Source organism: Podarcis liolepis (assembly GCF_965112155.1).
Source record: "Podarcis liolepis genome assembly, chromosome: 1".
Classification (NCBI taxonomy): Eukaryota; Metazoa; Chordata; class Lepidosauria; order Squamata; family Lacertidae; genus Podarcis; species Podarcis liolepis.
This window is the reverse complement of record NC_139554.1, coordinates 96899870-97044048: the sequence shown is the minus strand read 5'-3', so window position 1 is coordinate 97044048 and position 144179 is coordinate 96899870. Positions and strand designations below refer to the sequence as shown.

At 42.8% G+C, this 144179-nt stretch overlaps 2 protein-coding genes across 2 annotated transcripts; both read left to right on the top strand.

The window, feature by feature from the left end:
• Positions 1-28197: 28197 nt before the first annotated feature.
• CXCR4 (C-X-C motif chemokine receptor 4) lies at positions 28198-33785 on the top strand. Its single transcript, XM_083481783.1, has 2 exons — positions 28198-28453; positions 32090-33785. Exons 1-2 carry the CDS (start codon positions 28436-28438, stop codon positions 33161-33163), a joined length of 1092 nt encoding a protein of 363 aa, XP_083337909.1. The 5' UTR covers positions 28198-28435; the 3' UTR covers positions 33164-33785.
• A 57238-nt stretch (positions 33786-91023) lies between these two features.
• DARS1 (aspartyl-tRNA synthetase 1) lies at positions 91024-141507 on the top strand. The gene is made up of 16 exons (XM_083494328.1): positions 91024-91388; positions 94826-94883; positions 98862-98954; positions 107618-107720; positions 117421-117523; positions 119794-119874; positions 120903-120962; positions 129976-130087; positions 131561-131695; positions 133021-133168; positions 135255-135401; positions 137006-137048; positions 137367-137447; positions 137906-138017; positions 138957-139028; positions 140949-141507. Exons 1-16 carry the CDS (start codon positions 91317-91319, stop codon positions 141038-141040), a joined length of 1512 nt encoding a protein of 503 aa, XP_083350454.1. The 5' UTR covers positions 91024-91316; the 3' UTR covers positions 141041-141507.
• Positions 141508-144179: the final 2672 nt, after the last annotated feature.

Here is a 144179-nt window from a genome sequence, read left to right as displayed (position 1 = left end):
CGGAGGCTACCAGATGCGAGTCCTCTTTCCCACCCTGCTCGGGAGTCCAGAGCACTTGGTCGCATTCAGGATCTAGAGTGGGGAAGCGGGGCTTGTGTCTGGGCTGGACACATTGGGCTGCCTGTGCCGCTCGACCTGCGGGGAGAAATCAGGGTGGGAGTCACGACCATGAGGCAGGGCTGCCAAGTGTGGCAGAAGAGGACACGGCCGTCGCACCTGTCCTTAGGTAGGAGCTTCTTCCGTGTCGACCTGCTGCCCTAAAGTCTTGGCTTTTTGGCGGTTGGCACAGAAGGAAGGCAAGGGGGAGGGGAAAAAATTGAAACTTACACTTTCGTGCGTCCCTCCCGGCGTGACGCTGCGCGCTGACGTCACGGGGCTGTAATGGTGGTGTGCCTCGAGATTTTTTTCATGGAACAAGTGTGCCTTTGCCCAAAAAAGGTTGGGAAACACTGTCTTAAGGGTCCTAGCTTAGCCAGGTCATTGGCCAGGTTATTGGTTGTACGATAATTAATATTTATTGAAATACCTTTAGCCAAAAATCTTGTGCAACTGGGCATAGCCATCACATATGAGAATAACTCCCTCATCAGTTGCAACCACACCAGCACTTTGTTGAAAGCAACGCATCAATGTGTTTTAACTTGGCTAGCATATACAGTGGTACCTCGGGGTTAAGTACTTCATTCGTTCCGGAAGTCCGTTCTTAACCTGAAACTGTTCTTAACCTGAAGCACCACTTTAGCTAATGGGGCCTCCCGCTGCCGCTGTGCCGCCGGAGCACGATTTCTGTTCTCATCCTGAAGCAAAGTTCTTAACCCGAGATACTATTTCTGGATTAGCAGAGTCTGCAACCTGAAGCATATATAACCTGAAGCTTATGTAACCCGAGGTACCACTGTAATGTCATCTACATACTAATGTAATCATTGTTTATCTTACCCTAGAAGATATATTCTTCAGAAGGAGTTTAGACCAAATTGAGCTCCAAATATTCTCTACAATGGTGTTTTCAGGGTCTTTTTTCCAGAAGACTTTTTGAAACCAGTCAGCATACCCCATGAGTTCAATGTAAGTACCATATTTTGTAAATATTTGAAATGACTCCTTTTAAAGTGCATTTACTTTTAGAATACACCAGCCTTTGACAACCCTCCAGATATTTTAGACTAGAGTTCCAATCAGCACCAGCCAGCATGACTAGGGTTGATGGGAGTTGTAGTCTCAAAACATATGAAGAGCCAAGTGGAGAAAGGTGACAGACACAGAAGCAGCAGACAAGTGGGCAGTGGGTCCTTGCTTCTAAGTACAGGCAATGGCTGGTTTAAGCATGTCCAACTGCCATGCAACCATGCACAAGTGGATGGTGCAGACCCCAAAAATGGCTGGAAAAGGGGGCATAACAGGGTGAGGTGGGCTTACATGCACTCCACCAACGCACGCGGTGGTCAGGAACACAATGCCTATGCAAAACAGTCACTGCCTGTATTTAAAGGAGCATGGATCAAATGTGCATACGTGTTGAATTTGGGTAATGATACAGGAGTACAAAAGATAAAGTTGACTCAGCCTTAAAAACTGTTGTTTTGAAATAACTTACAGCATAAGCAAGGGGATTTATCTTTGCAACTTCTGATAACAACCATGTTCCTATTTTGGCATGCACAGTATGAATGAGGGCAGAATGTAGTTTCAGTGTTATCTGTTTTAAAAATACAAGATTAGGGAGGCAATAGATTGGTTTGAACAAGAAAAAAAAATCTACAGGAAAATACTGTCCACAATAACTGAACTACCCATTCCGTGTGGTGAAGGGTGTTGCCACTTTTAAACTCATTGGGCAAACCGCACTACTAAAGCTAAAGATCATGAATATTGACAGTATATGGTTATCAGAACAGCAAAAAAATGTATTCTGTGTTTCAGTTTTTAAGTTTGTATTTTTAATGAAAATTTTAGTTGTTAATAAGTTTAGTTAAGTTTTAGGTTCTTTAGTTTGCTTCATGACTAAAATAATGTTCTTTGTGATTGCGTTCACTAACTGGCATTCTGTGTTTCTTTCCCATCCATAGTTCACATCACTGGCCTCAACATGGAACAACAATATTTGGAGCTCAAGGCAGAATAAATGTTTTTATTTTACCCTAACAAGAACCCTGTGAAGTAGGTTACGCTGCAAAGAAAGAAGTCTAAAGTCACCAAGTAAGCTTCATGACTGAGTGGGGAACCTCTTCAGGCGCAAGACACATAACACACTCTCTGATATCTTTGACTGTTCTTAAACTCTTTATGATGCACTTTAAATCTGTCCATAGGGGTTTTCAGCTGTCAGTAATAATGGAAGGCTATCTCTCCTCTCCTTGCTCAGGCCTAGATATTTTGCTACTCGCTATTTAGACATTATCCTAACAAGCAACCCCTATGTAATGTTTGCACCAAAGATAACAGTAATCTCTTCTGGAGTTTCCAGACTTTAAATAAGATGCTGTTGTAACTATAAGAGGTGCATGTTTGATGACAGCTAGAGATATCGCAGGATGATAGTACTGATGAGACAGTGTTAATTGGAACAGAGTAGGGAAGTGTCTGAAAAGAATAAACCACTAATTAACTTTTAATCATTAAGAAGTGGTGTGTGTGTGTGTGTGAGAGAGAGAGAGAGAGAGAGAGAGAAGGAAGGAAGGAAGGAAGGAAGGAAGGAAGGAAGGAAGGAAGGAAGGAAGGAAGGAAGGAAGGAAGGAAGGGTTTCCTTCTATATTTTCTCCAAGGTAATATGATTATGGTACTGGCAAATAGCCGATGCAGAAAAAAAGCTAACAAAGAACTCGTGTATGTTGAGAATACCTCAATAATTTCCTCAAGACTTAATATGCATGGGGCCTACTCCATTCCCAAATACATAGTCACCAGAAACACCCACACACACACCCCTTCTCTCATGCACACATATATTTAGATTCAGGAAGGTAGCCGTGTCGGACTGATGCAGTCGAAATATATTAAAAAATACTGTCCAGCAGCACCTTAGAGACCAAAGTAAGTTTGTTCTTGGTATAAGCTTCCGTGTGCATGCACACTTCTTAAGATATATTTCCATATATTTGTTTAACTATTTTGTAGATCTACAATAATTATATACATTGCTTAGAGAGCTTTTTGATTAAGCAGTTTATAAATCTTCCTAAATACATAAATGACATAAGAAACATACTGTATCCAATATCCACCAACACTTTCAACAATGCATATACATAGCAGACACAAGGAACAAAGGATGTTCCTCAAACCACAAGGTTGGCAGTGAGGGAGCAGGAGTTGTACCTGTTTGACCAGATGGGTTGTGCTAGATGCATATGGGGATGCTGGGACAATCAGGCTCTCCAGTCATGTGAAAATTCACTATGCCCATAGTGCTGACACACACAAGGCCACTTCACAAGCTGACTGAGCGGTCGGCAGCAGCATGGCTGACATGTGCACTGGCAGCAGGAGGGTATAACTGCTTACGTGCAACCTCACTCCCCCAACCCCAACATAGCAATACCACTAATAATGCATACATACCCATGGCAGCCCCACACATGCAAGGGACAAGATCCAGAAGCATGTTTTCAGACCCCACCCAAATACTTACAGTGGTACCTGAGGTTACATACGCTTCAGGTTACATACGCTTCAGGTTACAGACTCTGCTAACCCAGAAATAGTGCTTCAGGTTAAGAACTTTGCTTCAGGATGAGAACAGAAATCGTGCTCCGGCAGCGCGGTGGCGGCAGGAGGCCCCATTAGCTAAAATGGTGCTTCAGGTTAAGAACAGTTTCAGGTTAAGAACGGACCTCCAGAACGAATTAAGTACTTAACCCGAGGTACCACTGTACACACAATGGCCCCAAGTGGTAGCATCAGAAAAGAATAGGCAGCCATCAAATCCAAGTGGGAAGACAAGGCTGAAGAAGGTAACACCATGTATATCTTGTGTGAGGAGGAAGGAAGCTGCCAAGAGACCACCAAGCAGACATCTAATCACCCTAAACATTATGCAGCTTGAGGTGAAGGACAAGATGGTGCCACTGCTCCAGTGTGGGTAAAGAAGATGACTAAGCTGGAAGTTTAATCTTACTTCCACACTTTGCAGAGTACAGGGAAGGTTATGTGACAGATAGCTTTGCCTTCCAACAGAGAGGAATGGCTCGTGGTTGCCGCTGCTACCTGAGGAGGGTCACTGCACTCTGCCTAAGTGTAGGACTGGCCTTGCCATGCCCCTTGCAAGGTGGTGGCTGGGGGGCACCATTGCGGAACTGCACTTTCCAGCTTTGTGTACAACCAGAATACTGCCATATCACGTCACTTTTCAGAGTTTGCTCCTCAGGAAAAGAGCTGGGTGGATGTGATAGGTTTCCAAGGTCTCTGCCCAACAGGAAGGGAATAGAGGAGCCACACAACAGTGTTTTCAAGCTGGAGACAGTATTCCCTGCCCCCCCCCGCCCCCGTGACATAACATGTACTCGATTCCAGGCCATGCCTGGCAATTTTGATAATGGCACAGTGGCAGGGGTTTATTGCCACATCATATGTGTGCATCATATTAGTGCATGGGCTGTCCGATCAGGTGAACAAAGTGAAGCCTATACTGCAAGAGAAGAATAGGTGATAGATGATAGATACATCTCCATTTCATGTACTAATACAGCATTTCACATTCTAGAAACTTGTCCTATTTCAAATGAATACAGCCTTTCTGTGAGATTAATACCAACATTAGAATTCAGACCTGTACCTCTTTTTGGTCTGAGCTTGCTGGGCAATGTAATTGCTATAATAAAATCACTTCTTTTTCTTTTTTGCCAGTTTACTGTTAGCTTTCTTTCTTCTTCACAGAATCACAGAATCGTAAGTTGCAAGGGAGTGCAGCCCCCTGCAATGCAGGAATACTACCCACTGCTATCCTGGGGTGAGCTTGAATTACCAACCTTCTGGTTAACACCAAGACACAATGACCCATTGAAACACAGTGGCTCCTATCCGCTATTCTTCCTTCCTAGCTAGTATGTTTACAGCAGCAAAGTGTGGATAATTTTGTCTATAACAAAGCACAAAGCAGGTGATATAAAATACCTTCTCTGCCCAAGACCTTAGAGAGTGGCTGCCAGGCAGAATAAACAATATTGAAATATATGGATAAATGGTCCAACTTAATTTAAGACATTTTCCTGTGTGGATCTATGATCATTCAGATTTTGTCATCCATTCTATTGGTTATGTGGAGAAGGAAGGGGAGCATAGTTGTTTAAAGGGAAAAAAAGGCTGATTGAATAAGGGGCAACCATTTTGTTCTCTGGGGACTACGATGTTCTACCATAAAACATACGCCCTTGAACATCTGCAATCCTAACTGAAAATAAAGAATGGAGAAACACCATTTTGGACACAGGGATACTTAACAAGTAAGCAGAAATTCTTGCCTTATTTCCCTGAGAATATCTCTTTGGTTGTGAAACCCTACAGTGTAAATATGATGATGGAACGTGCTTTTGTAACTCTGTTTGGTTCTGCAACATTTGCAGTCAGCAAGACTGGAGATTTCAGAGTTCCTAAGCATCTAATACTCCAGTTGCTTGCTGACTAATTATTATTCCAATTATGCAGTTGCTCCAGTGGTTTCCTATTAGATCATGTTTTCATTTTAATAATTCTGAGGCCTCATTAGTATATCACTTACTATGGAGGCCCTCGGTTCAGCAGTAATCCTAGGGGTCCTAGCAGCAAAGATGATAATGTAGACGAAGTACCTTGAGCACTTAAGAAAAGCTTCACAGAAACACCAAATGCATTATTATAAATCATATTTGTATCCCACCCTCCCTCCAAGGAATTCAGGCCCATCATTGTGTATATGGCAAATATCCCAGTTTCTCTAATGTTCTGTGTTGCTATTTTCTCGTTCCATTCCTAGACTGACTGAAAGACCTTAAGCTGCCAGTGCTTTTCTTCAAGTTGGTTTTCCCAGAGTCACATGGCAATTTTTTCACTATGGACACAGCATTTTCTGGAGAAGTATTTTCAGCAATAGTTGGCTTTTCTTCTCCTTACTTAAAAGAAAACCTGTGGCTGCCAGCCCAGGGGTTCTCCAAGCCACTTTTATTCCAGTCCATTCTTATCTTGCTGTCCTACTCTAATCCCACTAGAAAACAGTCTGAAAATTTCTGAAGCCTGTCAACAGTTTGAACCAGAATATAAAGTCAAAATAGACTTCTAATTATTACCCTCAAAATGTACTTTTTCAGAAATGATCTGTCCATGGTGATGATGGTGATGATGATGACAATCATCATCATCATCCTTCTCAAAGATGGCCCCTTTATAAAACAGTAGCTAACATGAGAAGAGAAGACTCCCTGGAAAAGACCCTGATGTTGGGAAAGATTGAGGGCACAAGGAGAAGGGGACGACAGAGGACAAGATGGTTAGATAGTGTTCTCGAAGCTACTAACATGAGTTTGACCAAACTGAGGGAGGCAGTGGAAGACAGGAGTGCCTGGCGTGCTCTGGTCCATGGGGTCACAAAGAGTTGGCCAATTGCATGTGTAAGACAGTTATTATGAAACAGAAAAAGACTACACAGAGACCTTACACATCGCTTCAAAAATAATTCTTTCCTATTTAGAGGTTGATTGCATAGTGAGGGCTGGTCTACATATGCCACATCTGGGAGCATGTTGCCCTTCAAATATTGTTGGACTCCAGCTCCCATCAATCCCAGTCAGCATGGCCAATGGTTAGGGCTGATGGAAGTTGCAGTCCAAGGGTGAAAAGTGCATTGCACTAGCTTTCTGCATTGCACTGCATTGGCTTTCTGTTCAATGAACCAAGTACCAGGTGAGGTCCCTGAATCACAGTTTTCTCCAGCTGAAAACAGATATGTTACATTACTGTATCTTTAAAAAATAAACTGGATTCCAACTTCCCCTCTGTCTATGTAACTTGACCATTTCTTTATTTAAACATGCGGAATTGCCAGCAGTGGAGCTAGTTAAACAAAAAACCAAAATGAGTGTTTGCATTACTCTCGTGAAATTACAACAATAGTAATTTCATGAGGAACAAATTTCTTAGCACTGGCTTGGCAAGTAATAAAAACATGTATACTCAGAAATCTCACTGGTTGGGCCATTGCCTCTTAGCGAGCCCAGCCATGCCATGTATGTTTCCTTCCCTTGTCAGTAGGGTTCACTTCCTGGACCTTAAAGTAAAGGTAAAGGGACCCCTGACCATTAGGTCCAGTCGTGACCGACTCTGGGGTTGCGGCGCTCATCTCGCTTTATTGGCTGAGGGAGCTGGCGAACAGCTTCCGGGTCATGTGGCCAGCATGACTAAGCCGCTTCTGGCGAACCAGAGCAGCACACGGAAACGCCATTTACCTTCCTGCCGGAGCGGTACCTATTTATCTACTTGCACTTTGACGTGCTTTCGAACTGCTAGGTTGGCAGGAGCAGGGACCGAGCAACGGGAGCTCACCTCGTCATGGGGATTCGAACCACCGACCTTCTGATCAGCAAGTCCTAGGCTCTGTGGTTTAACCCACATCACCACCCGCATCCTGGACCTTAGTTCAGCATAATTTACTTCATACAAACTTATGCCAGAGCTAATGGAATTAATCTATGCTTTGCATATAAGACCATGAGAAGTTGTTGATGACACAATGCATTCATATCAGTATATTTGTCAAGAGCATACCATGGGATTGTATCCAAAGCATTACCAGCTGCAGTTGCTCTTCTGTTTCCTCTCCTTTCCCCAAAATCTTCTCCAGAGTGTCCCACAATCCTCCATAGCTTATTCTGAGGGTGCACAGGGGGTTGCAAAGGAAGAGACAGTTCCATTCCACTACTACAAGCCACTTGCACTAGTAGAACAGGAACACTGAATACCACCCAATATAAAAACATGACTTGATACATAGCCTTAGGATATATACACATACAGCCATAAAGTTTCTTAGCTGCCTTCCACAGACACATTGTATTTAGTTTGATCACACAAATTAAAATTTCTTAAGAAAAAAGAAAAAGAAAAAAAGAAAGAATTTCAAATTAGTTTGGTCAGTCTAAGCAGAAACAAGTCCAGGGAAAATATTGCTGTGGCAGAGTGAAAGGAAATGTCGGCCTGATTCCTTGCTATAAAGGAGGTTAGGATCAACTCACCCCCTCCCCTTCTTATTTTCACCCATCTCAAGAACTTCACAACATGCCTGGCAAAATATCAGGCAAAATAAGATAGCACCATGATGTAAAGCCCCGAGGGAACAGTGGACCTTTTGTACTGAATTTGCTTGGGAAAAACTTGGGAAACAAAGCCTCACTTCGGAGCTCTTACAAGTTAAACTCACAGCACACCATTTTAAAAATACCTTTGCAATCTATTCCAACCCTTTCTGTTTGGGTTTTAATCCAACAGCTAACTGCTTAGCCTCATGCCTTACAGCTTAAAAATAAAAGCCTGTGCGAGTCTCATTAGCCATACTGTCCTTTGAGAACTAACAGCTCATGTAATAATAACTTAAATAGAGACTGTGGTAAATCCTGCAAAAAAGAGCAATAATCTGAAAAATGAGTCATGCTTCCACATATGTATTATAAAGTAAGGCTTGCCAAGGTCTCTGCCCCCTCCCTCAGAAAATGCTTTTCTCCAGTTTTCTTCTGAAATAGCCTGTTACGATCATTGCATAGAATGAGAAAGTTGCAAACCTATCAAGTTCAACCTCCTGCTAATTGTAGAAAACCCACCTCTGCAGCATCGCACATGGCAGCACATGGGCCAGAGGCATAGCCTTGGCAATCAGGATTAGCTCACAGGCCTGATTGCCTAACCCAGTGCAGTCACCAATCCCCTACCCTGTACAGTACATGTAAGTGCAATACAAATAACAGTTGTAGCACTTATGCAATCGAAATACACTTATTTGGCAGTTAAACCCAACTGAACTTGACTTCTTAGTAAATACGCATATGATTGCATCTGTATCTTCACTTTCATCTGCCCCAGCTGCAACAAAGCATGCCTCTCCCATATCGATCTCTACAACCACAGCAGGCGCTGTAATTCTCCAACAGTTTGATTTCGCCCCCAAAGGTACACATTTCCATTGTCTCCCAAGACAGACGATGCCAACCATGCTTTGGACAAGTATGCACTCTAAGCCAGAAAAAAATTATTTATTATTATTTATGAATTTATATACCACTAAATGCCTGGTTTTCTGCAGGGTAAAGGGGTGTGTGTGTGTGTGTGTGTGTCAGTTCCCTGTTTTTTTAAAGTGGGTAAAAAAGTTTCACTGCATTGCAGAGTTTGAAAAAATATTAACCACATTACTTTTTAATGAACACAAAGGAAAAAGCGGAGTACAGTGGTACCTCGGGTTAAGAACTTAATTCGTTCTGGAGGTCTGTTCTTAACCTGAAACTGTTCTTAACCTGAAGCACTACTTTAGCTAATGGGGCAGCCTGCTGCCGCCGCACCACCAGAGCGCAATTTCTTTTCTCATCCTGAAGCAAAGTTATTAACCCGAGGTAATATTTCTGAGTTAGCAGAGTCTGTAACCTGAAGCGTATTGTAACCTGAAGCGTATGTAACCCGAGATACCACTGTATTCTAATACGACCACAACAAACCTTTCCTATGACGGATACTTCTTGAATCATTTGTAGATGTTACTGTCGAAAGGACAATTTGGTCTGCTTTACCATGAAGCCATTTAGGTGGGAGCTTATTTTTGGCTGGATGGGTATTGGGTTTGATTCAGCCAGATCTAACAGCAGCATCTATGTTGCTCTGTAAAGTTTCTTGCAAGTTAAAGCACCAGAAAGGGAGTTACCCACACCCATTACTTCACTTTCATTACATAACAGTCGTTAAAGAATCCCAGCAGTGGACTGTAGCTTTTTGAGATGTTTTAAAGAAAAGTTAAGAACAATTCCAGCTGGTAACAGATAAAAGCTTTCAGTTGAAGGCACAGATATATTGTAATGTGTTTAGAAAAGAAAAGAAAAGAAAAGAAAAGGTTAAAACAGCCCTCCAAATTAACCCTCTTCAAAGCCTGGGGCTATAAAGATCTTGATTGGGCCAGCAAAGTTTCAAAGCCTGCATCCTGTTCCTCTTTCCTGCCCTGGGGATCCTTTGTATGAAACTCATTGTTAAGCAATGCAGCTACTCCAGCAAAAGGAACCATTTTAACAATTTGAACATTATACAGAAAGATTAAGGGGAGGGGATATTGAATTTTAGTTGAAAGTTACCTAGATGATGTTCATCATATTCACTTACATTCTTTGGAACTCCTTTCATACATGCCAAGGTGTTTTACACTGAATTACATATTGGACACTCAACTGAATGTGTTTCATTTGGGTCCTGTCCCTGCCTCTCACCACCTGGCCCAGGGCGGAACCTGCCCAGGAGAACGCAGAACAGCGCAGAGTTCTTTCTAAAATGTTTTTAAATTTTCTTTTTTAACTTTTTAAAATTCTTTTTGGTGTGGGGGTGGGATGGATATTTAATCGGGTTTGGGAATTTGTTTAATTTTGGTACGTATGTAATTTTTACTGTTTTATTGTTTTATTGTGTTGTTTTGTTTTTATATAGGTTTTATTTTGTTTTAATGGGAGGGTTCAGGGCTGCCTGGGAGTGGGTCCCAGCCAACAAAATGGCTGGGGCAGGTTCCACAGCGGGGGATGCACTGGGATAACCGATCTCAGTGATCACAGGTAGGAGGAGGAGTTATGCTAAGACCAGACCATGTCATTACTGAGGAGGCAGGTTTAGTTGTTATTTGAGGACTATCCCTGCCTCCGGGTCTGGTCTGGTCTTGTCCGGATGGATACTGGAATCAGCAAGGGATACCTGAAGGTGCTGCTGTGCAATGCCAGGTCAATGATTCATAAGACCACTGCCATCCATGACTTGATCATGGATGGAGGACTTGACCTGGCATGTGTAACAGAGACTTGGTTGGATGAAGCAGATGGGCCTCTCCTTGCCACTGCTTGTCCACCAGGTTTCTCTTATGCACAGCAACCCAGGCCTTGTGGCTGGGGAGGGGGGGGTTGCAGTGATTTTTAGGAAGTCATTAGTTTGCACCAGGCATCCTATTGGGAAGACACAGTTCTCTGAGTGCATGTTCTGGAAGTTGGGCAATAGGGGCTCATCGCAGAAAAAGTTGGAGGTTCCTGAACCTCCAGACATTGTGATATATCCAAGAAACTGCAATGTGTTTGTGTGTGTCCCTCCACCACAAATTTTACATTTTACCATCAGTCTAGGGATGTAAGGGCTGGAATCAAAATTGCATTCAAACATAGATTGCACTGATTTTATCACAAAGCAATTCCATTTTATTTTTCTTATTTCAATTTCCTTTTCATTTTGACTCAGAGGCTGGGGATTGGTTGTGAGTACATTTGGCTTGCTCCCTTTCTCCTAATTATATGAAGTGCAGCCGTGGAAGACCATTTACCCATAGTTTATAAATGTATAGTATGAGAAGGAACAACTAAAGCTCCTCTCAACTATTCACTTCAAGTGTTCAGTGAATACACAAGGGGTGCAGGGACAAGCACACTAGCTCTGGTCCCTATCATTGGCATTCTCATCACCCCTCAGAAAAACTACCCTATTCGGATAGGGTGACTATCTGTAGTCAGCAGTACTCATGGAGTCTTCCCATATTGGAGGAACTCCATCACAGTTCTAAAATTCACAGAGTCTCCAGAGTACAAAAGAGGCTCCCAACTTCAGCTACTCTCCAATTTATGGAGCTTGACTTGAAAGGTAACATGGGATGGAGCTACCACATTTATCCTCACGGCTCCCCCATCCACATATTTCTGAACATTTAAAGTGAACAGCTGAAGAGGGCCACAGCAGGATTGATGCAAGTCCAGAGTGCAACATTCTCAGAACACATTGGGATGCTCTCTTTTAAGCCTCTCCCATCCAACATCCAATAGAGAAGATCAACAGGCAACCAGAACTGTGAATAATCTGCTCTTGAAACAAAACAGAAACGTCTACTAAGGCAACCAATGTATGTGTAAAGGAAGCTGAATGGCGTGATCAGTAGATATTTATACAAACTGAGCAAATCGATTGTGCTATATTTATGTAGTATAATTTCCTCTGCTTTGACAAGTAATGGGGATGCAATGAATTTTGTGGGATTGTGAAGCTCAGTCTTGCTGATATTATAAATCTTCAACACTACAAGAATTTGAACTCACAGAGACAGGGGGAAATCTGGAGTCACACACCCGTGTAGTCTTTATTGGAAATCCAGTCTAAAACTTTGTCTGTTTTGGCCCCTAATACCCAATGAAAAATATAGGGTTTTCACGACCGGCCAAGGGATAGAGCAACATTTACCAGACATTCAGGCTATGTATCACTATCCGCTTTCAGTCTCTATGCTTGGTGCCTCCCACAGCCTAATCTAGCGCAACATCAACTACACTATATTGAACTTCATTAGCTTTCAAAGCTTACCTAGCTGCAACTGACCGACTTTCTGTGACTGGTACCCTTTATTTCCTAGTCTTTTGCTGTCACTGTGCTGCAAAAGTTCATGTTTTGTGAATGATGCTCTATGAAGCCCTTGATTTGTACACAGAAGTCCCTTGGAGATCAATAGTTGCTCAAGGCCCTAGATTAAGGGCATGGCAGAATAATAGAAAATAACTTGGAACATTTTTGTCATCTTTCATTTGAGGATTTCCAATGTGTGGTATCAGTTCCAAAATTAAGTCCTGAAGCACCTCTGTGAGGCAGATATCATTATCTGCTTTTTACAGGTGGATACACTAATGTAGAGGATGGTTAAATGACTTGCCTAAAGCCGCACAGGCTGCAATTGCAAAAAGCAAGTCTTACACCCTACAGCTTTGGCTGATAAATCCAACCTCCTAACCACTTGGTCATAGCCTTACCTTTGTCACAATAATTATAGTGTGTCACCTACCCCACAAAGCACTTTCTGAAATTTCAAAAACACTGTACTTATTGATGTTGTTCACTTTAAAATTCCAAAACAAGGCATACAGAAACTCAGTATACTTGCAACTATTTACATTTGCATGGCTTATTCATACTCTCCTGCAAAGTGTGGCCTACTGCATTTTCTTTTCCTTTAATGCAATCCTTCCAAAAGTTCCTCTCAGAGCACTTTATCAATATAAATGAGGGGTAATCTTGCTTTGAAGTTTTGTCAAGTTTACCAAGTTGGGTTGCAAGGCTCTTTTGATCAACGCTGTGCTAGAAAGGGAGGTAAACTTGGCAAAACTGGCATGAAGAAAATGACTTGCTTTGTAATAACTTTGTCAGTATTCCAAGGAAGACAGCTGAAACTGACAAAACTCTTGCTCTTAAAAGATTCAAGGACGATCAGGGCCAAAGTACACGTACACCTATAGAAGCATAAAGGTAAAGGTACCCCTGCCCGTACAGGCCAGTCTTGACAGACTCTAGGGTTGTGCACTCATCTCACTCTATAGGCCGGGAGCCAGCGCTGTCCGCAGACACTTCCGGGTCATGTGGCCAGCGTGACATGCTGCATCTGGCGAGCCAGCACAGCACACGGAACGCCGTTTACCTTCCCGCTGGTAAGCAGTCCCTATTTATCTACTTGCACCCGGGAGTGCTTTCGAACTGCTAGGTTGGCAGGCGCTGGGACTGAACAACGGGAGCTCACCCCGCCGCGGGGATTCGAACCGCCGACCTGATGATCGGCAAGTCCTGGGCGCTGAGGTTTTACCCACAGCACCACCCGCATCTATAGAAGCATAGAATTGTTTAAACCTGGATCTGTCCCAATATAAAGAGGGAGGAGTGGGAAGGGGCCCCAGTTTTCAAGAGTAAAATGCTGTATCAACAACAAAATCTCAAGCTTCCCCATGATTGCCAATTCCTTCTCTGTACCTTGTACCCCACCCAAGGACCTTTTCCAGTCCAATTGGAAATCCTGGTATGAGAACTCCAGTTAAATATATATGCTAAATATATATTATTAGTACAGGATTTAAGTTCATTGATTTCAATAGGTCTACACCATGTATGACTAATGTTAGATATCACTCTATGTGCCTCCAGTTTTATTTGTGTTGTATACTATGCATTTTATTGGTTGTGTACCTGCATGTTTGACTATTTGTTGACTGACATCTGCCTGCCAAGTCAGTCAGCTAGTTTCCTTGGTTCGCTGGACTCAGCTAGATTGGTAAAGTAAAAGCGATTTATATACGTTGTATGTGCGATATAACATTGTGCCACCAGATGGTGCTGTGGAGTCCGGTTTTTCTCTACCTGTTTTCCCTGTTGAAATTTACAACGCGTTTAACTGAAACACTTCTTTTGTGTGTCTAGATCCAGCCTGTTTCACCAAATTCAACAGTACTGAGCAAAACCTTCATAAGAGTGCATGTTATATTCTTGACCATGTTCATAAAATGCTCCCAGTTATCATGCCTGCTGCTAGCCTTTTGTGGAATTCTCCCTACCCCTTGTAGTAAAACCCTCCTGTGTCCCTACTGATAGCTGATAGTTCCAATAGGTCCAAAATTCAGTGAGCTGCTAAATAACCTATATAAGAGCATTCCAGTGTCTTCATCTATCCTATGCTAACTTAATGCTTAGGGATTCTCTCTCTAAGCTAAGTAAGAAGCATACAACACTATTCACAGTCGAAATACATAAATAAAAATTGTCCACCTTAGAGACCAACTAAGTTTGTTCTGGGTATAAGCTTTTGTGTGCATGCACACTCTTCAGATACACTGAAACAGTTCTGGATCATTGGTTCAAGTGTTCAAAAAGTCAGTTGGTGCTGAAAATGTTTAGCATACAGACAGATGTTTTGTTCCAATTCCTGATAGACAGTTGTCCATATCCGATGACTCCCATTTGATTGACAGTCTAACAAAGGACTCATGTTTCAATGATACTAAAGTGCTATTCTCTTCTGGCCAGATCATTTTATGAGAGTAAGGGACTGGGTGGACTGGTAATGAATCTGTCAGGGGTTTTTCAAAAATTCTAGCAAAACAAAAGGTGAAGCATGCCACAGCACATCATGTCTTCATCAAGAAGCTACAGTTTGTTTACATGTTTAATGCTCTCCCCAAAATGTTCTTACCTCTAGCTATCTTTACTCATGCCCACATCAGCCCAGGTGCTTGACAATGGCAACCCCTCCTGTTTTTGAAGTCCCAGGCAGGCAGCAAAACAGGAAGTTCACTGAACCCTTGATGGCCCTCCATACACATAGCTGCAGAGCAGCATCCAGCTGGATAGATCTCAACATATGCAGCCCTGACATTCAGTTCTTTTTGTCATGAGCTTTGGGGGGAGGGTGTTTGGGATTTTCCAGCAGGGAAAACCACAACCCCCTTACTCTGTCGGGATTTGCTCCAAGATGTGTGTGCTGTAGCTGGGGTGCGCTTCGCATGGGCAAGTATCAGAAGGGCTAAACTAGAAGCAACTGGCATGATTAGAAACAGGCTGGAATCAGGTAACAAGGCAAGGTACCAGGAGTCTGCTGTTGCTACTGAGTTATACAGTCTGAAGAGTTGGGGCTTTATATGTTCTGATTTACTTGTAGAATCAGCTGGAAGTACAAAAGCTGCAGAGGGCAAGGTCAGCTAGCTGATTATGGGAATCTGCAAACAGAGGATGCCCTTTTACACAAGGCAAGAGTTGAGAACCTATGACTCTCCCAATCCCACCAGTGGGCCAAGCTGCATAGCCAATGATCAGGGATGATGAGTGCTGAAGTCCAACAGCATCTGGAGGGCCACAGGTTCCCCACCATTGCCCAAAGGCCGAGTATACCTTCCAAGGAAACAGGATGGTAGGAGTCCAGGAAGAAAGGTTCTGGAGGCTGGTTACTGGAGATCCAGGTTCGAGACTCTCTTTAGCACATTACACTCATAAACCCAACACGAGTAACTTAGATGGTAGAAACAAGAAGGTAGAATTACCTGATGAAGAACTATCGGAGCATGTTTGGCTGAAGATGCTGAATTAAAGCAGATTGCTGTTGTTGGCATCTGTCTGTCTCAGGAAACAATGCAGGAGTGCACCTTTAGAGGTGAAGTCAAACTGTTGGAAGGTTACAGCACCGGGAGCAGCATGTCTTTTCACAGCTGGGGCAGATGAAGCATCTGGTTGTGCTGATGCAGATGCACCATAGCATTTCTTCTCTCTGCTCTCAATGGCATTAGGAAATAATAGCCATAACATATGTGCATTCATGTCCAACATGTCTGGAAGTAAAAAATGAGAATGAGTAACATTTTTCAAGGTTCATCTGAAAGGGGGTATATTTACATGCTTAAGATGTTCTCTGTCAGTTCAGAATATCATTCATGATGTTATAGCTAGGACAAGACCCCTCCCGGTTCAAACTAATTATAATCCCTATATGTGCATCACTCTTTGTTTGATTTAGAAAGAGCCTGTGATATGTCCTGCTCAACAGCAGGAAAATCTGATGAGTCTAGATCATGACACAAAAAAGCTAAGGTACATATCTCAAAGTGGTTTACAATAAAGAAAAATCAAAATAATCTAGATACATACACAGACAATAAGCATGATTTCAAATGAGTTAAGAAAAATCCAAATAACATATTACCCATATCCACAATATCAGAGAAAATCACTACACAGCACGATACAAATTCCCAACCAACATAAAAACCCACTATTCACACAGAATCTCATTCATTATCTATACTGTGAACTGGAATAAAAACCGCTGCCGCCGCCCCGCCCCCACAAAGTCCTTGACACTTCTTGATGCTAATAGAAACCTTCCATATTCCGTATCTTTGAATCAATCATTTTAGCTACAGGGGTACCTCGGGTTAAGTACTTAATTCGTTCCAGAGGTCTGTTCTTAACCTGAAGCACTACTTTAGCTAATGGGGCCTCTTGCTGCCGCCGGAGCATGATTTATCCTGTTCTCATCCTGAAGCCAAGTTCTTAACCCATGGTAATATTTCTGGGTGAATGGAGTCTGTAACCTGAAGCGTATGTAACCTGAAGTGTATGTAACCCGAGGTACCACTGTACTCTTAAAGGCAGGCTGATTCAAAAAGAAGCACAGTCTAATGTAAGCTTTCCCCTTGGTATTTCTCATGATAAAATGGCCGTGCAAGCCTACTCACAACATGATAAAGTTGTAAATAACACATCCAGAAAAAATGGTTTTTTCTATAACATAACCCAGGGTGAGACATGCCTTGCCATTTTATCATGTTGGGAGCCCTTTTTGCAGCTCACCAAGTGAATATTTTAAGAGAAAGTCACCTTGAGACTTGCATAAAACAGCCCTGCAACAGTATTTCATAAATGGGACGGATATGCTACAGCAATGCCATCTTCCCCTTTATTGCACCTTGCAGATGAGGCCCTTCCTAATCCTTAAGTTCATCTTTCCTTTTCTCTGTCCATTGCCCTTCAGTGGCCTGGGCTCCTGCCTCTCTCCCTACCCGCAACTCCTGTTTTCTTCCTATGGGCTTATTTTTACCTTGTCTTTCTTGACTGTACTTGGTTCTCCTCATTTTCCCCCCTATTTTGCCTCAAAACACACACATCCTCTCACACAACCCTTTTTATTTCAATTCCTACATTCAGAACAATGACAGGAGGCGCAGTCTCTTTATGCCCTTTAAAACTCTTCTGTATTTCTTAAAATTCCCTTTGGACAAAGCAGACACATACGTCAGATGAGTTCTATGAGATATCTTTTCTGCACAGCTATCACTTTACATACAGCTAATTGAGTAACACTGACCTTTTATTCGCACTGTATGTGAGATGTTTTTAACGAGAGATGCCAGTTCATCATATTCTCTGTAAATTATTAAAGGAGCTAACATGGGAAGCTGACTTAGACAAGGTTGGACTATTTGTACACCTAGCCCAGTACTGATGGGCAATCTCTCACCAGAGGCTCTGGCAGAAGTCTTTGGCATTATGAGATCTTTAACAGAAACCACGGATGCAAAGCATGTGCTCTACCCCTAAGCTACAGTCCCTCCTGAAATATACTGAATAACAGAAGGCAGCCCTGTATAGCAAAGGTTTTTAAGGTTTAACGTTTTGCTGTGTTTTTATATACCGTAAGTGTAGTGGCTGGGGCAGTCATATAGGTGGGGTACAAATATTATTAATTGTGATTTCTTCTCTTCCTGTTTCTTCTCTTCCCTTTCCTTCTTGATGTACTTTTTCCTTAGGTAAACATTGGACAATTACCTACATTAGAGTATAATGGGCTGGCCTTTGGTCCCATATGCACTATACAATCAAAGCAATATTATACCACTTTAAACACCTGTGGCCGCTCCGAAAGAATCCTAGGAATTGTGGTTTATTAAAGATGCTGAAAGTTGCTAGGAGACCCCTATTTGCCTCACAGAGCTACAATTCACTGAGTTCCCTAGGAAGAGGGATCGATTGTTTAACAACTCTAAGAATTGTAGCTTTGGAAGGGGGATACGGGGTCTCCTAACAATTTCCAGCATCCTTAACAAACCACAATTCCCAGGATTCTTTGGGAGCAGCCAAGACTCTTTAAAGTGATATGGTGCTGCTTTGAAATTATAGTGCAAATGGGGCTTTTATCTGCCGACATAAATCTGCAGTTCTCTACATTACACGTCAGAATTTTTTTAAATTAAGCAGCTACTATGTACTACCTATAATCCTTTTTTAAAGTGTTTTAAAGTGCTTTCCTGATCTATCTTCCCCTGTATTTGACTATTTGCACTATTTGTACTTTTGCAGCATTGCATTGGGAAGCACTTCACACACCATAGGTATATTACCCCAGTGTGGGGTAAGCAGTGTGGGATACCACTTAGAAGCACTGAATGAGGAACGCTGAGAGCCAGATCCAAATCAGTCATAAGACTTGGGACAATCACTATACCATACACTACATGTGAAGGGGGTCCATGTGTCCAAAGGGGCAGTGGGGCTGTGCTGCTGGTTCTGCCCCCATGCTGCATGGTGTCCCCAGGCATGGGACCTGAGTGTGGGTGTCTCAGCAGGAGAAGCCTATACGTATGAGCTTTCATGAAAGCTAGAATCCCAATGGTACAGGGTTCCAGCACCCATGGAAGTCTACATGCAGAGGCTTCCTCCTCTGCTCAAATGCCCATGCTCCATTCCTGTATGCCAAAGGAGCCAGGAAAGATGTGCGGCATCAAGGGCAGGGTCATCAGCCCCCATTTTAATGCATGGGCCCCATTCATGTAAATAACACTTTAGGGGGACTCATGTCTCAGTCTAAACTGACTCTGGGTTGTTTTGAGTATCAAATGGAAAGCAAGGAAAGAACATATGTTTACAGTGTTGCAGTGTAGCCCATATGGGCATCACTGCTGCTTACCTGGATAGGGATGGAGTAAGAGCAGGGCAATGGGAAGGGCGCAGACACAGCAACATAACCATTCCTGCAGGGGATCCCATGCAACCCCAATAAAATAAGCTGCTTCACCACATGGGCCACTGCTTAGCATTGTCCTAAGCTCCTTAAAACAAGGGCAGGATTTAAACACAAAAATCAATATTTGTAGCAATATTTGTATTTCCATAGAATGCAAATCAACACTAAGTCAGTGCTGTTACCTCAGTCACCACCTTCTCTCTTCTTCAGTTTTGCTTTCCCCACTGTCAGAAGGAGATATATCTCTTTTGTTTATGTGCCTGTGACATAAAAGGGCCAGATATACTGATGGTGCTAAATATATCACCTGGTTGCATCCAAGGAAATGTGTGAGGCCCTTCCATTGGTTCAGCTGGGACAGGGGTCTGCAACCCGCGGCTCCGGAGCCGCATGTGGCTCTTTTACATCTTTGCTGCGGCTTCGGGTCGGATACTAGCGAGGGGAGGAGACACATTGTGCGCCCCGACACTCCTCACTGTGGCGTCACCTTCCCGCCCGCTGTCAGATCGTGGCTCCGGAGATATATTTGTTTTAAATGTCGTAATGGTTTTGCGGCTCCCAGTTGTTGTTTTTTCTTCGGAAACGGGTCCAAGTGGTTCTTTTTGTCTTAAAGGTTGCAGACCCCTGAGCTGGGACCAACTACCGCAGGGAAATTCTCACCACATGACTGGCCCCATCAAGAGCCAATCCACTTTAAATACATCAGATGGAGAAGGAGAGAGAGAAAAGCCCCTTCATCCAGCTGCCTGAGACCAATTGCCATTTGCTTACACACACAATTTGCTGGTGCCTGAATTTGCTTCTTTCTCTTTTTGTATTATACCTCTTAGATTATAAGCCCCCCCCCCGAATGATTTGCCAGAAAGACAGTATATTATTTATGCATGCAAGCATGCATACAATTTATATATCTCTATAACCAGTTTATAAGAAAAATTACAGCGATTTAAAAAACAACAACACACAGCTTAAGTCTAAGAAATACATGGTATCAAAATACAATAAAATACTGAATCACAACACTAAGCAGATACTGACAGAGAGAGTGGGGGAAATAAAACATCGGAGGAAGCCTGATTATACAAAAAAGTTTTTTAAAGGTGTTTGAAACAAGCCATGGCTGATTTGCTCTGAATCACAAGGGGGAGTGGTGGGAGGATGTGGAGAAAGCTTATTTCCATGATGTAATCACCAATACCAAAATGCTCTCATTAATATAATAAATACATTTTAAAATTGTCACCATCAACATATCCATCATAAAAAGACCAGGTGGCATTGTATCTTTTGGACCAACTGGTTGTTTACAGCTTTTACAAGCTTTTGCTAGGCACAGGTCCATTCCATCGTGCACAGGTGTTCAGCAGCAAAACTGAAATAGATTTTGTTACAGCTCCAGATTGCCAGGGGTGTTCAGATCAGAGAACAAAGAAGACTAAAGTTCTTCAGAAGTCCCTTGGCTGCTATATACCACATGTTTTCAAACATACATTTATATGCCAAATTGTTCAGCGCTTCTTAACTGTACAATAAGTGGTTTCTTGGTTTGATTTCAGATTTTGGCCATGCCAGAGTTAATCCCTCCCTAGGGTTATTCTTCTTGATGGCATAATAGTTATCTGAGCAAATTTGTCTGTGCCATGCCTTTGACCACAAAAAAACGGTTAAAAACATTACGCCCATATGATTACCTAATACCTAAAGACCAGTGTGGTTTTGAACTGGGAGTTGCGCCAATTTTTAGACAGCGGAACTCAAAGCAACAAATGAGTGAGCGTGTCCATGGTTACACTGCCCTAAGCAACAGCAGGGGACCTTTCTAGAAGCAATGAGGCAGGTAGTCGACTTATCCTCAGGGTCCCTCAGATGTACCAGTATTTCTTCCTGTTTTGAAACGGGTATCAAAGTATCTGATAGCACACAACGTCCTGAACAGACTGTACCCAAGATATTTTTAGCATACCAACTCTACTGTTCAGTGTACTATTTTTCTAACCTTGTGTTTAGTTCTGAACAAACCACTTCAGAGATACCTCCTAGACATAACACAGATTTGACGTTTGTCAAGTCCTGGGGGACACAAGAATCAATCTCTTCCATGCCGTAGGGGCAGCTTAATTTCTCCTTAATTTCCAAACCATGGAACGGTTGGATTAATGTATTAATGGTGACCCACCAAACTCAACATATCTCACCAACCATTGTATGGCAACCACCCAAAGCTTGCTAGACCTCTCCTGGCTATTTGGGATTACAAAAAAAAGGAAGGGGGGGGGTTAAGGATCTCAATGGCTACTAGCCACAGTGGTTATGTTCTAACTCCACTATCAGTGGCAATATGTCTCTGAATACCAGTTGCTGGAAATCACAGGGAGGAAGAGTGCTGTTGTATTCAGGTCCTGCTTGTAGGCTTCCCATAGGCATCTGGTTGGCCACTGTGATTACAGGATGCTATATTAGATGGGCCTCTAGCCTGATTCAGCAGGGCTCTTCTTATGTTCATATGATAGCCATGGAAATTAAACTTGGTCTCCATCTGCAGAGGCAGCATACTTCTGAACACCATTTGATGAAGGTATAGGATGAGGTGAGAGCTGTCACCTTTATGGCCTGGCAAGTAATGGGCTTTGTGAAAGCATCTAGTACATTGTTGGAAGTAGAGAATTCTTGACCTGATCCAGCAGGGCTCTCCTTATGGGATCTTCTAAATAGGTCATCCATAATAACCATTCTTCAGTACAGGCAAAATCAAATTGTGCTTAGCACTAAATAAAGGCCCAAAATTAGATTTCAGAACAAGCCTGTTCAACTTGTAACTTGCCATTCACATTGACCAACACCTTGAAGAGTTTTCATGGAACTTTCACATCAGGAGGAAAGCCAGAGTCACGTCTGGTTAAGCAAGTCTGAGCCAAGAGGACCTGTTGCTCAAGGTGAAGCAATGACACAAGTCAGGTAATAATGCCTGTCATTTTGACTGTCTTCCTAATCCTGATCTGATGTCAGATCTGGAAACGTCCTGGAAATGCGTCCTGCATTGCTCTGCTATGTAATCCTCAGAGATAAAACTGTCAGCTTGTGCTGGCACACAAATGGAGATGTGTTTGCTAGAAAGATTAACTGAGTTGCTCAAAAGCATTTTGTCAGGGTCAGTTCAGTCTTAGCAAGCAGTAAACTATCCCACAGGAGAGCAGATTTTTCTTCCTCTTGAACATAACACCCTACCCAATGGCAGAAAATAAGACCACGGCCTTCTTTGGGGTTCCCTTCTGAGTTCTGTTTGGGACTCTGAAATACAGCTCTGTCCATTTACAAGGTGATTTCCAGGCATCAAATTAGCTCACACAATACCCCTCTGAGGCACTTAAAACAGCATTATCCCATTTTACAGATGGATGAGTTAAGGCATAGGGGTTAAGTGCTTTGCTGGAGGCCACAAAGGGAGCCATAGAGAAAACAGTCTTGCTTCTGCTACACAGCACACAGCATGCCTTCATTGCACAGGCCATTAGACATTAGTCACTCAGTAACAAGCACGTGGTTTGGATGAGCAAAGTGGAAGAATCGGAGTCAAAAGTAGAAATAGTTGGGGTGACAACAGTGGAGTGAGGTGAATACCTCCCCTGGTACAGTGTCATGGTTGGAATGGGGCAGGCATAGCTAGGGATGATGGGAGTTGTAGTCCCAAAACATCCGGAGGGCCGAGTTTGCCTATGCCTGGAATAGGGGATACCTTTTCCATTCCATTTGTCTGCCGCAGAAGGAGAGGTGTAACAGCACATTTGTTTATCATTATCCCAGGGCCCACTCCCATCCTCCTCAGCAGTGAAATCAGGCCCCTTTGGCTCTTCCTTCCTCTCAGTTGCCAGCTATTAGTAACCATTTCATCTGACTGCAGCAACAGAGGTGACACAGCTGCAACATATAGGACCATAGGATGCTGCTTGATGCCTCCACTGTGAGTTAAAGTGCTCTTTCTGTTCATGGCAAGGACAAGGATGCAACAAAGACGCCTGCTGCTATAAGCTTGACTCTTATATCTATAGAATAATGTGACTAAAGATGCTTTTAGTTCATCTTTTCAAAAGCTAGTCAACCATTTCAGCAGTTACATTTAAGTGTCACACTTCGTTCATCAGCAAATGTCATAAACATTTTGTAATCATTCAACAAGTGTGTGCTAATGATTCACAGATGCCTGATATGCTATTATTGTAAAGGCACTTAAGGTTCCACACTGTAAATTGCAAGTTTTCAAAAACTTCTAACAAGTAGACTTGATTCTAATTTTCACAACCTATTCCATGGCAGCAAAGCATTTAATGCAATCAACAAATGAGGAAAAGTGCTGTTTTTTCAGAAAAGATTTGTTGCGCACACAGAGAATGAGATGCTTTTGCTGACATAGCCACCTCTTTTATTGCTTTGGAAATCATTAATCACACACTTCTACTCCTTTTCAAAAGAAGCTTTTCAGACAATCTCCCCCCCTCATCCCTTAAATATAGTTTGAGTAACAACAGGGACTATACATTTTTTAAAAGCCAACTCCAAAAGACCATAATCCGAAAACTACTAACTGTGGAGGAATCCCAGCGAAATTAATGCCAGACAAATGAGTTGTGGACTCCACTCCAAGGCTGCAGTACTAAGCCATTGACTGGTAAGTAAGGTTTGCTTCAAACAGTACATGTTTTCTACACAGAAGCAAACACACTGATATCATAAAAAGCATGGAACTCATGCATGGATTTGACTTCTTATGAGAAGCCACAACCACAACCAATCACCTTTTCCCCACATGTGCACACTCAGTGAAATGGCTGTGTGTTGTTATCTGCATGTTGGTTTGGGAGGGGAGGGAGGTGGCTCCCCTGTTCTGTCCTCAAAGAAAACGCCTAATACTTCAAACAACCCTAAGTTTCATCAAAAGCAGCAGAGCACAGTTCTGATTCCCAAATAAATGAATGATCGATCTTATAGTCATTGACATTTGAAAACTCCATTCTTGAAGACCCTTGCCTTCAAGGGAGTTTTTCATCAAACCAACAAAGTCACCTTTGACCTTCTTTTGACTGCTGAATGAGCTTAATTTGTGAACCAGCGAAGTAGAATAAGAGGGGACAACCAGCTTCTGTGCCAATTCAATGTAGCAAACCTTGACTTTATTGCTGGACCTGTAAGTAAATACTCTAGTCTAGAGTAAATAGTAGAGTTTAGAGAAAAGCCTGTAGACCAGGCATAGGCAAACTCCGGCCCTCCAGATGTTTGGGACTACAATTTCCATCATCAATTGTAGTCCCAAACATCTGGAGGGCCGGAGTTTGCCTATGTCGGCTGTAGACAGTTGCCTCTGGCCCACCTGCCAATGGGTGAGCTTCAAGGCCAGGAGATCCAGGTTGTGTCCCAACATGCCCATTTGCTGCGAAGCAAGTTCTTTGGTTTCCATTTCCAGTTATAAACATGGGGCTGGGGTGGGAGTGACAGGAATACTGATTATTATGATGCTGCTTTTAGGATGGGGAACTTTTTTTCAGCCTGACAGACCATTCATTCCCTCACAGGGAACTTTCCAAGAGCTGCATGCCAGTGCTGGATGAGGCCCAAAAGTAAGAAGTAAGCAAAGTTGGAAAGAAACTGGGAGAAGCAAGAGATATGTGTATTTATTTATCTATCCCTCTTATACAGTCATACCTCAGGTTATAGATGCTCCAGGTTGCGTTTTTTCAGGTTACGGACCGCCAAAACCTGGAAGTACCGGGTTACCTCTGGGTTTAGGCAGTCGCTCATGCGCAGAAGCGCTAAATCACGCTTCGCACATGCGCAGAAGCACCGAATCGCAACCTGTGCGTGTGCAGATGCGCCGCTGCAGGTTGCGAACGTGCATCCGGCATGGATCATGTTGACAACCCAAGCGTCCACTGTATATTGTTCTTTGTTGAGAACGCCTCAGGATGGTTTACCCCAATAAACATATCAAAACAATACAGTAAAATAGTGTCAGGTGGAACTGAGGCTCTCCACACCTGTTTTAGAGTGGTTTGTACGTCCTACAGAAAATCTGTAAATGAAGTCATCTGTCATTCTATCAGATCAGTAGAACTCTATCAAAGATGTCCTTATCACTGAAATTCATAAGACAGATTCAAATTGGATGGTGAAACATTTCTGCTTCAGGTTTTTTTTTTAAAAAAATAATTTTTATTAAATTTCCAGTTGACAAACCAATCATATCACATTAGTTCCAAATTATACCAATACATAATAAAACTACAAATATTTAACGGAATTTAAATTTTTGTTGGGGGTACCCATGCTTCAAGTTCAGAAAGGGTCCAATCCTCTCATATTTCTGCTGCTTTGATGTTCACAAGTCCCATCTTTCCATCTCTTTGTTGTTATCCTTTACAAATCCCATCTTCCAATCTTCTTGTTGTTATCATTTTTCCCCCCTTCTTTATAACCTCTGAGATTATCTCCACAAGCGAGTTGAAGCAAACATTATTATAGTCCTGTGTGGATTTTCACACTAATCCAAAAGTCCTGTTCAAACGGCAGACGCCATTTCAGCAGTTCCCATAAGATACAGTCTAGGCGTCTACTCATTAACTTTCCCAGACCAGTTGCTCTATACATCAGTCTTTTCAGGGGAGTTCTTGCCAGATCAAACGTAGAATTCAGATATGATAACAAAACCGTGGCTTCCTCCCCCCCTTGACCATAAATCCTGCCACACAGTCTGTCTCATAATGGCGGTTCCCAGTTAGAACTGTGTCATCTAAAAGCCTTTCGATTCCTTTCCAGATCTTCCGCAAAACAAAGCCTTTAGTTAATAATTTATTTCCACACAGTTTATTTTCCCATCTCACTTGCTATCAGTCGTGTGATGGTTCTTCTTAGGGAGGGGTTGTTAGGTAAATCATATAGAAAGAGAGAAAAGTTCCCCCCCCCCCTTTCCGCTCCATTTCAACATACTGACATAGCTGTGATTATTTGATGTAGTCTTCTGTTCAATCCAACCCATCGTGTGAGCCGGAGAGATGGTATTGTCATCTTCCAATGCGCCCCTAGCGGGCCCCCCTCTGCTTCAGTTTTTGGGCTTTTCAAAACATTTAGCCAAACCAGCAGTGTAGGACCCAATTTAATGATTTGACTTCTATGTCCCTCTTTTCACGTTGTCACCTTTCCCCATCCTTACCTACACTGCTAACAGTCCTGCCTAGAAAACCTTCAGTATTGCAGTATGGGAACTGCAATTCCCAAGAGCTGCGGAGGCCTGTGTAAAACTTCCTTCTCCATATTTTTCCACTTCTATTTTAAAAAAAGGAAATGAAATGCCACAGGTGCAACCCACCTTAAGTCACTTGTGCAACCTAGATCAGTGCTCCTGAAGCAGCGACGCACCAAGATCCTATAGAGCTATGCCCCCCCCACTGAAGAACTGCAGGTTATACAGAAAGGGGGAGCAACAAAAATGGTCAGAAGTCCAGAGCATCTTTCATATGAAAAAAGGCTTATGAGGTTAGGTTCAGGGAGAAAAAAACAATGTCTAAAGGAAGGCGAGTGTGGCAATTGTTTCTCTCTGAAAACACTGGAAAGGCAGTAAGAACAGCTAAACGACTTTTTCACACAGCTCATAGTAATGTATGAAATTCTTGCCACAAGGTATAGTGATAGTTGCAAAAAAAATTGCACAACAAATTGTGGCAGCAATAACAAACTTATGCATGGAAAGTGCTGCAAACAAGTGCAAAGAAACCAGCGGTTCTGCATTAGTTTTCAACTGTTAAGCAGTGTGTGTGTGCGCGCGCGCGCGCGTGTAACACACCAAACTAGCAGTACACACCGGGATTAAGATGACCACAGTTGTGACAAAGACTTCTTTGCTAGAATTGTACGAACAAAAAGCATACATGATCCTTGCCTGTTCAAAGCAAACAAAGGCTTCACCAGTGCTAGTTAATGCGGTATTTTACATCTTTCCGGTATTGTGGGTGTTGATAAAAGTTTTCTAGTTGGATCTTCCTTAATTTGGCACTATGTTGTTAAATTATCATTATTATCATCATCATCATCATCATCATCATCATCATTGCTTACTCTTATTGCAACCCATTCTTATGTATGCAACTGTCATTTGAGTTCAACACAGACTAATCGAAAATAAACATGTACAGGATTGCAGCTTTGGCAACTTTTATAGATTACGAATCAAGTTTAGATGGGGTGTGTGTGTGTGTGTGTGTGTGTGTGTGTGTGTGTAACAACACCTCCATGTTCACTGAGTACCAAACGACGGACAAAGAGCAAACTATGACTATGTAAATTTGGCCTGTCGCTTTCGGAGACCTCTCCTTAAAACGAACATGATCTGCATCTTCCAAGGCTGGCTTTCTCTTCTCGTTGCTAACCATGTTTCTCTGGGGTCTGATTTGGGTTGCTTCCCTCTTTTAGTATACGTAGAATCCCTGGCGATAGAGGACACGAACTCAGTCCTCAGCCTTGGATTTTGGAAAACGAAGCCCTCTTAAGCGGAGCTGTAGACTCAGTGGGCAAACCGTAAGTGAAAGGATTTGCATCCCTTGCAAATCCATTAGGGACTTCCCTTCCCCCAGGCGCGTAGTCCGCGGCGACGACCTCCTGCAAGAAAAGCTCGGCGGTGTCCCTCGGCGCATGCTCAGGAACCACGCGGGGTACCCTCCTTTGCACGCTCTGCCGATCGCTCGCTTGCTCGCCCTCCTACTCTTAACCGCGATCCCCACCCTACCCCTCCCTTACGGACTTGGGAGGAGGCGCCTGCTGCCTTGCGGGCTGGCTCCGAGGGGAGGGCGCCTTTATAAGGAGCGCGGGTGGCGCCGGCGCGAGAACTTTAGTTTGTTTGTGTTTGGTTCGGCAGCTGCAAGTGGCGAGGCGAGGCTGTGCCGAGAGAGCACGGGAGCCATGGATCGGAGCGCGGGTGTAAGTGTGGCGCGACGACGGAGGGGTGGAATGACTGAATGAATGAGAAAGAGTGTTCGGACTGGAGGGCTGCGGAGATGCCGCTTTCCAGTGGCGCGCGTTGCCTAACTGAGCGGGATCTCGCGGGAAATAAGGGAGAGCCCACGCACAGCCATGCGGCTGTTTCGGTGGTAATAATCATAATAGTAATCGTGTTGGACGTGGATGACGCCTCCGCTTCTCCAAGAGGCGAAGAGATGGGAGCGCGCTCATTCCTCTTTGCAAACAAATCTGCTTCTCAGCTAAGGCTCCTCGCTCCTAGGGACTCTTACAATAAAGCAGATTCTCGCCCTTTGGCAGTAGATCGGGACTGCACCTTGCAATAATAGCCGGCGCAATAGCGTTGCAAGGGACTGTAGAAAAGTCGCCCCCGGACTTTGCCCTCTTTTTAAGGCTGGGGGTCGAGGCGGCCGTGGAGCGCGTGCTCGTGCACCCTTCCGTGCGTCCTTTATTTCCAGTTTCCCTTAGGGAGAAATTCCATGGACAGGAACGCGACTTGCTTGCACGTAAATGTGCGCGAGTTGGGGTTGGCGGTTTGAGATCTTCCCCACAATGCAATAATAAGTAGTAGAATCGTAGATGGATCTCTGGCGGGGTGCGCGCGTGGTTTGCAGCCCGAGGAACCTGTTGCAGGGGGGAAGGGCATGAATCACTTAACTAAAACGGCAGCTTGCCCTTAAAAAAAAGTCTCATGTTTACATACTGCCGCCAAAAAAACCCAAACTTTTTTTGGCATGTCTTCTGTCTCTGTTAGGCTTGAGAGCCAGTTACGGGAGAAAGCAGCTCACTACCACCCCTTTGCTTGTTTATAGCTGCATCCCATTGAATTCCGAAGGATTATTCTGCGGCGAAACTTTGGCGGTGGCTCTCCCGTCTTCCCTGCGCGCGGTTAGAAACGCGGTGACTTTGCTTTGGCTGCACAAAGCGAGGAAAAGTTAGAGGGTGGATCTAGCGCGTTTGAGCACTCTTGAAGCTGCCTTGCCTTTCCAGTTCTTTTCAGTCGTAAGCTTGCATACAAAACCAGAGGAATGGTGCAGAACTCGCTGAAGACAGTGGGAACGGATATTTAGAAATGGGCTATGTCTACTCAGAAGTGAGCCCTGCCTGAATTCAGTGGAGTTCACTCCCAGATTAGAGGGTTTAGGTCTGCAGCCTTTCGTCATTATGAGCAGTAACGATTTCTTCTTAAGTTTACCTGTTCCAAGTTAAACACGCAGCGGGATCTGTAATGATGGATCCGTTTAAGACAGGGGAGGTGGAGCCAAAGGGTGGCGGAGGTTAGCTAGAGGAATATTGTGATTTGCATAGGTTTGCTTGGAGGGTATATCACACCAGGTGGTCAATGGCTGTTTAGAATCATCAAATTGTAGAGTTGGAAGGGACCCCCAAGGGCCATCTAGTCCAACCCCCTGCAATTCAGGAATCTCAACTAAAGCATCCATGACAGAATAATACCAACTTTGGTTGTTAGCTAAATGGGTAACAGATTTGGTTCAAAAGATTACTTAACATTCAGCAAAGGATTTCTAGACCTCAACAAAAATTCCTGAATAAGTTTTTGAGCCCTTGCATGCTTGGAGATGTTAAGATCTAAAGGGTCCTAGTTCATTTGCAGTTTGAACATCTGTTGTCCTGCTTGGGGAAGAGATTTCTCTGTTGGAAAGCAATGTTGGCGCTTCAGGTTTGATCCAGGATGGCCTCCTTTTTAAAAGTTGTTAAAACTAAATAAATGTGTGGCCCAAATAAAAATAGAAGTGCTTTGAATTGGCCTACAAAGTTGCTTGAGTTCTGTTGAAGTGTGAGAGCAAAGATTGTGCAAGAGATGCAGAGGGTGGAGGGAATCTCAAAGTCTTGGGTAGCAGCAGCTGTGCCCAGGTAGCCACTCCCTCCCTTGGCTGTTATTCGCTGTCTGAGTGTTCAAACGGCTGGTGGTTTCCTGAGATGCCCTTCTCATGTCACAAGCTTGTGCAAGAGGATTGGGGAAAAAACCTCAATGCCTGAGGGGGCAGGGGCTGTACCTAGATGGCCACGCCCTCCCCTTGCTTTTCTTTCCCTGTCTGCTTGGCTGGTGGTTTCCTAAAATGCCCTTTCTCTTGCTACTTCTCTTTCTTCTGTTGGCGGGCAAAATTGAAAAATGTCCTTTCCCTCCTATTTACACACAATCCTATGCAACAGCCGGGGGGAACAGTAATCACATGGGGACTTAGGCTTGTCCATTTTGCCCAACATCCTCATTATTTCTTCTCTGCCCCCTTTTCTCTCTCTCTCTCTCTCTCTCTCTCTCTCTCTCTCTGTGTGTGTGTGTGTGTGTGTTTTGCTCAACATCCAACCCAGTGAGTTTCCATTAAGTCACAGGTTTCCCCACTTCATTGTAACTTGTTAGTAGGCCCTAATAAAGGTCCTTTGAGTTGGCCCTATGGATGTTCTTGGTTTTTCCTCTTAATGGACCAGTAATCCATTATCCCTTTCCTAGACTCCTCCAGGTCATATTATGTGAAACTGTATAGCACAGTGCTCTGCATGGCTAATGAAAACTTTGTATAAGAACTTTGCTTCAGGTTCATAAACAAATTTTCTGACCAGTATTTTATTCCATAGAGGAAATACTGAAGGCAGTCTGGATGTTTGCTTTCATATCCCAAGTTGAAGCTCTAGTGGGTGGCTTTTGTAAATCCATTATAATGCCTACTTCTGTTTTAAAATTAGTTTCTTCATGTCATTAAGATAGGGAACTAATGTTCATCTTTCTACTGTACATCTGGGAATCACTTCAGTCATGATGACTTGACTTCATAGATAGCACTTCCATCTAGAAAAAACCCTGCAGACCACATGTGATCCCCACTGTGTATTATTTTGTTCATAGCCTACACATAGATGCAATGGAAAGCAGTGATTGACAGTATTGCAAGTATATCACATGTGCTCTGATCTAACTTGCCTGTAACAGTTGTCACCTGTTGCACTATGTGCACATGATTTGCAAGATTTTATCTAGTGATCCATGAAGGAAATTCCTTGTGTTTGAAGAACAAGGGGGGGGAAGAAATTGAAAAATTCCAAATTAGTCTGGAACTAATTTGCACAACTAGTTTCCATTTCTTATCTTGAAAGATTCATGTTTTCTTCCTGGTTTTTGGTTAGGTCACTGACCGTTCTTGGAAACTAAAATATGTGGTCTATATGTTAAGAAAAATTGAAAGTTTACAAAAAGGAACTAGGCTGTTATTGTTTATAGTTGCAGAATTAGGAGCTTTAAAGGCAGAATGACAGAACCCTTGGGTACACTACAGTAGCAAAGCATAAACAATTAAAAGAGAACCTTTCTTGCCTGTTGCAACTAATAAAAGTATAATAAATGTTCTCAAAAGCACTGCTTCTATCACTCTAATTTCCCTAAAAGTCATAGAAGAAAAGACTGACAGTTAGTGGCTTAAGGTCACCTCGAGGTACTCTTGAGGATTTGAATCCTGGTTGTCAAATCTAAGGTGCTATCTGCTATACAACATTGATGCTTGCTGCTGGTGAGTGTACACTAACTCTAAGCTCTCTCGCTGTCATCTAACTACTGTTTTTGTTCTTTTAATTCATCTACAGCTGTCTTCTGCGTACTTTTTTGACCTTTCTGACAATAGTACCGATGAGACCGGCTCTGGTGACGATGGCAACTACCAAGGAGAAGCATGTTTTGGACAGGAGAACGCCGATTTCAACCGGATCTTCTTGCCCACAATCTTCTCCATCATTTTCTTGACAGGAATCATTGGCAATGGCTTGGTTATTGTTGTCATGGGCTATCAGAAGAAGCTGAAGAGCATGACTGACAAGTATCGAGTACATCTCTCAGTGGCTGACCTCCTGTTTGTAATTACTTTGCCCTTCTGGTCTGTGGATGCCGTGATCGGCTGGTACTTCGGCAACTTCTTGTGCAAAGTAGTCCATTGCATTTATACGGTCAACCTCTATAGCAGTGTCCTGATCTTGGCCTTCATAAGCTTAGATCGATACTTGGCAATTGTGCATGCAACCAACAGCCAGAGACCCAGGAAGTTGCTGGCGGAAAGGATCGTCTACATTGGTGTCTGGCTACCAGCTCTGCTTCTGACTGTGCCCGATATCATCTTTGCTAGCACAAAGGTCACTGGTGAGCCGGGTGTAAAATACGTATGCCAGCGATTTTACCCTCACGAAACCTGGACAATTTCCTTCAGGTTTCAGCATATTATAGTAGGCCTTATCCTGCCTGGTCTTATAATCCTGACTTGCTACTGCATTATCATTTCCAAGTTGTCACAGTCAAAAGGCCAACAGAAGCGCAAAGCTTTGAAGACCACAGTCATCCTCATTGTTGCCTTCTTTGCCTGCTGGCTACCATACTACATTGGCATCAGCATAGACACCTTTGTCTTCCTTGGAGTCATCCAGAATGGCTGTTACTTTGAGGAGGTTGTGCACAAATGGATCGCCATTACTGAAGCCCTGGCATATTTCCATTGTTGCCTGAATCCCATCCTTTATGCTTTCCTGGGTGCCAAATTCAAGACATCTGCCCAAAATGCTTTGACCTCTGTTAGCAGAGGCTCAAGCCTTAAGATTCTCTCCAAAGGCAAGCGAGGGGGACATTCTTCTGTTTCGACAGAGTCGGAGTCTTCAAGTTTCCATTCCAGCTAACAATATATTTTATTTTCTCTCAATGTTTGTAAAATTGGGACTCACTCTATATATATATTTGTTCTACGTGATTTTGGAGGTTGAACTCCTTCAAGATAATGTACAAGTTTATTCCCAGACGGAATGTTGTATTTGCTTTTAGTTTTCTGTGGGATTTAATGGACTTATTTATAAAATAAAAAACTGTACATCTTGGTGAGTGTGTGTGTCTAGGAGGCAGGGCCTGAATATGTGGCTAGGAGATACAAGTTTTACTGCTTGTCTGTCTAGTTGTGCAGATGTTGAATAACCGTTGTGTTTGAGTTTTTTGTATATAAAAGAAGTATTTTCATTGTACTGGTTGAAAAAAGGCATAATCTTTTATACAGATATTTAGGCTTCTGGCCCAGATTGCATAAGCTGTTTTGGTTTACACTAGTTTTATTTCATTGCAGAAAGTGGGTGCAATCCACATCCTACAGAAGGCAAATATCAAAATGCATAAAATTGAATGCAGCTGGATTGCACCCAGTGACACTTACAACCAAAGTATCTTCTTGTCAAGTGCTCTTTTGATAGCAAATTGGTTTGCAAATCTTTTGCCATTGTAAAGTTGTAAATAAAAGTTTGTGATAAAAGAAAACTACTTGGGATCTTGTTTTCATTTTGGAGCTTCTTATTTATTTCCCTTTTTCTTGCTTGGAATTTGAGTTAGTAATAATTATTTTTTCTGTCCTTGAAAATTTTGGATGAATAGGGTATTTTAAATTCTAGACAGCCTGGTACCCTCCAGAAGTTAAACTACAGGTACATTCATCCCTGGCCATACTGTCTGGGGCTGATAGACGTTGCATTCTATTAACATCTGGAGGGTACAACTCTCATTCCTGAGTATTGCTGGGGATGGGGGATACCTGTGATGCCATATTATATGTCCATTCCTTAATATTGAGTCCAAACATTGTTTTTCTGACTTGCACCGGAACATTTTGCATGTCTACACAAGCCATTCTGCCCTGTACTATGAAATAGCCCCTAGTCTTTGAAATCAACTATTGTTCTTCCTTCTCAAGGTTAGATTCTGATTTGTGGTCTTGAGTTTGGGGGGTCACTGACACCAAACCCAATTTCCCTGTGTGTTTTTTCCCTAGGATGCTGGTGATTTGTTTATTGTTTACACAGCCTTGCAGCAGCAGTAGTAAAAAAAACCTACTTTCCCCTTGCCCTGTTTGCTCTCTCCCATCCATTGCCTCTTTCTGTTTATGTTGGGGGTGGTAAATGTAGTTCTTCAGATTCAGTTGGGCTGCCAACTTCCATTACTCCCAGGCAGCAAGGCCAATGGTTGGGAATTATGGGAGTTGTAGACCAACAAAGTTGGGAGAGCTACTGATGTCTCAAAACCGCCTCTTTCTAACCAAAGCTCCTTATTTCTGAATGCACAGAGCCAGAAAGAATACAACAATTTCTTTTTTTTCAGAGCCGAGAATGCTATTCTGGCACAATTTCAAAGTTATTGAATTATTTTCTCACCCTTAAAAGCCATTGCAAAAGTCAAGAGGAATTGAGTGCTCCCATAATTTTGGGACAGCAAGTAGCTAATATCACCTCTTACATTAAGGCTAAAATTTTTATTTTTAACCATATCCTGTATGTGTAAACTTGTCTCTGCCTCCATTAAATCATTTTGAGACTAAATGGAGAAGAAACTTGTCTGTATTTGTAATAGGCCTACACTCAGGAAGCGGGGCGGGGACACCCTTTAAGCCCCCCTGGCCTATACAGTGATCTTTTGGGGATGAGACGTTAATGGCTTTGGGTGACCTTGCATTCTCCACTGAGCACTTTTGCAGGTGTCGTTTCATAGAGCACAACAAATGTAACTGTCAAGTAGGGCTTTTTTTGACAGGAAACTGCAGATAATATGATTGTACAAGATGTGGATGCAGACACATGTTTCTCCCTCATAATTCTACAACACAGACTTGTTCAATGAAGCAAGACTTGCTTGTAGTTTCCAGAAAAAGGGAGTTGGTAGCTAACTTGAGGAATTTGCTGAGCAAAGATTTGGGGATGTGGTTCACTTTAAGTGACACTAGGAAAGGACTAAGCAAATAAGCAGGAATGGGAAACCTGTGGTTATGGGAGTTTGTGAGTCCCAACAGCTGAAGACCCACAACTTCCCCATCTTTCACAGGATGAATGTTAGCTGTGATCACTGCAGAGACTGTATACCTCTGAATGCCAGTTCCTGTGGACAAAGAAGGGGGACCCTGGTGCCTTCAGGCCCTACTTACGAACTTTCTGGAACTACTGTTGAAGCAGGATGCTGGACTGGATATTATTTTGATCCATACCAGCAGTGCTTGCTTACTGACATTATTTTTTGCATTTATTGGCTATCCATATAACTTGGTTTTCCGGGCAGCTGACCAACCTTTTCAAAATTCCAAGAGCAATGCAAAGTTTAAACAGTAAAAACTAGTCATAAATACTACAAAATCGTAACAAACAACAGCAACATAAGCACAGCAGCTAACTACAAAATCATAACAAGGGGAACAATTTGGTAGAAGAACCTAGAATCCCAAGAGAACTATACAACACTGCAATTAAAAGGACTCTGGGAACAAAAAGGCATTTACCTGGTACCTAAAATGATCATAAATTAAACACACTGCTTCAGTGAGGATATGTGACTGACATGACATTGGGTCAAAGCAAGAGGAAGCATGATCACGAAAAGGGAGAGATGTCAATTATTTAGACAGCCTTTCACAGCAGGAGCACCCTCACATTCACTAAAAGTATGCACCATATAACTGGCACAATGACACCATTTGACATGGTTGCAATGTTTTTTCAGGAAATCTCAGCCTTCATGCACAACCTGAAGGGTTGAGAGAGACCCCCATGAGCACATAGTTTCTTCCTGAGATGAGAAACTTGGAATGTGCTGAGATTTCTTTAGAAGAAACTGACATATAAGATTGGGAAAAAATATGGCTGGGAGAGTTATCAAACATGGTGTGGGTCTGTGCACATATGACATAACTCATGTACTTGGGGTGGTAAGGAAAATTGGAAGCTGTCTTGTACTGAGCCAAACCACTGGTCCATCTAGCTCAGTATTAGCTGTTCTGACGGGCACAACTCCAATGTTTTAGACACGTCTATCCTAACACTACCTGGAGATGCCAAGGATCAAACCTTTGACTATCTGAACATAAAGCTAATACTCTGCATCTAAGCCTGAACCCTGTTCACAAGGGTAGTTGGCCCACTGAAAGTTGCTGAAAGTTTGGAAGCGTAATTTCTCCCAGCACAGCTGGCTGGGTGGCTCTGCACCCAAACAGAGATTGCCTCTGGAAATGTAGTGTAATGGAAAAGAGAAGTTTGCTGCATGCTTTCTGTTTGCACAGAGAAGAAAGAGATTAAACTTGCATGATGCTTGTGGCATAGCAGACATGCCTTCAGTTGTGCCACCAGAAGCAACTGCACAGCCTGTCGTGGTAGAGTATATGCTGGGCAGTCAGGAACGGAGCTTAAAAAAGCAACTCTGGATCCTGACTGATGCACTGAAGAAGGATCTGCTAAGCAAAGCTCTCTATTCATTACAACGATGCATCAAAGTAAGACAGCGTGAGTGAGCAAGCTTTCTCACACTGGCCTTAGAATCATAGAATCATAGAGTTGGAATAGACCACAAGGGCCATCGAGTCCAACCCCCTGCCAAGCAGGAAACACCATCAGAGCACTCCTGACATATGGTTGTCAAGCCTCTGCTTAAAGACCTTCAAAGAAAGAGACTCCACCACATTCCTTGGCAGCAAATTCCACTGTCGAACAGCTCTTACTGTCAGGAAGTTCTTCCTAATGTTTAGGTGGAATCTTCTTTCTTGTAGTTTGGATCCACTGCTCCGTGTCCGCTTCTCTGGAGCAGCAGAAAACAACCTTTCTCCCTCCTCTATATGACATCCTTTTATATATTTGAACATGGCTATCATATCACCCCTTAACCTCCTCTTCTCCAGGCTAAACATGCCCAGCTCCCTTAGCCGTTCTGTGGCTCTCATTATCTGGAGCTTCACTATCTCTTCCCTTAGTCCATGGCTGGGGAGCATTTTTCAAGAGCTGTGTTACCTGAGCAACCTTTCCAGGGCAACATGTCAGTGTTGGGTGGAGCCAGAGGTGAAAGTGGGTGGAGCAATGGATGCCATCCTTCCCTTTGTGTAGTAAACTAGTTGCTGCATACACACAGCCCTCTATCCTCCATCCAGCCAAGCAATAAACATTCAGTTCAAAGACATGTTCCATCCAGGCAAGAGCACTCAGAGAGAGAGAGTAAAGCAAGGCTGGTGAAGAGTGTAGCCTGGAAAGAATAATGTTGGTCCAATAAGAGAAGCTCGGAAGGCTACTTTTTGCCTCTGGAGCCAAGAGTCCCCATTCCGGCTTTACTTTTAAGAGACATATTTTTCCCAGGGAATACAATAGTGCATTGCTATTTCCTCTGTGAAAGGAGTAGCTTGGCTCCCACAACCCTTCATTTTAGAGCATCTCAGATCTTTGAAACAATTCAAATTTACTGAGAAAAATCTAAACACTGTGCTGGCGTTGAAATGGTTTATTGTTTCCGCACTCATGTTTAAACCATTTTTCTGAAGCGAGGTTCCTTAGAAGGTCAGCACTCTGGTTCTATTTGCATAGAGTCCAATGCAAGTCACTCAAATTAAATCACATGCACCGCTTCTAATAAACCAGATTGTAATATATTCCAAAAGCTGAGTGAACACAACACACTCATAGTTCCATTATATTAGAATGACAAAAGCAAGACTCTCATTTTCAGTCATTTATACTGGAGGGTGGTATGCATGGTTTGCTAGTGTGGCCTCTTTTAACAAATGCATTTTCTCATGCTTGCAACGTATGCATTTTTAGCAATATATGCTCAACCCTAAAAAAGTAACCAAATGCAGGGAGAGTGGTGTTTTCACACATGTATGTAAATGGACAAAAGGTCTCCCTAAGAATACATGCTCCATTTCAAGAGCTGCTGTACATGAGAAATCAACTTGCAATTAGACAAGATAGGCAAGTGCAGGATGTGTACAGACCGCAAAGTATGAGATCCAGCACTGATTTCAGTACAGTGAGAATAGTTATGCGACACTCACCCACACCCATGCCAAGGAGATAAGTATAAAACCTTTAGAAGACATCTGAAGGCAGCCCTATATTGGGAAAATTTTCAATGTTTAATGTTTTATTATGTTTTTATGTATCTTGGAAGCCACGCAGAGTGGCTGGGGCAACCCAGTCAGATGGGCGGGGTATAAGTATTATTATTACTATTAATAAATAGGATGTCCCTATTTTCATCAGAGGGTGGCGCTTGGGGGGGAATTGTCATCCCGCCACTCCTTGGTGTGTGGAGTACTTCAGGGTGCGATACTCTCCCAGATGCTTTTCAACATCTTTATGCGCCCCCTCGCCCAGCTTGTCCGGAGTTTTGGGCTGGGTTGCCATCAATATGCTGATGACACCCAACTCTATCTGTTGATGGATGGCCATCCTGACTCGGCCCCAGACACACTGACCAGATGTTTGGAAGCTGTGGCTGGATGGTTACGTGGGAACCGGTTGAAGCTAAATCCTTCAAAGACAGAGGCCCTGTGGCTGGGACGGGACGATATGGGATTGGGGGGGAAACTCCCATCTCTTGCGGGGGCGCAATTAGTGCCAGCACCGTCCGTTAAGAGTTTGGGTGTAATCTTCGACACCTCCCTTTCCATGGAGGCGCAGATTGCAGCTATAACAAAGGCGGCATTTTTCCATCTCTGCCAAGCTAAGCAGTTGGGCTCCTTACCTCTCTCGCCCTGACCTAGCCACTGTGATCCACGCGACGGTCACCTCCAGACTGGATTATTGTAACTCGCTCTACGTGGGGCTGCCCTTGAGACTGACCAAGAAACTCCAGCGGGTGCAGAATGCTGCAGCGAGACTCCTTACAGGGTCTTCGCTACGAGATCACATTCACCTGGTGCTATACCAGCTGCACTGGCTCCCGGTGGAGTACAGGATCAGGTTTAAGGTGCTGGTTTTAACCTTTAAAGCCCTATACGGCCTAGGACCCTCGTACCTATAGGACCGCCTCTCCTGGTATTTCCCACAGAGAAACTTACGGTCTTCAAATAAAAACATCTTGAAGGTCCCAGGCCACAGAGAGGTTAGGCTGGCCTCAACTAGAGCCAGGGCTTTTTCGGCTGTGGCTGCGATCTGGTGGAACTCTGTCACAAGAGACTAGGGCCCTGCGGGACTTGACATCTTTCCACAGGGCCTGCAAGACAGAGCTGTTCCACCAGGCCTTTGGCCAGGGCACAGCCTGACTTCCTCCCTCGGCAATCTTCGCGGAGCTCTGGCCCAATGGTTGCCAGTGGTTTGATTTGAATTAATTTTATAATGAATGATTTTAGAGTGTTGTTTGTGTTGTACTTTTGTACTGTTTTATTGTTGTTAGCCGCCCTGAGCCCGGCTTCGGCTGGGGAGGGCGGGATATAAATAAAATTTATTATTATTATTATTATTATTATTATTATTATTATTATTATTATTTATTATTATTATTATTATTTATTATTATCAGAGAAATGTTGGAGGGTATGCTATAGCAGGATATAAAGGGTTAATCCAGCCCAGCCATAATCAAGGGGTCTCACAGTTATTGCTTAGAGTGGGAAAAAGTTTAATACAGCTCCAAGTACCTTGAGGTTTAGCTGACATTGGAAGGAATGAGGAAATCACAGTGTAAAAATCACAAATGTGAAAATCAAACAAATAATGTAGTGGTCTAACAAAGCATGTCTTTTCTAGAGTAAATTGAACATCACAAGGATGTGTGTGAATGTAATTTCACATGAAGAACAAAACTGCTGTGTTTTGTTGCTGTTGCATCTTTACCTTCTGTTATTTAAAATGCAAGCCTGCTGTTTCCTCCTTCAATTCTGACCTCATCTTTCTCTCCCATCTGATGTCATGTAATCCTCAATTAAATTCCCAGGGGAATTAATAGCAACAACAAAACAAACTCCCAAAAGAAAATATAGTCTGAAGTGGTCCTATTGAAGATAAAACAACAGTACCAGATAATTAATTGGTTCAATATTGCAACCAATCTAGAAATAAGATACCTGCCCACCTCCAGATCTTCTTGTTGAAATGCTATCGGTTCATTTTAATTCCACCCCTAACAATGGATTCTGTGTGGTTTGTCTAATTTATATAGAGCAAACAGCTAGCAAATGCTCACAAGACTCCAGTATTAACTTCAGCCACTCCTTTACACTTTGCAGTCAGCCAGCCTTTATATTTCACATGAAACTAATGCAAGAGACTGTATAACAGAATAAAAAACAACAGACCTTTACCAGCAAGAGAACCTATGAAAAGGAAACCTCAGGAAGAGCTAGTATGCCGGTGATTTAAACCTCCGGAGGCCAGATCCAAAAGTCCTTGAAGACCAGCTTGCTATTTGTTAGAACACAACAAACGCATTGATCCACCCGGATGATTTATGGAAGTAAGGTATTCAGGATTAGCGACATTTGTAATCAGTGGGAATTTTATGGAGCCGAGACTTTCTTTCAGGAAAGAAAAACAAAACCTGTCAACAGTCAGGCAACTGCATTCTGCACTAACTGAAGCTTCTCCTGTCGTACTGGGAATATCCCCTCACTCACCCAAGTTTAGGAAATTCATTATTCTTCAGCAGAGCTTCTTTTCTTTCAGCAAAATAAGCAGCTCACGTATATGTCAAACAAAGCTTTAAGTAAACAGTAACACAATAACATACTGTGAGGGAAACTAAAAACAACAACACCATGAGCAAGAAGCAAGAATGACAGTAGGCCTCTCTGACTGACCATCCAAAGGGAGAGGCCAATTCCAGAGCACAACACAAAGGCCCCGCCCACCAGGTGCCAGGTATTCTGCTAATCGAACTAGGCCCCAGTGTTTTCCTTACATTCTGCACTAATTGAAGCTTCTAAAACATTTTCAAAGACAGCCCCGTTCTGAACCCTTGGCCTACCTGGTGACAAGTCAGTATGTCCAAAGTTCAAAGTCCAGGGTCAAGCCATGCATCCAAAGGTCAGGAAACACAGCCCAGGATCAAGCCAAGTAAGCCAAGTCTAAAGTCCAGCAGTCAGGATATAGTCCAGAGTCAAACCCAAAGCAGAGTCCAAAAGAGGTCCAGGAGCATCCAAGCCAAGGTCCATCAACATGGGCAGTTGAGCAGAAACAGCACCTCAGCTCTGCTTTCCTTTTAGATTCCCTTTTGTGCATGCTGGTTGCAGCACCTGGGCTTGATGAGCCATGTGACCCTCACTTGTTCTGAGCCCGCTCCAGCTGAGGAATGACCTTCTCCCACAGCTTGCAGGCCCCACCTGGCCAGCTAGGGAGTTGGGCTATGGGCCCTTACCTGCCTCAGCCTCTCTAGAGCAGGCATAGGCAAACTCTGGCCCTCCAGATGTTTGGGACTACAATTCCCATCATCCCTGACCACTGGTCCTTTTAGCTAGGGATGATGGGAATTGTAGTCCCAAATATCTGGAGGGCCAGAGTTTGCCTACGCCTGCCCTAGAGCGTTCCTTCCTCTGTTACCTACGCCTCAGAGCCCACTGAGGACAGAGTGTTTGTGAGGACAGAGGCTCCTCTGGCTCTGGTGATGAGTCCTTCTGCTCTGGTTCCTGTACACTGACCCCCATACCTTCGGAATCCTCCATCACCCTATGAGTACATTCCTTCCCATTCCCCAACTTGCCCCAGTGTGTCCCAGTCCTAGCTACACTCCTCACCGGGAGCCTGGGACCAATCCTTCTTGAACTGAGACATTGTTTATCTCCAAGGCTATCCCCTCCTTCCAGATAAGTCATGATAGGCAAGGATCCAAGGCAAAAGTGGTTGCACAAACCCAGCCAAGTACATGGTCCATGACCTCAGGCTCACACAAACAGTATATTGGGAAGCCTGCTAGACTCTTACAAACACAATTTCCATGCACACACCCCCATGCAAATATTCTACTGTATGGTTGGATATCAGGGATGCAAAAGAGGTAACACCTGTTCTATGAACACTATCCCCTTTTCCATGACTAGAGAAAAATGTCACTGAATGTCTATCCAGCACTAATGTATATGTAATGTAGGAAGATTTTGGCTAACCCATTCTCCAAGGAGTTCAGGGCTGCACACATGGTTATCACCTCCTCCCTCATTTTTATTCTACTCTAGGTTAAACTAAGAAAGAGTATCTGAGCAACAGGTGCCCATTGTGCTTCATAGTTCAAGACAGATTTGAACCTGGGTCTCCCTGCTGCAACTCTTGACACTCTAACCACTACACAACACTGCTGGTGTGCAAGGTATGTGTTTTAATGGTGTAAACACAGAGCTAGGCAAATGCTACTCTCTCTCAAGGGCCAAAAATCCAAACATCAACATATGTCACAAAATACATGATTTGTCCTGCTCAAAAGAATAATCATTCCGCAGGAGAAATAGCATATATGATGAAGCCATTAAATAATTACATCTGTATTATCTGTATTGTACTTCAATGGTAGTGCTGGTGTTTGTTAATTAAATGAATGAGCCCTTCACATTCATTCAAAAGCAGCATTTTAAAAAAAAATGTTTGGGAAAGGAAGTGCCATATGGATGAAAGGAAGGATTTCCTCAAACCAGATGTATTGCTGTAGCAACACAACAATGGTACATTCTCTCATAGAACCAAGAATTAAAACTTAGGAAACGTTTGAGCTTAAGTCTCTTAAAGGATGCCACTCCTTCACTTATGCATTCAATGGGCCTTTGGCACCAAAACAGAAATGCAGCTGTAACGTACTTGTTGACGGAAAAGTCAATCTCCTTTGAAACAACAGCCATCATTATGTGACTTAGCAGTGCTTCTTCTTCTTGCATAATGAATTTTCTAGATTAATGTCAGCTCTATTGGAAACTATATCCAATGCACATGCATAGGAACTCAAGATTTATAAACAGAGCCAGCTCTTCCATTAGGAGTCTGGGGTGGTTGCCTCAGGCAGCAGATTTTGGGTGGCACTGAAGTGCAGCCAACAGTTCATTATTTCATTCATTATTGTTGTACTTTTACTGTTAGAGGAGGAAACAGTGTTTGTGGTATTTTCTGCTCCAGGGGCTAAAACAACTTGGTTGACCTTGTGTACTATACATGTTGATTTGGCTGGGGTGTGTGTTGGGGGGCGGTCCATTTACTGTTCCACCTCAGGCAGCAAAATGTATTGGGCCAGACCCGTGCAGAAACATCAGCAATGCCAAATGCCAGTGAGTAAGTCAGGCATGCTTCATTGTTGTCGATGGCAGCAGCACTGGCGGGGGAAATAGGGACATTTCAGGATCAAATCATTCCCATACTGTTCCTGGAAAATCTGGACACTTGGAGGATATGAAAACCGTGTAGCACCTAGGGGAGACTAGCTAGCTCTCCTAAGGAGTTTTGATTGCAGCTCAAAACAAAACCAAGTGCATCCATTCTCCCTGGCTAGCATTCTTCCCCACATGCTGCTGTTTCCTTTTAAACTCAATTTTCAAACAGCAATGTGTAAGAAAGAGCCAAGTAAAAGTATGACAAGAAATCTTCCACCTCTCGTGATGTGATGCTTTCACAGTGTGCACAGCTATATTTGCCTAAAAACAGCTAAATGTGTCATGTGAAAGGCTTCTATGATGTGACACCACTTTTGTTGCTGTTCTGATTTTTATTTTCATCCCTCCAGGGAGCAAACGTTATCCAGGCTTGTTTGATTTGGAAACTGTAATGCTCCATAAACCAGTCAGATCTTCCCGTGATTACTCTGATTGGTCTAAGTGAGAGAGGAGTTATTCTGATGAAGGCCTTTATCTCTGTGTCGGTTCCATCAGTGACATCACTGAAGTCAAAGAGCTGCCTGTTTGCTTCTGTTCCTATTTACTCCCTGACTGGCTCTACCAGAGAAAGAGAATCAGCATGGTGCAATGACTGAAATTGACCTGCTGCCAAGAACTCAGTTGGTTAAGCGAGCCATCCTGCTTCAGCCTTACCTGCAATGTTGGCAAAGAAATTATGACCTGCCTTAAGAGGTCATTGCTATTGCTTAAAATAAATTACAAATGGGGAGTGCTTTGAACATAAGAATAGGAATATAGGAATCTATTTATAAAGAGTTGGGCTCTTCGTCCATGTAGCTTAGTACTGCTGACACTGACTGGCAACAGCAACCCCGGATTTCAGGCAGCCCTGCCTGGAGATGCCAGGGTTGAACCTAGGGCTTTCTGCATGCAAAGCAGGAGCCTATTTACTCAAGAGAAATTCTCACCGAGATCAATTGGACTTACTCCCCGATTAGTAAGTGTGCTTAGGATTGCAGCCTAGGATCTTACTGCTAAACATTACTACTACTAATAATAATAATACAAATTCACAATTTGTATTCATTGTGCCTCTAAGGTTGTTTCTTGAATTCCTTCAATATACAGAATGCATTTTTAAAAATCACAATACAGCGTAAGACTAAAACAGGCAACAGCAAAGATGAAATATATTGCAGCGTGATGGGATCACTGGTCTTATTTTTAAACATTGGGCGCCCGTGACGTGTGCAGCACACCCACAAAGAGAAAGAACATGCTCACAAGCCGTTCCGCCTCTGCTGTTCACTGACTTTTCCCTGCCTTTGAAGCCTGTTCCCACGGTTGTCTTTGCCCATCTTCTTCCATGCTGTTCTATACACTGGGATTCCTTTTCCCTCTCCTAGAGCACCAAAGATCACTTCAGTCATTTCCCTATTGAAAAGACACTCCTTCTGGCAAGCATGTCACCATTAATCCACTACAGAAAGAAGTCTTGTTGTGACCAGTACACCAAGCCAAATTGTGCCCCACTATTAATTACTCTGGTCTGGTATGATTCCTGTATTAAAGGCACTGGATACAGTGCCATGGAAACTACAAGCAAGAATTTTGCTTATATTTGTTTCGACACTGTTTTGGAATATACTATTTAAATGGTATGTGCTTCGGGGACACAACTGCTTTGCTATGCTAGGTAATGGTCTGACCAACAAAGCTTTGCATATTTAAGAAAAGAGTAGGGCAGGGTTATTGTTATGACCAAGAGATTTCCAGTGAAACCACAAAGAGGTTCCAAAATAAGTGATATTTACTAGAAACTTTTCATTTTACCACATACAGGAAAAGAAGGAAAGTATAATCAGGGGAACCACACTTTTGTTGAATGTGCACAACACCTAAGTACAAAAGCCACCTGAACAGAAGGTCACTGTTCAAAACATAGTGAACATCAAAAGCAGCATTTCCAAATTTCTGGGTGGCTGTTCCAAGTTAAACATGTCAAATCCTTAAAAAGCAACTTGTCAAGCAGGACCCAACACTACACGATTTAAATTACCCCAACGTAAGTTTGGGTTGTCGTTAAGGTTCATTTTAAACATGTTTAGAAGCATGAATTGCCAAATTATTATAAACTGGTCCTTGGTTCCCAGATTCTTATTCAGCACAGACCAACCAAAAGTCAGTAACTACATCTCTACATCTAAAAATAATTCCCACATCGCTCAAAAATGCTGGGTCATCTTGAAGGAAGCAGTCTTCTTGTCAAGAAGGGAGCGGGTTGGCCAAAAGCTTTGTTTATTCATATGATTTTTGTTTATTACATTTATATCCCACCTTTCCTCCAGGGGTCCAAGATGGTGTACATAGTTCTACTCCTCCCCATTTTATCCTCCCAACATCCTTGTGAGGTAGGACAGGCTGTGAGACAGTGACTGGCTCAAGGTCACCCAGTGAGCTTCATGGTTGAATGGGGATTTGACTCTTAGTCTCTCGGGTCCTAGTGCAACGTTCTCCTAACTACTACACCATACTGGCTCTCTTGTGATGTAGCAGTGTATAAATGTCACTACCTTATCTAGGCCACTCATGCAGCTTTCTATTGGATATGAAACTGGGAGCTAGAACCAATTTCAGCCTTGTGCCTGGCTCTGTTCCTGTGCCTTATCAGCAGTTCACACACACAAATTTAGCACAGGAAGCTAACTTTCCCTGGAAATTTTCTCTAAATTTCCATATTAAATTAATTCATATGAAATGTTTCCTCTGCTAAATTTGTGTGTATGAGTCAGCTGTAAAAAGCACAAGAGTTGCACTAAAAACAACTAGTAATCCGAAAGGCAGAGTCTGCTGCTTTACAACCGGGTTGTAGCCTATGGTAGTTTTGTCTTAGCAAAGATCACTGCAGCACCATTTTTGCCAAACTCCCCCCATTCCCTGAAAAAATCATACACCCCAACTTCCCTGAAAAAATCATACACCCTTAAAGCAGGCTTCCTCAGCCTCGGCCCTCCAGATGTTTTTGGCCTACAACTCCAATGATCCCTAGCTAGCAGGACCAGGGGTCAGGGATGATGGGAATTGTAGTCTCTGGAGGGCCAAGGTTGAGGAAGCCTGCCTTAAACCAAAGTTACCTTCGGAAGCAATCCATCATCTCTCATTTAACTTGTAAGAGTTTCCAGATTGGGGAAAACCAACACTTAGAATCATAGAATCATAGAGTTGGAATAGACCACAAGGGCCATCGAGTCCAACCCCCTGCCAAGCAGGAAACACCATGAGAGCACTCCTGACATATGGTTGTCAAGCCTCTGCTTAAAGACCTCCAAAAGAGACTCCACCACACTCCTTGGCAGCAACTTATTTGCCAGCTTCTTTTTTTCATACACAGGTGAGCACCCACAATTCCATGCATACTCTTCTAAGGCTCTTTGTGCCCACCTCAATCAGGACATGTGCCCAAGGCAGTGAAAGGTACGTAATTGCTACTGGCATGTCCAGAAATGCCAAAGACAGCACTTTTGCCATTCTTAAATAAAGCATTTTAGGAGCAAAGCTCATTGGACGGTTGACGTTAACAAGCTCTACAACCACAGTGACATTGTAAACCTGAATCAGCAAACCCTGAAAAAGGCATCTCAGCTGCTGCAAATGAAATTATCCACTAAAGAGTGGAGTTAATCTAACCAAAGGTCAGTCAGCTCGGGACATTAATAATGGGACCCTACCTTCATTCTGCCATTACATCTACAGCTGCCTAGGAGGTCATGTCATGGCTAATGCCTCCCAGTTGTATGAAGGCAACCACAAGTCCCTTTTAAATCAAATTAGTGCTGATTATTGCATCACTAAATCATGGACAAGACTCTCCAAGCACTCTCATTCGAAAGGCTAATTTCATTTGAACTGCGCTTCTATCGAAAGGTAATGGTTCTATTTTTCTTGGGGTATGGTTGCCAATAAATATTCAGAGATTCTATCCAGTGTGATGGCAGAGAAACTCCTAATCATTTATCACTTAAAATAGGTACGTTTCATCTAGTATTTGGTAGTGGCTGTTATGGTTTATGATGCATTTTATTTGCTACACAGTTATATATATGATTCCTTCCATATGTAAAGGAATTCTTTGGAAGCTGTGAGGATCACGCGGGAACAAGGTGATAATGTTTGCCCAACAGAACCAGCTATGGATTTTCTGCCGGCTTCGTTATAATCCTTTTACAAATAGTGAGCTGGAGGAAAAAACCTAACTAAAAGTAAAAGCTACATTCTGATTCTATGCAGGTTTACACTGAAGTAAAATAATAATAATTGTAATTCCCAGGTCCGCTAGCAAGGAGGGGTTAGGGTGGGGCAGGTTCCTTTTCACCAGCTGGAGGGGCATGTCTGCCCCAGAGACCTCATTACACCCACTGAAAGCTTCACAGGCATAGATCTACAGTCGACTGTGCTGGCAGTTCAACTCAAAATGCGGTGCTTAAGATGAGCTGGGCAGAGGCAGTCTCAGATCCACTGGATGCACATCCCGAGAGTCCCCAGGATCGGGTCCCTTGCCATTTCCCTTCCCACATAGAGGGTATGATTTAAAACAAAACAACAACAACAAACTATTGGGTGAAAAAGAGGGACACTTTGGCTTTGGAGTTCAAATGCCTCCATGATTATGAACTCAGTAAGTCCTGCTTTGGATGGCATGAGCAAGCAAGACTTTGGAAGTGGTGATCATCCAGCACTTCACTCTTCATCGCAGTTAAGATTACGCTGTTCTACACAGAATTTACTGCTTAACTTAAGCCTCATTTACTGCCTATCCTAAGCCTCATTTCTGAGTTGTCTGTTTAGGGCATGGGTAGGCAAACTAAGGCCCGGGGGCCGGATCCGGCCCAATCACCTTCTAAATCCGGCCTGCAGACGGTCAGGGAATCAGCGTGTTTTTACATGAGTAGAATGTGTGCTTTTATTTAAAATGCATCTCTGGGTTATTTGTGGGGCATAGGAATTCATTCATATATATTTTTTTCAAAATACAGTCCGGCCCCCCACAAGGTCTGAGGGACCGTGGACCGGCCCCCCGCTGAAAAAGTTTGCTGACCCCTGCTTTAGAGTCAACACAACCACTGTAGCATTTTTAACAACTATATTTGAACTTATTCCAAGTGGTGGAGCACACACACATAGGTAGATGAGCCTGAGAGACAGTAACTGCCCAAAACCACCTACTGAGTTCATTACCAAGGAGGCATTTGAACTCAGGTTGAAATACTCTTATCACCCTAATCCCATGCACATTTAGTCAGAACTTAACAGCACTTCGTTTAAAGGAATTTACTTCCAAGTAAGTGTTGCACAGAATTGTAGCTAACCATGGCATCACACTGCCTGCCTGCCTGCCCTCCCTCTCAGAAAGCAGCAAGGGCAAAGCACAACCACTGAAGGCATATGACAGAAGAGAAAGACAAACAATTTTCTTGCCTATTAAGATAATTCATTGGGCAGTAGTGGCCTTGGAGCAGCTACACACATTGTGCTGGAAGTGTCCCAGTGCAGGACTGGTGTTTGCTGGTAAATACAAAGTCTGAAAGACACACCCCTTTAAAGTTTAATATATGCAACCCTGATTAGAGAAGGTCCAATATGTCAATTTTGGTTTCTCTCATTTTTCCAGTCTTAAATTATTATTCCCAAATTGATACCCATTTGGGGTTTTTTTTAAAAAATCCATCTGAAAATTCATATGCATTTTTTCTGTGCATTTTACCTAAAATACACATCGTGTTTGCATTTTTTGGCCTAATATATTCATCTTTGCAAGCAATTTCCCCTCACATAATGCATTTTTGCACATTATTTGACTAATATAAGCCTTTTTGTGTGCAATTCTCCCCAACATTTTTTGATGCACACTTTTTTTGTTAGAGAACTACATTACAAAATTCTCAGAAACATGAATGTATTGGTTCAGAAAGTGTGGGTTAGCTAGGTTCACATTATAATATGAACCAAACAGTTTCTCCCCCTTCACTATCCCTAATTGGGCCTAGGTATACACACAATTGAACTCAAAATGAATATTCCATATTCTAGTAAACGAAAAGAATAGCTAGCTAGATAGATAACAGCCCATCACTTACTACGAAACCTTTAAACTCATTTTCCTCCATGAGCAGAGTTCCATTTCAGTTTTAAATTATATAGAAATAAGTATAGATGTCTATGAAGAAAACGCACAGATCAAGACTCCCTGGGGGCTCGTTCATTTTAAACTGAACAGATGTCTTCAATGAACAATCAGCAAGGGACAATCAAATGACAAGGGCTGGAAACTGTTGGGAAACTGCCAGGGAGATAGTGTCCATCATGAGCCCCCAAGCCGGAGTTCTGGACGTCCATCGGCCTCCCGTACTCACGCAGATCCAACAGTTAGGGGCACAAAGCCTTTGGAAATTCTTAGCCACATTCCTAGGCTGGTGCACCCTCTTTATCAGCAGAAACGCAGCCGAAAGCTTGCATCACAGAAGAGCAGAAGAGCATAATTTACAGACTTTATTTAGCGTTTAACAGAACAAAAGAAAACACGTCCATTCTGTCAGCGTGTCTGAGCCGACTGAAAACGAAAGGAATATCAGAACAAAAACATCCTGTGATCAGGACATGCGCAGACTCTGTGACTCACAAAAGCCTGCTCCCTTTTAAGGTGGAACGGAAATATCCTAACATCCTCCCCCTTTCCGTGTAACCTGTTGTACCTGTGGTTCACCCAATTGCAATTTTTGTACATAAACCTTTAGTTGTTCTTTGTTAACAACCTTAGACAACAGATCAGCAGGAATTTCATTTCCTGCCATGTAGGACACCTGAATCAGTCCTTTCTGAATACACTCCCTTGCACGATGTAGCTTAATCTGCAAGTACTTGGTTCTCTGCTTGCAACTCTCCGAGTTCAGCAAAGCCAAACACGATCTATTGTCTTGATACACTTGTACAGGACATTTCACAGACACTCTGATGTCCTTAAACAGTTGCATCAACCATTCACAATCCATGAGTGAAAATGACAGAGCATTGAGTTCTGCTTCACAGGAACTTAGGCTCACTGTTGTCTGCTTCTTGCACAACCAGTCAAACAGGCAGTGGTTGTACATGTAGCACACACCAGAAGTGCTTGTACCATCCGTGGTGTCACTTCCAAAACTTGCATCAGCAAAGATTTCAAGACCTCCAGTCTTCTGACTGGTGAACCTCAGCCTGTAGTGCATAGTCCCTTTCAAATAGCGGGCTATGCGCTTCAGAGCTTTCCAATCCTGAACCGTAGGATTGTTGGCATGTCTGCTAAGCAAATTACAGCTTACAGCTATGTCAGGTCTTGAACATCTGGCAATGAAATTTAGCTTGCCTAGAATGCATCTGTACAGCGTTGTGTCAGAAAACGCTTCAGCAGTACTGTCTACCTGGTAACCTGTCACCATCGGTGTGTCTGCTGGGTTTGCATCAACCAAATTCAACCTGGTTAATACATCAGCAATTTTCTGTGTTTGGTGTACCAGAAAATTACCTGCTTGGTCTCTCTCCACCTGCAGAGAAAGATAGTTGGATACCTCACCAAGATCCTTCATGTCAAAGTGCTCCTTCAGCTGAGCTAGGGTGCTTTGGTAAAAAGCCTGATTCTTCCAAAACATCAGAAGATCATCAACAAAACATAAACAATACAGTTTGTTTTGCCCCTCCTCCTTGACAAACACACATGGATCAGCTTTGCCCTGGTGAAAACCTAGAGAAAGCAATGTCTCAGTGAGTTTTGTGTTCCAACACCTGGCACTCTGCTTGAGACCATATAAGGATTTCCGCAGTTTACAGACCATACCCTTCTGTATCTCCATCCCATCAGGTGGAAGCATGAACAGCTGTTCATTCAAAATCCCGTACAAAAAAGCTGTATTAATGTCGTGGTGGGAAACATGCAGTTTCTCCTCCGCAGCGACCTTGAGCACCAGCCGAATGCTCTCATATTTGACTGTGGGTGAGTAGGTCTCGTGGTAATCCTGTCCTGGTACCTGTGAAAAACCTCTGGCAACCAACCTGGCTTTGTGTCTGACTACCTTGCCATTCTGGTCTGTCTTGGCCTTGAAGACCCATTTGCTGCCAACCAGTCTCATTCCTGGGACTACCGGTACCAGTTCCCAAGTTTGGTTCCTGTTCAAGGAATCAACTTCAGCCTTCATGGCATTAAGCCAAGGCTCAGCATCTTTAGAGGTTAACTCTTGAACCTCTTTGAAGCTTGAAGGTTCCCATACCTTCTCTGAGCTACTAAGAACAGCTGTTGCTGTCTTAGCAAACTCATCAGCATACCTCTTTGGAGGTCTGCCTTTGGTCGCCCTTTCAGATCTGCGTACTAGACGCAAGTCTTCTGGACTCATCTCCTCTTTCTTAGGAGAAAAGTGACCAATGGTGAACAGTGGTTCTTCCAGTTCATTGTCAGACGCATCAGATGGTCTGACTGAGGCTTTTGCGCTCTGGTAGTCTGCTGTGTCATCACTTTCACTGACATCAGCAGCAGCGCCGCCCACTGAACTGGAATCCGAACTCTGATCATCATCATCATCATCATCCTCATCATCATCAGCAGCAGCAGCAGCTTTCTCATCTTTAGCTGCTTGCTTGACATCACCTTCATCTTCTTCTGGGTAACACTGGAAAATTCCCACATTTTCCCCCCACTTAGGATTGTACTCAACACTCCTTGTGAACTTAATGGACTTAGAGTCAGTCATCCATACCCTGTATGCACCTTTTTCGTACCCCATGAACAAACCATGTGCCCCACGCTTCCCAAGCTTGTTGGTTTGTTGTGTGCGTACCCACATGTCCGAACCAAATATTTTCATGTGTTTGGTGTTGGGTTTCTTGCCAAACATCTTCTCATAGGGGGTACAACCAATGGGTGATGACAATCTGCGATTATAACTGTAAACCAAATTCCCCAAAGCCTCCCCCCAAAACTTATCAGGGAGATTGGCATCATGCAACAAGGTCTTGATTCCTTGCAGCAATGTTTGATTTGCTCTCTCCGCAAGCCCATTCATCCATGGCGATCTGGGCGTTGACATGTCATGCTGGATTCCCTTCTCAGTCAGGAAAGCTTCAAACTGCTGAGAAGTAAACTCCCCGCCCCGATCAGTAAAAAGACAAGAAATACGTTTACCGTGCACATTTTCCAACCAAGCACAGAATTCCTTAAACTTCGGAAACGCTTGCGATTTCTGTTCGAGCAAATACACATGAATGTACCTGGAAAAAGAATCAATCAGAATCATGAAGTACCTTGCTCCTCCTATAGAGGGCGCTAGTGGCCCTACCAGGTCTGCATGCACTAGCTGGTAGGGTTTGGAAGCCTGCCTGCTAGACTCCTTGCCTTTTGGAGCAACCTTCACCTTGTTCTCTGCACAAGATACACATTTCATGTGAAATTTACAAGGTTTGATGTTCAAACCTTCAACCACCTCTGGCATCTTGGCCAGTGCCTTCCAAGAGAGGTGACAAAACCTTCGATGCGCATCATGAATGCAACCTGCATGATGAACTTTGTTAGTTTGTGCAACACAACAAGAATCAGCATTTGACACAACAGCAGTGTCCTCATAAGTTATATGGAACAAACCATCCATAAACTTTGCATGCAAATAGTCCTCTTTGCCTTTACTGATGACACAGACGCTCCTCTTGAAGGAAATCTGAAAACCACGCCCAGTAAGCTGTGGGACGCTCAACAAGTTGCTCGCAGCGCCTGGAACATATAGTACACCACTGATGGTTGTGTGCAAACTTGCAAGTTTCACAGTCCCTTCTCCAGCAATCTGCAACGTCCTTCCATCAGCCAGGTGGATCTCACCTTCCTGAGGCTTGAAGGAAATAAAGAGATGCCTGTCCTTGGAAACGTGGCGGCTGGCACCTGAGTCCACAATAAACCTGCCTTTGGCAGTTGGAGCAGTCTTTACAGCAAGCAAACCCTTGTTTTGCACTGGTGTGGGCTTTTGCAGCTTGCCCCCCTGCTGCTCCTGGCCAGCAGACGTGCCTTTAGCCTTTTGTGAAGCTGTGCCAGCAAGCAAAACCTTGCTTTCCACTGGCGTGGGCTTTTGCAGCTTGCCCCCCTGCTTCTGGCCATCTGCAGACGTGCCTTTAGCCTTTGGTGAAGCCGTGCCAGCAAACAATGCTTTGTTTTCCCCTTGCGCGGGCTCTTCACCCTCCCTCTGCTCCTGGCCATCTGCAGGTGTCTGCCTGTGGCTCTGTTTACCTTTGCCTTTCCGGCCTCTGCAAAGGCGATGACCTTGGTTCTCACGAGAACCAGAGCTCTCAGCTGCCGACTCCTTGGCTCCCCCTGGAGGCTGGAATGCTGCCTGGGATGACGTGACGGTCAGCTCCCCCTGCAGCTTGCAACTGGTGCCCTCAGCATCCCTGCACTCATTTGCAGTCAAACTCTGGGCTGGGATTATTGGCTTGTGAGCTTCTTTTAAAGCAGACCACATTGCACATGCAGTGGTGTTGCCAGCCAGCGTCTTAATTTCCTCAAGAGATACGGATAAGACTATTACGTCAATCGCTTTCAAATTCTGGCCTTTCCATCTCTCTGTCAGAGGAACTGGGGGGGCTTCAGAAACAACATGCCACACCCCAAACTGACGCAGTAAACTCTCACACCATTTTGCCCAGGGTTCATAATTCTGCCCATCCAACTTAGGACACGGAGCAGTTTCTGAGGTCTGTAAGAGATCCATCTCAGCTTTTTACTTGAGCCGCGAGTCTATTTTAACTTGAAAGACTCCTTATCTTGGCAGCCATTAATCACGAAGCCTTTTTGGCTCAGCTCCCAGGCCAATTAAGCCTTGCCGGAGATCAAAGAGGTAAAACAGAAAAGCCAAATGCCTCCCTCATTTCTTTCGCTTTTCCCACCATACCTCTTTAACGCAGTCTGTTGCAGCTTTACTCTCCTGTAGGTGCCGTGAATCTGGGCCCGAAACCTTGTTGTTGGGAAACTGCCAGGGAGATAGTGTCCATCATGAGCCCCCAAGCCGGAGTTCTGGACGTCCATCGGCCTCCCGTACTCACGCAGATCCAACAGTTAGGGGCACAAAGCCTTTGGAAATTCTTAGCCACATTCCTAGGCTGGTGCACCCTCTTTATCAGCAGAAACGCAGCCGAAAGCTTGCATCACAGAAGAGCAGAAGAGCATAATTTACAGACTTTATTTAGCGTTTAACAGAACAAAAGAAAACACGTCCATTCTGTCAGCGTGTCTGAGCCGACTGAAAACGAAAGGAATATCAGAACAAAAACATCCTGTGATCAGGACATGCGCAGACTCTGTGACTCACAAAAGCCTGCTCCCTTTTAAGGTGGAACGGAAATATCCTAACATCCTCCCCCTTTCCGTGTAACCTGTTGTACCTGTGGTTCACCCAATTGCAACTTTTGTACATAAACCTTTAGTTGTTCTTTGTTAACAACCTTAGACAACAGATCAGCAGGAATTTCATTTCCTGCCATGTAGGACACCTGAATCAGTCCTTTCTGAATACACTCCCTTGCACGATGTAGCTTAATCTGCAAGTACTTGGTTCTCTGCTTGCAACTCTCCGAGTTCAGCAAAGCCAAACACGATCTATTGTCTTGATACACTTGTACAGGACATTTCACAGACACTCTGATGTCCTTAAACAGTTGCATCAACCATTCACAATCCATGAGTGAAAATGACAGAGCATTGAGTTCTGCTTCACAGGAACTTAGGCTCACTGTTGTCTGCTTCTTGCACAACCAGTCAAACAGGCAGTGGTTGTACATGTAGCACACACCAGAAGTGCTTGTACCATCCGTGGTGTCACTTCCAAAACTTGCATCAGCAAAGATTTCAAGACCTCCAGTCTTCTGACTGGTGAACCTCAGCCTGTAGTGCATAGTCCCTTTCAAATAGCGGGCTATGCGCTTCAGAGCTTTCCAATCCTGAACCGTAGGATTGTTGGCATGTCTGCTAAGCAAATTACAGCTTACAGCTATGTCAGGTCTTGAACATCTGGCAATGAAATTTAGCTTGCCTAGAATGCATCTGTACAGCGTTGTGTCAGAAAACGCTTCAGCAGTACTGTCTACCTGGTAACCTGTCACCATCGGTGTGTCTGCTGGGTTTGCATCAACCAAATTCAACCTGGTTAATACATCAGCAATTTTCTGTGTTTGGTGTACCAGAAAATTACCTGCTTGGTCTCTCTCCACCTGCAGAGAAAGATAGTTGGATACCTCACCAAGATCCTTCATGTCAAAGTGCTCCTTCAGCTGAGCTAGGGTGCTTTGGTAAAAAGCCTGATTCTTCCAAAACATCAGAAGATCATCAACAAAACATAAACAATACAGTTTGTTTTGCCCCTCCTCCTTGACAAACACACATGGATCAGCTTTGCCCTGGTGAAAACCTAGAGAAAGCAATGTCTCAGTGAGTTTTGTGTTCCAACACCTGGCACTCTGCTTGAGACCATATAAGGATTTCCGCAGTTTACAGACCATACCCTTCTGTATCTCCATCCCATCAGGTGGAAGCATGAACAGCTGTTCATTCAAAATCCCGTACAAAAAAGCTGTATTAATGTCGTGGTGGGAAACATGCAGTTTCTCCTCCGCAGCGACCTTGAGCACCAGCCGAATGCTCTCATATTTGACTGTGGGTGAGTAGGTCTCGTGGTAATCCTGTCCTGGTACCTGTGAAAAACCTCTGGCAACCAACCTGGCTTTGTGTCTGACTACCTTGCCATTCTGGTCTGTCTTGGCCTTGAAGACCCATTTGCTGCCAACCAGTCTCATTCCTGGGACTACCGGTACCAGTTCCCAAGTTTGGTTCCTGTTCAAGGAATCAACTTCAGCCTTCATGGCATTAAGCCAAGGCTCAGCATCTTTAGAGGTTAACTCTTGAACCTCTTTGAAGCTTGAAGGTTCCCATACCTTCTCTGAGCTACTAAGAACAGCTGTTGCTGTCTTAGCAAACTCATCAGCATACCTCTTTGGAGGTCTGCCTTTGGTCGCCCTTTCAGATCTGCGTACTAGACGCAAGTCTTCTGGACTCATCTCCTCTTTCTTAGGAGAAAAGTGACCAATGGTGAACAGTGGTTCTTCCAGTTCATTGTCAGACGCATCAGATGGTCTGACTGAGGCTTTTGCGCTCTGGTAGTCTGCTGTGTCATCACTTTCACTGACATCAGCAGCAGCGCCGCCCACTGAAATATCCTAACAGAAACATCTTCAGGAGTCAGTGCCCACCCATCTAAACATGAGATACAGATGACCCTTAAGCAACCTGCAGAACAATAAGTGCGAATAAGGATGCCTTTCAGCCTTAAAAGTAACGAAATATTTATTTAGGCTTCAAAGGTGTTAAATATAAAGCAAATAGTCATCAGTGTGAACATTTCAGCTAAATACTCATGCAACAATACATTCATTAAGGCTAATGTTTGAGTAATTAGTCTTCCAAACCTTGTCCACACAATCGGAATAGGAAGGGGTATTAGTAAGAAGCTCTACATTGATGCTGTCCAAAACTATACCATTTTCTAAACTGCATTTTCTCATCCTGGGTTGACTTAGGCCTTCCAAAAAATAATTTCATCACACAATTGATATGTACAGTTGCTCTTCATTTGTTAGAATTGATATATAGACATCTTTCTTCAAGGCTGGGTTTCAGTTGAGCACCTAGGTAGTAAATCAAAATTACACCTGGTTCACTGAAAGTCACTGTTGCTTCTTGTCCTGACAGGTAGTGAAATCCTATATGTAATCCAAATTCCTGCAACCAAGGGATTTGTTTGTTTTAAAATCCTGCTTGACCAGAGCGACAAAGAAGCAATGTGTTATATACCATGAGTGTGTAAAGCCTCTCTCAAACCGTTACTTAAGATATGACGTCCTGCAAGAGCAGGAACATAGGCATGCATGGCACATTTAATTAGGGTTTGCACCCAGGCATTGTTTATTTATTTAAATGAAGAAGGGAGGGGGCAGCAAGGGAAACAAATATAGACAAGGAAGAGGTAAAAAGCTAATAAAACAACTACATCAAAAATGGTCAAGAAGCCAAAACAGCAATTTTTTCCTGCAGATGAAAAGGTCTGTGCCAAGTTGCCCAGAGACAGGGCACATCCAGAGAGCCACGGGTGGGACAACTCCTCCTTGCTTGTTTGTTTGCTTGCATGCATGCATGCCACAAAAGATTCCCTGACATAGAGGTAGAAGCAGTGCAGGAATGAACTACAACCAGAGCATTCTTGTTTGAGGGATTGTTAGACTTGCCCTGCCCCCGCCCCCGTCTGAACAGTTTTCCCACCCATGACACAAAATGCTTTTGTGCCTGAAAACCTGTAAGAAAGCAGAGAAAGAGGCACAGACCAGTCACATGAGTGGCTGTCTATGGTGACACGCAGGCTGTGGTACCACAGAAAACCTGGCTTGCTTTGAATCTGCCTGAAAGCGCCTATTGCTTGAGAGAAAGGCCTTTCAGAGCAGCCTGCACGTTTGCAAACATCTTTTGATAATGGCTGGTGTGATTCTCACTTCCTAGTTATTCACTGGCTCCTGTAAATGGGACTCTTTCATGCTCTGTAGTTTAGCCTAAGGAAATCCTGAGAGAACAATGTGTGAATCAAAGGCTTGTAGTTTCCCAACTGGTCTCAAGACCTATCAATGCGGCTGGTGCCAACAGAAAAGCCCTATCTTTAAGGCACTGGTCACAATCCAGTGCAGAGTCGGGCAAACTTGAGCCTGATAAAATCAATCGTCTTTAAGTGTGCTTTATTCTTTGCTGGAGATCCCCTGGGTTTCCTTGCTTCTTTTTTGTTTCTCTCTATCTCTTTAGGAACCAAAGGAGATGCAGCCCTGTACAACTTTGTGCTTTATTCTGTTTTGCTTCTGCTTTCAAAGGATTTCAGTTCCAGCATCCCTTCTGGATATATACCCCCAAAAGAGATTCAATTATCTCGCCCAGAGCTTGATCAAAAGTTAATAGGAGTCAGTGGAAAGATTGTCCTTGGCTTGGATCAGACTTCTAAAACAGAGCCAGTTCAATAGTCTTCCAGTTTTCTTTAGCCCCAACGCAGCTACCTGACGGATTTTGATTTGTGTTGATTTCCCGAATACTGGGTCTTTTCAGAAGACACCCTTTGCCCTGCACACTGATCAGATCTGAAGTATCTGCCTAGGAAAACCCCAAACAGTGAGTTATTCAGGAAACCACTGCTGTAAACCAGTCTACATCTGTTCTTCTGCACGGAGGCTTCTAAATGTGATCGCTCAACATTTAAAATATTATTTAGCCAGCCATCAGGATTTCAGAATCAACACGTCTCCTGCTAGCCTCATTTGGCCAATATTTGTTCACAAATCAGGCTTTTCTGAGCAAATCTTTGTCTTTATCTAATAGCCAAGCTATTTGTCTGAATTTCTTAAAAATGACATCTGTATGTAATCTCCATGCTAACTTGGCACCACCACCACCTTTTGATGACAGAGGACACTGTTTCCCATTCCCCCTTCTACCGTCCCCAGCTGCAGGACCCAGATGTCACCTCAGAAATGCGGGTCTCCCCCGGCAGCAATGCCTGGCTTGCTGTTGGCACCTTTAGGCTAACAGGGAGGTTGCCCGTGACAGAGCGAACGAAGCAGTAGACTGAAGGCAAGCATTCATGTTTTGATTTGAAATTCCTTTTCCAGTTACACAAGGAACACAACTAAACTACACATTGAACAGACCCATGTTATAGTCAACCCTTTTGCTTCTTGCAGTTCCATTACCTTTCTCATCGGCATCTAAGAGCAGAAATCATCTTATGGCTGGCAGTGCAGATCAGCTTTAGCTGTAGCAGCAAATAGAATTTGTTTGCTACAGTTCAATCCAAAGTATGAGAAATGGGGTGCAACCAGTCAGCTCTTCCATGCAGGCTGAGCAATGCCTACTTGCACTGTTCCTAAAACGCCGCATGTCAGCATGAGCATGTTTCCTAGAACGGCCTGATCCTTCAGAAGGAGAGGACAAACATCGGATAGTAGGACTGATAGTTGCTGCTGCTTCAGCTATGGTGCAAGGGGTACTCTGTGGCATCAGAATGAAGCTCCTGAACTGAACCAAGCAACTGAAGTGACATTTTGCAGAAGGTGAGGTCAAAATGTGATGGAAGTAAGCAGTGTCCAGCTGAGGGTTGGAGTGCATGTTCTGTTCACCACAGGGATACTGTGAAAAAACAGCATTCCTGTGGAAAGAGAGATAGAAAGGGAGAGAGAGATGTCTACATGTGCTCTAAATACTTGATGGTGGAGGCAAATGAAGGGAGAAGGCCGTCATCTGTATGTCCTGATTGTGTGTGCCTGGATGCAATTGGCTGCAGAAACAGATGTAGGACCAGGGCTTTCTTTCAGCCAGAACTTGCTGGAACTCAGTTCTGGTACCTCTCGGGTGGGCACCATTGCCATTATAGCAGAACAAAAGAGACGTTCATGGTGAGTTCTGGCACCTTTTTTTTCTTTAAAAAAATAGCACTGTGTAGGACTAGAGGCATAACAACACTTAAGAGATTATTAAAAAATAATAAGCTGTTTACAAATAATAAATGGATGTGCCTGTTAGGGCACATCCACACTGTTAAATTGACAGTGCTCTTATATCACTTCAACAGTCATGGCTTCCCCCAGAGAATTCTGGGAACTTAATTTGTTAAGGATGCTGGGAAACTGTAGCTCTGTGAGGGGATCTCCAAACAGCATCCTTAACAGAATACAGTTCCCACAATTCTTGGGGGGAAGCCACGGCTGTTAATATGCAAAACGTTTTGAAGGTAGAATGTGAACGTGATTCTAATAAAGTTATAAGCTATAACATTCAATCAGATGTACGTATGAATAAAGAAAGAATGAAATCTATGAACGAGCAATTAATCACAGTAAAAATTATGGGAACAATTAGAGACATCAATCATCCTTGACTACAACAATATTTTTTAAACCTAATCCTCCCAGGGGAGGGGGTAGACTCCTGGCCACTCTAATGCAGGATTCCACAAATCGCTTGTGGCCTGTGTGAAGAAGTATTTCCTTTCATCTGCTCTGAATCTGAATCTTCTGCCAGTCTTCCTAGGATGATCCAAATATCCCCCCTCCCAAGATATAGGACTTACAGTAGTAGTAGTAGTAGGATCAAAGTCTTTTTAGCTGTCTTTATTGTCATAGAATTGTAGAGTTGGAAGGGACCCCGAGGGCCATGTACCCGAACCCCCTTGCAATGCAGGAGTCTCAGCTAAAGCATCCATGACAGATGACCATCCAACCTCTGCTTTAAAATGTCAGTGTGTAGCTTTGTCTAAAAGCCCATTTTACATGGTTTGAAGGCATCCTGACTTGCGAATTATACCCTACCCTGCAATTCTATTAGGATGAAATGAGCCAGCTAAAAATAAGCCGAATAAGAGAGGGAGAAAAACATTTCTCTATCCACTTTATCTTCACAGTGCATGTTTTCATAAACCTCTAGCACATCGCCTCATACTTGCCTTGTTCCTAAACTAAAAATCCCCAAATCTTTTTCTCATAGGGGAGGTGCTTTTTGTCCACTAAAGAAATAAAATAAATATTTAGCCCTCCTAGTTCCTTTGTGGTTTATGTAATTTTCTCTTAGATGCACCAGTGAAGACAGACGTCATAGTAACTCAGTGTAATATAACTTCCTTTATTTCACGAGATAGCTGTTTTAATAGTTGTTTTCACTGGGGCCTGTAGTTGTATTAGCTGCCTCTGCCAGGCTGCCCTCCCCACTTACTGAAAGTCAGGGATTTCCCTCCAAAATATTATAATCCTCTTAAAGAGATACCACCACAAGTTAGGTGCAACATTTGAACTTGTTGACAAACTGTTGGTTGGCTCAACGGCTATGAGCAAACTATAAACTTACTCATCGGTCACAGGATGTCTGGGAGGTCTAAGTTAGCCAGACAGTTGACATCTGCTCTCAAACCACAAAGCCAGCACCTGCATGCAGAGTCTTAGTCAACTGAGTGTCTTCCTGCAAGGCTACCATGAGGACCACATTTCCTTCACCTCCTTAATGGCCATGCAAACAAAAGTGCTGCATTTTCAGATAGCATTTGCTCAGGTCCATGGCCAGAATTGTTACGGTGGGAAGGGGAGCTATGGATATACTGGGATAGACTTTATAAATCAATGTGAAATATTGAAAAGATACTAGCTAAATAAAAATAGCCTGATATGGTTAAAATTTAACCACCACCCTGCTGCCTTTCCCTGCAGGAAAGCTATCCAATTTTTGCCTCTTTCATCATCGCACAGTTTAATTAATTAATGAAAGGGGAAACCAACAGATAAAAGAATTAAACTTTGAAATACTGTATTTTGCCCTAGCTTTTCTTAATGAGACTTATTTTTTAAAAATCAAGAGAGGGCATAAACTAGTGACACATGCCAGGTGAGCGCCTGTGTGTTCTTACAGAGTGGGAATAAAAGGATTGATACTGCACTCCTCTCCATATCTGTTCAGAAATATGTACCATTAAGTTCAGTGGCACATCTTCCCAGATTAAGTAGTTATGAGATTGCACTGCAGCCAACCTAGAAGAAAACCCTTTTGAACTCAATGGGACTTACTTTTGAGTAGATATGTATAGGGCTGTGCTGTAGAAGGCTGATAGCTGCAACTGGATCATCAGGAATGTTTTATACATATAGGAAATCTTCTGTAAATAACAGGATTCTTCTTTGGTAATATGAAGTTGTGGGGGCTTAGAGCCCTTAAAAATTATGAGTGGCTCTGTAACTAGCTTAGAAATAATGAAATTCAAGGGCTGGGGGAATCTGAGAGAATTACCATTTATCAGTATTCAAAAGAAAACTGTTGCCAGCACTAACAAGGAGATTGCAGACTTTGGGGGTGTACGTTGATTCAGGAGGAAACACTTTCCTGGCACAGGATCCATCAAAATCTGTTTTTCTGAAGCTCCTTGCGCACGCTAAGTTCCTTTGGGATTATTGCTTCAGATGCAGTTGTTATGAAAGAGAGAGAGAAAGTGGTCGATGTTGCCCAACATGTTCTTGAAAGGACTAGATAATGGCATCTTCAAAAACTTCTGTAAAGGGTAAGAGACGTGACTATCAAGTTCTTGGACACCACCAAATCAGAACGTTTGGCACAAAGCTGTAAACAACACATGCAAAGTGTCTTCTTTGCTCTGCAATGGGAACAGAATCAGAGAGATAGGGACACTCCAACTACAAAACAGCAAACGCCATTTGTTTTCAGTGGAACTACTGCTGGGATTCGCAGTTTAAATGAAGCCTGTTTATCACTTGTCACTTGATTAGAGACAATGCTTTGCAAACTCTTTCAGTGTGCCCTGGTCTCTTATCAACAAAAACAAAACAAGCTTGAGAAAACACTGAAACAAAGCAGAACTAATGAAGTTGCTTTTGCATGTAAATATGAAGAGGAAGTCATTAGAGGACAGTCACAGCTCCTGGCTGTTTAAAGAAGCTCCATCTCAGAATGGAAATAAACTGTATCAGTTAGTCATATCTCCTAAAATTAAAAACTAACTTGTGCCTGATCCTTGCTCACTACAAATCTACAAAATTCCCCATTGACCAGCACTGAAAAATAGTGATTAAAAAACTGCAGAATTGTGATAGGAGGAACCCAGTCAAAATGTATTTAAAGGGCTCAATTTACCTATGAATCAGGACATGTATACCCAGCTCTTCTGGTGTAACAAGGCATGAACAGCATTTGCAGGGTCAGGGTATCAGCTCCTGGCAGCGGCTTAATAATCATAATTTATTTATACTCCGCCACACACTCCAGGAAGCCACCCACCAATGCTACATTTCCCACAGCGCTTGGAGCACTTGGCAGAGTGTCGCCGCAGGGTATTGTGAGAAATAAATATGATGAGAGGCTTTCCAGACCCAGCTGCTGACACCAGGTAAACCCACAGGGAAACATGAGGCCTTCTCAAACCTTGTGCCTATCCTGAATGTGTTTTATTAGGCTTCTGGGATTCCCATACACCTGTCAGGTATAGCCTGGAATGCATCAGCATCACCACCATACACCTTTGCTTGGGTGATGTCGCTGCCCATATACAGTGGTACCTTGGGTTACAAACACTTTGGGTTACAAAGTCCGCTAACCTGGAAGTAGTGCACCGGCGATGCGGCGACAGCAGGAGGCCCCATTAGTGAAAGCACACCTCAGGTTAAGAACGGTTTCAGGTTAAGAACGGACCTCCAGAACGAATTAAGTTCGTAACCCAAGGTACCACTGTACGTATGGCGAGAAAGGCTGCAACGCCACAGGGGGCTTCCTTACTCCAAGGAGCAAGTCTGAAGTGGCGGCTTAATTTTTGAAGGTACATTCTCCTTTCTCGTTGCACCCTACTATGTCCATAGTTTGGGAATAGTTTGAGCTTAAAAGGTATCATCATTCCTGATCGATATTTTCATGTGTTTCAGGGTGGGGAGAGAATGTTTGTAGAAAGATGTACTAGTTAAATCTGCTAAAAGACAAAACCCCAGAAAGTAGTATTTACTTTTCAAAACACCCATCTGATCTGATAAATATAGCAATAATGCACATAGACCAGTGTTTTAAGGTAACATTGCAGAAAGTTGGGCAATTAAGCTTTGAATGATACAAAATATGTTCTCTCGCCCAAGTGTGCCAAACTTTAATGTGCTTCTCTGCAGCAGCATATGGTATAGCCATTATTTAAAGACTGCTTGTAAGCGGTACACATCTTTCACATCTAAGTCAGAGCAGGGATTAGATTGGGGACCCATCTGCTTGCCTCTGCTGACTCCTCCACAGAGTCTCCGACTCTTTGATAACTGCTGACATTCTAAATATCACAGGTGCTTTTGTTTGCCTATCTCGTGGCACACAACAGGAAGATGATTTCACTTTGTCCAAATCGATCTTAAAATTCTTGTCAGTAAGAAGAATCAAAGGAATAAACAGCTGTGGTCCGGCATCATTCACAACGCAATGATGCTGATGCAGTGTAATGCAGGCTTTTCCGTAAAGGGCTTTCTTTATATTTTATTTAGAGCAGCATTTCTATTCTTCCCACGGGGGGGGGGGGTAATTTAAAAAGCCCAAGGCCATCAGCATGTGTAGATGATATTAGCCTGCACTACCACCTTGCTCCTGATCACTGCTTCCTCTCCCCCCAATACAAATAAAGAGGATTCTTATTTTGATTTTGATTTTTTTTTAATAGCTTTATCTGACTGTATAAGCTGTAAAGGGAGAAATCAAAGGGTTGCCCTGTGTGGTGCCTCTTGGTAAAACAATCAGCCTTGGTGTTTCTCTTTTGATAGGCCACAGCATTTTAGGCAGCTCCTTAGGATTTGTTGCCATTTGACATGGGCCACTCAACAAGTATTGACCTATATCTTTGTTGAATAACGATTATAAACTTTTTGCAGATATATTAGCAAATAGGCTGGAAATGGCATTAGAAGAGGTAATCCATTATGACCAGGCCAGATTCTTGCCAAGAAGAGAAATGAAAGGCAGTAGTAGGAATATAATTGATATAATAGAATATTTACAAGTGAGAAATGAAAAGCAAGTGGCTTTAATGTTTTTAGATGCAGAGAAAGCATTTGACAATGTTTCCTGGGATTTTATGTTTAAAGTTTTGGAATATATGAGCTGTGGAGACACAGAGTCAGGGCAATATATACTAAACAGTTAGCTAAACTGATAGTAAATAATGTCATGACTGAGAATCGCAAAATACCGTATTTTTCGCTCTATAACACGCACCCGACCATAACACGCACATAGTTTTTAGAGGAGGAAAACAAGAAAAAAAATACTCCTAAACGAAACAGTGGATGTATGATTTTTGTGGTTCATGTTGTGGCCATAGACATGTGATCTGACAGTGAGTTTGGAGTAGCCCAATGCAAAAATCCTGAGGATCCATGTGGATCCATGCTTTGTAACCACGTTTTTGCACCACTGCGGCCCCAGGCAACAGTGGGTGTGTGATTTTTTTGGTGCAAGATGTAGCAATGGACATGCTATGTGATCTGATGGTGAATTTGGGGTGACCCAGTGCAAAAATCCTGAGGATCCATGTGGCTCTGTGCTTTGTAACCATGTTTTAAGTGGGGAGGGAAGGAAAAGCACTCAAGGGACAAGGAGCATGCGTGGGGTGGGTGGAGAAGGATGCTGCTAATAATGAAGAAGAGGGATATAAGGGGAGAAGGCTCCTCTCCTCTCCCACTTTGCTCCTTTAAAGCAAGCAGGCTCTGCTTTTCTTCCTCCTCCCCGGCTTAGCGAGCTGAAAAACTTTGCTGCTATGTAGCGAGCTTTGCTCCTTTAAAGAAGCAGGCTCTCTTTCCTTCTCTCCTCCCCACTCAGCGGCTCCTCTCCCACTTTGCTGTTTCAAAGCGAGCCACGGAGGAGGGAAGGACGGGGAACCATGGATCCTCTGCTCACGACTGCAGTAGATCCCCCCCGCCACCCATAGACATTCCCTCCATAACACGCACAGACATTTCCCCTTACTTTCTAGGAGGGAAAAAGTGAGTGTTATGGTGCAAAAAATACGGTAATTAAAGGAATGAGACACGGCTGCCTGTTGTCACTCTTGTTGTTTATATTAGTTTTAGAAGTATTGACACAAACAATAAGGTGTAATCAAGAAATTAAAGGTATAGGAGTGGGACAGAGACAATATAAATTAAAAGCATTCACAGATGACGTGGTGATATCTGTAAAAGAACCAATAGTGTCAATCCGGAAATTATTACAAGAGATAAAAAATAATGGAGATGGAGCAGGTCTTAAGATTAATAAAGACAAACCAAACTCTTGGTAAAAAATATGAATGATGAGAGTAAAAATAAATTACAAGATGTATCAGGTCTAAAGATTGAAAGGAAGATCAAGTATCTAGATATATGGTTAACAGCAAATAATATAATTCTCTATAAAGACAATTATTTAAAAACCTGAGAAGATATTAAAAGAAATATCCAGTTCTGGGCACCACAGTTCAAGAAGGACACTGACAAACTGGAACGTGTCCAGAGGAGGGCAACCAAAATGGTCAAAGGCCTGGAAACGATGCCTTATGAGGAACGGCTAAGGGAGGTGGACATGTTTAGCCTGGAGAAGAGGAGGTTAAGGGGTGATATGATAGCCATGTTCAAATATATAAAAGGATGTCACATAGAGGAGGGAGAAAGGTTGTTTTCTGCTGCTCCAGAGAAGCGGACACGGAGCAATGGATCCAAACTACAAGAAAGAAGATTCCACCTAAACATTGGGAAGAACTTCCTGACAGTAAGAGCTGTTCGACAGTGGAATTTGCTGCCAAGGAGTGTGGTGGAGTCTCCTTCTTTGGAGGTCTTTAAGCAGAGGCTTGACAACCATATGTCAGGAGTGCTCTGATGGTGTTTCCTGCTTGGCAGGGGGTTGGACTCGATGGCCCTTGTGGTTTCTTCCAACTCTATGATTCTATGAAATGGGTAAATTTGGAACAGAACGAAACTTTCACTGTTAGGTAGAATGTTGACTATAAAAATGAATGTATTTCCAAGAATGTTATTTTTGTTTCAATCAATTCCGGTGATTGGCAAGACAGATTGTTTCAATGTATGGCAAAAACATATTTCTAAACATATCTGTCAAAGGAAAAAACAAAGAATATTAATAGATGCAAAAGAGAGTGGAGGTTTCTCCCTGCTGGATATGAGATTATATTATGAAGCATCTTGTCTTTGTTGGTTGAAGGAATGGATGACATTGGAGAGTACACATATCTGCGAACAAATGCCGGCTCCCTCAGTCTTAAAGCGGAGATGAGCGCTGCACCTCATAATAGAATTCAACTGGACTTAACCATCCAGGGGTCCTGTACCTTTACCTTTTCATTGAGTATTCATTCTGATTTGTTTGTGAGAACATTTTATGACAATGAGCATATGGCCTGATCAATCAACTGTTTATCCCACACTTCATGTTTTCCTAACACCCCCCCCAAAAAAAATCCTTTAACTGAGCAGATCTGGTTTCAGTTGATGCCTGGATGGTGCCTTGAGTTTGAAAGGTAGGGTGTAAATGTAAAAAAGAAAACAGAAAACATGATCTTCCCAGTTTGGAATGCAACACAATTTAAGAATCATTGGTGGCAATTAGTTTCTATATTAAGAACTCTACATTCTAACTCCCTTCAGCTGAGCAACGTCCAGCACAATACTAGCTATAGCTTTTGCACATGTTTGTTTTAATTTGTGAGCCACCTTGCATCCTGGTTCTGGGGGGAAAGGCGGAATATAAGTAATTAAATAACCAAGTATTATGAAGCAAGCCACTGGGCAAACGAATCTTGCTGAGCAGTTGAGAAAATATTGGCAATAATTACTTTGTCACTTCCACACAATAGGATGACTGTACTTTGGGAAGAGACTCGGCTTAGTGCAACTCCAGCTGCAAGTCTATGCACGGTTACCTATGAGTTGTCCATACTGAACTATGTGGGGCTTTGGGGAACTGAATGTAGCCCCTTGCAGAGCTACAATTCCTTGGGTTCTTTGGGGGAATCTGTCTGCTCTAAATCTCCTTTTAATGTATGGTGAGGGTGTGACTCATCTAAGCATGCCTGGTATTGAGCTGTAAACTCCCCGATTCCTCGCTAACTAGCACACCACCCAGCTGGCCTGAAAGGCATGAGTGAAAACCTTTAATTCAGAATTTCCTTCTTTTGTGAATGCTTGCCTTCATCTTATAGTTATTCCAACATTGTTGTTTTGTGTGTGGCATGCCTGGCAAAGCTGATAAGAAAACTGTAAAGGTCAAGCCTAGATTAAGAAAGTGAAATGCATTTTCTCAGGCGTAAGAATTGCTGGTGTGTTCCTATATCCTGGAAATATTTGATTGGTGTGATCATCTCTCTCTCTCTCTTAAAAGGAAAAATCCACCAGATAGATAGATACACACACACACACACACACACACACACACACACATATATTCATGAGACGCAGAATGCTGACCTTCATGTGTGTTCTCCCCAATGGGCAACTTGTGTGGCTCATTTTCTGGGCATTGCAAGGAAACTGGGGGCAGGTGGGGGCGGGGAGATGCACAAGCCACCGAACCGCAGAGAACTGAAATGATATGCCGGGTGAATGCATCCACAAATAGCTAAAAAAATTTAATCCAGTTTTGAATTAACCTACACTATGTCATACGTTCGGAGGTTCATTTAAGCCCCAAATGATTTGCTTCTCTAACCTGCCTAATAGATTATATCTGTAATGGTTGCATTCTTCAAAAAGCTCCATTTTGTCCAGCAGTTCTGAATCTGGTCTTCTCCTGGGATTTATCCCCCCCCCCAAAAAAAGCCATTGTAGTGCAGTGGTTAGAGGGCTGGACTAGCTAGAACCTGGGAGACCTGGGTTCAAATCCCCACTCAGCCATTAGTCTCACTGAGTGACCTTTCACCAGTCACCGTCGCTTAGCCCAACCTACAGTACATTACAGGGTTGTTGTGTGGATCAAATCTGGGCAGAACCATGTTCACTCGACTGAAGCCCTTGGAGGAGCAGTAGAATACGGTATACCGTAAATGTCGCTGCTGATAATGATGATGCTAACAATTTCCAAACATGCAGCACATTTAACCTTAGGCTACTCTTATTGTTACAATGCACTGAGATTGCCGTGCTGTGTATGTGGTCCTGTGATCATCTGAATCAACTACAATACAAACCACGATGGCTATGCTCTGCTGCCACAGATTGAGGCAGCAATGCTTCAGAATACTATTTGCTGGAAACCACAGGAGAGAGTGCTTGAATCCTGATTGCAGGTTTCCCACTGCTTGGCCACTCTGAGAACTGGATGCTGGACTAGATGGGTCACTGGCCCAATCCAGCAGGCTTTTCTTACATTCTTATGACCTTCATTCAGATTATGATTGTTCGCATTTCTATTATGCCAAATGTGCAAACTGAGTAATAGTTGTCTCTGGCACCACTATACTATAGTCCCACTGTGCTCAGTAGTCTCTCAGATAAAGGTGGATAGAACTGCAGTCTAATAACACACGCTGTGCATTTGCCTGGAAGAAATTCCTACTGTGTTCAATGGGGTTAACTGCCTAATAAGTGTGTTTATGACTGGAGCTGTTGTGTATTAAAGGGACGAGAGTTTCTTACAATATTTCCTGTTTTCTAGAAATTACACGCAGCGCTTGTCCCCGGTGGCTTCTTTACATGCACACAAAGTTTTCCCATTATGACTGACAAGAAAGACAACACAGTGTTTTGATATTTGAAGCCTCAGGGCAGGTAACAATGAGAAACAAAAATCCTCATCAAGGCACTGCTCATTGCCTGCCCTATCCCTAAATCTGCCCTCCCTCCAAGCCCACGATGCCACTTTGATTGACTTAACTCATTTCCATTCCTCAAGCTCTCATGTTCAAAAGTACCTATCACCCACTAAATCTGAAGCAGAAACACATACACTTATAAGGTATATTGTCATTCTCAAGTTACCCAGCTCTCTCTTAGTAGGAGCCAATCTCTCCACTGAGGCGATTTCCTCCTTTATTCTCAAGGTGGTGGGGGGGATGGTAGTGGACCGACATAGCTGCTCCCTGCTGCTTATATCTATCCTCCCTTCTGTAGGTCTTCCTGTCGTCTTAAACATGGAGGGCAGGCCCTTGTCTCAGTCTTCTAAAGCACAATGCAGCCATCGGATTGACAGCCGTGTACATCTACTATGACACATGTGAGAATGAGTGCCTATGTCTGCATAGCTGCATTGCTAATTATTTACCCTTCCATTCAGCTTTCCCCGCTTTTTAAATGCCTGCCAACCCAGTCTGAATAGGTGAGCTCATTTTCTCCCTCCCTCCTCTTTTCTTTGCCTCTGTTCCTCTCTTTCCCCCCTCTGATATTTTCAATGGGCTTCTGCAGTTGCTCAGGCGGACAGCATTCCGTTGCCAGGCAACTCTCCAAAAAGGGGAGCAAAATGCTGCTGGCATCGACAGAGCAGGCCAGTCTGCTCCAGGGATGCTGAGGTGCCATGGGCTAATTTTTGCCTCTCTGAATTTGGGTACGAAAGGGGACCCTTCTTCAGTATGGCTGGTGAGGAATGCGAAATTATCAGGAACATTATTTTGTTGTTTGGCTTGGGCTTGCCCTCCGTCCTCCTGTTGATCGGTACTTCTCATTACACCCCAAGGCCCCTTTACGTCACGCACACCCAATCCACTTGCCAGAGTTTGGAATAGCTCACTGTCTTATGAATTACTGCCAATTTTGTAGCAACATTTGGCTGAAGGCGCCAGTCAGTGTAAGCTTGTCGACAATACTGAGCTGGATTGTGCACCAGTGGTCTGACTCCATGTAAAAGGCAACTTCCCATGAAGTGATGAGATCCATCCTTAAACTTTCTTGTAACCCTTCATAAGGAGAGATCTATTTGTGAATTATAGTTTTGTTAATTTTTAAGTGAGAAAAGAAAACACTACCTGCTGCTTCTGTTTTCTGTTACAGTAATATCAGAACGTTCTAAAGTAAACCCTCTTCCATGAAACCACTGCTGCAGAATCTTCTTAGGATCTTTTCCCAGTCTTTCACTGTCTATTTAAGAACATAAGCCCTAATGGATCAAACCTAAGGCCTATCTGTTCTACTAGCCTGTACAGTGGTACCTCGGGTTAAGTACTTAATTCGTTCCAGAGGTCTGTTCTTAACCTGAAACTGTTCTTAACCTGAAGCACCACTTTAGCTAATGGGGCCTCCTGCTGCCACCGCGCTGCTGGAGCACGATTTCTGTTCTCATCCTGAAGCAAAGTTCTTAACCCGAGGTACTATTTCTGGGTTAGCGGAGTGGTAACCTGAAGCGTATGTAACCCGAGGTACCACTGTACTTCACAATGGCCAACCAGTTGCCTTTGGGAAGCCCATGAGCAAGGTAGGGAAGAATTGCTGTTGGTTTTCTGCTTTTAGCACCATAGCTGGGGAGGCTGTGATTGATTACCCATAGTCTGATTTCCTGCTTCTTCTAATATAGATAGATTTAAAAGCATCTCCACGTGCCCTCAATTTGGAAACAGACCACTGTGCTGGAAGAAGGCTAACTCTTCTCCTCCCCCTATGAGGTACCCAATGTGATGTCCCCCAAATGTTGTTGGATTACAGTTCCCATCACTTCTGATCGTTGGCTAAGGCTCTACCACATCTGGAGGTCACTGCTGTGGCACTCTCTCCTTCTCCCTGTGCCAAAGTTGGGGAACCGGTAGCCCTCAAGATGTCCCTGGACTGTAGCTCCAATCATGCCTGACTACTGGCCAGGTTGGCTGGGGCTGATGTGACTTGAAGTCCAACAACTTCTGGAGCACCACAGATTCCTCATCTCTGCCCTGTGTCTTTATCTCACCTAAACGGCTTTGCCCCAGCAACCAGCGGGGGGGGGGGACTGCCCCCCTTAGGTCAATTAAAACAATAGAAATACTTAACTAACTGTCCCTAACAACAGTCCTTCCCCCCCCCCAACAAAAATCCTGGCTACGCCAATGCCAGCAGCTGTTTGCCTCCATGCAGCCTATATAAAAAGCTGGTGGAGATTCTTGAGACTTGGAAAACAGCACAAACGGAAGCTCCCTTCCTCCATGGTGCCATGGGTCCCAAAATCCACACACACACATACCCATCCCATTGACTTTTTAAACAAAGGGACGGGGGAATCCCATCAGAACACCGTATCTGGTTTGGCTCTAATTCCCCATAACAATGAAGCACACAGAGGCAGGAAAGAGATTCAGTTACATTTTACAATCCCAAAAAGGGCAACCCCCTCACCACACCACACCCCATCCATAGTTGCAGCTGGTGCTGTTGCAAGATTATTCCGGTGCTTCTCTATTTAACAGTTTCATGTTAAGTTTTGTTCACAAAAACAGGAAAAAAGAGAGAGAGGCCACCGGAGGAGCCCTCTGGGCAGATGCCGCAACAGGACGTTGGTTCCACCCCCAGTTAAAGATGACATTGCAAGTTGAGGCTGCTGCCAGCCAGCAAGGAACAAAATAATACTCCAGTTCTGTGCGCTGTGTACACACAGCTGTCTTCAAAGGGAAATGGGCTAATCCTACTGCATTTCCTTTCTTCAGCTGGTGTGCAAAGAAGGGCCTCGGGGCTTAGAGGGAAAGACTGACTGGCGTTTGTTCATTTCCCTCCATCTCCAGGCTCATTGCTACTGGAAAAGGACTAAGAGGGCAGGATTCCTGTCCATTTCCTTTTGCCCAACAGACCGGCTATAGGCTATGTTGAGTCTTCTGCCACACCTGTGCCCGTTCTTAAAGGACATGACTTTCTGTGTAAACCAAAACATCGCCCTACTTGTTGTGGCTGGAGTGCTCACAGACGTTTGTGTGCATGAGAATTCAGATGGGAAATGTCATTCGACAGGACTTGCAGCACCTCCTGTTGGTTCCCTGCAAGTTACCAAAACTAACATAGGCAAAATGGCAGAAAGGCAATACAAGGACATTATGGGTGACAGCAAAAACCAAAGTTAAGTTCAAGTTCTGGTGTATGCCATTTGGGTGGAAACAGGCACAGAAGCTACATAGGTGAAGGCCAGAACCTGACATGATCTCAGCAAATGCATGGACCAAATGGCACAACTACCAATATACTGGGCATGCAGAGGCAGGGTGAGCTTGCAGGGAAGAATTTGTGGCCAGGAGAAAGAGGAGGTACGTATACATACACACACACACACACACACCTTGAGCATCCCCCTTCTTGCTTGCAAGTACTTGCTTGTTTTGCCCCATTCTTACTCACTTCTGGTCTCACAGTCTGGCAGGAAGGGGGGAAATATGCTACAGAATTATGCCCCATTCTATCTTACGTTCATGTCCCTACATGACTATTATGATGTTGAGAACTCTGCATTTTCTTCCGTACTATATTGTTCTGTCTTGATGCCACAGGGAGAATGGTTTGGTTACTGAATCACCATCATGACTCTTTGCTGCCTCTGAGATATGATGGGCGAATCCAAAAGCAAGTAGTGTAAATCCCTGAAGAATCTGAAGCCCTTAACTGTGTATTTATGTTTAAGTGAGCCAAAGCATGTGACTTTCCTTAGGCTTTTCCACCAATGAAGGCAACCTGTAGTGCTCACACCTAATGCCAATCAGGTTGAGCTTATAACTTGTAACTGCTGCCTCCCTCATTGCTTTTGCTGCAACTTCTCTGGGGTGCAAGCCCGAGCAGTGTGTCTGGAGGTCCTGGGCTGGCAAAATACAAGACCCAGTTCTTGGCCTTGCTGACGTGGTCCAAGGTAAAGCAGTTTCCTAAGCAGTTGAAATATGAGCCACACGCAAACCTCCCCCTTGTTTGGCTTAGTATTAATTATTATCACGACTTTTTCTTGTACCATAAAACACAGATCTTCATATTCCAACAGCTTGGACCAGGGGTCTGCAACCTTTAAGACAAAAAGAGCCACTTGGACCCGTTTCCAAAGAAAAAAACAACTGGGAGCCGCAAAACCATTGCAACATTTAAAACAAATATATCTCCGGAGCCACGATCTGACAGCAGGCGGGAAGGTGACATCAGGACGGTGCGTGACTAACGCACACACCGCCCCCATGCGACATCAAAGCCAGTAGAGCGCCCGCCACAGTGAGGAGTGTCGGGGCGCACAATGCGCCTCCTCCCCTCGCTAGTATCCGCCCTGGAGCCGCAGCAAAGATGTAAAAGAGCCACATGCGGCTCCGGAGCCGCAGGTTGCAGACCCCTGGCTTGGACGATGCAATACAGTAAAGTGGTTCCTATGCTGAAAAGACAGGGTAGCACAGTGACGGTTAAGGGGGAAGCAGGCCATCATGTTTTTTCTACACCCACAGCATTAGCATAAAAGTGGAAAGGTGAAAAGACGGGGGGGGGGGACCAAGCCACAAAAGTGCAGGCATTCCACCCAAATTACAGAAAGCTAGAGTATTTTAAGATTTTATTTTATTTTATTTTATTTTATTTTATTTAAAAAACCTACTATATTCTATTCTTCTTCTTTCTGGGTGTATGTTATCAGGTATGGCTAGATCCCTCATCTGGAGATAGTACGGTTACCAGATTTTTTTCAATGAATCTGGGGACACTTTTCAACTTCAATGGATTTTGTATGGGGACTGATTTGTAAATACGGGGACTGCCCCCAGGAAACGGGGATGTCTGGCAACCTCAAGTTATGGCTCACATTATGGTGAGAACCAAAGCCCAGACTCCCATGTCAAAACCTGGTATCTTGCAAGCTGATTGGCATCCAAGAATATTATTCTCTGTCTGAGGTAGACACATGCATTGAGACATTTCTGGCTGGACTATAAAGCCATTCCGTCTGCTACAGAAGCCCATGTCCCTGAATAGGCAGGAGAGATAAGGAAGGCAAGGAAAGGGCAGGGAGCAATCCATGCCCTTTGCATTTTGGAATCAAACCGTCAAAAGGCTCTCAGGTCCCAGCCTTTCCTTTTGCTGCAGTAAATGTGGGCCCTACAGGAAGAAATCGCTCAACACTCATAGATAGTATCGAAAAACAAATAAGCGCAAGAAACAAAGGCATCTTACAATGCAGACTTCCATGGCCATAGCAGGGTTAGTAAAGGTCACCAATAGCATGCAGGGGTTTAAGTTATTTTAGCTTGCCACATACATAGGGTTGGATCCAGACTAATACCATAACACCAACCATGCTTACTTACAACTAAGCCATACTGAATTCATTGGGCTTTACACCCAAATACATGGAGTTGGTACTGCAGCCCTAGTTAGTAAAGATTAGCTGCAACAAGTTCGTTGAGCTCAGCTGAGCTTAGTTGGGACAAATTAGGTCACATCTGTACCATACATTTGAAGTACAGTGGTACCTCGGGTTAAGTACTTAATTCGTTCCGGAGGTCTGTTCTTAACCTGAAACTGTTCTTAACCTGAAGCACCACTTTAGCTAATGGGGCCTCCTGCTGCCGCTGCGCGATTTCTGTTCTCATCCTGAAGCAAAGTTCTTAACCCGAGGTACTATTTCTGGGTTAGCGGAGTCTGTAACCTGAAGCGTATGTAACCTGAAGCGTATGTAACACAAGGTACCACTGTACTCATGTGCTTTAAATGTAACGTGAGGATGCAACCCTAGTCATGTATTAATTTAAATTCCCATTGGTTTCAATGGGAACAAAGTTTCTGGCATTTTGACACTTTGGTCAAGCACTGTGGTCATTTTTTCCCTGTTAACTGGGAAGGGACTTCCAACAACCCAGTGATCCATGGGACCAAAACAACCACAGCTCCAGCACAGCAATGTCTCTCTCACATACATGTATTCATTTTACCTCACGTTACCATCCTGAGGAAGCAGCCTTCCTCAACCATGTTTGCTGGGGCTAGTGGGAGCTGCAGTCCAAAGCAGCTGGATGGCACCAAATCTGGAAAGTCTGGGTTAAAGTGTGAAACAAGATGAGCAGGGGCGTAAGACTTGGCTTGGGTTTGCTCAAAAGCAGTGGCATAGTGGTAAATTTTGAAGCACAGTAACTCACCATGATAGCCCCCCCCCCGAGAGATTTTTAAAAAAAGGGAAAGGAGCTGTGTTAATTACAGATAAATAATCGGGGATGGTCATTGAATAGGAAGCTAGCCTCACTGTCTTACTTCCTCTATGCTAATATGTCACAAATAATAGTAAAACCTGACAGCCTCATTATCACCTCTGCCATAGCAAGGAGAGCCCATCACTTACCCTCCTAAAGGTGACACCATTGCTCCTCTAGAGCTATACTCCCTGGCATTTCCTCTGTGCAACACCACTGCTCAAGAGGAAATCATTTGCCCTGTGAACTTTTCACCACATGTGCAAGAACATAGGAACATAAGAAGAACCTGTTGGATCAGGCCAATGGCCCATCTAGTCCAGCGTCCTGTTCTCAACAGTGGCCAGCCAGTTCCCTACGAAAAGCCTAGAAGCAGTATACTTGCGCCACAAGAGCACTTTCCCCACTTGTGATTCCCAGCAACTGGTGGTTTATTATTATTATTATTATTATTATTATTATTATTATTATTATTATTATTATTTTATTTATACCCCGCCCTCCCCAGCCAAGACTGGGCTCAGGGCAGCTAACACCAGGTAAAAACAATTGATTAAAAATTAAAATACAACTTAAAAACAAGATTAAGCACAGCATTAAAATGCAGCCTCATTTCAGTAGAAACTCAAATCAAAAACTTTTGGGGGATGAAAACGTCAAATCTTCACCAAGGCCAATTATCCAGACTGGTCCTACGCAGGCCAGAAAAAAGCCAGGGAAGTCCCCAAATAGGAGTTCTATCAGAGAAGGAAAAAGGAAAGAGGGGGAAGGGATCAAGTTGATTCCAAGCCAAAGGCCAGGCGGAAAGAAATCAGGGCCCTGGTCTCATGAGACAGAGTGTTCCACCAGGCCAGAGCCAGTGTTGAAAAGGCCCTGGCTCTGGTTGAGGCTAATCTGACTTCCTTAGGGCCCGGGACCTCTAGGGTGTTGCTGTTTATGGACCTTAAGGTCCTCCGCGGGGCATACCGGGAGAGGTAGTCCCATAAGTACGAGGATCCTAGGCATACTGCCTGCTACAGTGGAGGCCGAGCATAGCCATTGTGGCTAGTAGCTCTGAACTCAAGTGGGAGAATTTCTACTCAAGCTGATAATCATGAATGAAGAGTCAAGTCCCTGCTTTGCCCTAAAGTATGCATTCGCCTCTCTCCTTTCATTACGTTAGAGTGGTCAAAGGATTACTGGACCATGGTAAGTGACGTAAAGTATTTGGCCCTGGACATGTGAACTTCGGGTTTAAAAGAAAGAGCGTTTCGCAGGCAAGGAAGGGCTAACTGAAGATGTGATCAGTCACCAACAGAACCTTATAAAAAGAGTTAATAACAAAGCAGCAGCCAGTGCATTAAAAAACTTAAGTGCCAATGGCATGAATCAGATTCCCGATTCTCAGTCCTGTATAACAAATGCAGCAATTGTAAGAAGTGACTGAATGGCAGGTGGGAAGATGAGAACAACCACAAGGAGCATCTCTTTTAATGCATCTCTTCCTCTGTCACACATTTTTAGAGACATAGTGAGCTAAAGGTCACCCTTAAAAAAAAAAAAAAAACCTTGAATCCTTTCCAAAGGGTAAGGTGCTAAAGAGGCCTTTCAAATGACATTTCGCCAGCCTTTGCCATTTGGGAAAACAAAAGGAGCCAATGCTGTTCATGTAGCTCAGTGAATTACTGAACCTTATAAATCTGGTTTGTATTTGATGCTTCTTTCAGGAACTGCAAGATGATGTGGTTCCTTTAAATACTACACACCCTTACACAAAGCAGTGCTTGACTGACACAGCAGGGCAAAAAGAACCTGATACCCTATTGTGGTATCCTTTTGTGATGACCCCCTCCGTAGAAGTTTACAGGGACTGCCACAATCAGACAAAACTGGGAGGAGGTGGGTAAGGCTCGCAGATTTTATGAAAGGCTGGCCCTACCGTTAGGCAAAGCGAGGCAACCACCCGTGACAGAGGATGCAGGGGAACAGAGAGTGAGTGGTGGCAAGGTACTGGAGTGTGTGTTTTACATGGCCTTCCCTGTGCTCCCTAAACTAGCCTGCTGTCCTTGGGTGCAGCGGAAGATGTTGTCCCGTGGCCAGCACTGAAATAGATTCAGCTGTCAGTCTGGGAACCTCATGGAAATCAATAGGATTGAATTCTATAGGGAAATGCATGCTGAATTAGGCTTTTTTGTTTGTTTGTTTCATTAGGATGTATCACTCTTTTTAAAAAAAACCTTCTGTTGTCACAATGTTGAGCCTTACACGCAGCATTTACACCTCCAATGTGTTTTATGTTGTGCTTAAAGCACAGGAATACAGGACAATATAGCTGCTTCCTCTTTAAAAAAACAAAGCCAGCCTTTTGGACGTCACTTCAAAATGCACTTGCTGGACAATGTGGGATTCTCAGTGAACCCTTTTGGCCAACTTCTGTCCTTTCTTAAGAGCTTCTGCAGCTTCCTTGTGTTTGTGTGGGGTTTTTTTTTAGTTTTCTTTGACGATGCCTGTTTATAATGTTACAGGGAGGAAGAAACAAAGCAATTGTGAAGCTTGTTGAGAAGTAATTCGTGTGCTATTAAAAGTGACCTTGGCACTTCCAGTTCTATTTATTCCGTTTCCTTCCCATAGTGAGCCAAACCACGTCAAGTAAAGTGTAATCTTTCCTGAGGAGCGACAAGGCTAGTATCAAAGTGCAGGTGTCCCAAAATCCAGTACAGGCTAAAAGCCTATCATCATGTAAGATAAAGAAAGGGCTCCCTTATGACTATAAAATCTTATGGTGACTTTGAGTTCATGAGTTAGCTTCTCCAAGAAAACCATATCCCTAGTGTTTTCTCTGCATTCACAGCACTTCAGGTAGATTCTACTCACACAATGGGTTGTCTCATTACAGCCCAGTATGATTTTGTTTGGGGAAATTATTGAACTTATTTGGCCCTTTGTCTCCTCCTCATGCCCTTCAAACTCCCCCCCCCATCCCACTGGTGTTAGTTGTGGGTACCCTTATAGTAATTTTGCTTCTTACACATTTTGTGTTCTGTGTTTTTGTATGCTTCTACTTCAGGGTGTACTTTTTTTGTCCTGTTGCCCTTTCTCTCTCTCTCTCTCTCTCTCTCTCTCTCTCTCTCTCTCACACACACACACACACACACACACACATACACACACACGTGTTAAATGTAAGGTATAATTTTAGCAGTTCCTGACCTGCAACAAGCTAATTCAAAATGCATATGCAAATAGTACTCTGCCGTTCAATAGACCCTAGGGAGCATGATATTCAGAAGTAGACATTTGTGCAGCATGTACTTTTTACATCAAGTCTCCTGGACCATTTCCCCCCACCTGTTTTTCTAATTTTTGTCCCATCTTCCACAAACTTCATCAAGCTGTTCAGGTAATGAGGCTGGAATGATCATTTATCCTGGGCATATGCGTTTCATAATTGTGTGAACTGAGGAGATGGAACTCTTCTCCTTGCCAAAAGCTACAGAAATACTTCCAAAATCCTAATGGCTCAGGGAGCTATGAACCCAACACCACCAGAGGAAGTGCTGACATCTCACAGGAAGAAGTCAAGCTCCTTCATAAGCACAAAGCGCTCCAAGCACTTAGAATGGAAAGTGTTTTGATGACTGCACAGTGACCTTTGCAATACAGTAGAATTTAAGTTCAAGGAATTAAATCCTTCCTGAGATCACAGAGGACTACCATAGTTTTGCAGATCTGAATAATTCTACATCTCTCTGGTTCACGTTTCTCTGGTTCAATCGCACTGGTCTTCCGGTCTGTGAACAAATTATGTGAATAATAAGCATTACTAGCTAATAGTTAAGTTTCCTTAATAGGTTTTTAAGCCTAATGTACTCATGGGATCAGTTCCACTTATGCTTTCCTAGATGCTTTGGGCAACGTCAGAAAGCTAATTCAAATTCAATGTTCAAAATACTTTGGGAAAAAATCTGCATTCAGCCTGCTTTAAATAGCAAAGAAATGTGAATATCTCAATACTGCAGAGACTGACAGCCTAATACCAAATATACTTCACTACTGATAAGCATAAGTACAAACTGGCCCTTAGCATGTACACCTAAAAATGCAATGTCTGAATGCAACCAGTGTATATTTTGCAAACACTTTTAACATATGTGGATGCTTTCCAGCAGTGAGTTGGGACAGTTCCCTGTTGATTGCGTAGTCAGTGGCAACTTTTAACCATACCCTTGAACATTTCTCTGATGAAAATAGGGGCGTCCTATTCCATAATAATAAAAAATACTATTTATACACCACCCATCTGACTAGGTTGCCCCAGCCACTCTGGGCAGCTTCCAACATATACAAAAACATTTTTATAAAAAACCCTTCCCTATACAGGGCTGCCTTCAGATGGCTCTGGAGTTGGATAACTCCATACCCTCCAATATTTCTCAGAGGAAAATAGGGGCATCCTAAGGAAAAGTTGGACATTCCAGGATCAAATCAGAAACTGGGATGGCCTCTGTATATCTGGGACTGTCCCTGGAAAATAGGGACACTTGGAAGGTTCACTTTAACCCAGCTCACATCCACCCCATACATTTAAAGCACATTTTTGTTGTTTAGTTCTGTCCGACTCTTCGTGACCCCATGGACCAGAGCACGCCAGGCATTCCTGTCTTCCACTGCCTCCCGCAGTTTGGTCAAACTCATGTTAGTAGCTTCGAGAACACTGTCCAACCATCTTGTCCTCTGTTGTACCCTTCTCTTTGTGCCCTCAATCTTTCCCAACATGAGGTGGCCAAAGTATTGGAGCCTCACCTTCATGATCTGTCCTTCCGGTGACCACTCAGGGCTGATTTCCTTCAGAATGGATAGGTTTGATCTTCTTGCAGTCCATGGGACTCTCAAGAGTCTCCTCCAGCACCATAATTCAAACGCATCAATTCTTCAGCGATCAGCCTTCTTTATGGTCCAGCTCTCACTTCCATACATCACTACAGTGGTACCTCGGGTTACATACGCTTCAGGTTACATACACTTCAGGTTACAGACTCTGCTAACACAGAAATAGTACCTTGGGTTAAGAGCTTTGCTTCAGGAAGAGAACAGAAATTGTGCGGCGGCAGCAGGAGGCCCCAACAGCTAAAGTGGTGCTTCAGGTTAAGAACAGTTTCAGGTTAAGAACGGACCTCCAGAACGAATTAAGTACGTAACCAGAGGTACCACTGTACTGGGAAAACCACAGCTTTAACTATTTGGACCTTTGTCAGCAAGGTGATGTCTCTGCTTTTTATAGTTTCTGCCAAAGAATTCTGGGCATTGTAGTTTACCCCTCACAGTACCTTTAACAAATCACAGTGTTGGTGTGGGCATGGGGAGAAATGCTGCCTTTTACTGTCAAAGAGCAGGAAGACAGAGGGCTGGTGCCTGATCTTACAGCTGCATGTCTCCATAGCAGTGACCAGAGGAGGAATGACCACTGGGAGGAGCAAAAAGAGAAGAAACGCCATGGTGCATCTGCATTAGTACAACCAGATGCCTTCTACTGCCTCAGCTGCAACAAAACATGTCTCTCCCATATTGGTCTCTACAGCCACAGAAGGTGCTGCAACCTCCCAACAGTTAATGCTTAGCATTAAGATAAGAAATAAAAGATTCCTCTGCCACCTTTTACTATCATAGAGGGCTTATTGTCTGTCTTAATGCTTAGATCAGAGATACAAGATCCCTTTAACTGTCTCCTGCCTAACATTGTATAACATCAGGTGATTGACAGGTGGGTGTAGCTTGCCTCAAGCAGGGCTAATTTAGATGGTTCTTTTCCCTTTATTTTGGCTAATGCCTGGCAATGACAGTGTGGGTAATTACAGTGGGTAATAGCATGGCCAGCAAAGTGCACATCAAAGTACAAGTAGATAAATAGGTACCGCTCCAGCGGGAAGGTAAACGGCGTTTCCGTGCGCTGCTCTGGTTCGCCAGAAGCTGCTTCGTCATGATGGCCACATGACCCGGAAGCTGTCTGCAGACAAATGCCAGCTCACTCGGCCTATAGAGCAGGATGAGTGCGCAACCTCAGAATCGTCCGCAACTGGACCTAACAGTCAGGGGTACCTTTACCTTTAATGGCATGGCCAGCAATGGCCAAAGTGTTACATGAAGTTACAACCTTGGATCTGAGGGAAAACAGGGACAAATACTTCTCAAGCACTGACAAGATATTGGCAACGGGGGAGTGGGGAGCTTTTAAGAAGAAAATTGTATTGTTTAATAAACTCATTTGGTATGGCAGCCCAGATTATGCTTTAAGTCATATCATCCTTTCATGTTGCTGTTTATTGGCCTAGGGAGTTGCGGGAAATTAAAATGGGACCTGGGCCCAAGCGCTGGATCATTACTCAAACCACCGAGTAGTGTGGGTTTTTTAAGTGGGGCCCCAGGCAATGGCTCCTGATGGGGTGCTGTGGCCCCAGCACCTTCCCAAAGATACCAGGTGATGGGGCCAGACAGTCCTGAGAAAGTGGGTAAAACAATTTTATTCCTTGGCCAAAGTAGAAACAAAAAAAGTGTACCCTGATCTATAGTTGCACTGGAGAGAGAAAAGGCATACCCAAATTTAAAATAACTTTTAAAACGTCCTAAATTTGCCCTAAAATTATTCAGATATTGAGCTCAGAATTAAATAGCCCTTGTTATAGTTTTGCCTGTCCTGAACACTGGGATTAATTTTCTGGTGCTCATGATCGTGAAAGAAATTGCTCGTTATATCCCTCAGTTTGACACTAACAACTTCTGGCTCCAACATTACTTTTGCACTAAGGCAGAATGTAAAATTAGGGAAACTGCCTATTGGCTAATTCTAGACATTTATCGTCTCTCGAATGCAGGGGTGGCTTTTCTTATTAATACAAACCATAGTTTTTTATGTATGGATCATGCCAAAGTCAACCCCTTAAAAAGAAAGCAGCCTATAGCAGGTGCACAGAGCTGTCAGACCTTGAAATTTGTTTTGAAACCAGCCACCTGTTAGTGTAATTGTGTAGCTGTTTTTCCTGGCTTATGGGATTTTGGTTCAGCTGTTGTTCTCAGGATAACGTTTATTTCCTCCAGGAATCGCTCAGTCCTCTTGCTGCGAGACTTTTGTGTGTGACTGTCATTCCATAGTCTAATACAATGTGCGCACACACAAAAAGACCTCTTAGGTTTGCTTTGGTAACAACAGCAGCCCCCTTCTTTTTGCACAATTATTCCAGTATATTGTAAATGTGATAACCTACCGGTACATCTTAGATATTGCTTCTTAGCTCTCTGCATCACCACTTTTAGTGTTTATCGTTCTGTGCTTGAGCACCTGCTTTGCATGCAAAAGCTTCCTAACCCTAACCCCTAGCATCTTCAGATAGGGCTGGGATGTCTCTTTTCTGAAAGAGCCACCAACATGATTTTTTATTATTATTATTATTATTATTATTATTATTATTATTATTAGTTGATGTATACACTTCCATTGAATTTGTGCATACATAGAATTAAGGAACAGGGTGGTATCACTATGGACCCTTCCAGACTGCTGGGTGGTTTTGTTTTGGTAATGTCATTGATGCAATAATAGTAGGGCTGTTAGGGGAGAGGTAGTGGCGCTGTGGGTTAAACCACAGAGCCTAGGACCTGCCGATCGAAAGGTCGGCGGTTCGAATCCCCGCGGCGGGGTGAGCGCCCGTCCTTCGGTCCCAGCTCCTGCCTACCTAGCAGTTCGAAAGCACCCCCGGGTGCAAGTAGATAAATAGGGACCGCTTTCTAGCGGGAAGGTAAACGGCATTCCGTGTGCTGCGCTGGTGCTGGCTCGCCAAATGCAGCTTAGTCAAGCTGGCCACGTGACCCGGAAGTGTCTTCGGACAGCGCCGGCTCCCGGCCTCTTGAGTGAGATGAGTGCGCAACCCTAGAGTCGGTCACGACTGGCCCTGATGGTACCTTTACCTTTACCTTAGTACCTTTGTTGGGGGGACACATCAAGCTCCTTATGGAGGAGTTTGTCCACCTTTGGTCCCCACTCGGTGGCTCCTGGAAGCCGTCAGCATGCGATATCAGCAACATCCCAGGAAACAGCTTCGGCTAGCCAGTTAAACCAGGTAAGGTAGCTAATGAATCTCAACCTGCCCCTCCCTCCCAAGTTAGGGACTTCCCCTGCAGATGAAGACAGGCTCCAGCAGATTGAACGGATGAGACCAATAGTGGGCTCAATGGTCAAGAAGGTGGTTTCTGCATATGCTGTAGAGGAAAGTGAGGGGCAGATGGGGCTCTTCAAACTAGGAAGGTAGTACATCCAGGAGAAGTAAAACTCCGAACCTAAACCTCTGCTGCCTTGTGAGATATCTCTGGGAAAAGAAAAGGCTAAGGAGTAAACCCCACATAAATCTGGAGTGGAGTCCCTAAGACGGTTGGATGGCACCTTGTACGCCTCCTTCTGGCAACTCCTGCAGCCAAGCTGATGCTAGATGTATTGCTCTGCTTTCCTCTGGACCACATCAGCAAGGCTGAGAGGGGGGTCTTGTTGTCTTGGCAGCCCAAGATCTCCCTACACACTGCCCAGGCTTGGACTCCAGGAAAGTCTTTCAAGGCAGATGGAGGCCAACAACAATATAACCACCTTGCCACCATCATTAATGCAAAACAAAAAGACATATGGAGTGGTTATATTGTTGCTGGCTTCTATCTGCCTTGAAAGGCAATGGAGTATGCCTCCAGGGGTGAAGTCAGACTGCTGCATTAGCAGTGCCAAAGTGATGCAAAAATGAAATTAGGAGCAAGGGTGCAGACCACTATCAGGCTTCAGAAGCATCCAGGATCTCAATTCCTTCAAGAAGATGTGATCTCTCCTTGAGTATTCCAGCATTCAGCTTCATTGCATGCCCATGAGGTCTAGTGTTATAAAAGAAGGAAATGCCTTTTTTCCTATCCATTTTGTTCATGCCATGCATAATTTTATAACTTGCCTTTTCTCTAAGCTGAAAAGTCCCAAAGGCTGCAACCTTTCTTCACAAGAGAGTTGCTCCATCCCCTTTATCATTTTAGTTGCCCTTTTTTTGAACCTTTTCCAACTCTACAATATCCTTTTTGAGGTGAGGCAACCAGAACTGTACACATGTTCACATATGATTTATCACAAGTAAGAAAGACTTTGGGGGATGTGTTGTAAGTGAAACTGAAGAACACATATTATATTTTCTTGGAGATTAGGATGAATTGGTGAATTTATTACTAGGATAAAATATTTCCAACGTTTTACAAAAGGGAAACAGCCTGGTATTATAGAAAGAATATGGGGAACATTTTCAAAACATCTCAAGCTGTACATATTTTTGACACACACACTGTGTGTGTGTGTGTGTGTGTGTGTGTGTGTATTCAAGTAATGATTGCTAGATTTAACTCTGCTCTTCCAAATATAAGATTGGAGTCCCCCGCTCCCAATTCTGTTAAAAAGACCTTGGGATTCATAGCAACCAAAAGTGTTGATGAGATTGGTTCTCTCCAATTTAAATGCACCGCTCATCTCAGCTTAGCACAAAATGTGGTTTGCTTCTTATCAGAATAGCCCTTCAGAACCCTGATTTTTAAACCTCCGTTGTTATCAACCTTTTAATTGAAAAAGGATGCCTCTTTGTGTGAAGTCCTTTTGGAAAAGAAATACTCTTTGCTTCTTATCACAGGCATGCACTTCCTCAAAGTTCCTGTTTTAGAAGTGTATTAATTGAAAACGCTGTTTGTCAGAGGAAAAGACTTCTGACTGAAGTTGTAAAACAAAGAGAATAGCCATCTCATTTAATCCTTTGAATAAGGTTTTGTTTCCCATTGAAGGAGGGGGGAAAAACATCCGGAGGGTAGCAACTTCCTAAATGAAAATCCAGGATGGATTTGGATTTTCCTGCAAATTCTATTCCTACACCATTTTGGAAGGATTCATTATTTGTTTTGTTTACTTTGATGGAAGTTTTAGTCAAAAATTGATAAATTTGTTACATACCTGCCAATAGCTGCGTTTTCCCTCATAATTACAGGATTTAATTAAATTAATCCTCTTCATTCCACCTGTTATATTGTTATATGCAAAACAGAAAAAACCTCCTTTTCCTCCATCAAAGGGCAACAGAATAATAACAATGAAGTATTTTTTTACTACAGGTAGCATTACCAATTTATCAATCACTTCCTTTTTTTGTCTACAAAGCATTTCATGATTTGAAAGTGAAAAACCAACATGATGGAAATTAGGAGGTGCACATGCTTAAGCATGAAAAATTGTGTCAATTCGTAGAACAATGAGTAGGCAGTGCAGAAGCACCCATAGCTGAATTCAAAAATAAGACTTCAAAAGAGCACAGCTATAAGAGTTTTATTAAAATATAGCATAGGCCTTATTTTGGCACATCTTGTCAAGCATTTATTGGACTTATACCCAAAGAGACTCTAACCTCTAAATTCATCCACTTAGTTTATTGTTTATTTTTTATTTTTTGCACTGCTTTCTCTCCCCCTCCTTTTTTTGGGGGGGGGAAGGGAGAATAGAATTAGTTTTGTTTTAAATCCCAAGCTGCCAAAATGTCTTCAGTTTGGCTTTGTGGTGTACTGTACATAGCCTGAAGTATAAATTATTTAGCACTCACACATGGTCTGTCATGTCTTGTTACTTAAGTGCAATACAGCTTTCATCTGTGTATACCCAAGGGGGCCGTCCAATTGACAGCTGGTGATGTCACCCCCATTTGGCAATCCCCTTATGAATGGAGAGGGAGGGTGTTAAAGCTTTTTCAACAGGGCTTAGCGTGCTCCTCCGCCTAGTTTAACTCTGTGTAACAGATTTATTTGGACTCATCACTGTTAAGTTCACGGCAGGTAGCACCCCTATTAATTGGGTTTTTAAACAAAATATGGCTCAAAGGGCAACTGTTTCCACTTAACAGAAGGCAGAGCAGATGAACTCTGCTGCCTCCATCCATTTCCATTCCAGATTGAGCTAGTTTGAGTAAAGATCCTTGCCAGTCCCATTATTAGAGAGACTGGAGATGTTGCTTACATCATTGATTAGCTATTAAAAATGGGAAATAATGGGTGATATCCTACCAAGTTGCACTCAGAGTAAGCCCATTGAAATGAATGAACTTAAATGACTTAACCTTGCTGATTTCACTTCACCCAATCAAAATAATAGTGTGTGTGTGTGTGTGTGTGTGTATACCAATTCCCGAAAGCTGAAGTTCATATTTTTTGGTTTGGTTGTCAATGTGTTGGCTGTAGAATTGTATTGCAATTAACACCAAAATGCATGTTTATTTGGATACTGGGGGGGGGGGGGGAGAGAAGTAAAAAACTCATCAATAGGAGATATTGTAGAGGTGTGGCATTGGCACTGTGAAGGTCTATGGAAAGAAAAATGTGTTGTGTCCTATGGAGTTACGTTGTTCTAGAAACAAAGATTGCTCCATTCAAATACAGGACATCTGGGAATCGTAAACATGTTTTGTTTTTGTTTTTTGTCAAATGAGTAAGGAACAATTAAAACAGTGGCTCCTGGGAAAAACTTGAGGCATTATTTATAGCCATGGGGGGGGGGGAGAACATATTCTGCAGATGTGAGTTTTCAGGACTAAAAAAAGGGGTTTCGGTACACAGCACACATGTGCAGAATCTCACAAAACTAAACAGAGTGCAAAGGTGGGATACTACAGTGAATGGCAACAGGGAAAGCGGGTACTTGTGCTGGTGGAAGGCAGTCTTAGCTCTGTGGGACTCCATGCATGGGCACTTTGTCTGCCATTGTTTGACTAGATCGAGCCCCAGATGTTCAGTTTTAATTTAATTTACCCTTCACTGAGGTTCTATTTGACTCGAGTTTTTATGCAATTACCAAGAATTGGAAAAAAGAGTCCCCACAGCAAAAGAGACAGGACTCAGCAGATAATGGCAAATTATTTAACAACCGAATCTTGTGCTGCTGCTTTTGCTAGAATCAAGATTGTGTGTTAGCCGCAAAAGGCAATAATATCCTCTTATTCCAGGCAAGTGGAGCGAAAGCTATATTAAATAGTTAGATAGTTATTCAAAGCAGTAATATTAGAGAAAAGTGGCCTCTTCAAAAGCTCTTGGGATGAGGTGGCTATCATCCCTTATCGCCACCAGCAGCTCATTTGGTAGCGCAGACACTCTAAGTAAGGTTTCCTCCACAGAACTGGTGTCTGCTTCTGTATGCGTGAGTATGAGGGGCCAGCGGTGTAGCATGGGTTGTCAGCACCCGGGGCAAGGCAAGTAATTTGCGCCCCCTAACCCGGGGCAAGGCAAGTAATTTGCGCCCCCTAACCCCTAACCTGCCGCCGCTGCCAGCTTCTTCTTGCTGCTGCCTGGGCTGCTCTGGTGTGGTTCTCTCCCGCACTCAGCGCTGCGCTGGGCGGCCGCTGCACTGTCCCTCCCCCAGATAGTCCCTTGCTCTCTCTCCGCACCGCACGCCTGGCACCCACCCCCTCCACAGTGGGCGGTGACCCAGCGGCTCGGATCGGATTCGCACAGCCAGCACTGCAGTGAGAGAGAGTGAGCCAGGTAGGGGCAGAGAGCTGCGAGTGTGAGTGCGCCCCCCCCCAGATGTTGCGCCCGGTGCGGCCGGCCCCCCCTGCACCCCCCACGCTACACCACTGTGAGGGGCTGAGCTATACCAGATCCTATGGCCCATTGCTGCCCTGCAGGCCCATGACTAAGTCTGTTGATTTAGTAGGTCTACTCTAAATACAACTAATGTTAGATCTAACCCTTGGGTTTTATGAAATGGGTAGGGAACCTCCAGCCCAGGAGTGGATGGGGAGAGGCTCTGTCCCTGCCTTGCTTGTATTCATTGGCACCTCTCCATGCATACAAATATACATGGATGGGCACACTATAGAGTTATTGTCTGTTTATTCAGCTGGAGGTGAAGCCTGCCCTTGTGATGTTGCCCCCCCCCCTTGGTCCAAATTAATGGAACATAGGAGCAGCCCAAACGTTGAAAACGGACTGGCAGATTACCAAAGTACGCTAGGGGTTGAACCCTTACCTCAGGCTGACTCAGTAATCTTATATATCATCCTGCTATATATCATCCTGGTAAGGAGGGTTTTACCACAATGGCAGGTGTATGCGTGTTGCTGAAATTAATGGGCATTCATATCCATGTTTTAGTTTCACTTTTAAAGATATATATACACACATATGTCTGTCTTGTTGTTGCATGTTTAATTTCTTCTCGTCTTGCAGCTCTTTCAGATTCACAGCTCAATCCTACCCCTAACCCAATTCAGAAGTAAGGTCTATTAATTCAGCAGGTCTTACTCCAAGGTAAGTGGGGTTATGATTGCATAGTGGTATCAAATATTACTCTTAGAGCAGACCTGTTAAAATAAATGGACCTCAGTGGGTCTACTCTGAGTATGACTATCATTGCAGGTTATACTGTATATGCCTACTCACTGCAAATATATGCAGGCCAACTCAGAAGAAAGTCATGTTGAATTCTAGGCTCCAATCCTGTAGTTACTTTTACTTGGGAATAAGACTCAATGAAAAAGTGGCATTTACTTCTGGGTGGGTAGGTTTATCTTAGTTCACAAAATTTATATACTGTTTTGATTGCAAAACAACAACAAATAAAGAAACAAAGCAGTTTACAGTAAGAATAATGTATACAGCATTGTAAGTCATTTGTGGCAGCATACCGTATGTTTTTGTGGAGAAATAAAAAAGGTAAAGGACCCCTGGAAGGTTAAGTCCAGTCAAAGGCAACTATGGGGTTGCAGCGCTCATCTTCCTTTCAGGCTGAGGAAGCTGGCATTTCTCCAGAGACAGCTTTCCGGGTCATGTGGCCAGCATGAATGAACCGCTTCTGGAGCAACGGGAACACAGTGACGGAAGCCAGGGTGAAACAGAAACGCTGTTTACCTTCCCGCCATAGTGGTACCTATTTATCTACTTGCACTGCCATACTTTTGAACTGCTAGGTTGGCAGGAGCAGGGACCGAGCAACGAGAGCTCACACCATCATGGCTGTCAACGTTTCCCTTTTTTTAAGGGAAATTCCCTTATTCCAAATAGGATTCCTCACAAGAAAAGGGGAAAGTTGACAGCTATGCACCCCATAACGGGGATTTGAACCAATGACCTTCTGATTGGCACCCCAAGAGGCTCAGTGGTTTAGATCACAGCACCACCTGCGACCACGTCCCATTGTTGGATCAGGCCAACAGCCCAGCATCCTGTTTTCAAAGCAGCCAACTGCATAGCTCATGCATAGCATGAGACTCTTAAATCCCAGCGTCTCGGGTTCGAGCCACACGTTGGGTAGAAGGATTCCTGCATTGCAGGGGGCTGGACTGGATGAACCTCGTGACCCCTTCCAACTCTTCCGATTTATAGGAGACTGACAAGAAGCCCAGCACAAGCGCTCCTTCGATTCCTGAAGGCGGAGGGAATGCGGCTGAAAACAAATCAATAGCCGGCTTATCCTGCACTGATCTGCACAGCCCTCTTTTAAAAGCCACCCAAGTTTGCTGCCTTCACTGCCTACAGTGGGAGAGAGAGAGCAATGCAACAACCCCCCCCCCCGCCAGTTTTATCTAGGCGCCCTTTATCTTATTTTTCCTGAATTTCCCGCGCCTGCCTTTCCCCTGCGACAGGCGACTACTTCTAAGACAAGGGAGAAACGGGAGGACACATTGAGCGGAGGAACTCGGGAAAGCTCGCGAGAACGAGGCCGCTTCGCGCGATGCGTCTCCCTGAGCGAGGAGGGAGGGGTTGAATGAGCAAAGAACGGCCGGGAGCGCTGTCGCGTGACGTAGCCGCCGTGTCCTCCTGTGCGTGCTTTACGTGCCCGGAAGCAGCGTGAACGGACACGCGGAGGGACTCTGGGGAGAGCAAGTATCGGAAAGGAAAAAAGCGGGGTCGGGGGGTAGGAAAATAGAGAAAGAGAAAGGGTGGTACGGAAGCCCGTAGGGGACAAAGAAAAGAAATAAAGCGGCTCTGGCCAACTTTATTGCCGGAGGTGGCAAAATGCCCGGCGTTGCCGCCCGTAAGAACCAGGAACGGAACCGAGACAGCGCCATGGAGCAGCCGCCGGCTGATGTGGGTCTCCGAAGGGGGCGGGGTGTGGTGGGGTCTCCTACTGCTTTATTGGGAGGGGTGGGCACTGAGAGGGGGGGTTTCAAGGGGGCGGACTGCAAACTTCAAAGGCCCGCTGCCTGGTCAGAAGTCTTCCCCCCCCCCGTTTCCGTTTTCTCTCCGCTCCCCCCCAATCCCATTTCCTCACGCGAAACTCCACTGGGAAGGGCTTGGAAGGTGCCATGTTATACCTATGCACGTAACACCCCCCCCCCGCCTGCCCCATGAAGACGCTGTCAGGTAACACAGGTCTTCATAGCTCCCCGTTACGCGTTTCTCTCAAACTCCCCCCCCCCATTGTGCTGTGCAAGATGAGAGCAGCAACTTTTTTGGGGGGTTGGAGTTTCCTCACTCACACAGTGGGAGCGAACTTACTAAAAAAAAAAAAAGCACTCATCCAGGCATTTTTTAAACACTGCAGAAAGACCTGTTTGCTAGAAGCAACAGCACAATGAGTTTGTGTGTGAGCGCTTTGTCGCCAAACCTTAAATGAAACTGCTGTCAGTGGGGTGTGCATGTGCGTGGCTATTATTGTCCGTCTTCAGGTTAAGGGGTGTCTTATGGAAAGGTGAATGGAGGGGCTGTGCAATTGTTGGCACGTTCCTCAGGGTTAGGGGTGAATAGATTTCAGCTGATGAGCCGGGAGGACATCCTGCTAGGAGCAGGGTTGGACAGCGGATGCAGGATTCAACCCTGCCCTCCTGCCCACCACCACCAGTGATGTCAGTTGATGGGCGGGTGGTGTGTGTTAGGATATTTCTGGTTGACTGATACTGTTCCAATGGGAGTCTGGAGTTCGTCCAGTGACGACGTGGACGGCTGCCTGATGCCTCTGACTCCCTGGCAGTATCCCAACAACAGGTTATGGGCCTCATAGGCCAAGGTGCAGCCCCTGGGAGGCCAGGGTTGGCCCGTAGGCCAGAGCTTCTCCACCCGTGCCCTGTGGTGTCAAAACCTCTATTCTGCTCACTGAACAGGCATATGGGCCTGTTACAGGAGGCTTGCATCATAGAACAGGGTGGATACGTACACTGTACTAATGTCCTAACAAGCTGAAACATGATTAGCTTCTTGAATTCTTTATCAATGGTGATCTGTTCTGAGCACCTATATTTATTATGGCTATATCATTTTTATTAAGAAGACCTTTGAACATGAGTCCTCTAGCAGAAAATATGCATTATATAATTTGTGTTATGTGCAAATTATCTTCAGTGTCTTCTGCTTTCATAAATATCTATCATTTATATTTGTTTTCATTGTAATTATTAATTCTTGGAGCAGGCAACTGTCTCCACAGTTGATTTAACAGCATAGTCCTAACTGTGTTTACTGAGAAGTGTCCTGTTGAATTCAGTGGGTAAGTGGGATTAGTCTTGCTGCCTAAACTACTTAGTTCAAGCTCAAAAATTATTCCCAATAATGATGAGCGTCCCCTGAGAATCAGCTGCTGCATTACCTCTGTTCATGCAAATAGACTTTGAGTATCACAGCCATAAAAGGCAGCTGTACATTGCAGCTTGAATCAGCTCTTTGGTTTGTGGAAGGGTTGGCGATCCTGTGGATGCTGACACTCATGAAAGGGGGAGGAGATTTTGGTGATTCCCTTTGCAATTTGATGTTCCACCTCCCATGCTGTTCCAGAGGGTCCTCCAGTGATCTGGAGGAGGTTTTTGGGCTGTACAGGACAAAAATCAACCCCTTTCCTTCTGTTAGTAGAAAATTCCTTGCACATGATTTCTGGAGCAATTGTAGCTTGAGAAAATAAAATATATTCCATCCTTGAGTAAACTTAGCTGATAGAGTGATTGGGTAGCATTTGTAATTACATTTTATGTTCATGTCAGTGTTAGGAAAATTGGAATTGCCTAATGCAATAACTAGTTCTATCTATATATTTCCCAAGATGAGGCCATCCTAATATTTCTCTAGTGGAACTATCTTAGCCCCCCCACCCCATTGTTATTCTGGCTTGCCTATTATTGCCCACTGCGGCTGGCAGTAGAAACAACAAAGAGACTTGTGGCTTCCTAAAGATTAACAAATGTTTTTAATTCATTCCTATTGTACAAATTTATAAACAGGTTCACAATCTGAGACCATCAAAGTGATGTACAACAGGGCAAAAATAAGATTAAATATAAATTCTAGTAACACTTGAACCATTCCTACAGATGCACAGTTAATGTTTCATAATCAATTAGGTCACACCTTAGGGGAAACCATCTTAAACAGAAATGTATTCAGTAGATGCCTGAACGTCATGATGTTGGGTGTCTTAACTAATTTCAGCTGGGAATTGATTCCAGAGGGCTGGAACTGCAACACTAAAAGTCCAGTTTCTAATGTAACCAGAGCATACCTCTGGGGCATGCAGTACTCTCAGCAGCAGCCCATCTGAGAAGCGCAGTTGCTGGGCAGGGGCATATGGGGGGGTTGATCCTTTAGGTAACCTTTCTTAGCATAACCTTTTATGGACTGGATTCTTGTTTCCTGAGATACCAAGGATAGAAATTAGGATCATTTATTTATTACACAGACGGAGCCTCAAATAGTATATTGAAACATAATGAGGTTGCAGCTTTAATATTTAGTTACTGGAGTGTTTTCTTAGTCTCACATTATTAATCTGAAACTACACTAGAGTAAATGGGATGAAAAAGTTTGGAAATATAGTCTAAATTCTGGGAACACTGCATTCCTTGTATTCCCATTTGTGCACCTGTTAGGCACAAGCCTGAGTAAATAATGAACTCTGTTCCATGACTTGAAGTCTGGGTCTGGCAGATCAACTGGGATATTGAATGCCATAGTCCAATTCCTCCACGAAAAGCAATCTATTCCCATAGGTTTATAGCTGGTGGTTGCAGCTGAGTTATTTGAGCTTATATCTGTTATGGCGATGATGCATGGGAAGCATGGTGATTTCACAGTTGTCAAGGCTCAACTCATTCTGTGATAAAAGCGTAGTTTGAGAAAGTTGATCCCTAGGCTGATGTCACTCACATGATGTTTTCCCGTGTGTGTGTGTGTGTGTGTGTGTATGTGTAATGATCAGTACTAAAGGGAATGTCACGTAGCATATAGTGCTGAATTTAGCTTGTGGTGTACATTTTAAAGTAACTTGATAAAAGATGAATGCAAACTTGATGAGATGTACATATTCTAAACTACCAAAAGCAAAGTGAAAATTGGCTCTTATTTGGGGGTTCCAGTCTGTGTTTAGCACTTGGCTTCTTATATAGAACATTGCTATCCATTAAGAGCTAGCAATGCTCAAATGAAGTGTGTCATTTCAGATTTGTGCACACAACATGCAGGGGTTTTTCGTTTTTGTCTTATTTGGACTCTGACTTGGTGTAAAAGCTTTTAGCATAACACACTGTTCTTCCCCTTTATAGGATTATGCCAAGGAAAGGTATGGAGTATTGCCGCTGATCCAGTCTCAGGAGAAACCAGGTCAGTTTCAAAATTCTGGAAAGCATGCAAAAACCTATTGGGTTGTAAATACCACAATCTGCAAGATAGTACTGATAGTTGTGTCAGGTCCAATATACAGATAACCATTTCTAGCTGCAGTGGAGCCAGTCTGTCTGAGGGGGAAAAGGTAAGAGGTTGTTTCACTTCATGCTTGCAGTTAACAAAATACTGTGGAACTGCAGCTAAACACGTGACACAAAAAATCCAGTCACACTTGCTATGTGCTAAAATTCTGAGAGAACAATTGGCACGTATTAAGACAAAAATTATAGAGGCCCCTTTCTCTTTGTGAGCTAAGGAACCCTGTTTGCAGAATGCCTGTGCAAGGACTTCTGCTTGCGCAAATGGGGCTCCCCCCCTTCTTGCGACCCCCAAAATCTGCTTTGAGGGGATCAGGAGAAGCCCTGGAATAGCACACGGGAGGAGGAGAGGTGGGATTGCTGAGTCTAGCAAGCCAGAATACTTGCCATGACGGAACAATTGCCTTAGCACAACGTTAGATTCCTTCTTGAATCTTTGCTTACAGATCTAAATTTAAATGAATACAATTGGACTGACTTCTAGGCATTCATAGGATTGCAGCCATGGTTTCTCGTAAGCATACATCAAGTATGGGGAAGCCATCCAAAAGTTGTTTAACTCCCCTTGGCCATAGTGGCCAACGGTCATGGATGATGGGATTTGAAGTCCATCAACTTCTGGAGGGCTACACCTCTACTTGTTAACATCTGTCTATCTTGAGAGACAGTGCTGTGTGCCTCTGGCACCAAACTGACACCCTGAGACACAAGGCTGGGCAGTGTATATGGAGGTTCTGTGCTGCCCATACGACAAGACTTCCCTCTCAGCCTTGTAGATATGGTCAAAAGGAAAGCAGAGCAATATGTTGGGCACCATTTTAACTACAGGAGTTGCCGGAAGGAGGTGTACAAGGCCCCATCCAACCATCTTAGGGACTCCATTCCGGATTTGTGTAGGGTTTGCTCCCTAGCTTTTTAGTCTCCTGAATATGTCTCACAAGGTAGGTTCAGAGGTTTCCTTCTCCTAGATGGGCTACCTTCCCAGCTTGACGAGCCCAATTTGCCCCTCACTTCCCTCTACAGCTCATGCAGAAACCGCCTTCTTGACCTTTGAGCCCACTATTGGTCTCATCCGTTCAATCTGCTGAAGCCTGTCTTCACATGCAGGGGAAGTCCCTAACTCACTGAGGGTTTTAGAGCCATCAAATACCCTCACCTGGTTTAGCTGGCCAGTCGAAGCCATTTCCTGGGGTTTGAGCGCTGTCGCGTGCTGACGACTTCTAGGAGCCACAGGTGAGAGATGATTTCAGGGTGGGGACCAAAGGTGGGACAAACTATCCCAGAAAGAGAATGATGTGTCCCCCACCAGGGGTACTACCCCTCACCTAACACTCCACACTCCTCCTCATAAGTAATCAGATATGCACAAAACTAAGCTAATAATGGCCTTTTTTCACTTCTTGGGTGTGGCCCAGCAACTAACTTGGGCTAATAAGATAGTTTATGTGTATGTCTACAAATACATCAAGCCACTCCTACACACTTGCCAGTTTCCCGGGTAGGCATGCTTATGGCTTCAGTTCAGCCTTACAGATAAGTCCATAATAGATATTACACTACATGAATTTGTATTTGGACATAATGCCAGCCTTTGAAAAGTCATGTTCTGTGTGCGAGCTGGGAGTAATCCAAGCGCGTATGCGTTGGGATGTATATTGTGCTGCATTTGCAAAATGCAGCTTTGAAGAAGAAACAAATTGAGAGGTTTGGTTCTCGTTTTTGAGAGAGAGAGAGAGAAACATGAGGAGGGAGATTGGGCAGTGGTTCACTGCATCATGTAAAGAAGGAGTTGGAAGGAATAGAAAGTTGGATAGCGCTTTAAAAAGGTTGATTAAGTTGCCATTGTGGATTGGAGAAAAGGAAAGCATTCAGATTCAATGTTTAAAGAAACAAGTTATTAGAATTTTCTTCTGCTTTTTTAAAAAAAACACCATTAAGGAAAAGCAACAGATTACTTCACCTACTTGTGCAAAAATAGTTTTCTGCAGTATGTTTCCCTTTAGCAGTTGCTTTCTGATTTTTTTATAGAAGCAGTGCAATAGTTGAAAATAATTATTTGGACCTTGTCAGAACATGTAGTCAAATGTGTTTGCCATCTGGTTTTCATGAAAGTTGGGCCATTATGTCTACAGCAATTTTTTAAAAAGTTAATCTAATGCACATTTTGGGTGATGCCTTGAACATTAGGGACTTATGAAAAGGGTGATACCTCATTTTGTCCTTTTTATTCATGTCTGGAAAATATTGCAGCTTTGTAATAATTTTAAATCGTTGATGTAATTCTGTCTGACTAAGGCTTAGCAGATCTGTTTCAGTTATCATTAGCATTGGTGAAACTTGAAATTGGATTAGAACTTGTTACTCAGTTTTATCGTTTTTTATTTTTCTGCCTCAAGCACATCAACAGTGTAGTGGTGTATCCCTTTTACCACAGATCCCTGTTTCAGAGTAATTTGTTTTCAACAGCTTAATCCAATGCATGTTTCCTAGAAAGTAAGTCACAGTGTGTTCAGTGAGGCTGACACTATCTGTTAAGTGTGCTTAGGATTTTCTGTCTAAACTACTTAGAGAAGACAACATCTCCCCTTCATGGAAGAGCAGTGGTTACCTCTAACCATTCCCAAACTTATTCATATCAACAGAATTACCTCTGAGATTTCATGGTATTCGTCACATAGAACTTCCTTAGAGTCATCTTATCATTTTAAAAGCTTAAATGAATCTGCAGAACCTAAAAGAATTATTCCGAAGAGAACCTCAGTGTATAATATAGTAGTTGTATAGCTGTGAAGATATTCAAAAAGTGAAAAATTAACAAAACAGACACAGCCTGGAATAGGAAGACACTAAAGCCAGAAGTTGGAAGGAGACAGAGAGAGAGAGAGAGAGAGAGAGAGAGAGAAAGAGAAAACCTTTGTGTGAAAAGAGCAGACATCTATGGTACTACACAAGGTAGTTGTGCTTCCAGACAGAAAGGACCAACTCCAGTACCTGAAGCAGTGGTTTTCAACTAACACAGATATTAATAGTTTACAAGATTGCTTGCCTTATTAAAAAGGCAACATTATTTATTATTTATAAAATGTGCATACCACTTAGCATGAAGAGAAATCTCTAAGCAACTATCGTAAAATGTAATTTAAAAAGTCAATATAAATTCATATAAAATGCAGGAATCAAATAAAATCTTAAAAGCTAAGTAAAAATGGAATAAAACTGAGCAGCGTGGACCTTGGCACGGGGGATGAGTTGGGTTTTTGTTCGTTCACCAACGGCATCCCTAGGGCAGTGAGTGGGACGGCCTGTAGCCATATAGTCTTCCCCACTCCCCACCACTCCAATGGATATCCCCTCCTCTCATTTTCTGACCATGACATGCAATCTTTGTATGCACAGTGCTTCATATTCTCTCTATCCCCCACCACAGACTCCTGAACTTGCGTACCTTATATAAAGCACTACAGTACTCAACTCACCATTCATTCTTGCTGCTCCACCTATTCCATTCCCTCCTCTAAAGCACTGGTCAGATTATTCAAAGGGGTAGAACTATGTGTGTCTGTATGTGTGTGAAACAGTAAACCCTCATACCCAGGGAGAGGTACCATGCATAATGTATTGCTGTCATCCAAATGGGAGGTTAAGAAAACATGCGCCCAGACTTCATATCCAGTACTAAGTCAGAGATGGTGAACTGACTGAAGCTGGGAAAAGGCATCCCTTGCCACCAAGGTTTCATTTCTGCCACAAATGCATTGTAAATAGCTTTCCTTGTAAATGTACATAAAATCTACAGGGTAGCTTTGTTGCATCAAAATGGCTATTGTTCCCCCTTCCCATGAATATAATAGCTAACCAAGTAATGTATTGCCTGCAGATCGTGTGTTGGTTCGAATAAAGGACTTGACAGCAGAGAAAGCCGATGACATCGTCTGGGTTCGTGGGAGGATTCATACCAGCAGAGCAAAAGGTAAGCTTAGCTCTTCCAAGGTTGCCATAGATAAGCCTTTCTCAACTTGGTGCCATCCAGATGTTATTGGACCACAACTCCACCAACCCTGATCATTGGCCACGGTGGCTGGGATTGATGGGAGTTGTGGTTCAAATTTATATTGAGGGCACCAGGTTGGGGAAGACTGTCCTAGACTGTTTATGCACCATTTATTTATTTAGATGGTTTATGTACTGCCCACAGCTTATGACAAATCAAACTATCTGTGGATCTGTCCTTTATTAAAGGTCCATGAAAATAACACAGTTCTTTAAAAACATTTTATTATGGGTCAGGAAGGGTCAAGTTTTCTCCCCTTATCCTGATGTTTTCTAGAACTACAGTGGTACCTCGGGTTACATACGCTTCAGGTTACATGCGCTTCAGGTTACAGACTCCGCTAATCCAGAAATAGTACCTCGGATTAAGAACTCTGCTTCAGGATAAGAACAGAAATCGTGCTCCAGCAGCACGGCAGCAGCGGGAGGCCCCATTAGCTAAAGTGGTGCTTCAGGTTAAGAACAGTTACAGGTTAAGAACGGACCTCTGGAACGAATTAAGTACATAACCAGAGGTAGCACTGTACTCTGAATAGCATCTTAGGGATTTTTCAAGAAAATATTCCAGCCTGCTGTGTCAAGGATATCTGTGTCAAGGATATCCGGATATCTGCCTGGCAGGAAAATGGGGTGGAAGGGTACCCAGCAACAAGCTGAAGGCCTTCACCTAGTTCCCTCAGTTTGCAGCTTGAAATGATAGCCAGGCTGTTTACTCAGGAGCAGATTGCTAGGAGATGGCCCCAGACTGCTTGCTTGGAAATAGTTGCATGTGTTTAAAGGTGCTCTAGATTCTTGCTTTCTGTGTCTTTCCCTCCTGGATTTTTATGGAATGTTACACTCTTGAGAACGGTTTGCCACAAATGCAGTAGCCAAAACTTTTTATTTCTGTTTTCCATATTGCAAAATAAATGTGCCTGCTTTGCTGCATTAGTTCTTTTTCTATAGTTGCATTAGTTCTTTTTCTATAGTTAAACATGGTAGAAAAAGACCTACAGGTAAATACGGTGCTTTAAAGAAGGCTGTATAATGAAATACTTACTTTTAAATGCCTCTAAAGTTATAAAGTACTATTTTGAAGTAAAACTTAAAACCATTGCCGAAGTATCAGTCATCAGGCATACTAGAATCTCTCTTTTCAAGTTGGATAATCGGAATAAAGCTAGTTTGTGTTACTTCCTAAGTTTTAAAGGAAATGGGAAACCCTGGAACGAATTGGCCTTTCATGTAGCCCCAAACAAAATATGTCAGCTCATTATTATTTTTTAAAAAAATTGTTCTTACAATGGCCTCAAAGAAATCCTTATCTAAGCTTGAGCTCCATGGCATGGCTTGTTCAGACAGAACCACCTGCCTGTCATTTTTCTTCACTGTGGGAGCACTACTTCTCTTGGAGATCACTTTCCATTGCACAAGTTTAAATATGCTTTGACCTCTTCAGGTGACATACAAGTCTGGCAGATGTTCCATTTGTTTGAACTTCACTTACCTCATGGTTGAGACACTGTGCATTTAAAGAAAAAAGGCTTTCTGGAACAAAATACGAGAATAGCTTAAGGAACTGGAGTTGAACTCTGCTCCCCAAAATCTTTGACATGCTTGATAGAAATGCTTCTTGTATTGGGCATAAATAGGGAGAAAAGAAAGGTTAGTTACTAAATCTGGTCAGTTACCTATTTCACTATAGTTTCATACTTGTTCCGGGGGCATAAATGTTAACAGTAAATGTTAAACATTTATTTTAATGGTCCCAGGGATTTTGTGTGTGTGTGTGTGTGTATGATTTTCAAAATAATAATAATAATAATAATATACAGTCATACCTTGGTTTTCGAACAGCTTGGTTCTCGAACGTTTTGGCTCCCGAACGCTGCAAACTCGGAAGTGACTGTTCCGGTTTGCGAATTGTTTTTGGAAGCTGAATGTCCGATGGGGCTTCCGTGGCTTCCGATTGGCTGCAGGAGCTTCCTGCAGCCAATCAGAAGCCACACTTTGGTTTCTGAACTTTTTGGAAGCCAAACGGACTTCTGGAACAGATTCCATTCAACTTCCAAGGTACGACTGTACTAGCAAATGTTGATAGTGGCCTGAATGGGTGCGCCAGCTTTAACTTGCATATATGTGTTTGAAAAGTGGAAAAATATGTAATCTTATGCAGCCATGAAGCTCATCTGGGATTATTGGCATGCACACATGAGTGCCAACATTCACTCAGAGTTAGATAGTTGAAAGAGCTGCACTGACTAGTTTATGGTTTCAGTATACAAAGCCCCTAAGCAGCTCAGGACCAAGTTATCCAAGGGAGCATATAGACCAGCCTTTCTCCTGTACAGACCAGCCTAGTTGCTGTGATCTGTGGAGGAGGTCTGTTAACAGTACCGTGGCCTGTAGAAGTGCACCTTACGCTGGTGCAGGGGAGATCTTTCTTCAGCAGGACACCTCCTTTGTGGAATGACCTGTCCATAGAGATCAGGTGGGCTTCAACTCTGTGATGTTTTTGCTGACAAATGAAAACATATCTGTTCATCTGGGTAATTCCTTGACCATTAATTCCTGTTCCTGAAAATTCCTGGCCACTGTGATTGATACTTTTAACTTTATTTTATTGATCTGGTTTTAGTTCTGCATCTTGCTGTTTCACTTGTTTGCGAACCGCCTTGATAATTCTCAAAATGAAGGATGGTATAGAAATAAATGAATAAATATATTTCTTAAAATGGTGACCTTATTTTATTTCAGAATTACCACCCCTCCCTTTCTACTTCAAAATGAGATTCCTGCATTGCAGGCGGTTGGACTATATGATCCTCATGGTCCCTCCCAACTATGATTCTATAATTCTCAGTAGAATTAAGAACAAGCGAACAACTTGGACAGTGACCCGTGTTCATATGCCGGGCTAAACCAGGAGTGGGTAGCCTCCCCAGCCCCACTTGAGGGACCATAATCCCACACCAGTGGTAGGCAGAGGCAGAGCAGATGATGGGTGGAACTAGAGACAAGTTTCTGGATTAACTAATCCAGAGTAAAATCCACCCTGCTTCAATTTTCACCGTGGTTACCTTACATTAGAATTCTCGCTCTTGTGTGGTTAACTTGGAAGTAAAGCCTACTGAGTTTGATTCAGTTGCACTCAAATATACAGAGCATTTTATCTTTAGAACAACAGACCAATAAACCCCCTGTTACGGGAAGCAAGTGAAAGTAACCCCTTTCTGACTTTAGTGTGCTGCATACACATGCATATATGACAGAAGCATACAAATTTGATCTTGGAAAGTTGAGGGAGAAAGTTCCATAGGGAAGAAGCAGGGGGAGGGAGTTTATTTTTTATAAAATGAACTACTTCCAATCATACTAAAACTGCATGAAGAAAGGGGAAACACAGTAAGTAGCCAGGAAAAAATAAGTAGGAAACGAACACAAATGAAGGAACTCTATGGGGATGGAAGGATGGGGGCAGCACAAGGCATCTTCAGGAGGCTATAGGGGCTGCCTAAAATGAGACGGGATTCAGATTTCCCTCCTGTGTGCTGATGTGAAAAGTTTAGTTTCATATGAAGGCAAGCTTCAGGTTTGTGATCTCCCCCACTTTTGCGTCATGACTGTAAGGAGGGAGTTTTCAAAAGCTTTCGCTTCTACTTTTGCCTAACCACAGCCTGCCACGTTATCCAAACCGTGGTTAATTTTAATTTGTTTCAGGCAAATTAACTCTTGCGCAGTTGTGGAAATGCATAATACCACATGGTGCGTTCAAATTCTCCTAAAAAGCCATAGATATTTCTGAGAATTCTCCCAAAGTTTGGAAAGACCCAACCTGGGGGCACTACTGCCCCAGTCCCTTTGTATTTGTTTCCCTCTTGCACCCCTCCCTTGCCAGATTTGCAAATTGTGACAGGAGGGATTCAAAATGTACAACACCAATGCTGCCTAAATTTCCAGATCATTTTTGGGCCTGCTTGAAACCACCATTGTCCAGAGGAGCACTGGTAAATGCATTGTTAAAAAATTATTTTAAACCCTCCAGAGAAATGAATCTGAGTGAATAAAGTGCTACACTTCACAGCGTCACATGCTCTGAGCACAGTCTGGAGTCATTGGTTTTTTCCCCTACTGGTCAGTGAAAATATATATATATATATATATATATATATATATATATATATATGCTTTCGTAGATTTTCACGGGTACAGGAATGCAGGTTTTGGTGTCTTCGGGTGTCTTCCCGTGTAAGAGTTGGGGTGTCTAGGCGACGTTTCGACGAGGTCTCACTCGTCATCTTCAGGCTGGTGCTTTCGGCTTCTTGTTACTGGAACAGAGCAGGATCTCAGTGTTTGAGTTCCTATAAATACTGTTGAGGGGGTGTGGTGTATAGCCTCCAACGTTACAGACGTTGTTACAACGTTACAGATATATATATGCAGGTTTTGGTGTCTTCGGGTGTCTTCCCGTGTAAGAGTTGGGGTGTCTAGGCGACGTTTCGACGAGGTCTCACTCGTCATCTTCAGGCTGGTGCTTTCGGCTTCTTGTTACTGGAACAGAGCAGGATCTCAGTGTTTGAGTTCCTATAAATACTGTTGAGGGGGTGTGGTGTATAGCCTCCAACGTTCTGGGCAGAGAGGAAGTTCCCAGGTAGTGTGCCTTTTCTTCTTTTGTTCCTTAATTACTTGAGGGATATCTTGAGTGATTTCTTGAGTGATATTCTGAGTACCACTTAGGTGGGTCATTAGGTGTGGATTAGTTGCTAAAGCTTTCGTGTCTTGACCTCTTGAGCTTGTGAAGAGTTTTTCTGAGAAGATGGCTGTACTGCACTTAGTTGTGCTCTGGCTTGGCTTCGTGTATAGGGGCGAGCTGTGGTTTTGTGCCCTGTGCCAGCCAGATCTGTGTAGGGATTGCAGGGGGGTGCAGCATCCGGAGGTGCCACTATGGTTTGGCTACTGGATGGTGTCTGTAATTTATCTGTGGAGAGGGTCTGGGTTTGGGTCTGGTGTGGTTGATTGGTGATGGCGTTCTGTGTGCCTCTGGTTCTGGTGTCGGTTTTTGTGGGGAGGGCTAATTTCCAGATGTCTGGCAGGCGGGACGTGTCGTCACGCTTGTTCATGTTGTGAGGGTGTTTCTCTATCTCGATGGCTTCCATGATTATTCTCTTGTGGTGATGTTCCATGTTAAAGAGCAATTTGGAATCTGCAAAATTAATTTCGTGTCCTGTTTCTTTCATGTGTTGGAAAAGAGAGGAAGTTTTCAAAAAAGAAGAAAAAACTTCCTCTCTTTTCCAACACATGAAAGAAACAGGACACGAAATTAATTTTGCAGATTCCAAATTGCTCTTTAACATGGAACATCACCACAAGAGAATAATCATGGAAGCCATCGAGATAGAGAAACACCCTCACAACATGAACAAGCGTGACGACACGTCCCGCCTGCCAGACATCTAGAAATTAGCCCTCCCCACAAAAACCGACACCAGAACCAGAGGCACACAGAACGCCATCACCAATCAACCACACCAGACCCAAACCCAGACCCTCTCCACAGATAAATTACAGACACCATCCAGTAGCCAAACCATAGTGGCACCTCCGGATGCTGCACCCCCCTGCAATCCCTACACAGATCTGGCTGGCACAGGGCACAAAACCACAGCTCGCCCCTATACACGAAGCCAAGCCAGAGCACAACTAAGTGCAGTACAGCCATCTTCTCAGAAAAACTCTTCACAAGCTCAAGAGGTCAAGACACGAAAGCTTTAGCAACTAATCCACACCTAATGACCCACCTAAGTGGTACTCAGAATATCACTCAAGAAATCACTCAAGATATCCCTCAAGTAATTAAGGAACAAAAGAAGAAAAGGCACACTACCTGGGAACTTCCTCTCTGCCCAGAACGTTGGAGGCTATACACCACACCCCCTCAACAGTATTTATAGGAACTCAAACACTGAGATCCTGCTCTGTTCCAGTAACAAGAAGCCGAAAGCACCAGCCTGAAGATGACGAGTGAGACCTCGTCGAAACGTCGCCTAGACACCCCAACTCTTACACGGGAAGACACCCGAAGACACCAAAACCTGCATTCCTGTACCCGTGAAAATCTACGAAAGCATATATATATATATATATATATATATATATATATATATATATATATATATATGAATGAACAGTTTAACCAGCCTTCAGCTTTAGGCTGGGCTACTGGTCTCCCTTATTTCTATTCTCTTTCAGATTTATATGTTTGTAAAAGGGTGGGGAATGGGCAGGTGAGAAGACTGGTGCTGAGGGCTTGTTTTGGGATGGGTAGAAAATTTCTGAATGGGCAAGTTGGTTTCCTTATGCCCCTTTCTAAAAATATTTCTATCCCTCGTACCGTGTCATGATAAAAGAATCACTCAAGAGTCTGAAAATGTATTAACGTATACAGCTGAGAGCCTTTCTGCAAGCTTGAGCATAACAAGATATCATACTGTGCAATAATAATATTTGTTGGAGGGCCATGGGCTAGTTGCTATCTCTCAGGTTAACTATGAGAAAATATGGAGATAAACTCATTTGTACTTCTCCGAGGTGCTTGGTATAAGGATGGGATTAGAAAGTGACACGTCTGATTAGGAGTTGTACTGCGTAAGGCAGAGAGATGACGAATTTCCCTGTCTGCCTTATGTTAGCCGCAATATTTGGCCCAAACCGCTAACTGGTAGAAATCCAAGCTGTCAAACTAAAAGGGAGATGTGTGATTCAGGTTCCGTTGGTGGCAAGCATTGGAGGAACTGATATGAGTCTCGGTAGAAGCCCACTCGCCAGTTCATTGCAACAGTAATGTTATGAGTCAGAAAGCTGTTTCAAAAGGTGTTGAGTTGCATATGGAAAATTCATCTTGTCTGTTTCACAGAATCGCAAAAGAGTGAGAGTGTGTTTTAAGCAATAGTCATTTTAATCAGAAATGACCATGATCTCTGACACAGATACTTGGCAGAACACCACATAAATATTTCTGAGTTAAATAAACAGAGGTATTAACCAGGTTTCATAATAGGTTTCCTTCCATTTCCCCCCCTCTCTACTAAAAAGAGAAAATGTGAACAATCCTGAGAGACAGAAAAAGAACACATTCTCAGCCAGTGGAGGAGTGGAGCATACAGGCAAGGACTAACTTCTCCTGAAAGAGGTGTCAAAAGCACTTCTTTGAAAAACCAATTAGTGGATCCTGGAAGGGAAGGTAAAGGTAAAGGGACCCCTGACCATTAGGTCGTGGCCGACTCTGGGGTTGCGGCGCTCATCTCGCTTTATTGGCCGAGGGAGCCGGCGTACAGCTTCCGGGTCATGTGGCCAGCATGACTAAGCCGCTTCTGGCTAACCAGAGCAGCGCACGGAAACGCCGTTTACCTTCCCACCAGAGCGGTACCTATTTATCTACTTGCACTTTTATGTGCTTTCGAACTGCTAGGTTGGCAGGAGCCGGGGCCGAGCAACGGAAGCTCACCCCGTTGCGGGGATTCAAATCGCCGACCTTCTGATCAGCAAGTCCTAGGCTCTGGTTTAACCCACAGCGCCACCCGCGTCCCATAAGGGGAGGTAGCCTCCTTATAAGGGGAGTCAAACCTCCAGGCTTGACTCTAGCAAGGAAGTCTAAGGCCCTCTAGTCTGTATCTTACACAGGGGCTAGAGTGCATCCTCCTTCTCCTAGTAGGCTCTAATATCCAAGGAGGAAGCACCACATTCAGAGGGCAAGCGACTGATCCCATTCTTCCTGGAATAACTCAGATTGCATCTGCAGCAGTGAGACACAGAAGGGACCAGAGATGTAGCTCCCAACTACCTCTGTGTCACAGTGCCTTCAGGCCCCAATGCGCTCTGTTTTTCTCCCATTCCCCCCCACTAGTCACTGACAGGCAGGAGCAATCAGAGAAAAAGGCTGAATAAGACTTCCAGGGGAAGATAACAGGAGAAAGGTGGTGAGGCATCCTGAAGGATGAAAGCAAGTTTTGCAATAAGTTCTCTCAATCTTTTTATCTATCTGTTGCAGAGAATTGGGGGAACCCCCAGAACAGATTTGGGAGTGGGGTGGGAGGAAGTGAGGAAGCAGAATCCTGTTGCTGTGAGCAAAAGCCATTCCGCCAGTGCAATTATCCTTTAATTTACAGCGTGATCCTCTGCATGTCTACTCAAAAGGAAATCCCTTTGAGATAAGTGGCGTTTACGTCTTGGGTACATGCAGCCATAGAGATGCCCACAAAATTTTATTTATATTTGCACCCACTTCACAAAGACAACTGTTATAAAATAAGGATAAGTTGTTTGATCATTTCAAGTGTCCTAGATACATAGGCTGCAATCCAAAGAGCTTATTTGGATTTATTTATTTTTTTAAAAAATGAAATTATTTGGAACTATGAAAAGGTTATTGTGAGTAAAAAATCTGTGCCAAAGGATGCACATGTCTGCCTGTAGGCTTTGCTTTGTGAGCATTTAAAAGTCTGGCTTAATTTTAAAGTAGTAGAACATATTTTTGTACTCATTCAGAAAGATCCCAAGTAACTTGCCCTGAATACACCTGCATTGTTCCTTCCTCTTTCTTTTCAGGAAAGCAGTGTTTCTTAGTCCTACGTCAGCAGCAGTTTAATGTCCAGGCTCTGGTGGCTGTGGGAGACCATGCAAGTAAGCAGATGGTAAAGTTTGCTGCCAAGTAAGTAAGCAATTATATCCTGTTGTCACAGTAAACAATGGTGGGAACCCAGGCTCCCAGTGGTTGGGACCATTTTCGCACATTAACATCAATGCCACGTTTGTTTTTAAAATGTAGTTATTTAAATTGTCAGCTCACTATAGTGTTGAATGCATTACACTTACAAAGACAAAATGGAACACAGCCTTGAAATTCATTCTGAACTGCTGGGGGAGCATTCTGTCTCTGCAGACAGCTCCTATTTACTTTCAAGCTGGCTAACAAAAAGGTTGGCAGGCTGAACTCGGACACATTATTTTGTCGGATGTTTGTGTGTGCATGTGAACACAGGCTCGATCTTTTTTTATTTTATTTTATTTAAGCATGAGATATTTACTGTGTAATGTATTCTGCCTCATTTAAATCCAAAGTGCAAATTGAAGGTATTTAGAAGTTCAGCAGTGCAATTTTTTCTCTCTCCAAAAGACAGAAAGGGTTAGGAACCTAATTTGCACTCTTGTAATCTTCATTACTGGAACTAAAACGTGTTCTGTGTAGCATACCCCCCCCTTCCTCAAGTCCTCCTCCCCTGATTGTAATTGGCTCTGTTTCTATTTTAGCAAGAAGCATTATGGTCAAGGCAAGGGTCTGCCTTCTCTCCACAGGCGCCTTTAAGATTGGGGTCTGAGTTGACGGGTGCCTGGGTTACCAAAGCAATTTGGGAATGGGGGCAGAAAGTAAGGTACCCTGGAAACAAGCTAGGCAACAGAACTAGATTGTGGCACCAGGGCAGGCTTCCAGTTCTGATCTTAGAACTCTCTCTACGTCTGGGCCTTGCACTGTGTGTAAAGTTACACTACTGAGAGTGGGTGGGTTATCCTTTACATCTTTTAGTTTTGAGACCACTGATTGGTTTGATCCCTTACACGCCTATGTGGTAAAGTGGCCTTTACAAGAACAGAACATGCTTCTGTGTCTAGCTTTTGACTTGGTACATCCAGGCTTTAAATTATGAGTCTACCTTAGTATGGAGAACTCAAGATACTTCTGTTCTGTTTCTCGACATAGCTTTTGTGGCTCAGAGGTGGGCCCTAAATGCATGCCAGAAGGTGTAGACAGTTCTGATGGGGTGGAGAGGAAAGTGATGCATTGTTCTCCTTAGAAAAGTTTTTAAAAGGTCCAAACAGTTCTGGAAATTAAGTTCAAGGCCATAGGGAGCAGCACACTCAGTATCACATTAGCTTAATAGTATTTAGAGCATGTGTAACATGTTCTGTTAATTCTTTTAGTGTCTTTGAGATTCATTTTTTTCCCTAGTTCCTGGAGGACATAATTAGAGAAATGTGGGTTTTCTCTTTATTTGGTCTTCCTAAATGGTGCCCTCGCTTTGGCTCCAACTGTGTCATGAGTCCTTGATTGACCTTCCTAATGGTTTCAGCTCTGCTCTGCACCAGGCATTTCCTATTGTATCCTCTGTTCATGCCTTCATACTGAAGGTTTTCCCCCCTAACAAAGCCATGCATTTTGCCTCTAATTGTCAATTTGTCATCTCCGTCTCCCTCAGACAACTGCTCCCTAGGCAACTGGTTGCGCTCCCCAGTTCTTTTTTGGCCTTAATTTGGAGTGCTCCCCACTTAACACTATACACTTTGAATTAGCCAGTGTAAAGAATCAAATCAAATCAAAATCCTACTGACTTGTAGTGATTACCAAAAAAAGTTGATGCCAATCTTGATTGCTCACTCTAACCTCTCACCACCTTTTGTAAAAGAAAAAGAAGCTTGAATCAAAAGGAGTCTGTCCAAAGAAGAAGGCATGCTAATGAACCCAAACCCCCTTCACATCACATCTGGCTGCTTCACCCTTTTATTTCTTTACAGCTTTCTATAAAATAGAGGAGAAAATAATAGTGTATACAACGCTGCATTTGGAGTGGACTTAAGCATTTATCCCTGTTTGAATGCTGTCAATATTTCTTATGTGTATATGAATGAATGACCTTGCCTTCATTTCACATGATCTGGCTCTCCTACCCATTTTATGGGATCTATCCAAACACAGTTTTGAACACCTGACTGTATATGAGAGGCATCTGCAGTTTTCGAGCATCTTAGGTTCATACTGCTTCTGCTTCTTCTTGTACATAGCCAAACAAGTATAGTTCTCCTTTTCTCAGTGTTAGCACAGAGCTGAGAACTTTCGTAATGGGGGGAACTATTGATATGAAATGTTTACCTGAAAATACTCCAGCTTTCGTGCCAGAAGCTCTTACTCTGAGCGATGCGTTTCTGCTACTTAGTCATTAGAAGAAACATTTTCTTGATCAAACTGAAAACATTTAACATGCTACTATTGACTTTGAAGTGCCAGCAGAGTGACACTGCTTAACTCAGTGATGGCCAAACGTGGCCCTCTAGCTGTTTTGGGACTACAATTCCCATCATCCCTGACCACTGGTCCTGTTAGCTAAGGATGATGGGAGTTGTAGTCCCAAAACAGCTGGAGGGCCAAGTTTGGCCATCACTGGAATGTAATGTGTAAGGAACGGTGCAGAACCTAGCCATGCTTAAACCCAAGACACTGAGATCTAGTGAGCATGTGGCAAAATATGTTACATTTGTTTTTCCACCAAACCTGTGCAAGAAGGGAAGATTTCATTTCAGAATAATCTCCCCTCTCCTCCCACCACATGCTGTTCTGTGCATAACATCCCATATAGTTTAGCAAGCTGAGAAATGAGTCGGGTTGGTGCCTCCCCAAGCCTCTTTCCCTTTTTTATTCCTGCTTCAGTGAGCTGGTTCTGGTTAGTGTAAACTACAGCTCATTTTAACCCTGAAAAGATTTTGAACCGGTTTTGAACGCACTACATGATCCTTGTTAGTAAACCGACATTAAAACGGCAATGCTTTATTGTGGACATAACAGGGAGTTGTAGTTTAAACCAACGGAGATTGATGTGCCGAAGCAGACGCACATGGTTGTGAATGCTACGTATGAAAGGGCCCACTAGAGGAAAGCTTCCTGCAGAGCTCCACTTTCTTGCCAGTCAAGCTGAGCTCTTGTGTATCAGTGACCATGGAGCAGTCATGTCAAAGCCACTCCCCGCCCGCCCCCCGCAACCTTCACTGAATTTACTGGCACAGTTAAAATGTTGAAGGTTTAGTGCTACCTTTCTTAAGAGGTGGCATCAATCGATTGCTCTCTTTGTTAGCCTTGCTACTGCTGAGTTACAGTAAATAGTATATTGGGGAAGGGAGCAAAGGATTGCCAATTGTAGCTCAATATATAAGGTAGCAGGAACTGATCTCAAGTAGCAAAAGTTGACATGTTCATTTAGTATGGATTAGTTTCCTAGAGTTTTTACTGTTAACCAGCCTATTGGGTTGGATAGTAAATAACATTCAGCATAGCCTAATAGAACTGTCCTTCCAGTAACTGCAAAATAAACCTTTGTTGTATATTTTTAAATAGTAAGCAAGTTAACATGTCGCGAAATGGGTCGCCAGTACTACAGTTTCTTTATACATATATTAGTAAATTTTTTCATTGTTCATTGCAAATGAAACTATAAACTCAAACAACAATATTGGAACCTGAGTCATGTAAAAGTGTGTTCAGCTTCAGCAAATAGAGCTCAAATTCATGAATACCAAGGTGTTTTATGAGACTTGACTCAAGCAATGGGTACTTTTGAATAAAAGGATTGAGGGAAAAACCCAAGAAAACTATTGTAAAAGTTTTTGGCCATAAGCAGTTAGTTACATGGCATAAACTAGCCATTGATTTAAATTACTGACCCATGAAACTTGTTTGATAGGCCTGCATGAGCTCACTTAGAAGTGGTAAGTACTCATTTCTGTTCTTGTCATGATTGAAGAGGTCCTCCCTGGAGCATCAATAATAGATCTTATTGTCTCATTTTGAAAAGAATATATGCTCATCAGTTTGCAATTATGTCGTATTTCAGAGCCCTAAATAAGTTAATGTCAGATTTTGGATAGAATGTAGCCCAGAACCAAATCATTAAATGAAAATGGACAGATGAGGACAAACTGAAATTAATATGGTGGTGCACTTTAGGTCAAAAATTGGTAACCTACATATGACTAAAGCCCAATTACGGGATGCCACATCTTGCATGTGCCCTTGGAGTTGACCACATTTGAGAGAGCAAAAGGAGGCAATATGGTCAGAACAGATCTTTTTGTTGAATCAGGCTCAGGTTCAGGGATGCTGTTATTGTTTAATTCAAAACAACTAAAAAAGCACTTAGGTGTCAGCTAAAGAAAAATAACCTTCGTGAACTTTCTGCAGTATGGAAAGCTTTCTATCAAGAAACCTGATTGAAAGTGATTCATTACTAAGCGGTGGCTGTGGGTTTGATCTTGCAATACAAAGTTGTTGAAAGAAGTTTGCTCAAATGCAACCAGACTGCACAATCAATGTGGTTAAAGCAGAAAGTCTTGACTAATACTTGGATAGCTGAGCTTGAGCGTTGCCATGTGCAGAAACGGAGTGTTGTTGGCTTTGATGACATAAAACTGTTTAACAGTGGAAATGTAGGTTATCCAGTTTAAGTTCCTGAAAGGGATGCAATGCAAGCACACTTGCGTATTCATTCAGCCTCATGACCTAAATAATTTGACCACTTGGAATAACGTGCCTTCATGGTCTAGTTTGAAATCAAGTGATAGGTTGCTCCTCATAACACTCTCTCTCTCTCTCTCTCTCTCTCTCTCTCTCTATATATATATATATATTATTTGGACACATCCCACATTGAAGCAGGCTTCTTTCAGCAGATTTGGGGCTTGTTTTAGATAAAGTACCCAAAGCAAGAACCTCTAGTGGGACTGGGCTGTTTCAGCAGTGTTAAAAGCATACTGCAGACAGTGTGCCTGCAAAAATTGAATCCCCCATCTCGCTCCGCTTGCCATATATGAAAAAACACCAAGGTGGGGAGAAAGGGAGCTCGTGTGACTGGCATGTCTAACTTCTCTTGGATGGAATAATTTTCCCAGGGATCTCCAATCACAGTTCTTAGGGGTATTAATATATATATTTTTAATTCCACATTAATAGTAAATGGAGGAGACACAAAGCTTTATTTCTCTGAGTTGGAATTTAACTTTGGACCTTGATAAGCCTCTAAATTGTTTCAGTCCAGTCTAGGGGTCTGCACAACCACTTGATTTGGTTCAGAACCCAGTTTGGAGTGTTGGAGAAGAGCCCATTTGAAATGGGCTCTTCTCCAAAACACCAAATTACGTTCTGAACCAAATCATGTGGTTGTGCAGGCCCCTAGTACCTACAGACAGTGATAGAGTGGGATAAAAATGCATGCTCTGTTTTGAGTGGAGTAGGTCAAATAGGTATGAACCAAGGGACGCATTGCATGTAAACCTTTTCCTATGACACTATAGGTGACTGTATAAAATAGCCATACATACAAATTTTATACTATTTTCTTCTTCAAAAGATATTTCTGAGGTAGGAAAAACACATGGTGTGACTGCTTCCCACACTATGTAGTAGTAGTAGTAGTAGTAGTAGTAGTAGTAGTAATAGTAATACTAATAGTAATAGTAATAATAAAATTTATTATTTATACCCCGCTCATCTGGCTGGGTTTCCCCCAGCCACTCTGGGCGGCTGCCAACAAAATACTAAAATACAATAATTCACTAGACACTCTTGTATGTTGTTGACATATAGTTTTTGAGCAGTCAGCTGGAAACAATGATATTAATGCCTGTCCCCGGGTGCAAAGATGCCCATATATATTTACTTGGAAGTAAGCTGCGTTCAGCAAAAGTTCCACTTTTCTTTGCTACTGACCTTTGTAGTTCCTCTTTGCTTCTTTCTTTGAATTGTTTTCTGTTTGCTCAGGGGCATTCCTAAACTGACTCTTAAATCATTAGTTCCTGTACACAATCGTTCCTAATTTCCTTTGAGTCCAGAACAGTTATTTCTTGGAGTTTAAAAAAAAAAGGAAAAAAAGATCACAGTTGTGATCTTGCTTTTCTGACTGCCCTGATTCTTGAGCAGGTTTGGGTTGACTTTAGTTTTATGTTGTCTACTTTTATGTTTATTAGTTTTCCCACAGCCTACCAGCGTATCTTAAATTTACAAAGCACAACTGCATTCTTAGGATCTCTTTAGGGTAGGCATAATAGTTCTTTGTTAAGTGATCCTAAGTATATATTGTGGCTTAGAATATATAGAAGAAGTGCCATGCTATACTGTATATGCTAGCCAGGTTAAAACACATTGATGTGTTGCCACTGTATAAGGTTGAGGTTTACATGTTCCACCATTCTTTGAAGGAGTTTAGGCAGCCCGTTGGAAACTGACAAGTGACCTGCAGTTCACTTTCTACTTACCTCTATTCTTTCCTATCCCTGCATGGAGACACAGACTGACTTCTTAATTCTGACCCTAGGTGGGAGTTGGTTGACACTGGATTTTTTATACTTGTTTTTGTAATCCTGGTTATCCTGTTTTGACTTTTCATTGACACATTACTAAGTGCTACAAAGTATGCATGGGAGAATACACAAATTCAACCAAGGCCCTCGTGTACCATAGGTTTGAAGCAAATGATAAGATGTAGGTAATCATTTTGTCACTATTACTATACCTATTCTGGCATGTTCATGTTCATGACCATGAGCTGCTAGAAGTGCCCTGTTCAAATCTTCCCACAGTCCTAAATTCCCCAGGAAGATTTAGAGCAAACCACACAGTCTCCTAAGCCTTTAACAAAAGTTTAATTTCCCAGAATTAGGGAAGATCCTACGTTCAAACAAGCATGGAATCTCCCAGTTTGGAAGCTGACTTCTATCTGTAGTAAAGGAAGAAAGCTTTCGCTTGATAATTTCCCATTGAGAATCATGGGTGGGTAAATAGCAGCAGAGCAGACTCTCAAGTCCCTCCAGATTCTGAGTACAGATGATTATGAGAGACCACATATTAGCTCTAAAATATTTTGCATTGATTTATACGGCTATGCTCTTAAAAACCAGTCAAGTGTGCTTTTTCTGACTACTGGAGAAGCAGAATTTTATACTTTTTGTTCATCTATATAGCACTTACAAACTATTAACTCCTGTACAATAAGACCCTGGCCTCTGTTGATACTCTGATCTGTGTTCTCAGAATTATTGTTAAGAGTTGTAGTCTGCCCATTAGTGCTCTTTTACGTTCTCTCATTCTTGCTAGATCATTACTGGGGTTGGACAAGCCAACAGCTGGCAGTGCTGTACAGTTAAACCTTTCTCTCCCTCTTCCTCATGACCTCTGTCTATCTCGACAATGGTTGGGCCTATACAAACATTAACTCCTATGAAACCTTTCAGCCACCACTATTTTCAGCCATAGGCTTGTTGGTATGAAACATTGAAGACAACAGCTGGAGTAGATGGTATGAGGAGTAGGGAAAGGGCACTTCACCAGGATTGGATTTTTTCTCTTGATGCTCCTGATAAGTATATAAGTACCTTCTTAAGGGTTCCGCTGCTTCAGTTTGGCAACTATTGGGCTTGGAAAAACTACTGCACCTCTGCTGAGAAATCATCACCTTATAATATAAGCAGTTTGAGAGAAACCTTGACCTTTACAAAAATCAAGGTTTTTGATTTTAGTATGCCAACACCTACCATCACGAATGGGAAACAGAGGATCAGTGAGTCGCTTGTAGGGACTGCTTGAATGAGTAAAGGAGAGGAGGGTGGAATTAAAATCAGCAGACTCTATTATTTCAAATCCTTTCGATGTCCTTATTATGAGCAGGCATTGATGGCTTTGACAGAAACCTTCTGTTTCAGTGAGGCTTGGCAGATCAAGAAATGACAATGATCTTTAACAGTCTTCATGGGAAGTTTTAATTTGCATAGTGTGATTTAATGGTTGACCAGAGAACTCAGATTTAAACATCTCATTCTCGTTTCCTGATGTTGCTGACATACCACTGGGTCGAGTGTTTGCCTTTTAAAGTAGGTGGGATTAAAGAATTTGGAACCTCATCAAGGCTTATTTACTTGAATATTGTGCGGTGTCTGTTTCCTCTTAATCTGTTATTTGAGTCTCTGCAGTCTTGGGTTTTCTTCTACACCCTCCCTGGCTCCTGGACAAACAGCTAGCTATTATAGCCAGATGTGTGTTAATGTCAGGTCCATCTGACACCATGGCTGTGTCCCTTCCTGATCTTATTAAAGTCATCCCATTGCAAACTTGAAGAACAGTTATGTGGTATGGATCTGTCTGTGAAAACTGTTTGGCAGCTTTGTCTGGTACAGCATACTATTGCCTACCCTTGTAGAGAAATAGTGAGGTGGGCGCATAGTCGATTGATGTGGTTAGCATGCAATCTACCTACATTGCCTCTCTCCAATTTCCACTGATCCCCCCTGCCCTCAGGAGAAGCATTTCATACCTACATAAATGTTGGAGACAAGCCAGTAGGTTAGACTGAGACATCACAGTTAAGATTCAGATAAACCATAGTCTGGTATAACAGGAATGAGCATGCCATACTCCAGGCTCGTGCACTCCCCTCTACTCTGGTGCAGGCATGAGGATTTGTTTGGAAATCTTTGCTTCTTTTCTAGATCAACTGATCTAGAAAAACAAGCTAGCTTGTTTTTGTGAGCATAGTTAATATTAACCACAGTATATATTTTTTGGATGACACATTGATGTATTTTTACTCAAAATTCAAAGCAGAAACTTCCAATCTCATGCCAGAGGAGAAGGGAAATGTCTGTGAAGCAGTGGCCAGGGGGTGGGGGAGAAAAGGGTAGGATATTTATTGTAACACTAAACCAAACATAGCCCAAAGAGGCACCTGGTTCAGAAGCACAGACATCTACCAGTGCAGTGTATTGGGCTTTGAGTTTGATCATGGAAGGGTCAAATCCTTACTCGGCCATGATGTTCACAAAGAACTTGAGTAAATCTGTCCACTGGATTTTTTCAGCCAATAGTGGTTAAAGCAAAAGAAATATAAATAAACCCCTTTTCATTGGAAAAGTGCTGTCAGAATGAAATGCATCTAAAAATATTAGCTGCTAGGGTAAAAGATATTAATGCACTTGTAATTTTATCTTTCAATCCCCTTTTTAAAATGAAGCTTCTGACTTTTTTGACTGAAGACAAGCCTTCTGTCTCCACCCTACAGATAATTTTGAGATTTTTTTTGTTACTAAGAAGAAAAGCAGCCTTAGCATTTTTCTACTATTGCTTTCCCATGCTTGAGTTTACCAACAAAATCAAAATATTCCACTTTTAAGTTTATCCTTTGTCCCCTCTTTATCTGCACCTTCCTGATAAAGTGCATGCTTTAAAAATACACCTGACAATCTGGAAGAACTGTAGCCTTGCTCATTTGCACTTAGAGTATTATTTCTGCTTAATGCTTCCCAGACAGATGATGTAATAATTGGATCTGAAATGCTGACAAAAAATCTCTTTAGGGCTATCCTCCGTTTCAGCCATCAGCCCTGTTGTTAATTTATCACAGCTGAGAAATAATTTCACTAATGCCCCTTGCTTCCTGATGATGTGTTCTAAATCACTTTCTAAATCTCTTTACAGTGGTCCAACATTTAATTTAAAAATAAGAATAAGAATAATAATTCCACATTGTGGCCATCAAAAATGCAAATGAATACTCCCAACTGTGACGCAATTATCATACCGACTTTTTTTTTTTAATTGGCAGCATCAACAAAGAGAGCATTGTTGACATCGAAGGTGTTGTGAGGAAAGTACCGCATAAAATTGGAGGCTGCACTCAGCAAGATATTGAACTGCATGTTCAGAGGGTAATATTTTTAGAAGGAAACTAAAAAATGCTATTGTGTGATGTTGTTTTAAGATTTCTAGTGATACTCTTAAGTACTGTTCTTCTTGGTGGAGAGTTAGGCAAGCAAATAGCAAAAAGAAGAAATAAAATGATTTATCCAGCATATGCAATTAAAATAGCAACATGAGGTAACTATAAAGCCATTTTATTTGTATATTAAAGGAAATATTCATTTCCATGTGTTCCTTAAATGGTATCTTCTAGATTGTGTTTAAAAATCTGTTTTTCTCAAAAGAAAAATATGCAGACAGACCTGGGGGTTTTTTGTAGGAATGACCAGTTCACATTATCCCCAGAAACCTATTCAGAAATAGATGGATAACCCAGCGTACATAAACATCTGCTTCTAAAGTGTAACACAGCACAAGACACTTAAATTGTATGTGTCTTCCAGGCAATCCTGAAAGGTGGAACCACTTACCATTTCTGTATTAGTAGTGGAAATGGAGAAAATTCAGAACACCGAAACTTTTAAATGTTAATCCCCATGTTGTGGGGAGGGTTGCATGAAAGGCAGTAAACATTATTGAACACACTAGAGTGTTGGCCATATTTTTTGTCCCTCTTTTCTGGGAGGCTGATGACTTGCAGACCCGTTTCATAGATTGAGTACGACTTCAACCCGTACTGTAAATGTTTGACACAACTTAAATTCAGTCACCTGCAGCTGGAAGACAAAAGTCAATTTTGAGAACATGGAACGTGAGTTACAGAAGGAGGTGTTTAAGCCAAAGATGACAGACTCCAGGCTCAGCTTTCCATGAATTGCTGATCATGGAAGGCTTTTGATCCAGGAGTAGCGGTGGGGAGAAGTCATTTGCTTATTTCACCCTTCCCCTGCACCCACCTGCTCCCAGCTCTCCAAAGCAGAGTTTGGGAAGGTGCAAATGTTTGCAGGAAGAAGGGGCAGCTGGCCAGAATCCCCCTGCCCAGCTTCAGTCCCACCGTTGGAAGTTTGGATCCAGGCAACTGAAACAGCTCCCTTAGAAATCACATGTTTACTCACACTGTTGATAAAACACCTATTTCCCCCCTCTAAAATATCTCTCAGGTATTATGGATGTTCTGTTGGCGTGCTAATTTTTGGGGTACTTTTTCACCTTTTCAAAATACAAACATTAAGTTTTGAACATCAGCTGCCTCCTTACCCCTGTTACTGCAGTGATATATGCCTTTAGACTTCTGTCAGTGTAGCTGTGAAGAATATTGGGAATTAATATACTTTCTCTAGCATCAGAATGTGAGTTTTCAGAAAGATCAGCTATTTCAGGCCTAATAGCTAGATCATTAAATCGGCTTTGAGATGGTGGTTAGTTTATATGTCTCGCTACACCAAACTGTGGCTTAGTGTGAATGTACGAGTGTGTGGATTTTGGGAAAAGAGATCATGACCACTTTGTTCCTCCTTGGTCTTTCTGTTGCACTGAGCTAAGCCATTGTTTGGTGTGTAATCTGAACCCGTGTTTGTGGTTTAGCTTTCTCCAGCCTAACCATGAGTTTGTCTGTGGCAGGGGTCAGCAACCTTTTCCAGCTGTGAGCCAGTCCACCGTCCCTCAGACCATGTGGTGGGACGGACTATTATTTTGGGGGGGGGGGATAAAAATGAACAAATTCCTATGCCCCACAAATAACCCAGAGTCTAAAGAGGTGCATTTTAAATAAAAGCACACATTCTACTCATGTAAAAACACCAGGCGGGCCCCACAAATAACCCAGGGATGCATTTTAAATAAAAGGACACATTCTATTCATGTAAAAACATGCTGATTCCAGGACCGTCCGCAAGCCGGATTGAGAAGGCGATTGGGCCACATCCGGCCCCCGGGCCTTAGGTTGCCTACCCCTGGTCTATGGTTTAGGGTGCATGGTTTGACCAGGAGAAACAGACCATGATCCTGGGTTCAAACAACATGCTTCATGCTTGGCCTAGTGCAGTGTATCAGCAGAATGACCTGGGAGGAGGAATGTGCAAACCAAATCAGTATCACTGTAATCAACTTTCATAGAATGCAAGATAACAAAGTTCTTATTAAGTGTCTTTGATATTGCACTGAAAGTAAAGCCAAACAAATGTCTCTCTTTACTTTTCCCCCTTGACTTATTCTATATTCTTCCAGAAAATCATTATGCAAAGCTTGTTTCATATTTCTGCCAAAAATATACTTCTGTAAATCACACTGTTTCTCAGTACTTTTATGCTTCTTTTTTTAAAAAAAATGTTTCTTTCAGATCTATGTGATCAGTTTGGCTGAACCTCGACTGCCCTTGCAGCTGGATGATGCTATTCGGCCAGAGGTGGAAGGAGAAGAGGTGAAAATAACTTTTTAAAAAGTTAATGATTAAACAGGGGCTTGAAATCTCAGTAGCTACTATTCATAATTTATTTTTTAAAGCCTTGAATTTTGTTATCATCCAGCATTAATGTTGTTATTATTACTGTTGTTGTTGTTGTTGTTGTTATTTACACCCCACCCATCTGGGTTTCCCCAGCCACTCTGGGCGGCTCCCAACAGAATATTAAAAACAAAACAAAACATCAAACATTAAAAACTTCCCTAAACAGGGCTTAACTGCTCTTTTACTCAAGAGAACAAGGTTGGTACCTATAGTAATTACTCCTATTTCAACATTTTGTACACAGATACTTAACAAGCAGATAGATAGACCTGAAGTTTTGTATGAAGAAATTATTTTGCAAGCATAGCAGGTTTTGGATAAGATGCCCTGCATTCATTGTCAGCCTGTCTAGATTTCCCTCTCCAAAGATAGACATCCTGAAGGAAAATTGTTCTTTAAAAGTCACTAGGAAAACTTGTCACAGGCCAAACATGTCAGATGTTCCAAAACTTTATTTGGTCCTTTGAGAACAGTCTCTGAAAAGGACTTCTCCAGGTAGCCTGATGACAGAATCAGCCAGATGGGATGGCCTGTCCTGATCTCCCTTCTGTAGCCAAGGATGGTGATGGAACCAGCATACACCTGCTATTTGAATTATGTTCACCTTACACGTCTGGCTTTGTACTTAAGCATCATGCCAGGAGCAGAGGAAGCTCCCGTTCGGAAACATCCTTAGTGAAGGCAATATGATACATGCAGACCACACAGCTGCTCCCTCTTGGTGCAGAAGTGGTTCACTCAAGCTGTGCTAGACACTTGGCAGGTGTCTTTATCTCAGGCACTGAAAATCTTAGGTGTGAGCAGCTTACGGAGTTTCCCTCTGAATGTGCAATGAACCAAAAGATTTCTTATGTTACAAAACATGCATTGTTTCTCTCTCCTCCCCCCCCCCCCTTCTGCACGTGTGGTTTTCAGTGTGTTTTTCTTTTGCAACTCTTCAGGAAGGAAGAGCTACTGTAAACCAGGATACAAGATTGGACAACAGAGTGATTGACTTAAGGGTAAGAACCCCTTGTGTTGGCCTTGAAACTAAGCAAATGGTTTAGAAGGTGGGAAGATTATTTCTCAGGACTCAGAATTCTGGGGGGTTTGTATGACCCATTTGCTGTAAACGTGTTTCACTCCAGCAAAAGTCAATGATAATGGTGGTGCTAAAAGTGACCACTTACTTGTATTCCTGGGATGTGTAACATGAAAAAACTGCCAATGGAAAGATGCTTCAAATGCCTTTGAGTTTGTTACATCAGTGGCAAACACATACACCTGCATTATACACAGTGGCCTCTTTAGCCCAGTTTTTTAAGAGTCGCAGTGAATTTTTGCCATCAAAACATTTCTGAGGAGAAAACGGATTTTTCAAGGGGTGTGAGAAGCCCTCCGGGGAAAAATGGTATCAACTTTCTCATGCTTCTTTGCAACCACTGTTCCGGTAATCTGCTGCTGCCTAGATACCATTTCTATCAGGCTGCCGTTTTGGTACTTTGCTATGCGATCCTGGTTGCCCAACCGAATTGCATAGTAATGTGATGACATCGGGGATGTTTGGAGCCAGCTAAGAGCTGGCTGCATGATGACACCTGAGAGTTGCATTGCCCTTCCCTTGAAGCTCTGTTTATAGTAGAACATGGATACCTTTTGAGAGAAATAAAACATGCCATGTCACTAGTCACTCTACGAGTCATTCTCCTGTGCACCAGATGCTCACCTGGGTCAACACCATGTGCTTCAACTAGGGAGTGTTGGCCCAGAACACAGAAAACATACATGAAACTTGTCCCCGCTGTTGGGAGTTCAACTTGGCCATTCTTTGCTCCTTGTTATTTGAGTCTCAGTGACTAGTTGCCTACCAAGACTTGAGGCGAAGGAATGATTCAAATGTAAAATGTATTCCAATCCCATGCATGTTTTCTCAGAAGCAAGATCCATCAAATTCCATGGGTTTTATTCCAAGTTAGCATGCCTGTCTGTGATTACAGACTTTGTTATGCTAAGGCAGCAGTTCCCAAGCATGCCTACCAATGAATATTACAGGAGTGTCACGACTAAAAATCTGCTGTGAGGCATTTCATGGTACACAGAAATAAATACCTGGCTGTGGCCTGTAAATTACTGCATAATCCTAAATCATATTTAATATAAAGCAAATATTCTTGTCCTGGGTGGGAGGTGGGTGGAGAAGTTGCTTTAGCACCTTCAAGACAAAACACTTGTTCGTTTTTTTCTTTTTAGTTGTATTATTTTTATTGAAGCTTATAGCTTTAATAATGTTATGTGAACTGTTTTATCATGTTCACTTGAAAAAGGGTATAGGAATACCTTTAACAATGCCAGAAGAAGGACTAAATATACATATATTACGTTTCACTAGTTTGGGCATTTCCGTCCCATGGCTGAGAACACCCCCCCCCCCAACATTTGATGGACAGATGGCTTCCTTCCTTATTTAAAACATCTGGTACAGTTTATTTTGCTGGTGCTTTTCCATGATGTGTTTGCTCCCTGTGACACACCCTTGGGAAACTGGGTGATATGATGTCTGGTAGGTTGATAGATTTTGTCTTTTGGCAAGGATGGACTCTTCGCATATTCTTGTTCTGAACCACTCACTTTGCAAATACACATTGTGTGTGTGTGTGTGTGTGTGTGTGTGTGTTTATGTTTATATGGATACTGTTGCAGAACCCTCTTCATGAATAATTATAATTAGTTTTTAGTCTAAAGTGCATGATCCTGCACATAATAATGGTTATCGTACTACATGGTTAGAAACTAGGCAAACAGCTGGCTGTCCATGTAAATTTGATCAACCACCGTGTTTGAATCCACTCCACGTTGTAATACAGTAAGGGACAAGACGACTTCTGCCGTTGTTTGCACATGAAATAGTGTATGGAAAACTATTAGTACAAGTAATTGCCCCAGAGTTGTTGCCTTCCTGTGTTTGTGTAGCAGGATCAGCCTAACTTTCTCAGTCCACCTCTGATTCCATTAGCAATACCATCATCAGGGTCATAAGTAAAGGCTGCAGCTTGAAGTGATTTGCCTGCCCACAAATAATGAGCCCAAGCACCCAGTGCCAAATAAATGGAACATTTGTAGGCTGTAGCTCTTTCTGCTGCAAAAGTATATATGTTAGAGAGGATAAAAATGCATCTTAAACCACCTGTCAGAGCAACCTTATCCATGATTGCTTTTGATATTTCTGGAAGTGTCATCTCTCTTAAAAATCATTGTGTGCATTCTGTGAAGAAATAGAGGAGGAGAAAAAACCTGCTGATGCTGGTGGTTCTGCTTCATTGCTCCCCTCAAATATCTGTGTTCTTAAGAAGCATTGAGCTCTTTTTAATGAAAGAAATACAATTTTGGGGAAAGGCCACTGGAAGATGAGTTGGGCAGTGTGGATTGCTGGCTTCAGCAAAGTGGAAGCTGCTTATTCAGTTTTAGATCTCATAATGTTGAAAACTTCTGTCTAAGCTTGAATGTCCGCAGCAATCGCAGATAGACACAGGAGGGGATATTTTATTTTCTCACATTGCCAGTCAGCTGTACATACCTTTTTTTAAAGTGACTTCTATCAGGCATGGGGCTTTTGCTCGTTTCATTTTTTGCTTGAATTTATAAAATTAGAGGTGACTGTGCCCAGATATGTGCTGAAATTATGTACATCATCTTGAAAGCCCTTTCTCAGATATCCTTGCAGGAAGGCAGCATTGCTTTGTGTAGAGTCAGAGAGCATTCTGAACAACCCCAGAGGTCCTTTTGTACCTCTTTGGTACTTTGGTACTTCAGGTTTCAATTCTAGATCTCTAGGTACTGGGCCTTAAACTTTGACTCAGATTAAGACCTGGAAAATGCTTCAATACATAAAGTATTTGGTGTCATTATTAGCTGTGCAGTGGGTGATAGGTTGTTGTTTTAAAGCTGTTCTCAGCTTTTAAAAAGAAGGTTGGTTGTTGTTTTTTTAAAAGTAGACCTGGTTTTAATTGTATTCTATTATTGACCTATCTCATTTGGGAGAAGGAGCAGACTGTAGATCTAAGAAATAAATAAATCCCCATATTTCTAGACCGATCCCTGATGTTTTAAAAAGGACTCACAACTAAGCCTTAGCGATCCCTCGCTTGGGGTGGATGGGGATGGGACCACCTGAAAAGTGAAATGTAAACAGAACTGTTAGATATAGATAAAACATGTAACTGGGAGAAGAAGAAAATAGCAAAGAAATACTGTATTTTTCGCCCCATAGGGCGCACCTAGTTTGGGGGGGGATAAAGAAAGAAACCCCCCCCCCCAGGCACGGGGCTGGGGCGGGGGAAACCCGAGCTTCCCCCGACCCCAGCCCCCAGAACAGGCTGCTATCCGCAACCCTTGGGAGACCAGCGCAAATTCGCGCCAGGCTCCCAAGGGTTGCGGAGAGCTGCCCGGGGCACGCTCCGCTGTGCTCCCCAGGTTTCGGGCTGCAGGCTGCTGTCTGCAAGCCTTGGGAGCCCGACGGGAACTCCCGCGGGCTCCCAAGGCTTGTGGAGAACTTCCTGAAGCCTGGAGAGCGAGAGGGGTCGGTGCGCACCGACCCCTCTTGCTCTCCAGGCTTCAGCAAAAGCCTGCATTCGCCCCATTCATTTTTGGAGGGGGGAAAGTGTGTCCTATGGGGTGAAAAATACGGTACTTCTGTATCTTGCAGGTGGGGAAGGATATGCCCAGTCTTAAAATAGCTAATAAATCCTGTCCAAATAAAAGCCAAGAAGGGAGGAGGTAGAATGAAGTGAGGATAGGAGAGAATGGGGGAAATGTGTAACCCCACCACCCTCTGTTGTTAAGCTGAGCAGGCCTAATTGTGGCTCCTCTGTGCATCTCACTGTTCCTTCAGTGTGGTGTTAGTGCTCATACCTGTCACAACTTTGAACTTCAGATTGAATGTGTAGACAACTCCAGGCTTTGAGGTGTGTTGCAAGATCGCCTCCTAACTTGCAACCCCCCCCCCCCCCCGTTTTTAAGCATGCCTCTTTCAAGTGGGCCTAGTTCTTACTGAGATGGTATGTCTTTGTCTGGACTGTACAATTTCAGACTGCAGGTAGACCTAGTTGTCTACTTGCAGGGAAATCTTGGTATTTAAGAGTGCTATATCATGGGAGAGCACCCTACCTGCCGTCTTAAGTGGTACAGCCAAGACACAGGCATACCACTTTGGTGAGAACAAGAGTTTAGCCTTAATGCATGTATCTACAATCTGACAGCACAAGAAGGTTGTGGTGTTTTTCCTTAAGCTTAAACAAAGCATTTGTCTCCGCATGGATATGTGTGTTCACATACAACAGAGATGTATGTGAACAGAAAGATAAAATATTGCCTCCGGCATCCCAAAAGCAATATTCATTTTCACATTTTATGAGCAATAGTATATAACATTGACACTAGAGTCTCGCACATTATTTAAGACTTGTTTTTGAAGCTTAAACTTCAGGAATGTGTTTAAGATATTCTTTATTGCTTTAGCACAGTCTCCAATTCCTTATTGTACTACTGTACATAGACTGTGGAAGAATTTAAGACTTTCAGAATAAGATAAGTTTTCTCCTTCTCCCTTCAATCTGTTAATCCTTACACTTCTTTGATTGCAGAGTCAGTTAACTGCATGAGGAAGAAAGAGTAAATGCACAGGAATGACTTTTGTCAAATATGGTTTCCTGGTGTCGTGTTTTCCTCGTTTGAAAGTCAGGTGGTTGAAATGGAAATTATATGTAATCCCATATCCAGTCTATAGCTCTCTTCTTTAGATTCAGAGTAACTGACAGAAGCTTTGCAGAATGTTATCAATAAAATCACTCAGATTTAAAATGAAAATCCCAAGTCCTGCTGTGACAATTGATTCTAGAGGACTGATAGGAATACACATGGATACATGTGCAATTTTGTAGATGGGTTTTTGTTTAATTTCCCAGTGTTGACACCTCATTTGTCCTCACATTTGCCTCTACTGACATACAGGCATATCTTCTGTCAAACTCTTGACCTCAACACTTCCATCTGGTCCAGGCATCTCCCCACCCCCATCTCCACTTTTTAAAGTAACATTCCAATTTCTCAGAAGTTTAATCATTCAATAAAACAGCAGCAGCTGTGTTAGTCAGTTAGCTCTCCTTTCAGTTGGACATGAGCCTACACTTATAAATTAGGTGGCCTTACTTTGTTTCTAATTTCTTTGTATTTGTTATCTTTTATAGCTTACATTGACAGTGTCTACTGTTGTTGCTGCAGCAGCAGCAGCAGCAGTAGTTGAATTCTATGCAAGCATTCAATAAACACAGTTGTATATACATATAGCCAGATCTCTTAAATCCAATTGTTAGAAAGGTTTCGGGGACTACATCCTGTGTTTTGTCTGAGGAAGTTGAATGGAGGCTCTCGTATTGTATTTATCAGATTGGGGTTGGGGGGCTGGCAAAATCCCCATTGGCCTGCTGCACTACATTTGCTGTGCTTTAATACAATACTTTAGACCCAGTGTGGTTTAGTGAATAGAGTGCTGGACCTGTGGTTGACATCCTCACTCAGTCATGAAGCTCACTGGCTGATCTCAATGTGGTGTATACAGTTATCCTTCATTTTATCCACACAGTAACTGTGTGAGGTAGGTTAGCCTGAGAGCAAGTGACTGGCCAAAGATGGAGAGAAGGTAGGATATGAATGTAGTACATTTTAAAATAAAAATAGATGTCTCTGTGCAATCATAAGCACATTAGTATACCATGTAAACTTGGCTTTAAGTCCATAAATAGGTAGCTATGCCTGTTATAGCTAATTAGAAAGTTTAAGATAAGCTGATCCAGGTGACTTGGAAGCATGGTTCTCATCAAGCTAGTAAGATTTGAATCCTTCTGCCGGTAGAAAAGAGCATTACATTTGATATGTTTCATTTTTAATGCACTTGCTACTATTGTAGATTTTATACAAATTCAACACTTGTAGCAAACATCGTAGAGCTTCAGCCTGAATATCTGGCCACTGTCAACACAAGTAAAAATAAATTTATTTTAAAAAGTGACTTTGCAATTCCAAGAAACAGTAAACTTAAAGAGATTCCTGTATCTAGACGAAAGAAATAAAGTGAAATTTTTCTAGTTTCTAACATGCCGTAAGTAGTGGACAATGGAATGAAAAGGCAAATTGATATCAGAGTCTTGTAGCCTGTGATTCAGAGATTCCTATGCTATTTCTTTAAAGTGGACTTCTGTTAGCACATGAAACTCAGACTTTAGCCACCTTCGACAAGGGAGAACCAAAATTGTTCCCTTCTTTTTAATTATTATCTAAGGCTTCATTGTGACACTTTGAAACAAACAACCAAAAAGGATTTGCCCTAGTTGAGTTGACGTAAATGTTGTGGTTACATATCTAATCTAATCTGGGAATTACTCAGTAATAAATTAGGTAACAGAAACAAGTTCAGCCTTTGTTTATTGTCTGTTCCCTAATCTGCATCTTCACTTCAAGGTCAAAACCTGCTTAAGGTTCAACTTCCAGTCTTGGGGATCTTGCAGTATATTTTCTTGAGCAGTGATCATTTGTCTCCATCAAATTGCTTTTCCACAGCTTTTGTTGTAGGGTCCCATATCAAGAATTTTAGTTTTAGGGCCTGTGGCAGCACATTGTGCTACTTTGCTAGATATGTCAGCTGAATTTGAGGATTAGATAGTAACTCAAGGTTCCTTTTCTTTCCTAGTTAAAGATAGAGCTCTGCTGTACTAAAACTTAGCCCCTGGATTAGAATTCATTGGCCAGGGTTTGGTCTATAGAGGTTATTTGCTATTTAGGGGTGTCATTGTTAGAAGTCACCTAAAAATATATATTTAACATGATTTGCTTTCCTTAAACTTCGAGTAAGGAGGAAGAAATAAAAGAGCATCCAAATGCTGCTTATTGACAGAAATCTGTTAGTTCTCTGGGTTTGGCCTTATATAGGGACAGACCATTCATGCATCTAACCTAATATTGTTGACATTGGTCTTGTTCACATGTGACAGTGAGCCAAACTATGGCTTAATGAGATATGAGAATGTGAGGGCTCATGTGCCCCTCGCTTTTCTCCACCGGGTCTGCGAGAGAGAGATTGAAAGCATCTGCTTCTGTTTTTAGCCCTAGAAATTTGCCAAAGCCTAGTTGCTTGTGAAGATGTTAATTTTTTTTTAATGGTTAGGTTTTTTTACAGCAGAACTATTTTTGATGGTAAACTAAAATGCAGTGTAGATCTGGCAGCACTTAGTAATAATAATAATAATAATTTCACTATTTATACCCTGCCCATCTGGCTGGGTTTCCCCATATACTGTACTATTCTGTACTGTACTAATCATATACTGTACTAGCCTAGTTAACAAAATAGCTCATCAGATTGTATAATACATTCAGGCTGTTGTAATGAACCCAAAAGCCAAACTCTATATTCAGTCCATTGCTCTTATTATTTAGCAAGACAGCAAATCAAGTGCTCTCCAACAAACATGTTGTGCAAGCGTTTGTATATATTTTTAAATGTAGGCTAAATATATTATGGGGTGGTTGTGGTGAGACTAAGCCGCCGGTGGTTGCTTAGTTTTCACTCTCTTCTACGAGTCTTTTTGTTTTGTTTGTGCAGAACACAGTCTTGTGTGCGTCACATAAAGCACATCTCATGCTGTGCTTCCTTGCAGCTATGCCTCCTGTACTTTGCACAGCTTTGTTAGAGATGAGCTTGTATGTTTGTTAGAGATGAGCCTCTGCACTTCAAGCCAGACTTTATTTCCACCAGTCAGCTGAAAACAAAGCCAGGTTGCGCTGAACCCTCTACTTTAGGAACGCAGTGTGACTGTGGTTAAGATCTCACGTGGCTAAAAACAAAATAGAGGGGGGTGGGAAACCAAACCAGAAAGATGGTACCAGCCACTTTCTCGCACTATTTTAATTAACTAGAATCTGTAACTTCCCAGTGAAGAAATGAAAGCAAGCTTTGGTTTAAAAAATGCAGTCCGTTGTGTTTAAAACAAAAACGAAAAAGCAACTTTATTTGAAAACAAAAAAAACCCTGACAGATGTATCACATTTGTATTCGTTTCTGCACATCTGTGGCTTGGCGTCATGTCATGTGAAAAACCACACATCTCAACCTAACTGAAAAGGTAGGCATCTTGAAAAAGTTGCAGTAAACAGAACAGTGACGCACATCCTTATTTAGGAGGCACGGATGGTGGGGGAAGGGGAGGATAAAAAATGTCATTACTGTAAAGACACATGCAGCTGTATGTTGCCAACGCAGTTGTGGGTTTGCTTTTAACTATTCTTTATTGTTTCTTCACAATAAACCTCAGGGTTCTTGATTTGCATGTATGTTAACTGTTTTGCAGGCAAGCAATCTCTGTGATCTCTGAGGAGTATCAAGCTTGTCTCTGTTTTGGAAGAAGAACTATTGTATTGGAGGGGAGAAATGGCAGAAGGTCCCCCCCCCACACCCATCACTGCATTAGATTTTACCTTCAACTCTGTATTGAGCTGACTTTTCTTTGCTGTGTGTGGGTGACGGGAGTGGGTGACTTTGTATAGCCTCTCTCAATATATTTTATCAATTTGGTTTTTTTATCTAGTTTACATTAAGCATTATTTTTACTTCTATATATTCATTATGGATGAGTGCAACGACTACTGTAGAGCGGATTCAGCTATTGGTAGCAGAATGCTATAATGTCGTTCTATAGAAGACAGTTGTACCTTTGTAACTTTTGTCTAAATGCCTTACCTGTATATCTATATGATGAATAAAAGTTAAGCAACCCCTTTGTCTCAACTGTTGGTACAGATTTTTAGCAGCTTCGCTTGCTCTTTTTGTGCAAACCCATCAGAAAGTTTCCTCTGCAGGCCTTTGGGTAATAAAAATTTCTCTTGAGAGAACTGTTTAATGAAATCTGTTGTCCTGATAAAATTCAAAGAGTGTCCAGCAAGTGAAATAAAGCTAGAAATCTTAGTGTAATATCTTCTCTTTAACAGACCTCCACTAGCCAAGCTGTCTTTCGCCTGCAGTCTGGCATTTGCCAGCTTTTTCGAGAAACACTCATTCACAAGGGGTTTGTGGAAATTCAGACTCCAAAGATTATTTCTGGTATGTACTGGTTATTTGTAATAGATTCAAATAAATTTGCAATTTTGGAGGCAGTACACTATTGTGCAGGTGGGGGGGAGTATATTATCAAACTATAGAGGATTCACTGATTTTTAAGTAATCAATTGCACATTAAAACCTTTTCTTTTCTTTTCTTTTAAAAAAAGATGCTGCTGTATCCTTTGGAAAAACAAAAGTTGGTGCACTCTCCAGTAATCTCAGGGTAGAGAAACAGGCTTATTCCTTAGCATTTTGTGTAGGTTTCTACATCTGTTTAACCAGTCTTGAAGCCCAGAAAAATGAGCTGGCCTGCAGAAAGGCTTCCTAGGCTGCTTGGGGCTGGCAGAAGAGAGACAGAGAGATCTATCTTTCCCACAGCAGCTAACTTTTGCATTTATGTATTTGGTTCATATGGGGGGGGGGCTTCTCCTGTTCCTTTCTTGGTTTGTTTGCTGGACACAGGGTGGATATACTGCTTCATTTCTCCTTTGCCAGCCTGTTCACTCCTCTACACAGAGCTCCTTGTCACCGGTGGCTACTAGGCTACTGCTTAAATGCAAGGCTGCTTTCAACCAAAGGCAATATGACAAGCATAGAAAACAAACTATATTGTGTAGTTACAGCAATGGCTGGCAACAGCCAATTCATGTGCCCACTGGGACCTACAGACAAGCCACCCACCTGCCCCCTCTCACTGCCATTGGCTGTGTGAAGCCAAAATCCATAGTCTGGAAAGGAATGGAAATAGTAAAATATGGATTGCGACGCAACATTCTTATTGCAGTTCCTCCCTTCTCCTATAAAACCCCACCTGAATGCCTCATGCCACATTCCTCCTCTTCTGGAGCAGGCATTTTAGCTTGTCTTGGTTTTAAGTCCATTTTAGCACCATAGATAGGGAAAGAAGGTGAGAATCGGGCTTGGAAGGTTGCTCTTCATTCCAGCATATTGCAGAAGGCTTGGGTCTGTCGACCCTAACAACACAGACCTAGGTGATACCAAATGTGTCAGGCATTATTACTATGGCCAGCCCTATTTTTAGGTAGTGTGTGGCAGTTGCTTCAGGTGCTGGGGCGGTGGCAGCAGTCCCTACAGCCATTCCTCCTGAACTCTGTGGCCATTCACCTTTGCTGGACATTAGAGCTGTGTATACCCTCCCTAGAACACTGCCATTGGGTCTGTCTGATGCTATCCTATTGACCATGTCGAAGTAAGATTCATTTGCCAGGCAGCTTCTATATGTGGAGTGGCGGTTGTGTTGGAGGGGAAGTGCCATCTTGTAATTTACCTCAGTCAGCAAAATGGCGCTGGCTGGTGTCTTCTGACCCTTGGAGAAAGTGTTTAAACATTCCATTTTCATCTCTGAAAGTGTACTTGCTGAATTGTCAGTTGCATGCAATAATTGAAGGAATCAAGAAAAATACATCACTTAAGTTTGCTCCTGCTTTATAGATAAATGCATTTATTTTTCAGCTGCCAGCGAAGGTGGTGCCAATGTGTTTACTGTTTCTTACTTCAAAAGCAGTGCCTACCTTGCACAGTCCCCACAGCTTTATAAGCAAATGTGTATCTGTGCTGACTTTGACAAGGTTTTCTGCATTGGGCCAGGTGAGGAAAGCTCTTTTGTTTTTCCCCCTTTCTTACTAATGCAACAGTCATGTCTCTGGAGCCAGCGTGCACTAAATGTTCAGGTTATGCACGTACTGAGCATTGCGAGGCCTTTTCCTTTCTAATCTGCAAACCAAACAAAAGTTTCATGCAAAGGCTGCTAATCCATATGGCAGTTTGACAGGGTTTGCAGGCGGAACAAATGTAATATTTTCAGCTGACGTGAGAACAGTGAACAGAGCAATGGTGTTCTCTAGTGGTTGTTGGAAGTATCATACAGCTGTTTCCTGGCAGAGAAAAAGATGACTGCAACTGTAATGGTTAATCTCTCGATGAGCTTAATAGAAGCCTACAAGCTTGGCAGCCCTAGAGGTTTTATTAATGTGGGCTTGCTGAAAATCAATACATCCTAAATTAGACGGTGCAAAATATTTTCATGTTCTGGTTTTTCACAATATATCAGTTTGGATTATCATCATAGATAGCATGTGCTTATCTTCCCTCTCCCCTTCCCTGAGCTATAAATTACAGGGGAGTACTGTACTCATTTTTGTATTGTAGAGCAATCCGTGCGCCTCATATCCCCAAACATATTCTTGAATATAAGAACCAAGTGCTGCACACCAACACTGCACTACTTTAGCTCCTGCCCCCTCCTATTTCTTTTTGATGGAGAGAAATTGCACAAAGTATTGGTTGACACAGAGACCCTGGATCATAGGTACCATAATATAAAATGTGGGTGGAGATAGAGATAAAAGCTACTTTTCCATGGCAGGAGAAATACCACCCTGTGTAATATATGAAATATTCTGAGATAATACAAAAATATTTGTAAGTCTCACTGACTTCATTGTTGGCTTAAATTGTTTCTTGATGGTGTTCAAAGGACCTACATGCACACTGGTGTGTGTTACTGTTCTAAATCTTCACAAGTTTGGGAATAGCACAGACTGCGGTTTTCAGATAGGAGCTGCACTCTCAAGTCACAGAAAGAGCCCTGTATTTGTCCTGATCTAGTGGTTTAGCTCCCAACTCAGAGCATGGACAGCTGTTGTTGAACTGTTATCTCCCAGGGGAGCCAACAGCACCTCCTTGCCAGGATTCAGAGTCACTTGCAGAAATTTTACTGCCACAATGACCATTTTGGGTTTAACAGGGGTCTCTCTGGCAGGAGATTAGAGTCCTGTTTCAGATAAGAGCTATTGTTCTGTCTATTTAAAATAGTAATTTGGTGCTAGAGTGTCTGTCTGAAGCTAGTCTCTACTGAGACCCATTTGTTCGGGATCTTAAAGTAATTTAAAACGTTCTCCCCCTTTGTATAGTGTTTAGGGCAGAAGACTCTAATACTCATAGACACCTGACAGAGTTTGTTGGTCTGGATATTGAAATGGCCTTTAATTACCATTATCATGAGGTGGTGGATGAGATCGCAGACACCATGGTGCAGATATTCAAAGGACTCCAAGAAAGGTAAGAAGTAAATTACATGCTATAGAAACCATAGAAAATGAGAGGCTATTTAATGTTGTCTGGAGTGCCAAAGCTAATGTGAGAAAGAGAGTTTGTATCATGTCTTACAGGCAACAGTCATAAAAGTACCCTGTTGCCAGATGGATCTGTAATCAGGATAACTTTTGACTATCTGTACACCAAATCTCAGCTTTTTCTATCTTTCAAGAAGTACAGTTTTTGATACTGAAGTCTGCTAGCAGGGCATAAGCATGATCTTGCATACGAGGAACCACATGAGTAGAGAGAAATCTCTTTTTCTTTCTACTGATGGACCGTAAGTCAGTGAAATAATAGAATGGCAGCAGGTTAAAGACGAGCATAAAAGCATTTCTTTGTTTCTCTAATGCAGTATGAACTGCTGGAATTCATTGCCTTGATGGCTTCTTAAAAGGATTAAATAGATTCATGAATAGGCCTTTCTTGGTTATAATAGCTAAGAAGGAGCCTCTGTGTTCATAGGTGTTATGCCGCTGAACAACATAGGTGACTCTCTCAATTCATTGCCCTGTTTGTGAGCTTTGTGGAGCATCAAACTAGTCAGTGTTGGATACAGAGTGCTGGGCTGTGTGGTCCTTTAGTCTGATACAGCTTGTGAATACTTGTTCTTGCCCTGCTGAACTGCCTTTCAGATTTCTTCTCACGTATCATCCTTTTTGGCCCCTAATATTCTTTTTTTATAGACCAGGGGTGGGCAGAGAATACGCTTACAATTAAGGAACAAGTGCATCTTCGTCCAGGAATCTGTTTTCAGGGCCAAAACTGAGCACTCAGCTCTTTCACACACAAACCCATTCTAGACCAGGGGTGGGCAGAGAATAGATCTACTGGGAGATCTCTGGAATATCTGAAGTACATTTGATACTTGATCCTGAGTTGTGTAACAATAGCAGCAACTTTTGTTTCCAAGCTAGGCTGCTGAAACAAATATAATTGGGGCTGGGGGGGCGGTTTTGCAAGAATGGGTTGGGGTGAAAGAACTGAGTGCTCACGTTTTGGCCCTGAAAATAAATTCCTGGACGAAGATGCACTCATTCCTTAACTGGAAGCATCAAGCCCTCTTTCTAAACTACTATTTACACTTGCATTTTGCTGGTGGAATTCAGATTTCTGGGGAAAAGCCAAACAGATCCCTTTGGCATGAAATCCATTCGCTCCCTATTGTAGACTACAGAACGGTAAGGATATATATGCCATGGGAATGATGTACAGCCCCTTGGCCCACTTTAGGATTAGGTTGTAGGCCATGAACTGTTTCCTTTTGCTGTCTTCCTCCCGACAACAGCTTTCTGGGCTGCGTCGAAGGGCAACCCACAGGTTTTGTGGATGGAATGGTAAGGCCATAGGCTGCTCTCGGATGCAAGGGCTGCCACATAGCCATGTACATTACAGTTAGTATTGTTGTTACAAAGGCTTAGCATGCTTTCCCACTTTGGCATCACACCTCATACAAGACAGTTTCATAACATTCTGGAGGATACTTAGGCTCGTAGCTTCAGAATTCTCTTGGACCACAGTCCCCTTCTATATGCCCAGCTTGAAACTGTGGCCAGGCCAGGAGCAGCAACAACTTTTTGCAGCTTTTTGTGGAAAATAGCAATATGAATACAGTAGCACATTTACTGATAACCCCTACAGTTGGCTACCATAATGCCCTCAAGACAGGGTGTGGCTGCCTGGAAACAGCAACTGGTTCAGAATACAGCAGCCAATTTGATTTTCCATTATAACCTGTTTTATATGAGATTCGTGGTTGCAGGTTGTTTCCAGGCTAAATTCAAGTGCCAATGTTTGCCTTTAGGACCCTTCATAGTTTAGGCCCAGGGTACCTGAGGGTCTTGCATGTGCTCCTTCTTACTCCCTGAGATCTGATGATGAAAATCTCCTCGCATTTCAACCAATCTTTTTTGTTGGTGAAGGAAGTCAGAAAAACATAGATCATAAATGTTGCATGGTGTCAGAGTGAGCTCTTGTGGCGAAGAAGGGTAGTGCCTTTTCTGTGTTTTTGCTTTTGTTGAAAATTGCATTTATTTTTTTTTACGTGAAGGTTTCAAACGGAGATCCAGACTGTGAGCAAACAATTTCCATGCGAACCATTCAAGTTCTTGGAGCCGACGTTGAGGCTGGAGTACCGAGAAGCTCTGGCCATGCTTCGGGAAGCTGGAGTAGAGATGGGGGATGAAGATGATCTCAGGTACATTCATGTTGGTGGGAAAGATTAGTGCCTTATCTATTGGTATTGCAGATGTAACCATTTTGGGACTACATTTGGATTACATGTCGCTGTGAAAACAGTTCATACATTTGCTGGAATGCCAACAGAAGCCTGTCACACTTTTCCAGCTATAGGAATTGCCACCATTATGCACTCATGCACAAAACAGAGAGACGCCCCATTAAAATAAATCCCCTTGTTAAGAATGTGATGTGTGGAGAGCACCTTAAATGTTTGTTTCTCACCATTCCAGGTAGTATAAAACATCTGTTCCAGAATCCAAGCTCTTAAGTGGAGGGAACAAACCTGGTGGTGCAGTATAGCCAGGAGCTGTCTATAAACAGGTCAACCCAAATCTGTGTGGCCCTGAAGTCTCTCTCTTGTCCCTTAATTCATCCTAGACCACCCAGAGCAGTGTAACAGCTTCTTCTTTCTGTAAACAGTGGTCTGCTTTAAAACAAACAAACAAACAAACTGAAAATCCTCGGTCCTGGGATTACAATAGTTCATTCTGGAACATAAAATTAATTTAATGGAGATTATTTACCAAAACAAATAGTTGACCTGTCCAGTTAATCAACAGATGATGCAAAGCCTTCTGATTAAATTTGTCTTCTGCACAAAATAAGTCTGGCTTCCATGTTTGTGAACTACGTTCCTTATAGAGGCTTGAACATCCTAACAGTTTGGTTGTATGTATGCTTATTCAGAAATGCATCCATTGGAGTCAATGGGTCTTATTCCCATATAAGCTTCCCTAGGAAATATTACTTTGACTTAACATAGTTTCTGTATAATGAAGACACACAATTCTGTAAAGCAGTGACAGCTTACTTTCTGTCTGCTTCTCCAGATGGTTATGTGTCTCTTTATAGGCTCACAATATCTCAGGAGTAAACAAATGTCCTGACCACCCTACTGCAAAAGAAAAATGTGTAGCGTTGGCCCTTTTGCTATAAGTATTATAGTAGTTTCCTTTTTTAAAAAAATCTCTGTGGTGCTTTGAATTGCCTGAAGCTGGCAATCAGTGATCCTAAGTGGAGTGTGCCTAAAGATGCCAGTTGTGTACTGGAGAATGGAAAGCATACAGGGAGGGCACTCCCACTGCAGGAAACGAAGTGTACTATACCAGTGCCAATCTTGGTTCTCACAGACACATTTAGCAAAACAATTAATTGTGTAGGCACTACTTTGAATGCAATATATGGAAGTGGAGTATACAAATAGTGACTGCATAGCCGCCTCTGCATAACATACTGCAGAGTCTGGTCTGGTCCCTGCTAGTCATGTGGCGAAGCAGAGACCAGCAGGGAATAAAGCCCACTGCAGGCTTGGGCGGCAGGCAATAAAACCAGTCACTCCTGATCCAACATTTTGAGCTTGTCTGGCTCCCATGACCAGTAATACAGTATCACATTCATCCAGGGTTGGCCTAAAACAATTAAATGACATGAGTGGATCTACACACGTATTTTCTCATTTGTGGGATTTGTACAGCTTTTCAAAGATCAGTGCATAAAGACTCAGAAACACGAACTATAAAAAAGCTGCTTTAACCTGAACCTTAAAATCTTTGCTTTCAGTACACCAAGTGAAAAGCTCTTGGGTCGACTGGTGAAGGAAAAGGTAAACCTTTTAAAAATTACTTTGAGTCCTTAATATAGCAGTAAAGTGTATTTTTGGAACAAGTCTGAACAGGTATGCTTGACACAGGAAAATGTTAACATTTGTAGCAGGTCATTCATATAGAATTTTATAGTGTTTTTATTATGCTGTCTTAGAGCCTGCGTGATACTTTAACTTGTTGGAATTAACTGATTAGCAGAATCATGTGTTGTGAAATGTTCAGATTTTTAGATATGTATTATTTAGTTATTGTTTTTTAAAACCTCTTTCCTTCAAAAAAAACAAACCTTAATTTTATGTATACCTGGTCTTTTGCAGTATGACACTGACTTCTATATTCTTGACAAATATCCTCTGGCTGTAAGACCTTTCTACACAATGCCAGATCCAGCAAATCCTGTAAGTAAATTGTTGCATGCTTATCAGTGTTTTGATTGCTGTGAAATATGATGGAACATTGCAGGCCACTTTCAGGTGTCAATAGGGGATTGGCCTGGCATAGAGTTTGTGCCACAATTATACCATATTCATGTAGTAAGTTTAAAGTCAGGTGTTGAGTAGGTATGGGTCTCATAATCTGAACTGATCATTGTCCTTTGCACAGGCTCCTTCGGGAACTAAAACCAATGCTAGCAGCAGGTGTTTGTTTTTCTTACTACAAGTCCCATGATCTCCAATGGAAAAAGATGCTGCTATTGTACTTACAGTTTCAGCAGTTTTGAAAGCAGTGGACACAAGGGAAGGAGAGGCCTGCCTTCTTCGTTGGAAGTGGGATGGGCATAATCTGCGCTTAACAACGGCCAAATTTTGCATACCGTTTAACTGCTAGTTATTAAAATGCAATCTTTTTTTTAAAGAAAACATCCAACTCCTATGATATGTTCATGAGGGGAGAAGAAATTTTGTCTGGGGCTCAGCGAGTTCACGATCCTCAGCTGCTGACTGAGAGAGCTTTGCATCATGGCATTGGTAATATTTCAGATACATATATATATGTATATTCCTGTCTTTCACTTTCAAATCAATGCATGCAACAAGGATATGAAGAGGAGAGATTAGAGCAGGAAATGGAAGCCTTATTCTTTGTATAGAAATATAATGGTTAGATCCAAATTTAAGTTACTTCCCATTGAAATTAAGCGGTATCTAACTATGTTGATTTTGATGGGCCCTAATTGTAGGATCTTAGTCTTAGCAAGTGTCTTAGCAACATATATAACAAATGTGTCCAACAAGTTTCAGCCACAAACAACTTTTCTAAGGGTACCTGTTCCAGGGAACTTTCCCCAGGTCACGAGTTTCTATTCTGTACAATATTTGTCAGTCTCGCTACAATTATATTTCAGTTCCATCCATCCAAAAGCTCAGGGAACCATCAAATACGTTGAATTGTCAGGTGGACTTAAATGCAGGGGATGCACAAAAGTGGATTTGGATACCTGCAGGTGTTTCAGGGTAATCATTTTATCATTTGGTAAACGTGCACTTGTTAGTTGCTGAAGGGAAATCAAAGAATATTGTCCCCAGGTAGGATGTCAGTTACAGAAAGGACAGGTGGGCCTGGGGGCTAGTGGACCTGGTGCCTTTCCTTGTACTATATTAAAGCCAAAAGCAATAATCTGCTGTTCTGTGGATTTACTTTTTTGGGTGGGGGTGTAACCCCTTAAACAGAGCTGCTACTCATATCTTCTGTTCAATTTTTAAACAGCAACAACAGGATCAACACAGCCTTGGCTACTAAGCACACTGGATTTGTGCAAAACAATAATAGTCTGTTGGGGGGGGGGGAGCTGTCCAGAAACTGAACTACTTTGGATTAATGTGTATTCTTTCTATTTATGCTGCATGCTTTTGCTGTGCTGCTAACAAGAATTGGACGTAAAGCAAAATAATCTATTTCTTTTACAGATTTAGAGAAAATTAAGTCTTACATTGATTCCTTCCGTTTTGGTGCACCTCCCCATGCTGGTGGTGGCATAGGTAACGTAGCTTATTTTATTTTCATTGTATTCTGGCCCTGGATTATCATCATATGGAAGGACAGTTTTACAACAAAGATGATCATAGCATTTGAGCTTAATTCGGAAAGCTAACCTGGATTTACCGGGGATGTGTATGTTTGAGAAACATCCTAAGCTTCTTATCTCTGAGATTTATAAAACAATCCATGCTTTAAGCTTTGCTTTCCTTTTTACAAGACAACTATCAAAGGAAATGATCGGACAAGATTCAAAAGCCCACAATCAAAGGAGAAAATCCTACTGCTTGTTAGCAGTGGTGTTTCCTTCCCAGCCCCCCTTCCCACTAGTGGGGCATTGAATGATGAAGAAAGAAAGCAGTTGTTTATTTGATGGAGATTTATCCCTACTGTTAATAGAGGTAATGATATAAAGTCTAGAATACTCAGTGCGTTTTGACGAAACTCATTTAATTCTCCCCCACCTCCACTGGTTGTATTTGGACCAAACTTGAACATTTTTTTCCCCAAGTACAGAGCTGACGATTTATTTAACACTTTTTCATTTACAGGTTATGCAACTTGCTTTATATGGCAAAACTTTGCTGATTTTACAAGAACAATTTTGCAGGCAGTAATTAGCACATGACAAACACGAAATAGTACAGTCATACCCTGGGTTACAGACGCTTTGGGTTGCGCAATTTCGGGTTGCGCACCGCGCCGAACCCGGAAGTACCGGGATGGTTACTTTCGGGTTTCGGCGCATGTGCAGAAGCGCTCAATTGCACTTTGCGCTTGCGCAGAAGCGCCGAATTGTAACCCGCGCGTGCGCAGATGTGCAGGTCATGAACGCTGCGGGTTGCGAACATGCCTCCCGCACGGATCATGTTCACAACCCGAGCGTCCACTGTACAACCATGTTACTCAAATACAGCAAGCAATGGGATACTTTTCCATTGTTAACTGTTCTGGTGTGGCTTCAGCTGAGGAGGAAAATTGTTCCGGGCTCTAGCCCCACCAGCCTCACAGACTTTCACATTTTGAAGGGAAATGCAGGTTTCCCAAACCCATCTTTCCCTCATATTGCTGATTGAGGGGACGACCAGGGAAGCATTTGCAGAATAAGAGAAGGTGGGATTAACCTACCTCACCTCTGCTTCCTATCCTCTTTTTATCTCACCAAGCTCTGAAACCAGGCTAAAGGCAAAACAGCTAGGGGTAGATTTACGGAGATGAATCCGTGAGCCTGGGAAAGGTTAATCAGTATATCCTGTAAGTGCCTCCTGCATTCTTTTCTTGGTAAAAAACGGTGCTGGATCCCGTCTTTGCCAAACTAAAAAACCAAACAACTTCGGATATCAGGCTTTCAGATTGGTGGTACTTTTTGCATAAGGCTGCTTTAAATATTAATAGAAATAGAAATTACATATTTTGAAGAATTTGTAGCACTGATCCACACAGTGGATTTTGAGCTTAGCCTGCTGCGATGCAATGGTTTGTGTTGCAGATCTAATGAGCATGTGGTAGTGTTTAAGGGATGAGAGCGCTCTCAGGAGAAGCTAATGTGCATATGAGGCTTTGGGGTGTGGTGATGCCCTCCAACAAAATTCTTCTTAGCAAGTGTGGCAGCTCAAACTGTGTTTTCTTCTGTTTGTGATGAACTGCAAGCTTGGTGTTCCATCCAAACCCAACAAGCTGCCTACTAGCCATGGGTTGGTTTGTTTCAATTAACCACGGATTAGGGTTTGGATGACCTGTTAAATTGCATTGAATTAAAAACTAAAGTGAAAACTTTCTATCCCCTCCTGGCTGTACAGCAGAGGAGCACATTGAGTACAAAGCTTGATGTGACTCATGAACCACTCTGTTGGTTCATGTATATCTGTATATGTATACACCACTTGGTCTTCTAGCTGATGAGACTGGATTTAATTTTACAGGGTTGGAAAGAGTCACCATGCTGTTCCTTGGACTGACCAATGTCAGGCAAACATCTATGTTCCCTCGTGATCCTAAACGTCTAACGCCTTAAGGAGACCAGAGCGAGTTTGAAAGTTTGCTCCCTGCTCTGAACAGTATAGCATAAATGCAGTATGCAACGGATGTACATCTAACCTACTAAAGTGCCACAATAACAAATGTTCCACTAATTTATTACTAATAATGAAGCCAACCATTTTAACAGATCTGGGTTGTGTTGCAGAAAACGTAATCTTTTTATGAAACATATTTGAAGTTAAGGGTACTGTTATCATCTTGTACTTTACAGCTTTCTATACACTTGAATTTAAAAAAAAAAAATCATAGTTGTGTAATAAGGGGAGGACATTTGTTTTTTAAAAAATATGGCAGCAGAGTAGAATTTGATCAACAGTAGTAAGAAAAATTGAGAAAATAGTGAGTTGGAAATGGATTATTTTGAGAATTAACATGGGAAATACTGAACTCTGATCTTACATACTTATAAATGCAGGTTGCAATAAAACTCCCTAACTATTTTGTGTGTGTGTCTTTTTTTCTACATTGCAGAATTTGTCTGTATTTTTTTGTCAGTGTGCTGTCATGCTTTTCAATACTAGAAAATAACTTTAAGCAGGGCATAATTATCTTGATCCCTGCTGAACAATGAACAATGCTGGGAGCCTTAATAACTGGCTTGCCTCTCAACCTCCGTATCTCACAGGACTATTGAAGATAAAAAGAGATGATCATGTATGTAAGCCTTAAGAGAATGTGCTTAAAACAGGTGCGAGGAACCTCAGGGCCACAGCATGGCAGGGGCACTCTTGCTGAACTACAACTCCTATAATATTTGACCATTGGGCTTGGGGGCTGAAGCCGGTGGGAACTAGAGTTCAGTGACATTACCCATACTTTCTGAGATTGTAAATCCTGGAACCTGAGATCGCTGAGATTGTAATACTGAAACCTGCTCTCTTGTAAAGTGCCATGCACACTGATGCTGCTGTAAAATACAATAATTTGGTCTTGTGTTTTGAAATTGCAACTAAAAGAGCTAATAGTTACAGTTCTGTGGTGTTTTTATTTATTCAGGAATGAGAGATTAAATTATTATTATTATTATTATTATTATTATTATTATTATTATTAAACTGCTGGCCAGATTTTTAAGTGTTTCCAAGCAATTAAGCCGTGATGTGAGATTTGACGGTGGATGGTACCAATGTATATACAGAATTATGGTATCCTAATTTTCAGGGGCATTGCCATTAATTAAAGGTCTTGATGCAGGAATCAGTGTGTGCAAATTGCAGACACTTAAATAGACTCAGCCAAATGACACACTGATATTTTGTTTCATACCTTTTTTTGAGGATTATCACTCAAAGCAAAGGTCTGGGCAAAAAATGGAAAGTGCAGAAAATGAGGACTATGAAGTCACCCAGTTGAGAAACCAGGTTAGGCATCTTAGCTAATGGGCCAACTCTGAGTACTAAGCACTGGCATATTCCCAGAAACATTTTTTAAAATGGGTTTGCCTGTGTGTGCACGTTCCCAGCTGTATTTGTTTGCTAAGTGGATTATAAATAACTACTTATTACCACAATTTTATTGCTGTTAAATCTGGTTCCAAAAAGAGTTGTTTGTTCAGCTAATCCAACTGGAATCGATCAAATTCAATTACCTTTTCCCATGCAGAGCTAGTAGTATCTCCGGATAATAGGCTTTATTGGATGCTTCATCCTAATAAATAACAGAGTTGCTCACTGATTCATGCTGAAAGGTTTGGAAAATGATGTTTTAGGACAAATGAATTTATTGCAGATTTCTGTTTGTTTTCTCACACATCATCCCTTATGCCTTTATCCCATGTGTGTGGAAATGTCTTTGCTCCATATTGCTATGCTTAGTATGTACATTTGAGTAACTCACACAGATGACAGTAGTTCTTAAACAGTGGTACCTGGTGCCTTGACAGTAGACAACCTATGAATTGGAGCACATTACACCCATTAAGGGGGATACTGCAAAAAAAAAAAAAGACATCCCTGTATCAAGGTCTTCACTCCCTCTTTACTGAATAGATTAGCCCGCTGTAAGGATGGCTGCCACATGTTGTCTGTCTTAGTGGTCCTAGTCAACATTCCCAGTAACTGTATGCAAATACTTCTGCAGAAATCAACTCTAAACATGACACTTGGGGCAATTCCACTTCCATCCTCACGGTGAATGTCATGTGCCATCATAGAATCATATAATTGTAGAGTTGGAAGGGACCCCAATGGTCATCTCCTTCAACCTCTACAATGTAGGAATATCAACTAAAGCATCCATGACAGATCCAACCTCTGCTTAAAAACTTCCAAAGAAGCAGAGTCTACCACAGGGGTCAGCAACTTTTTTCAACCGTGGGCCGGTCCACTGTCCCTCAGACCATGTGGTGGGCTGGACTATTTTTTTGGGGGGGGGGGGAGAAACGAACAAATTCCTTTGCCTCACAAATAACCCAGAGATGCATTTTAAATAAAAGCACATATTCTACTCATGTAAAAACATGCTGATTCACAGACTGTCTGTGGGCCGGATTGAGGAGGCGATTGGGCCGCATCTGGCCCCCAGGCCTTAGTTTGCCTACCCCTGGTCTACCACCTTCCGAGGGATGGGACAGGAGGGTAGATCCACAGAGTCTGCAGAGCCTTTTTAAATCAGCATACTGACGGTTGTCAGTTCTCAAATCTTTTTCCTCCCAGAATTCCTTTAGGTCTGTTTCTCCCTCAGTTGTAGACAGCCATATCTCAAGTCAGATCAATTAGCCCATCTAGTTTAGCATGGTCTGTATAAGAGATTGGGAAGCTGTGGTCTTTCAGATTTTGCTTGACCACAGCTCATACATATATACATATTACACATACAGTTTTATTTGTAAGCCGCCTTTCAACAGTTCAAACCATGTTCAAGGCAGCTTATAACATGAAAAGTACAAAAGTAATCATAGACAATAAACATTAAAAATGCACAACCAAACCAATTTCCACATCAAGCACAACAAAATCTAAAATAAACTAACAGAGATTAGGGATTTCATTGAAGCATACAATTGATAGGTACTACGGTGGCGCTGTGGGTAAAACCTCAGCGCCTAGGACTTGCCGATCGCATGGTCGGCGGTTCGAATCCCCGCTGCGGGGTGCGCTCCCGCTGCTCGGTCC

What these genes read in the sequence shown, in the direction of transcription:
- DARS1 (XM_083494328.1), top strand. Translation starts at nt 91,317, where the DNA reads ATGCCCGGCGTTGCCGCCCGTAAGAACCAGGAACGGAACCGAGACAGC. An exon ending in GGTTTTCTGCATTGGGCCAG is followed by an intron (nt 131,696 to 133,020) that starts GTGAGGAAAGCT and finishes CCCTTTGTATAG; the next exon opens with TGTTTAGGGCAGAAGACTCT. An exon ending in GGGGATGAAGATGATCTCAG is followed by an intron (nt 135,402 to 137,005) that starts GTACATTCATGT and finishes CTTTGCTTTCAG; the next exon opens with TACACCAAGTGAAAAGCTCT.